This window comes from Rhinatrema bivittatum, chromosome 11 (genome assembly GCF_901001135.1).
Source record: "Rhinatrema bivittatum chromosome 11, aRhiBiv1.1, whole genome shotgun sequence".
NCBI classification, from domain to species: Eukaryota; Metazoa; Chordata; class Amphibia; order Gymnophiona; family Rhinatrematidae; genus Rhinatrema; species Rhinatrema bivittatum.
The window spans coordinates 95,328,496-95,450,006 of record NC_042625.1 but is presented as its reverse complement, the minus strand read 5'-3'; the positions used below and the strand labels follow the sequence as shown (position 1 = coordinate 95,450,006).

At 46.6% G+C, this 121,511-nt stretch overlaps 2 protein-coding genes across 3 annotated transcripts; one reads left to right on the top strand and one right to left on the bottom strand.

The window, feature by feature from the left end:
* The first annotated feature begins 2,643 nt into the window (after positions 1-2,643).
* COL8A2 (collagen type VIII alpha 2 chain) lies at positions 2,644-96,999 on the top strand. The gene is made up of 3 exons (XM_029571827.1): positions 2,644-2,755; positions 81,061-81,242; positions 91,709-96,999. The coding sequence occupies exons 2-3, from the start codon at positions 81,083-81,085 to the stop codon at positions 93,631-93,633; spliced, it is 2,085 nt and encodes a 694-aa protein (XP_029427687.1). The 5' UTR covers positions 2,644-2,755; positions 81,061-81,082; the 3' UTR covers positions 93,634-96,999.
* A 7,103-nt stretch (positions 97,000-104,102) lies between these two features.
* TRAPPC3 (trafficking protein particle complex 3) lies at positions 104,103-115,176 on the bottom strand. Of its 2 annotated transcripts, XM_029571829.1 has the most exons (6): positions 114,787-115,176; positions 112,572-112,619; positions 110,389-110,486; positions 109,326-109,425; positions 108,874-109,056; positions 104,103-105,979 (listed from the first exon to the last, which is right to left on the bottom strand). In XM_029571829.1, the coding sequence occupies exons 1-6, from the start codon at positions 114,826-114,828 to the stop codon at positions 105,860-105,862; spliced, it is 591 nt and encodes a 196-aa protein (XP_029427689.1). In that variant the 5' UTR covers positions 114,829-115,176; the 3' UTR covers positions 104,103-105,859. The 2 variants fall into 2 exon arrangements, with proteins under 2 accessions (XP_029427689.1, XP_029427690.1); XM_029571830.1 differs by lacking the exon at positions 112,572-112,619 and having other exon boundaries at positions 114,787-114,973.
* Positions 115,177-121,511: the final 6,335 nt, after the last annotated feature.

Genomic DNA, 121,511 nt, shown 5'->3' with positions numbered 1-121,511 from the left:
CAGTTCTTGCCTGGTTCCAGTACCCGAGTCCTGCTACAGTTCCTGCCTGGTTCCAGTTCCCGAGTCCTGCTACAGTTCTTGCCTGGTTCCAGTACCCGAATCCTGCTACAGTTCCTGCCTGGTTCCAGTACCCGAGTCCTGCTATAGTTCCTGCCTGGTTCCAGAACCCGAGCCCAGTTACAGTATCTCTACTGTTCTAGTCTGGTTCCAGTTACCTGTCCTGATCCACAACCCGCCTAAGTCCCAGCGGTTGGGCTCCTACGGGCTCCTCCCGGGGAAGTACCAGCTTCCAGGGTGAAGAGCATCTACGTCCTGCCTGGACATCTGCCTCCCGGCCTGCTATACAGTAGAGACATTGACCATCCTTCCCAGTCTCCAGCAGGTCGGCCCAAGGGTCCACTAAACTGAGATTCCCATAACATTTCTCCATTGAGAAAATTTACCATTTAGCCCTACTCTCTGTTTCTATCTTTTAACTAGTTCCCAACTCACAATAGGACACTGCCCTCTATCCCATGACTTTTTCATTTCCTAAGAAGTCTCGCATGAGGGACTTTGTCAAATGCTTTCTGGAAATCCAGATGCATTATATCAGCAGCACACCTTTATCTACATATTTATTCATGCCCTTAAAAAATGTAGCAGATTGGTGAGGGAAGACTTCACTTGACTAAATCCATGTTGGCTTTGTCTCAGTAAACTATGCTTATCTATTTGTTTCGCAATTTTGTTCTTTGTGATAGTTTCTACTGTTTTGCCTGGAGCAAACTTCATACTCTCTGGTCTGTAGTTTCCTGGACCACCCCTGGATCCCTTTTTAAAAAAATTGGCAATACAATCTTCAGGCACCATAGATTATTTTAATGACAGTTTACAAATTTCCAATAGCAGGTTCACAATTTCATTTCTCAGTTTTCAGCACTCTGGGATGAATACCATCTGGTCCAGGTGATTTGCTATTCTTTAGTTTGTCAATTTGTCCTATTACATCTTCTAGGTTCACTGAGATTTGTTTCAGTTCCTCTGAATCATCACTTTTGAATATCATTTCTGGCAGGGGTATCTCTCTTACATCTTCCATAGTGAACACTGAAGCAAAGAATTAATTTAGTCTCTCTGCTATGGCTTTGTCATCCCTAAGTGCTCCTTTTATCCTGTGATCATCTAATGGACCAACTGACCCCCCTTGCAAGCTTTTTTACCTCTATTGTACCTGTTAAAGTGTTTATGAGTTTTTGCTTCCACGGCAAGCTTCTTTATAAATTCTCTCTTTGCCTTCCTTATCAATGCTTTGCATCTGACTTGTTAGTGCTTATGCTGTTTCCTGCTCATTTGGATCCCTTTTCCATGTCCTGAAAGATCTTCTTTTAGCTATTATGGCCTCTTTCACTTCAGTCCAGACTGGATTCAGTTTGCAGGCTTTTGCTCTATGATTCAGGAGAGGAGCCCTGAAATGCACCAGTCAGAGGTCTATCACTTTTTAGCCTACTTTCCAAAGAAAAAGAAGGCTTTTGAGAAGGGTATGTTCAGGAGACCTCAGAGGTGGTTTTGGATCCACACATTTGCTTGAATAGCTCGCCTGGGCAAGCCAGGAAATGGGCTCCTTAAGTTCTGGGTGGAGCTTCTTGCTTATGAGTTTTTTTTGACTGGGTAACTTACTCTTGCCCCAGCTCATTCAGAACCAGGGCTCAGTGGTGGCCCATGAGCCTTCATTTGCAACTTCCATGGCAATTTTCCCTTTTATTTTATATTCTCCCCCTATCTAGTCTGGTCCTGGAATGGGGCCAGGGGCCATGCACCAGGGTTCCCAGAACCAGGCCCTGAATCTGGCCACTAGGTGTCACTTTTAAGCAATGACCATGACTCCCTCTCCTCCCAGGAACTGCCAATGCGCTCTCTCTCTCTCTCTCTCTCTCTCTCTCTGCAGCCTTCTTTCTGTTTCTGGCAGGAATCTGCTTAAATCCTTCCATGGTGAGAATCAAATTCCTTTTCTAGGTTGCACCCTATTACCACTCATATTCAGGCCAATGCAATATCGGTGAGTGGAAAACAGGTGCACAAGATTGAGCGCCCACTCTCCTAACATCTGGGAGAGTTTATCCTTTGCTTTTTCCTGCCTTCTTGCATCAGTATTTTAATCCCTGGCCATTTATGGTAGGGAATCTCTAATCTGTGATGGAACAAAACACAGGTGCCAGTCTATGGGAAGATTATAATGAAAGTATTTATAAAATGGTACAGAAAGAAGCCTTTTCTCCTTAATGAAAAGCAGCATTTTTCAAGGTCTGCTATTGCCAAGGAAAAAGAATAGCTGCTGACTCCCAGAGGTATTTCCTGATGCTCTGAAGCTCATGTGATTTTCATTTTGTCACCCCTGAGGAAGGCGCGTTTTTCTCACCCTGATTGCAGATCTCTTATAACGCACTGACCCCCTGAAGAATGAACTCTCTCTCTCACCCCGGCCCCAGAGGTGATCCCTGAACTCTGGCCCGCACCTTCTCACCTCGGTGTGCAGCTTTGCTGGGCTCTGGGCAGTGCACTGGAGCAGCGCAGGCAACTGCCAAAGGGGTTAAGTCGAGAGTCCTCCCCCTCCTCCCTCCCCTCCCCCCACCCACCCAGCACCACCAATTTTATAAACAGAGTCCTCCTGTGTCTGCGGCTCAGAGAAGCCCACGCCGCGCCCCCCACCCAAGCCCTGCTCCCGGATCGGAGGCTCGGGCTGCTGCAGAGGTCTCCGGAGAGCTTCCCAGGAAAGGTAAGAGCTGCCTTTCCTTGTCTGCCTCAGGGAGATCCTGGAATAGTCCAGGAGCCTCCGCGCACAGGGCGCTGTACGGAGCCTGCAGTGATGCTCCTCGCACCGATCCAAATGTAACCTTTTTTTTTTTTTTAGCAAAGAAAGCCAGGGTAAGGCAGGACGCCCGGACTCTAAAAGGAAAACGTGTTGTTCTCATCTCCTCTCAGCTGATCTCTTACAGCCACCCTCAGCTGCTGGGAAAACTTGCAGGGCTGGAGCCCCGTCCTGGGGTCACCTGGCCAGGCGGGGTTTGCATGCAACTCTCTCTCCTGCAGGCTCATTGCAGAGCTCCTGAGCACCAGGACTGGAGGTGACCTCCCCTGCGCTAGGTCTGCGAATAATGGGATTTCCAGGGGTGAGCCGGTGCTCCCCCCACTCTCCGATGTGGCACTGGGTGGGGGTCCTCACACCCACACAGGGTGCAGATTCCCAGGGGCACAGGCCTGCTGTGGGGAGGAGGACAATGACCCTCCCCCCATCCTAGAGACACCTTTGAAAAGAAACCTGGGGCTTTCCGTGAGAAAGCAAACTTTCAGGGCTAGGAAGGGTTTTTGAGCAGCAGCTGCATCCTTCGGGAAGCCTCCGACAGCCCAAGCTTCTCCCAGCCGGACGGACCGAGCTTTCTCCCACTGTCCCAGGCGCAGAGGAATTCAGAGCTCCCTAACTGCAGGGGGCCCTGCCTCCCCCCTACCCACCTCCACAAACTGAGGGTGCCCTGCCTCCCCCCCCTGCCCACCTCCACAAACTGAGGGTGCCCTGCCTCCCCCCCCCTGCCCACCTCCACAAACTGAGGGTGCCCTGCCTCCCCCCCCTGCCCACCTCCACAAACTGAGGGTGCCCTGCCTCCCCCCCCTGCCCACCTCCACAAACTGAGGGTGCCCTGCCTCCCCCCCCCCTGCCCACCTCCACAAACTGAGGGTGCCCTGCCTCCCCCCCCTGCCCACCTCCACAAACTGAGGGTGCCCTGCCTCCCCCCCCCCTGCCCACCTCCACAAACTGAGGGTGCCCTGCCTCCCCCCCCTGCCCACCTCCACAAACTGAGGGTGCCCTGCCTCCCCCCCCCTGCCCACCTCCACAAACTGAGGGTGCCCTGCCTCCCCCCCCCTGCCCACCTCCACAAACTGAGGGTGCCCTGCCTCCCCCCCCCTGCCCACCTCCACAAACTGAGGGTGCCCTGCCCCCCCCCCCTGCCCACCTCCACAAACTGAGGGTGCCCTGCCTCCCCCCCCCTGCCCACCTCCACAAACTGAGGGTGCCCTGCCTCCCCCCCCTGCCCACCTCCACAAACTGAGGGTGCCCTGCCTCCCCCCCCCTGCCCACCTCCACAAACTGAGGGTGCTCTGCCCACCTCCACAAACTGAGGGTGCCCTGCCTCCCCCCCCCTGCCCACCTCCACAAACTGAGGGTGCCCTGCCTCCCCCCCCTGCCCACCTCCACAAACTGAGGGTGCTCTGCCCACCTCCACAAACTGAGGGTGCCCTGCCTCCCCCCCCCTGCCCACCTCCACAAACTGAGGGTGCTCTGCCCACCTCCACAAACTGAGGGTGCCCTGCCTCCCCCCTCCCACCAACTGAGGGCAGAGGATCAGTCAAGGGCAGGGGAATAGGGGGCTATGCAACACCCAGCACTGTACCAGATAATTCACAGAGTTGCTGGATTATTCCTCCCCCCCAAAGCATATTTTAGAGGTCACACACTGAAATGGGGAAGGAGGCTTGCTTTGGGGGTGACTCCAGCTCAGGAAGTACAGTAACATCCCCTCTTTTTGTGAGCCTTCTGGGCTAGGTGTTAGCAAAAAGACAAGATCCTTTTCTTGAATGCTGCATGCCCAGTTCTAATTGCAATGACAGAACTGAATAGTTTTCTTTTTAATTTAATTCATAATTACTTAGCCTACTGTGAAAGTTCTTAAAGCACCCACAAGCTGAGAGAGGAGAACAATGAACAGCTTCCTCCATCCCATGCTCTTTACTGTTCAGTAAGTCAGAACCTCTGGAATGAGATCTTCAGCTGCTCACTCTACAATATTTGAAATCTCACTTCCTTCAGGGAGCTTCTTGCTCTGAGGGCCGGTGTGGAAAACTGCCCGAATCACTCCAAAAGCCCATGAGGTGAGAAAAGGTAGGACAGGAGGAATGGAGGGTCAGTGTGCTGCCACCTAATTTTACATAAAAAAGGAAACCAATCGGAGGCAGGAGAAAGCTGCAGGACATTCACTGTGACTCGCAGAATATTTGTTTCTTTTTAATGTAACACTGGGAAATTAGGATAAGGGAGGATTTGCCCCTCACAGCCTGGGCTGAGGCATGTGACATCATGGGTGGCACTTTGTGACGGGATGGGCTCAGCTGATGACCCTTTAACAAGCCACATTCTGTGCCAAGTTTGCTTTTAATCACATTTCTTATCAAGCTTAGAAAGAAAATACAAAATATCAAGTTTTAATCTGGAGACAAACTCTGCCAAGTTCCTTCCAGGAGATTTTTGACTCATCCTAGCTGGTGTCCCTTTATCTCTTTACTTAGCTTAGAAGTTCCTGCTCTCCCCCTCTTTCCAACAAAGATTAATTAACTACAACAAAGATTAATTAACTACAACCATATTGACAGTCCCTAGAAATGATGGTGAGATTTCTAGACCGACTGTGGCCAAGACTCCTCCTGCATCTTCCAGGATGGTCCACCTGCGGCAGCCATGGTATTTAGATGGATAGATAGGTAAAGCCTTTTTGACTGAGGCCACAGACTCTGCTGGATGGGGGGATTTGTGTCATCCTAGCATTCATGTCTACGGGGAAAGTGTTAGTCTATCATATGTACAGAGAATAGAATCCAGGTGCCAGACAACATCCATGGTGAAATTCTGCTTCCTTCTGTGATCTGAAAGTTAGTGCCAGTCTCCTTCCTACTACGTGAAGGCGTCTCTTCTCTTACGGTAACAATCTCCGCTATCATGATGATGCGTTTCAGTGACTGTACAGTGTTGTGTAGGTGTTGTATTTGTTTTGAAATCCCATATTGTGACAGCAATGTAGTCACTGCTATGACTAGAGTCAAAGATTATTTCAAAATGCCTGCCTATAACTGAACTTAAAATCATCTGAACTCCCAAGGACAACGTCTTTTAAAATATGTTTCTGACCTCTTCCAATCAATGCATATGTCAATCTATAATATGTACATCATGTTGCAAACCGTTGTGATCTTTTATTTGGAACAACGGTATATAAAATGGGTGGATAAATAAATAAATACAAATAAAACTAGTAACCTCACCCAGGAGCACAGGCAACCTGTTGTTTCAGGCAACCAAATAACCTATCCCAAATGCACAGGTAACTTGTTATCCCAGTAAGAAGGTAATCTCTCTCAAAGAGCAAAATGTCCCTTTCCAGAGGATTTAAAAACTGTGTTGGAGAACAGAGGAGGTTAAGTGACTTTATCAAAGACAGATGGTGAGTACAACATAGGGGAGCTGAAGCATTTCCAGATATGAGACTCTATGCTGTAACTGCCCTATTATACTGCAGTACTGCTCCCATTAAATATCACCAGGGTGACTAGGGGAACAGTGAAGGGTCAGTGGTGCTTTCTCAAGAGTGCCCTCTACCTGTGTGGCAAACCAGAATGAAGGCAGCACTCAGTTCCAGGACAGACACCTGCAGCATTTGTGTTCCCAGCACCAAGCAAATCTCTTGCACTACACAGGTCCATGCCATTACTGCCATAGCCATAATCTGGCTTTGGTTACCAACTAGGCAATGCCTGACTTTTAAAATGGCACTTGGTTAACACACAAGAGTGAAACATTTAGTTTTGGTCATAATCTTTTTACTAGAAACAAACAAACAAAAAAACCTCTACACAGCATATGGTTACATCTTCAGGATCCTCACTTCCCAAAATAGCTGAAAGCAGTCACAGTTTCTCTTCCCTTCTTTAAAACATTTAGATTAAGAAGTTAAAAATCTGCTCCCTGTTAGTTTCAATGAGTGTTTCCTAGCCCCAGTGTTGCTTGAAAGGGTCAATAGCTGCTCACTATTTACCTGTTTGTAGACCTCAGTCCTCGCTTCTCCAAGAGGAAGAGCGCTAACCTGTTTAGCCTTCCTTCTTCATAAGGATCCCTTAAGCATTTGGGTGGCCCTTCTGGCTACCTTTTTGAGATGGGGTAACCAGAACTGCACCCAATACTCAAGGCAGAGCCTTACCATGGCCCTATACAGAGCTCCCTAGCCCCCCCTTACTGCTGCCAGTGACCCCTCGATCCCTTTCCTGGTGTCTTGTGATTTCACACCCCGGTCCCTCCACTGCCTGCTGCCACTTCTAATGGAAACTGTCTTTTGCAGATTAGCACAGAACTGAATTGCCTGAATTCATCTTGAGTACTTGGGGAATACTTTTTTATGTATTTAAAAATGTGTATCCGCCTATCTACAATACCAGGCAGGTTACGAGTAAACCCCCATAAAATCGCAGATTATCATCCCAGCTCTAGTTAGCAGCAGCTGAAGGAGACCGGGTTCTGTCTGGGTCCCAGCTAACTCCAGTGCTCCCAGCAGCGGTGATAGACTGGGCAGCAGCCCTAGCTGTAACCGGCAGCAGAAAGCGCTCGTTTTCACTTAATTCGTCTGCGCTGCGCTCCGGAGGCAGTGGGAAGGAGATACTGGAGTGGTTTTTGTCTCGGGGAGAGCCCTGAGCTAGGCTGAGCCCCCCCTGAATAAGGAAATCCTGCAATCTCTGCCTCAGCCCTGACAGAAATCTCAGCCCCAAGCTAGAAATGTGACAGCTTTCTCCTTCCATTCTGCCATAGCAGGCTAAAACTGATACTTCTGTGGGGAAATGAAAACGGAAAACAAGATATTGAGTTTGATTTGTCAGCTTATGTGGTGTAATTTCAGAAAAATGCTGCCCAGCTTCCCTCCTGCAGAGCCGCCAAGCATAGCACTCGGTACCTAGGGCAGACTATTTTCCCCTAAGCCTACCTAAGCTTGCCAGCTCTCCAGCCACAGCGCCTGCAGGCTGAAAGAATGTTAGTTTTCATAGGAACCAGGGCTGAGCAGTGCAAGCCCTCAAAGCAGCTGTAGGTTTACTGCCTGCATAGGCACAGGGTATTTGTTGCTACTCTGCAAGACACTGCTCTTGTAGTTCAGTTTTCTGAGTTTGCTATGGAACATGAAGTGTTCTGAACTACACTTCCCATGATGCAATGTAAGGGAGTGTGCTACTTGCAGCATTGTGCCGCACAAGCTATCAGGCTACAGACCTGCGGCTAGGATCCTTCCTTTCCAGTTTAAACTGATTTCACCCATCAGTTCCCGGCTCTTTCCAAAGGTGACAATCGGTTTAAACTGATTAGGATGATTAAAAAGCTGCTTCAGATGGAGCGTCTCAAGGCCTCTGGCCACTGCTGGAAGCCAGTGTGGGCCCAAGTACATGCTACGTTTTAAATCCTGCCACCCCCCCCCCCCCCAGTGAAAGCACTCACCCTCCTACTGCCACCCATGCTGTGTTTCAAGTGCCCTCACGTCACCCCCCAAGCAGCCAAAGTACCTGCTGTCTGATGCCATGAATACGTTTGAAGCAGGCCCTGTCCACCAGAAGTAATTCCCAGCAGGGTCCCTAGCCCTGCAAAGAAGCAGAGGTGCAGTGCTGCAGAGCATGGGAGCCTCAGTAAACTGCTGCTGAGGGAGAGAGGAGAAGCCTGGAGCCACCACTGGTAAGGATGAGTGCTGTTGTAGTGCGGGGGTGGGGGGAGAGGGAGAGAAGGACTTGCCAGGCAAGGGATGGGGGTAGAGATGGGGCTGAGTGTGTGGGTGGCAGAATCTACTTAGTATTTTTTTGTTTTGGCTTCTGTCCACCAAAATAAACTCTGATATTTACCTGGAAAAATACGGAGTCCTTTTTTTCCAATCATTTTCTCCTAGTTTTGTTCTTGCCATAATAAACCCAGATAAATTTACAGGAGAAATGAAGAACAATAAAAACGGAAAATGAAAGTCCCTACCTATGGCAGAATGAAAATGTACCAAATGGTACACTTTGCTCATTACCATCGCTCCTTGACTCGCAGAACAGTAGAGTCAGAGAGAGGCCAAGCCTGGCTGGATAGTGCTCTCGGAAAAATGCTGTTCTCCCAGCTTGGTGTCGCCATGATAATTCATCCTGTCCTGATATTTTGATGCTCATCCCAATGCTCTTTGATTCTCACTGTCCTGCTTCGGTGTAGTTGGGCGTTGTAAAGACTGCAGCTTGCCTGCCCTTGCCCAGCACTCACTGCCCAGTAACCCATACTTCACTCTTCTGTAATGCATCTTGATCGTTCAAGGGAATGGGTTGTACCAGCTTCTAAAAGCACTAACACTAGGATGCATGTGACATATGAACCACACGGTTTCTCTCTACCCTCAGATGATTGACGTGACATCTGCATAATAAGTAGCTCATTTAAAACAAACTGGAGAAAATTCTTTTTCACTCAGTGCATAATTAAGCCTGGAATTCATTGCCAGTGGATGTGGTTACAGCAGTTAGTGTAACTGGGTTTAAAAAAGGTTTGGATAAGTTCCTAGAGGAGAAGTCCATAAACTGCTATTAATTAATAAGCAATAGTAGCTTGAGATCTATTTAATATTTGGGTACTTGCCAGGTACTTGTGACGTAGATTGGTCACTGTTGGACACAGGATACTGGGCTTAATGAACCCTTGTTCTGACCCAGTATGGTATATCTTATGTTCTAAGACTGCAAGCCCATGAACATCCAACAAGGTTTGCTTTATGGGCGTCTTGAGCTAGGAGTAGCATCATCATGCCATGTCCCACTGTAATCTTGCTAATAGCACTGACGATTTGCAGCTCTTTTAAAAAAATGGATATCACCAGCAGCAGCATCACGGTTAACTGCTTGGGCCTAGAACTATCTGCCTGACCATTTCTACCTGAGTGATCAGGAATTTGCTTTGCCTTTTATTATGACCTGGCAGTTTCCTCCTCCTTCCAGCTGAGACAGAACCATAGCTGGGCTTTGCTATCATGAGCCTTCATTTGCAACTTACCAGCAATGCTTGTTTCTCCTGGTTCATATCTCCCCCCACAACATACCTAGCCTGGCCATTGGAGCGACAGTTCTTGGCCAGGAGCCATGCACCGGGTGTCCTTCAGAAACCCTGCAATCATGAGCCCTGAATCCAGCCACTAGGAGTCACACTGGCTCACACCAAAGGTCCATTAAACCCGGTATCCTGTCTCAAACAGTGGCCAATCCAATTGTTGTTTTGTAATGATATGGAGTTGCCTTTCAGCCTACCATGGCAACTTAGAGCGCTCCCCTGCATGGAAGGTCTATAAAATCTCAGCTCACCTGGTGCAGTTATCCACTAACATAGACCCTACCCATCCTATGTCCAGCACTAAATGTAGCAAGCCAAGGTATTACTCTGGACTACCCTTCCCTCTTGGTCTTTGATCCTGCACAGATTGATGAGGAAAGCTTCTAAGAAGGGACTCAGGAATGATTGCAAAATATGATTCCACTAGAAAAGCTTATTTAGTGTCACTATGCACTGAGAGCACCAGGGGAACACCTAATGCCAAAGCTTCTTATGAAACGTTGGGCTCAGGAGATTTAATTTCATTAAAAACATTCTTTTCATATTTCATAAGGCACAAAATCTTACAGGAGCAGGAATGCAGCTAGAATGCCCCTGGATTTCTGGTGTGTTAGTTACTGTGTCCGCCAAGAAACCGACGGGGAAGACGGATGGGTTCTGTTTTGTAGCGAGAAAGAGTTCATGTTTAGCCCCAAATCATGGCAAGCTACCTCGAAGATCTGAATCTTTTATCTTTATCCTTATTTAAAATTTGTTAATCGCCTATACACCAGGCAATGTAGAAAAGGAAACGGAACTTACATAAAATCTTGTGCATAAGCATAACAGACACCAATTACTGGCAAAAGACAAAAATCCAAAAACAGTCCTGTAAACTAATAAAATGCCTGTCTGAAAAACCACGTCTTTAAAGAAATCTTGAAGGACTTCACGCTGTCCGCCAGTCTCAAAGATTCGGGAATGGTTGGAGCTTAGAAAGAGAAAATCTCTGGATTTCCTTTTGATCTACCGACATTCACATAAACCAGGAGAATCTCTTCAAATCTGCAACCCAGAGATCAAAGCGATCTGAAGAAAATTCTATAAATCAGCAAACAGACCTGGAAAAGATTTTGAAAATCTTCCTTGCTGAGCCTGAGAAAAATCTGGAAATTAGATTGAACTAGACCAATATTATCTGATTAGACTTTGATCTCAAATTTTCCACTTGCCTGCTGTTACAGAGAACAATTTTTCAAGTGATCTGCAGAGAATCAGCACCTATTGCAACATCATGATGCATCAGAAACCCTGTGATACAGCATTACGGTGACTGACACCGGGGGAATGACCCCCGAGTGATGCAGTATTTTGGTGACTAACACCAGGGAAATGGCCCCCGGGTGATGATACGGGGGGAATGACCCCTGAGTGATGCAGTATTATGGTGACTGACACCAGGGGAATGACCCCCGGGTGATGATACTGGGGGAATGACCCCTGAGTGATGCAGTTTTGGTGACTGACACCAGGGAAATGGCCCCCAGGTGATGATACCGGGGGAATGACCCCCGAGTAATGCAACGTTAGGGTGACTGACACTGGGGGATTGACCCCCAAGCGATGCAGCGTTAGGGTGACTGACACCGGGGGAACGACCCCTGAGCAATTGAGCGTTATGGTGAGTGCCACTGGGGAAATGACCCCCGAGTGATGCAGCGTTAAGGTGACTGACACTGGGGGATTGACCCCCGAGTAATGCAACGTTAGGGTGACTGACACCGGGGGAATGACCCCTGAGCAGTGCATCATTATGGTGACTGACACTGGGGGATTGACCCCCAAGCGATGCAGCGTTAGGGTGACTGACTCCGGGGGAATGACCCCTGAGCAATGCAGCATTATGGTGACTGACACTGGGGGAATGACCCCCGAGTGATGCAGTATTTTGGTGACTAACACCAGGGAAATGGCCCCCGGGTGATGATACGGGGGGAATGACCCCTGAGTGATGCAGTATTATGGTGACTGACACCAGGGGAATGACCCCCGGGTGATGATACTGGGGGAATGACCCCTGAGTGATGCAGTTTTGGTGACTGACACCAGGGAAATGGCCCCCAGGTGATGATACCGGGGGAATGACCCCCGAGTAATGCAACGTTAGGGTGACTGACACTGGGGGATTGACCCCCAAGCGATGCAGCGTTAGGGTGACTGACACCGGGGGAACGACCCCTGAGCAATTGAGCGTTATGGTGAGTGCCACTGGGGAAATGACCCCCGAGTGATGCAGCGTTAAGGTGACTGACACTGGGGGATTGACCCCCGAGTAACGCAACGTTAGGGTGACTGACACCGGGGGAATGACCCCTGAGCAGTGCATCATTATGGTGACTGACACTGGGGGATTGACCCCCAAGCGATGCAGCGTTAGGGTGACTGACTCCGGGGGAATGACCCCTGAGCAATGCAGCATTATGGTGACTGACACTGGGGGAATGACCCCCGAGTGATGCAGTATTTCGGTGACTAACACCGGGGAAATGGCCCCTGGGTGATGACACTGGGGGAATGACCCCCTGAGTGATGCAGTATTATGGTGACTGATGACACTGGGGGAATGACCCCCGAGTGATGCAGTTTTGGTGACTGACACCAGGGAAATGGCCCCCAGGTGATGACACCAGGGGAATGACCCCCGAGTAATGCAACGTTAGGGTGACTGACACTGGGGGATTGACCCCCAAGCAAGGCAGCGTTAGGGTGACTGACACCGGGGGAACGACCCCTGAGCAATTGAGTGTTATGGTAAGTGCCACTGGGGAAATGACCCCCGAGTGATGCAGCGTTAAGGTGACTGACACTGGGGGATTGACCCCCGAGCGATGCAGCGTTAGGGTGAATGCCACTGGGGGATTGACCCCCGAGCGATGCAGCGTTAGGGTGACTGACACTGGGGGATTGACCCCCGAGCGATGCAGCTTTAGGGTGACTGACATTGGGGGATTGACCCCCGAGCAATGCAGCATTAGGGTGAGTGCCACTGGGGGATTGACCCCCGAGCGATGCAGCGTTAGGGTGACTGACACTGGGGGATTGACCCCCGAGCGATGCAGCACTGGACTCCTTCTGATTTAAGGAGGCTCCTGCCATCATTCCTCTGTAATAAATGAGGCGGATCCTGGTCTGGGTAAGACCTCTGGCTGGGAGAGTAAGAAGTGGCTTCAGTCTAAGGTCTACAGCGAAGATATTTGTAAGAAAGCTTTAATAGGATTTCAGAAGATTCAGCTTTTGTGTTTGATTCTTTTTTTTTCTTTCTTTCTATTTTGGACACCTGGGAACAGGGAATGGAGGAGGAGCCGAGCCTCCCACAGCAGGCAAGAGGATTACATCTTTCATAATCTTCACACATGGCTCCCGACCAAGTAGCTACCCAGGCATATTTTATATCCTTTTGATTCATCCTGGGGGACGACAGCCCTTGGGTTTCTAAGCCCCCAAGAGCTGAGAGGATTTGGCAGGCTTTGTGGCTTTTTCACCAAACGTGGGTAAGATGCAGTAACCCGTGACTCCCAGGATACAATTTCAGTCACTGTGAGGCCTGGGATGCCTGGCCAAGCATGTGAATGCATCCTCTGGTCTGTCCTGTCCGTCTGCTGCTAATCAGAGGGCTAAGAATTAACCCTTACCGGGCTGCAGGCTCTGAGCTCCTCCCGCCACCTGCAAAGTCCTTATAAACCTGATTCCTGGCATCAGTCGAAAGCTTCCCAGGAGCCCGCGGTCAGTGACTCCCCTGCACCCCTACATTTCTGGGGTCATTTTGTAATGGTGCTGCTGTGGTGTGATGCCTAGGGCTCTGTTGCCCTTGCCCCCCCCCCCGGGAGCTGAAGACGACGTTGCCTCCCGTCCCAGCCGACCTGGGAAATGGAGTCCAGATCCCTTGGCATGGCACTGACCTACCGCGCCAGCCCTGCCCCAGTGCCCGCGAAGTATCCCTTTGAGTTTCTGACCCCCTGTCCTTTCTTGTGGCAGAGAGGTCAGACCAGCATAGCATGGATAATAAAAGCAAGGGGGAACTGAATTCATCAAACTCGAGGTCACTTCTGGGGCATAACATCTGGCTAGCAGCTTTCAGAGAGGAGGGGAGAGTGACCTCAGCAGTAATTACAGTAGGGGTGGCCACATTACAGGTACTAGCAGGGATGGATTAAGGGTGGTGGGGCAGAAGGGGCCGTTCCTTGGGCCCGTCAGAGGATGAAATTAAGGTAGAGGTAAAAGAATAATGGGAATAGGGTGACAGCGCCCCAGGCCTAAACCTGTGGATAGTTCTGGCGATGACAAACCTCACGATGCTGCGTTACAGCGACTCGCTCTGGAGACTTACCAGACATCCAGTCCCACATCTCAGCCTGCCTGGATGTCCCACCACCACCTTAAATTCAACATGGCCAAGACGGAGCTCCTTCTCCTTCCCCCCAAGCCCACCTCCCTCCTTTCTCTGTTTCTGTGGATAACAAGGTCCCATCAAATGCACGACTTATCTTTCACCAAAGTCACTGCACCCATACCAGAACCTTTCCTCTCTCTCATCTCTTCCTGCTTACACTATTACATCCTGCTCCTCACAGGTCTCCCAGTGATCCATCTCTCTCCCTGTAATCTGTCCTAAATTCAGCTGCACGACTTATCTTTCACCAAAGTCACTGCACCCATACCAGAACCCTTTCCTCTCTCTCATCTCCTCCTGCTTACACTATTACATCCTGCTCCTCACAGGTCTCCTACTGATCCATCTCTCTCCCTGCAATCTGTCCTAAATTCAGCTGCACGACTTATCTTTCCCCAAAGTCACTGCACCCATACCAGAACCCTTTCCTCTCTCTCATCTCCTCCTCTTACACTATTACATCCTGCTCCTCACAGGTCTCCCAGTGATCCATCTCTCTCCCTGCAATCTGTCCTAAATTCAGCTGCACTGACTTATCTTTCACCAAAGTCACTGCACCCATACCAGAACCCTTTCCACTCTCTCATCTCCTCCTCTTACACTATTACATCCTGCTCCTCACAGGTCTCCCAGTGATCCATCTCTCTCCCTGCAATCTGTCCTAAATTCAGCTGCACGACTTATCTTTCACCAAAGTCACTGCACCCATACCAGAACCCTTTCCTCTCTCTCATCTCCTCCCTCTTACACTATTACACCCTGCTCCTCACAGGTCTCCCAGTGATCCATCTCTCTCCCTGCAATCTGTCCTAAATTCAGCTGCATGACTTATCTTTCACCAAAGTCACTGCACCCATACCAGAACCCTTTCCTCTCTCTCATCTCCTCCCCCTTACACTATTACACCCTGCTCCTCACAGGTCTCCCAGTGATCCATCTCTCTCCCTGCAATCTGTCCTAAATTCAGCTGCACGACTTATCTTTCACCAAAGTCACTACACCCATACCAGAACCCTTTCCTCTCTCTCATCTCCTCCTCTTACACTATTACACCCTGCTCCTCACAGGTCTCCCAGTGATCCATCTCTCTCCCTGCAATCTGTCCTAAATTCAGCTGCATGACTTATCTTTCACCAAAGTCACTGCACCCATACCAGAACCCTTTCCTCTCTCTCATCTCCTCCTGCTTACACTATTACATCCTGCTCCTCACAGGTCTCCCAGTGATCCATCTCTCTCCCCTACAATCTGTCCTAAATTCAGCTGCATGACTTATCTTTCACCAAAGTCACTGCACCCATACCAGAACCCTTTCCTCTCTCTCATCTCCTCCTGCTTACAGTGTTACATCCTGCTCCTCACAGGTCTCCCAGTGATCCATCTCTCTCCCTGCAATCTGTCCTAAATTCAGCTGCACGACTTATCTTTCACCAAAGTCACTGCACCCATACCAGAACCCTTTCCACTCTCTCATCTCCTCCTCTTACACTATTACATCCTGCTCCTCACAGGTCTCCCAGTGATCCATGTCTCTCCCTGCAATCTGTCCTAAATTCAGCTGCATGACTTATCTTTCACCAAAGTCACTGCACCCATACCAGAACCCTTTCCTCTCTCTCATCTCCTCCTGCTTACACTATTACACCCTGCTCCTCACAGGTCTCCCAGTGATCCATCTCTCTCCCTGCAATCTGTCCTAAATTCAGCTGCATGACTTATCTTTCACCAAAGTCACTGCACCCATACCAGAACCCTTTCCTCTCTCTCATCTCCTCCTCTTACACTATTACATCCTGCTCCTCACAGGTCTCCCAGTGATCCATCTCTCTCCCTGCAATCTGCCCTAAATTCAGCTGCATGACTTATCTTTCACCAAAGTCACTGCACCCATACCAGAACCCTTTCCTCTCTCTCATCTCCTCCCTCTTACACTATTACATCCTGCTCCTCACAGGTCTCCCAGTGATCCATCTCTCTCCCTGCAATCTGTCCTAAATTCAGCTGCACGACTTATCTTTCACCAAAGTCACTGCACCCATACCAGAACCCTTTCCTCTCTCTCATCTCCTCCCTCTTACACTATTACATCCTGCTCCTCACAGGTCTCCCAGTGATCCATCTCTCTCCCTGCAATCTGTCCTAAATTCAGCTGCACGACTTATCTTTCACCAAAGTCACTGCACCCATACCAGAACCCTTTCCACTCTCTCATCTCCTCCTCTTACACTATTACATCCTGCTCCTCACAGGTCTCCCAGTGATCCATCTCTCTCCCTGCAATCTGTCCTAAATTCAGCTGCACGACTTATCTTTCACCAAAGTCACTGCACCCATACCAGAACCCTTTCCACTCTCTCATCTCCTCCTGCTTACACTATTACATCCTGCTCCTCACAGGTCTCCCACTGATCCATCTCTCTCCCCTACAATCTGTCCTAAATTCAGCTGCATGACTTATCTTTCACCAAAGTCACTGCATCCATACCAGAACCCTTTCCACTCTCTCATCTCCTCCCTCTTACACTATTACATCCTGCTCCTCACAGGTCTCCCAGTGATCCATCTCTCTCCCTGCAATCTGCCCTAAATTCAGCTGCATGACTTATCTTTCACCAAAGTCACTGCACCCATACCAGAACCCTTTCCTCTCTCTCATCTCCTCCTCTTACACTATTACATCCTGCTCCTCACAGGTCTCCCAGTGATCCATCTCTCTCCCTGCAATCTGTCCTAAATTCAGCTGCATGACTTATCTTTCACCAAAGTCACTGCACCCATACCAGAACCCTTTCCACTCTCTCATCTCCTCCTCTTACACTATTACATCCTGCTCCTCACAGGTCTCCCAGTGATCCATCTCTCTCCCTGCAATCTGTCCTAAATTCAGCTGCATGACTTATCTTTCACCAAAGTCACTGCACCCATACCAGAACCATTAGCCACTCTCTCATCTCCTCCTGCTTACACTATTACATCCTGCTCCTCACAGGTCTCCTACTGATCCATCTCTCTCCCTGCAATCTGTCCTAAATTCAGCTGCATGACTTATCTTTCACCAAAGTCACTGCACCCATACCAGAACCCTTTCCACTCTCTCATCTCCTCCTGCTTACACTATTACATCCTGCTCCTCACAGGTCTCCCAGTGATCCATCTCTCTCCCTGCAATCTGTCCTAAATTCAGCTGCACGACTTATCTTTCACCAAAGTCACTGCACCCATACCAGAACCCTTTCCTCTCTCTCATCTCCTCCCTCTTACACTATTACATCCTGCTCCTCACAGGTCTCCCAGTGATCCATCTCTCTCCCTGCAATCTGTCCTAAATTCAGCTGCACGACTTATCTTTCACCAAAGTCACTGCACCCATACCAGAACCCTTTCCACTCTCTCATCTCCTCCTCTTACACTATTACATCCTGCTCCTCACAGGTCTCCCAGTGATCCATCTCTCTCCCTGCAATCTGTCCTAAACTCAGCTGCATGACTTATCTTTCACCAAAGTCACTGCACCCATACCAGAACCCTTTCCACTCTCTCATCTCCTCCCTCTTACACTATTACACCCTGCTCCTCACAGGTCTCCCAGTGATCCATCTCTCTCCCTGCAATCTGTCCTAAATTCAGCTGCATGACTTATCTTTCACCAAAGTCACTGCACCCATACCAGAACCCTTTCCACTCTCTCATCTCCTCCTCTTACACTATTACATCCTGCTCCTCACAGGTCTCCCAGTGATCTATCTCTCTCCCTGCAATCTGTCCTAAATTCAGCTGCACGACTTATCTTTCACCAAAGTCACTGCACCCATACCAGAACCCTTTCCACTCTCTCATCTCCTCCTGCTTACACTATTACATCCTGCTCCTCACAGGTCTTCCAATGATCCATCTCTCTCACTGCAATCTGTCCTAAATTCAGCTGCATGACTCATCTTTCACCAAAGTCACTGCACCCATACCAGAACCCTTTCCTCTCTCTCATCTCCTCCTCTTACACTATTACACCCTGCTCCTCACAGGTCTCCCAGTGATCCATCTCTCTCCCTGCAATCTGTCCTAAATTCAGCTGCATGACTTATCTTTCACCAAAGTCACTGCACCCATACCAGAACCCTTTCCACTCTCTCATCTCCTCCTCTTACACTATTACATCCTGCTCCTCACAGGTCTCCTACTGATCCATCTCTCTCCCTGCAATCTGTCCTAAATTCAGCTGCACGACTTATCTTTCACCAAAGTCACTGCACCCATACCAGAACCCTTTCCTCTCTCTCATCTCCTCCTCTTACACTATTACATCCTGCTCCTCACAGGTCTCCCAGTGATCCATCTCTCTCCCTGCAATCTGTCCTAAATTCAGCTGCACGACTTATCTTTCACCAAAGTCACTGCACCCATACCAGAACCCTTTCCACTCTCTCATCTCCTCCTCTTACACTATTACACCCTGCTCCTCACAGGTCTCCCAGTGATCCATCTCTCTCCCTGCAATCTGTCCTAAATTCAGCTGCATGATTATCTTTCACCAAAGTCACTGCACCCATACCAGAACCCTTTTCACTCTCTCATCTCCTCCCACTTACACTATTACATCCTGCTCCTCACAGGTCTCCTACTGATCCATCTCTCTCCCTGCAATCTGTCCTAAATTCAGCTGCATGACTTATCTTTCACCAAAGTCACTGCACCCATACCAGAACCCTTTCCACTCTCTCATCTCCTCCCGCTTACACTATTTCATTCTGCTCCTCACAGGTCTCCCAGTGATCCATCTCTCTCCCTACAATCTGTCCTAAATTCAGCTGCATGACTTATCTTTCACATAACCCCTCTTCTGAAGCCACTGCATTGGCTCCCCCTCTGCTCTCGCATACAGTTCAAGCTCCTCTTTCTCACCTACAAATGCCTTCACTCGCAGCTCCTCAGTACCTCTCCTCTTTTATCTCTCTCTACGCCCCTCCTCGTGCACACCACTTATTGGATAAATCACTCCTATCTATGCCCTTCTCCTCTACTGCCAATTCCCGAATCCGTGCTTTCCACCAGGCTGCACCTTGTGCTTGGGATAGTCATCCTGAACTGGTGCGTCATGCTCCCTCTCTCACCGAGTTTAAATCCCAGCTAAAAACCCACCTTGGTGAAACTGCTTTTAAATTTTAGGCCAGATTGTCTGCTTTTAGTCTTGTTAACTAACTTTTTCTTTCCAACCATGGTCTTGCTTTATGAAATACCCTAAGTCTCTTGTCCTGTATGTTTGTTTGTCTTATTAGACTGTAAGCATGATTGAGCAGGGACTGTTAAGTAGTAATTAGTAGAAAATGACACCCATAATGCAGTTCCAATGACTAACTTTGGGGATTGCGTTGTTAGTGTCTGACGCTGGAGAAAATGAATTTAAGACTGGCTGTGGGGGAAATGACTGCCATCATGCAGCACTGTACATTTTAAACTTCTCAGATCAGGTTTCTAAAAGGGAGCAGGAGTAGCCTGGATCTTAAAGCTCCAGTCCCACCTTTCACACCCACTATATGAGTGGAAAGTCCTTGCAGTGGGGACGACTCCCGTCGCTATACGATTGTTTTGCACAGTGCCCTGATTTAGGACACGCTATAAATTTTAAATAAACCAATCCCCATTACTGGAGCCCAACGGCTCTGATACCATTGCAATGCATTACCAGGGCTGGAAGATATTTCTCTCGTGTTTTGACATCACAAATAAGCACCTACTTAAGAACATAGGACTTGCCATACTGGGTCAAACCAAAGGTCCGTCAAGTCCAGTATCCTCTTTCCAACAGTGGCCAATCCAGGTCACAAGTACCTGGCAGGATCCCAAGGGGTGGAGAGATCCCAAGCTGCTTATCCCAGGGATAGGCAGTGGATTTCTGCAACTCCACCTTAATTAATGGCCTTTTCCTGCAGGAACTTGTCCAAACCTTTTTTAAATGCAGCTGCTATTTCTGCTAACCTCACAGCTCTAGCCTCATGCGTGGAAGTTTTCATAGCAGGCTCTTTATATTCATTTTTCTTTTCCCTGCTTCTGAAGTGTGACTCTGGTGATGCGGAGCAGGGTGATAGGTCCTCAGCTCCTCTCCTGCCCAGGGTACGCTGTAAGCTCACGCATTTGTACTGCTGCTGTTATGTGGAGTTGGCAGCTCTGTGTACAGCTAAGCTGGGAGCCAATGCTAAAAGTCTTTTCTTTACTCTGCACAAACCTCCCCCAGTCTGTGGGGCTAATGCCAGTTCTTGCCCTCCCGCAGATCACTATCCCATCTGATCTTGCCAGTTAGCGAGCATCGTGGTTCAGCATCCCCAGTCCCCATCCTTTGAGGAGTTGGCGGCTAAGAGTTTTCTCTTTGCAGCTGCTTTGATGGGCTTGGATGAACGGTGAAGTTATTACTGTTTGGGTGGGCTACCACATTGGACTAGTTAGGCTCCAAAGCAGATCCAGTGTAGCACCTGTGATATGTATGAGATTATTTGGGATGATAGAGTTGGAAGGTAGTGAGAATTACTCACAATAGTTGTTGTTTGTTTATGGCATTCTTATGTTGATGTTGTACTCACTTGATTTTATTTGTATTTTGTGAGCTGCATGTTGCTTTGGAAAGTGGATGTGGAATAGTCTGATTTTTGTGTTATCTTAGATTGGTTTTATATTTTATGATATGTAAGTTGTTCTGGGCAGAGTGTTGAATAAATGAAGAGGGTAATTTTAGAACAGCTTGTGTAGGGGTCAAGTACTTTGTTCCTGAGATTTTAACCCACAACTTCCCAGTGGGTTATTCTGGTCCAGGTGCACATGTACATGCAGAGAGTTACACCTGCTCCCGAGCAATAAATTCTGCTCCTGAACCTTTCTGCATTTACATTGAAAATCTATTACTCCTTGATCCTTGTGGTGTTTGTTGCTCCAGAGATAAAATGATTGCTTGCAGAATCCCTGTGGAGTTCGTGCCAACAGTGCATACAGTGCACATAAAGACCACTCAGCTGCCTTATTTTCTAAGGTAAATAGCTGGAGCTTGACGTACTGTATCCTTCAGTGTGTGTAAAAGTGTATGTTCTCTTAATTAGCTCACTAGTACATAAGAACATAAGATATGCCATACTGGGTCAGACCAAGGGTCCACCAAGCCCAGTATCCTGTCTGCAACATTGGTCAATCCAAGTCACAAGTACTTTTGATATATTTGTAGGGGCTTGGAAAGAGTGTGTTTGTCTTTCTCTCTATCTGTGTATAGAGTATATACAGTACCCCTCATCCAGCACAGCCACAGCCTGGATCCCTCTCTCTGCAGGTGCTGACACTGTAAAGGGGGCGCTGAACAGGGACTAGACCCTTGGGGTTTCAACACTTGAACTCTGACAAAACAGCCTCCGCACACTGGATGAAATAAACTTCAGTTGTGACAGACTGACAAACAGTACATTAGACTTCCATTTGCACACTCACAAGCCACACACAAGGAATCCCTTTAGGATCTTCTATTGGACATATTTTGGGAGCCCCCATGGACACTGGGATGCCCTTCGATAGCAGAACTCCAGTGATTTTGCTCTGCTCCTTCAAAGGTCTAGAACATTCTCCTCTGCTCTTCCTTTTATTTAATCACTTTTAGGTACAGACTAGGGATGTGCATTTGTTACATCAAGTACCTCATGGACTTTATGGTACATGGGTAAAAATGGACAGTATGCATGCATTTCTAATAACGAAGTATGCGTATCCCTAGCACAGACCCCTCAATGGTGTAGCATCTTTTTGGCACCAAATCACACTGACTGGACAGGTCAGGATGAAACCTCCTCCCTTGAATAAATCATGTGGTTTCCAGGACCTTTCTGGCTGAGATTCTTTCCTCTCTAGAAAAACCCTAAGCGCACGAGTTATCATCCACACATGAAAAGCTCACTCCTCCTTAGGACTTTATGCAAGAAAAAAGGGAACGGAAAGTTTCAGACTTATCTCTAAAAATAAGGAAAGAACCTATAGATGCCTGATCTAGGTTTGCAGCTGCTCCCCCAACAGCCCTGCAACTTCCTGCAAGAGAGAGAGAGAGAGCGTGATCTCAGAACTCCTATACTGTCCCCATGGATCCTACCACTTCCTTGTGTCACAGGAACGCGTCCTGCAGAAAGGAGAAAGGGAATGCAACCATCGTTGATCCTGACCCGGATGCAATTGTAAGAGAAGATCTTGATTCCGTAGAAGATTCCCTTTCAGGGGCCGTGCTTTTGGGTTCTCATAAATAGAGAGGGTTACAAAGTAGGTCCTGAAATGTAATGACAAAAAAGCTGGAGGAGCATTTGGCTTCTCTCTTGCCGGGTTCTTGTTCTTGGGTACTTTTATGCAGAATTCTTCACAGACTCTCCGTGCGGTGAGTTAATGGCCCAAGAGAGCCAATGGCGCTGTTCTACCCAACCGCATTTTGCAAGAACCAAAAATATCACCAACTCCAGACCTAAATTGAATTAACAATATAAAGCTTTTATTATGCATTTTTCTTCTTTTGATACAGAGCCTATATTAGGGCTCCAGAAAGGGATAGTAAGGGCTTATTTAAAGTGCTGATTTTTTGAGAGTAGCTAATGCTTATTTTGGCCTCTTCCCAGCACCTCCTTTATGGCTACAATAAAGGCCTATTTTGCTGCTGTATTTTCTCTTAATTCAAACCAGAAAATTGACTCCCAAGCATGCCAGGAAGGCAGCGATAAATGATTGACTCTTTGTGTACCTGGCGCCGACTTTAAGAGCAGTCTCTGTCAGACAGAGGTCTTCGAGAACTCACGGAGACAGGTAAGGAACTGATTTCAGAAGGGACATGACCAGCACAATGCTTGAATATTCAGACACAGTCTGGATAAACTTACCCGCCTGACTTTGGAGGCATTTTCAGTAGTGCAATGTAGCTGACTAACTATAGCCGCCTAACTTTAGCACAGCTCTTTGATTGGACCAGACTTAGCTGGCTAACTCTGAATATACCGGATGACTTAGCCGGCTAACTCAACTCCTCCCAGTTATGCCCCAGAACCTCCCCTAATTTATCCGGCTAAATTCTAGCTGCCTAACTTATCTGTCTAGAATTTATCCGGATAAAAATCTGAATAGAGCCAGGTAAGTCATTTAGACGGATAACTTAACAGTTATCCAAGTTATCTAAGTGGGTTCTGAATTTGGACCTCAACGTGTGCTACATTATCCAGGTAAGGAAAGGGTCTGTGGAGCAAAGCAGTGAGTTTGTGTCTGGAGGGGACTGCTCACTGCCTGTTGACACTGGGAATAGCCATTGTGTGTGATGTCAGCAATGCATCATTGTAGAAAGGGGGAGTGGCTTGCTGACATCATTAGCTGCTCTCACAAAATGGATGCTTCCAGCGCTGTCCTCCCAGCAAAGGCATTCAAGAGCCCAGCAAATATTAACCAGGCTGCTTTCTACTCAGCTAGAAGGGCAGCTGGATTTATTACATTCATCTGTTATCTCCATCCACGCACTTCAAAGGGGATTATCTTCAGGTAGGCTCAGGACCCAAGGTCAGCCCTTTCCCATAGTCACAGAATGGGAGAAAAGCCTCAGTAAATCAGACCCTAAGTCTGTACCTGAGGTGATGGAGGGTGAAGGTCACAAGGAGCAGCGGTGGGATTTGCACCCCGGCTTCCCTGGGTCTAGCCCCCTGCGCTAGCCCCTACGATACTCCACCAAGCCTACCCAACTTCTTTTCCTGCTTTTCTGATCTTCAGTTTTACCTTTCCTGTCTTGCAACTAAGGATTCTCTGTGCTTATCTCAGGCTTTCTTTTGAATTCAGCCCTACCGGTGAGATCGTGGCTCCCCGTATCCTCCACCCCTTCTGTGAAGAAATGTTTCTTTCTGTTGTTCCTCAGTTTAGCCTCATATTGTGAACCCCTTGCTCTACAATTTCCTTTCTGCTTAGAAAAGCTTGCCTGGTCTGCACTCTCTGAAAACCTCTGTCATATCGCCCGGTCTCTCTTCTCTTGAGTATTCAGACTTGGGTCCTTGTCTGATTTCCTAGGAGTCTGCACCGGCACTCTCTATGTCCTTTTAGAGAAAGGGCCTCCGCTGGTGAGAACGAATGTCGTTCTGGGATCTAATACTTCAGATGAGTTCTCATCAATGACCTGTATTATCACCTCATAATAACATAAGAAGTCGCCGTACTGGGTCAGCCCGAGGGTCCGTGAAGCCCAACCTTCTGTTTCCACCAATGGCCAATCCAGGATACAAGAACCTGGCAAATACCCAAACATTAAATAGATCCCATGCAATTCCCTAAGTCAACTTGACTAATAGCAGTTTATGGACTTATTCAGGAACTTGTCCAAATCTTTTTTTTTTATTTAAACCCAGCTATGCTTACTGCCTTAACCACAACCTCTGGTATTGAATTCCAGAGTTTAATTGTGTATTGAGTAAAAGAATTTTCCCTGATTTGTTTTGAATGTGCTGCTTACTAACTTCATGGAGTGCCTCCTAGTCTTTGTATTTGCTTAACTGGTTCTACCTCTCTCTATGCACCCTAGCGCCGCTCTTCTCTGGTCACAGCCTTGTCACATTATTTTGAAATCTTGAGATCATCAGATATGATCATCCTGAGATCCCTTTCCTAATATACATAATGCATTTTTGGATTTTGGCACCCCCAGATGTATGACTTTGATTTGCTTTTGCATTAAAACCTAATTCCCAAAATCCTGACTACTTTTCAAACCTATCCAGATTACTGTTCTTCTTTTCTACTACATCTAGAGTGTGCACCAAGCTCCAGATCTTAGTGTAGGCTACAAAAAGGCAAACCTTTCCTTCTAGCCCTTCCTCAGTATCACTTATGAAAATATTGAAGACTGATCCCGGCCGCTCCTCCTCATCCCTCAGGTGCTCCTCTGGCAACCCCTCTTCCTTGGAGTGAACTCCGTGGATATCAAATGCCCAAATCAATCACTGGATGGGACTGGGTCATTGCAGCCCCGTGCGCTGCCACACGGAGGATACGGGCTCCATTTGTGGGTCAGACCTTCTGCTGCCTGGACTCACAACCCCTGGGAGGGGGAACACTTGGTGCCTTTAGTTTGAAAAGTTCTGAAAGGAGCCCGGCCCCTCCTGAAGACTATCGAAGTCATGACTGGGCGAGCTGAGCTGGGAAAGGAGGCAGAATAGGGGGCTCAGGGGGTCAGATCCTAGCCCCAAATACAGTTGAGTTGGAAGGCGAAAGCAGTGGGAGGAAACAACTGCCCTCCTCCTGCCACCCCACCGAAAAAATGTTTAAGCAAAGTCAGCTGCACCTCATGTGACCCAGTTCTAACCAATCAGTGCACCGGAAGCAGACATCCATGACTTCTTGTCTGCGTATCGTACAGATAACGACTCCTCAGTCCCCCCAGGGAGATTCCTGCCCCACGCTGTTCTCCTTATCCTATCTGGCTCCTCATTGGTTTTCATGCCATCTCTTTGATGGATTCCTTCTGGCTCGCGATCACATGCGCTCAGGCTGCTAACTTGCTCATGGGCGCCATTTTGGGATTTTTGGTAGTCAAAACGGAAACGTTGGGAGGTGCACAGCCTGGGAGCTTGTGCACAGGTGAGTGTTGCAAACCTGCTCCAGCCCTTGTACGTCACCCTCAGGTTCACTTTTCAGGAGAACCAGAACAGATGCACAGAGCAGACGTTTGCAGACAAATAGCTCAGGAAGATTCGTGCCCCATGAAGGGGTCTGTAGTAAAAGTGATCTGTAGTGTAAGGGAGATGGGTTCGTGTGCTACGTCTCAGGCGCTCTTCACAGATGTTTCCACAGCAGTGCAGAATTCAGTAACAACAAGTCCACTGGGGTGGTCTCAGGAAGTGCTGGCAGGCACGTGCTGGAAGCTGGGAATCGCAAGCATAACATCTCCCGAATTATCCTGGACGCATCTCAAACATTTTTGAATCTTACAGAGCTTTGGATGGTGCCTGAATAAAAGGGGAGAAGAGAGGTGCTGGTATCGGGTCCAAAGTGATGGGCGGAAAGCTTGCAAGCCCTGTATGAGTAGAAGAATGAGGACATGTTGTTGTAGTTTGAAAAGAAATGTCTGAGATTGTTTTGCCGAGAACGGTCTGGCAGTATAACCCACATCGGGGCATAGAAAGCCCAGACTCAGTTTGCATCCTTGCCAGCAGCTCATGATGTGGCTGCCATGTTAGTCCACATAGAAGTCGCTAGAGAGAAATGAACTTACTTAGTCCAATAGCTGTGTTTTTGGTTGGCCTTTAAGCCTCTGATGTGATGAGGAACACGGCTTTTCCAGGTTGGCTCCTGAGTGCAGCTCTTCCTACTGCACTTGAAGACCCAACGCTGCTCTCTGTAGCTTTATTTTCCCAACCAAGGAGGGCCACCTCGGAGAGAAAGAGACCGAGCTGGCAGGGGCTCTTTTCCCTCTGCTCCCACTGCCCTTCCTGAGCCTTCCTGCCCCGGTGTAAAGCATTTGGAGACATTTTGCACGCCCGAAGGTGTTACAGAAAACGCCGTCCTTTTCCCCGTCTGGCATAAGAGCCAAGAATTAATCTAATCATCGATGTGAACTGAAGTTTATTGTATTGCATTTTCCACTCTTTGATCGAACAATGACTTTGTGTTGACTAAAAAAAACAAAAAAACCAGAGAGATTTGTTTGCAAAGAAGTAAAAGCTTGTGGGAAGAATCAGAGATAAGTAGCATCTGTAAGAGCTTCCTGCCACTCAGTGGAACAGTTCTCCTCCGGCTTCTGACAGGAAACTGAAATGATTCTAACCCTGTATCATCCATTTCACAGTTACAGGGCTCCCAGATGTGTCTCTCTGACTGCAGTGTTCAGTTCCAATCCATTCCAGATGAGCTCTGGACAAGACAAGTGCAAACACCAGTGCACAAGGGAACTGGTGCGCACCAGGCCTTGCATCCATGAGCGCTCTTCTTTTTGTAATTTCTTGAATGCTGGTTAAAGCAGCCCCAGAATGAGTCTGTTGTATGACGTAATGTTAGCGTGGTCAGACTGTGGCATGGTCCACAGTTCTGACTGCTACTAATGGATACGCTTGGGTTAGAATAAGCAAAGTCAGTCCTCAAGGTCTAGTTTGCAGGTTGACCAAACTATGTAAAGTAGGTGTATCTGATGGATAGTCAGAGGGCAATGTTCAAAAGGGTCTGGAAGGCTAACTTTTAAGTTAACTGGACAGACCCCAAGATTTGAAATTCCCATCCCTCTTGCCTGCAAGTTTTCACTCAGGTAATTCATTATCAGGCTAAAATATAGCCGAATAAAAGAAACAGGGAGTGGCTAACATTTATCCATCTAGCATCCATATTCAGCATTAGCTGGATAACTAGCCTGGTAAGCTGAGTTGGGGAAAACATGGATAACTTTTTATCTGAGGATCCCAGCGGATATCCTGGATAAAGTTATCTGAGGATCCCAGCGGATATCCTGGATAAAGTTATCTGGCTATATTTCCACTTGCCGGATGAGCTTTCACGACCCAAATGCCAGAGCTGGTCATGGCTTGGATCCCTGGTGCGCGAATGGTTTATGGCTGCAGGAGATGTACGTGTCCACATCTGAGCAACGACGCTGATCCTGCCTTTTACCTACACCCAGGAAACCGAAGGACGCAAAGTCTCAGCCCATAATTATATCCTGCAGCCCCTTCAGTGTGGATTTCATAAGCGTCCTGGCACTGAGCCTTTGCTTCTGTCAGTGCTCATGGAGATGCAGTAATCGCTGTATTTCTCAATATATCCTCTCGAGGTTCCGTTTTTACCTGGTTTGAATCTTTTTTTTAGTTTTTAAAGAAGCGATACCAGCAAGTTTGTTTTAATAGCGCTTCCTCCTGCTGCTGGTCCGCCATCTCAGGGCTCTGTAATATCCGCTGCCCTTTTCAATATTTACCTTAGATCACCTTGCTCAGTCCCTCATCACCACGAGATAATGTTCCCAATTTACGCTGCTGAGATATTCGCCTTTCCCCCCCCCCCCCCAGTTTTGGACGATGCCCCTGTTGCTTTCTCCATTCTTAATTCCTGGTAAATGTAGTGAGAGCGGAAGCAATTTGTTGTTGTAAAAAGGCCACGTATTCCGCCTTCCAGCCTTTGATGCTCTCATTCCATGTAGGAGTCCATTCGGAGCTTGCAGCTGCTGTGCTGTAGTCTTTCCTTCCAGCCGCAGAGCCCAACAGATCCTTCGTCCTGCCCACTACAAAATTATGCCTGCGCTGGCATTGAAACGGATATTCAGCCCCCACCGACGACCGTACCATTGTTCAAGCCTTTGTCTTGACCACTGTAGTCTACTGCTGCCCACCTGGTTTTACGTGGGAACCCCCCTCTTATTTTTATTTTTATTTATTTAAAAGATTTTATATACCGCAATTTGGGCAGGGACCTGCCCGTCTAAATAAAAATATACATAATTAAAATGACAATGCAGCACGGGAATCGCACTGGTAGCCAGTTCATTTGCGTGTACGTTTTTAAAATTTTGTTTAAAAAAAAAGGTGGACCTTTCTGGGAGATCTCCTGCATTTCTCTGTGCCCCACTGCTCTCTGGGCTCTTCGGATCAATGCCCATTGGCTGTTCCATCTGTTAAACTCCCTTAAGGGAAACTAAGTGGACGCCACCTTCTGTGCTGTCCAAGTCTATGGAACACCCTAGCAGCCATCCTGATGGGGAGGACACAGTATTAAGCTTCGTAAAGGTTTTAAAGGCCTTAACCTTTTGGTGCCACCGCATTCATTGTTACTTTTATTGCTCTGCCTGTTTTCTGTTTAACTCAAATTTTATTTTATGTTGTATTAAGATGTTTTTCTTCACAGTAACTTTTTTTTTTAATGTTTTATGCTGTTTTACTTGTTTATAAGATGATATTTTACTATAGTCTGTACTTTACCTAGCAGGTGTTTTACTTACAGGCGAACCATAAATACTTTTGGTAAAAAATAAATAACTATGATCATTGGAGCTTGCCCTCAAGGGTGAGATCAGGCATTATTAATAACCCAGATGGGAGGTTAAAAGAAATACAATTCATGCTTTTAAAGGAGGTTGAAAGACTGAAAATTCTATCCCAAAGGTCTGGATCAGTGGAGGTTCTGATACGGGAGTCTGGATTCAGGGACGTGGCATGAGAGTGAGGTTCTGATACGGGAGTCTGGGTTCAGGGACGTGGCATGAGAGTGAGGTTCTGATACGGGAGTCTGGGTTCAGGGACGTGGCATGAGAGTGAGGTTCTGATACGGGAGTCTGGATTCAGGGACGTGGCATGAGAGTGAGGTTCTGATACGGGAGTCTGGATTCAGGGACGGGGCATGAGAGTGAGGTTCTGATACGGGAGTCTGAATTCAGGGACGGGGCATGAGAGTGAGGTTCTGATACGGGAGTCTGGGTTCAGGGACGGGGCATGAGAGTGAGGTTCTGATACGGGAGTCTGGGTTCAGGGACGTGGCATGAGAGTGAGGTTCTGATACGGGAGTCTGGGTTCAGGGACGTGGCATGAGAGTGAGGTTCTGATACGGGAGTCTGGGTTCAGGGACGGGGCATGAGAGTGAGGTTCTGATACGGGAGTCTGGGTTCAGGGACGGGGCATGAGAGTGAGGTTCTGATACGGGAGTCTGGGTTCAGGGACGGGGCATGAGAGTGAGGTTCTGATACGGGAGTCTGGGTTCAGGGACGGGGCATGAGAGTGAGGTTCTGATACGGGAGTCTGGATTCAGGGACTGGGCATGAGAGTGAGGTTCTGATACGGGAGTCTGGATTCAGGGACGTGGCATGAGAGTGAGGTTCTGATACGGGAGTCTGGATTCAGGGACGTGGCATGAGAGTGAGGTTCTGATACGGGAGTCTGGATTCAGGGACGTGGCATGAGAGTGAGGTTCTGATACGGGAGTCTGGGTTCAGGGATGTGGCATGAGAGTGAGGTTCTGATACGGGAGTCTGGGTTCAGGGACGTGGCATGAGAGTGAGGTTCTGATACGGGAGTCTGGATTCAGGGACGTGGCATGAGAGTGAGGTTCTGATATGGGAGTCTGGATTCAGGGACGTGGCATGCGAGTGAGGTTCTGATATGGGAGTCTGGATTCAGGGACGTGGCATGAGAGTGAGGTTCTGATATGGGAGTCTGGATTCAGGGACGTGGCATGAGAGTGAGGTTCTGATATGGGAGTCTGGATTCAGGGACGTGGCATGAGAGTGAGGTTCTGATATGGGAGTCTGGATTCAGGGACGTGGCATGAGAGTGAGGTTTAGCAGGAGCATGTGTAAGCAGTTCTCGGGGACACTTTGTGCTCATGATGAAGACGTCCTACTGCAGTGGCTTGTGCTGTAAATTTTAGAGATCTTTTCAAAACAAGGCGTTAAAGGGATTCTTGCTGCAGTAGATGAGCAAAGCGCTAATTTAGACTTGATTGGGGTGGAAGCCAAGAAAGCCCCACCAGAAACCAAATGAACTCTGAGATTCCTATTTCAGATTGAAGAAAACTGAAACAGTTGCTTTTCAGCTGCCCCATACTCCCTCCCCGACTCCTACCATAGCTATATAGGAGACGAGAGCAGAAAAAGGCCAATTAGCCCATCCAGTCTGCCCAGTTCTTCCTGTCAACACTGCAAGGATCTATCTTGAGTGCTTGTGGGACATTAAGCCTTATCCAAGTCGCTTTTTGTTGACATTGCATGTCATGCTAGGTAGATCCTCTTTAATCAACTGCCTAGATCCTTTTTAAATGAGTCCCAGCAGTCAACTTGTCAGACAGGAGCATCAGCTCTTCCTCTAAACAAGGACCATACATCAGTCTGAGACCTCGGGTCATTACATTGCCCTCACCAAGGCAAACCACTGGGAATAGAAAGGAGGAGGAATAGCACTCTAGCCCATACTGGATAAATATATTTATTTTGTTTCACTTTGCTGCAGAACATATTCCAGTGTTGCAGGCCTCCGTTCTGTCTTCCAGCACTTTTTTCCCTTCCTTTTTTTTGGTAGCAGAAGTCGGAACTGTGCTGTCAGCAGATTTTCACAGCTCTGCTGCCCTGTTCCTTGGCTTGAGCATGGCAGATGGATAAGGTGCAGTAGTTCATGCTGCAGGAACACTGCCCTCTGTGCTCTGGGCAGCGTTTCAGAACTACGCCCGACAAAGAATGATATTCATCCAGTGGCAATTTAAAAAAAAAACCCAAAACTTTCACTTAACTGTTAGAAATCCTGGAGGCAGCTTCACTGAGATCAGCTATGTTGGCAAAAGTGTCCTCATGCATGTCGGTACTGGATTGGTTCATGCGATACCTGGGACGTGATGTCATTTGTGGCACATTTTAAGCTGCCTGTGAGGCTTTCTCTGTTTTAGAGGATTGCACGCCAGGCGAAAAATGTTGCCACTGTGATATATTGTGATTTCAGAAGCTATCACTACTTCAAATAGCTTTTACCACTCTCAGTAATAAGCAGTGGGGCATGGAAACACAGACCCACAGACTGCCCACTACATAAGAACGTCAGAAGTGCCATGCTGGGTCAGACCAAGGTCCATCCAGCCCAGCATCCTGTCTCTGGGTCACAAAATGTACATCTGCTTCTTGTTACTCACTGCCAGGGATAGCGATGGCTTTCCCAAGTCTACCTAGCTAATAAATGTCTTATGAACTTTTCCTCCAGGAACTTGGCCAAACCTCTTTTAAACCCAGCTATGTTAGTTGCCTTGACCACATCCTCTGGCAACAGATTCCAATCCTTGATTGGGGAATGAGTTTAGAAGTATATGACCTAGGAATCGGTCTACAAATGTTCCGTCCTCTTAAGAACATATTTTGTTCACTCTGCCAAGAGGATCCGACTGGTAGAGAGGGGCTAGCTCAGGATCAAGATTTCCGAAACTCCTTACTGATGCTCTATGACTTGATTCACACAATGTGATCCCTGCTGCACAGATTAATTTGGGGACATTTTGAGTGACTAGGTCAATGAGGATCAGGCATTCTGGACCTTGGTTCTGTTGTATCTGTGGACCCTTGGGCTGAGGCAGGATTGATTCTGCCTGCAGGGAGGAGCCCTGCAGATCCCCACCATCAGCAGGCGAAGCAGAGACCAGTCAGGACCTTCAGCTATACCAGCCAACATTCCCCTCGGGTTCAGCCTTTGGGTGCTGGGGCTGACAGGATTTAGGTGGGGTCTCTACTGATGGCAGAAGAGAAGGTCCATAGTAGCTAGGGTCATAGGCAGGCGGCAGTCAGGTGTATCCAAGGTCCAGGCAATGGTCAGAGGCAGGAAGCGGTCAGGTGTATCCAGGGTCCAGGCAATGGTCAGAGGCAGGCAGTGGTCAGGCATATCTGGGGTCCAGGCAGTGTTCAGAGGTAGGCAGTGGTCAGGCATACCCAAGGTCCAAGCTGAGGTCAAAATCAACTATTCATCTAAGGGAAGAGAAGAGGGACAGATAGGCACAGCAAGAAGGCAAGGACAAGAACAAGTGGGCAGCGTGATTGGGACAGACTGAAACGAAGACAGAAGACAAGCTGGGTGAAGACTGGACCTCAGGGAAGCAACACGCATTACTAGGAAGTAGCTGGACCTGTTGCTAAGGCGAGTTGCTTCTGGGCCGTGCTGATGATGTCATCACTAGGGGCCGTGGGAACTTTCCTGCCGCGGTCCCTCTAAAATGGCAGAAGGTGGTGCTCGTGCACACCTAGGAGGAGGCGCAGCGAGTGCTGTCGGCAGCATCCTGCTGGCTGCGTCTCGCCATGTTGAGGAGCCGCGTCCTGCTGCATGGCTGACTGCAGGCGTTTGCCGCGTTAGGGAGCAGCAGGACCGGCCCGGCCGGAGGAGGTGAGTGCGGCAGTTCGCGGGAGCAGCCCGCAGACTACCAAATGCAACAGATTCAGTAGATCCGTGGGGAGTGCCTAATGCTGTATTAGACAGAAGTGAGCCGTATCCTCACTTCGACTCGCAACTCAAGTCTACGTGGGACCCCCAAAACCAAAGCAAGTTGCATATCCAAAACGTTGCTTGAGGTGTTCCTGAATGACTGAGCCAATGCCCAGCCCCCTGAGCCGTGTTAACACACAGTTTATGTCAGAGAAATTCTCTGAAGTTGGCAACAGATTTGGAATAATGTTGTTTACCGCTCTGTGTTAAAACCATGGGGTGCTTTGATTTATTCTAGGAAAACGTGGCTGAGTAGGCTGCTTATTTTTTGTTAAATAGAATTTATTCAGAGGGCGCAAGCCCCAGAAGAGGGTAGCCCCGGACAAGAGATCCTTTGTTAGGCCCTGTAAGTGCGGCTCCTCAGTGCGGTTTCAAGGTTTTTTTTTTTTTGGATGATACAATTTGTTATTCCAAGAAATAGCCAGAAAATGGACACCATGAGAGCAGTCCCTGAAGGCTGCGAGGATTCACTTCCCTCCTGACTAGACTACCTTGCTGTGATTCAGTCGTAGGCAGCAGCGGAGCTGACCAGAAACTGATACTGTTTACTGATCCCTGGGCAAAATCTCTCAGCTGGCAGCCAGCACTGTGGAAATTTACTGCCAGTCCAGTCCAGTCCAGTCAGCCTTGGCCAGATCAAGGAGCTTCCTGTGGGCTTTTTGTCTGTCTTTCTGTCTCTGGCTTGTAACTCAGGTATAGGATTGAACAGATGTGAATAGGGAGACCTTCACCCAGTCAGAAAACGTAAGTTTTTCTCTTGGGGTTTATTAGAGCTGAAATCACATACAGTTCTGTGGCCGACATGTTGCTAGTTTCTCCTTTTTGTGACTCTCTACCATTAGAGCCAGATGGGCTAAACGTTTTTCTCCATGAATTCGAAATTGTTGCCCATCAGGACATTGGGTCTGTAGTACCCTTCGAGAGCCTGGGGACCAGCCAGTCACTGTATAATAAATTAGAAGTCTTTAACGGTTGTGAGGGGACATGATAGAAGCTTTAAAAAATTACATGAGGTGGAAGGGGTAAATATTTAAAGGATGGTTATATACCCTTGCACATAATACTACAACACGGGGACACTCTGTGAAACTCACAGCCAGCAGATTCAGAACAGACGGTAGAAAGTGCTTTTCACTCCGCGCACAGTCAGGCTGTGGAATCTGTTGCCAGAGGATGTGATCGAGGTGACCAGCACAGCGGGGTTTCGACAAGAACCTGCAGGAGACGTCCATCACTTAAGCTGTTTCTATCCCTGGGAATGAGTAACAGGGATCTGGGATCTGCTGGGTACCTGTGTCCTGGACTGCCACTGGTGGAGACAGGATGCTGGGCTCGATGGATCTTGGTCTGACCCAGCTTGGCACTTCTTATATTCTTGCAAGGGTAAGCTTATGGTAGAAGTGGGAGAGGCCAGCAGTGTCCTGCTGCGGTATGATCAGCGATTTTAAAATGTGATAAAGGAGTAAACGTGCTACAGCGCACAGGAGCATGGACAAATATTCCATAAGAAAGCTGAAGAGTAATAACATTGGCAGCACAAGGGGATCCAGATTAATCTGGGGTCTCTAAGTGCACCAGGCCCTCATAGTCATAAAGAGTTATACCCAAGCCTGGTGCAAATGGGGAGGTGGCGGGCCAACAGGTTGACAGGTCGGCAATGGCGGGATGGTGGTGGTCTGCGCCCTCTGCCTTATGTTAAGGGCAGTAACTGCCGCTCCATGCAGGTTACCCCCATACCTTCTGTTAAGGGCAGTAACTGCCGCTCCGTGCAGGTTACCCCCATGTTTCTGTTAAGGGGAGTAACTGCCTCTCCGTGCAGGTTACCCCCATGTTTCTGTTAAGGGGAGTAACTGCCTCTCCATGCAGGTTACCCCCATGTTTCTGTTAAGGGGAGTAACTGCCTCTCCGTGCAGGTCACCCCCATGTTTCTGTTAAGGGCAGTAACTGCCGCTCCGTGCAGGTCACCCCCATTTTTCTGTTAAGGGGAGTAACTGCCACTCCGTGCAGGTTACCCCCATGTTTCTGTTAAGGGGAGTAACTGCCTCTCCTTGCAGGTTACCCCCATGCCTTCTGTTGAGGATAGTAACTGCCGCTCCGTGCAGGTTACCCCCATGCCTTCTGTTAAGGGCAGTAACTGCCGCTCCGTGCAGGTTACCCCCATGTTTCTGTTAAGGGTAGTAACTGCCTCTCCGTGCAGGTTACCCCCATGTTTCTGTTAAGGGGAGTAACTGCCTCTCCGTGCAGGTTACCCCCATGTTTCTGTTAAGGGCAGTAACTGCCGCTCCGTGCAGGTCACCCCCATGTTTCTGTTAAGGGGAGTAACTGCCACTCCGTGCAGGTTACCCCCATGTTTCTGTTAAGGGGAGTAACTGCCTCTCCGTGCAGGTTACCCCCATGTTTCTGTTAAGGGGAGTAACTGCCACTCCGTGCAGGTTACCCCCATGTTTCTGTTAAGGGGAGTAACTGCCTCTCCTTGCAGGTTACCCCCATGCCTTCTGTTGAGGATAGTAACTGCCGCTCCGTGCAGGTTACCCCCATGCCTTCTGTTAAGGGCAGTAACTGCCGCTCCGTGCAGGTTACCCCCATGTTTCTGTTAAGGATAGTAACTGCCGCTCCGTGCAGGTTATTCCATGTTTCTGTTAAGGGTAGTAACTGCCGCTCCGTGCAGGTTATCCCATGTTTCTGTTAAGGGTAGTAACTGCCACTCCGTGCAAGTTACCCCCATGCCTTCTGTTAAGGATAGTAACTGCCGTTCCGTGCAAGTTACCCCCATGCCTTCTGTTAAGGGCAGTAACTGCCGTTCCGTGCAGGTTACTCCCATGTTTCTGTTAAGGGCAGTAACTGCCGCTCCGTGCAGGTTACTCCCATGTTTCTGTTAAGGGTAGTAACTGCCGCTCCGTGCAGGTTACTCCCATGTTTCTGTTAACGGTAGTAACTGCTGCTCTGTGCAGGTTACCCCCATGTTTCTGTTAAGGGCAGTAACTTCTGCTCCATGCAGGATACCCCATGTTTCTGTTAAGGGCAGTAACTTCCGCTCCGTGCAGGTTATCCCCATGTTTCTGTTAAGGGCAGTAACTGCCTCTCCGTGCAGGTTACCCCCATGATTCTGTTAAGGGCAGTAACTGCCACTCCATGCAGGTTACCCCCATGTTTCTAGTAACTGCTGCTCCGTGCAGGTTACCCCCATGATTCTGTTAAGGGCAGTGACTGCCGCTCCGTGCAAGCTACCTCCTGGTGCCTTTTGTTACAGATAGTAACTGCAGTAAGTAATATCCCAGAAAGCACTGGAACCAGGCTGAACACCTGGCTGGTCAATAGATATGGGGAAGCGAGTTTTAGCTTCAATTTCAGAGTTTTTCATATTAGAAAAAAATACCCAGGAAACGAGGGATCTGTTAATTCTTCTTTTCTGGGAAGTCAACACATTCCATGCACCCAAAATTAGACCACAGTTTTATCATTTTTGGAAGCCCAATTAAAAACAACCAGATCCCGGTATTAGTTTCAGTCCTGTTGGACTGGAGATTCACTCTGCTGTCTAAGACTTTACATCTGTATAAACCTGTGGTTTCCGGGTTCCTCCAGTCCCAGCGTGGTCATTACGCCCTCCTGAAGCAAACAAAATCAACTCCAGTCGGAGAAGGGCAGTAGTGCTGGGAGCTTATTTGTCTGTAGAATGTTTTGGGCAAAGGTGCTGTGGAAGAACCAAAAAATGCTGTTGTTTTTGGAAGCCCTCGCCCTCTGCTATTTTCATCTTGGATACATTCTGTTCGCTTCTGGACATAAAACGCTTCCAGCAGGTCAGCGAGGCTTGCCCAGAACCGAAGACGGGAGACTGACTCACTCCTTCCTCGCCACCTGGAGCCGGGCGCTGGACCCCAATCCAACAAGAGTGAAGAAGTGCAAAGGTGACCCCTGGGAGGGAGTGGGTGGTGCCACCTGTGCCCCCGATTCCCAGCCGAGCAGAGCACCTCTGATGCCTTTGGGGAGGGGGCGCAGCGTGAGTGGTGGGAAAGATGAGAGGCTGGAGGGGGGGGGGGCTGTCTCTGCGGTGACCCGTCAGAGGCTGCCAACAGAATGTGAATTCACTGAATACCCCTTGCCAGTCTGCGGAAAAGGAAACTTTTTTTTTCTTTTCTTCCTCATCCCCTTTTCAAGCTGCTGAATTCTTGAGCAGAGAATGTCTGTTCTTGTTTGCCTCTGGCCTGCAGACAGCCCGGCCCTGGCTGGTATTGATTTGCAGCCTGCAGGATGCCAAAGTCTCAGCAGTAGGGGCTCCCTCCCAGGGCCCAGAGAGCTGGGAAGCTGAGGGCAGCCGGCGTCCAGCCTGCAGAGTGACCGCTCCCGCTCCTGACCCCCCCGTTCCCAGGGAACTCAGAAGCAAAGGTGAGCACAGACAGCAGGGGCAACTGCTTCAGTAGGGAGCATGGCCTCTTACTCCCAGCACACGAAATTCAATGTCTTTTCAAAACAAGCTTCCTGATTTCAGTACCTTGTATCTTATTTATCTGCTGCTGTCAAATAAGGACTGCCAGATCTCGCCTCTGATTGGTTGGTTGGTTTAAACAGGTCCTTTTCTGGCGTCACCTCCTGCTTCGTTTTTGGACAAGGCCAGGGCAGAAGCCTGAGAGCAGGGCCTAAGGCTCCAGCCGCAAGCCATTAACTGAGCACTTTCAAAACTTAATGCTTCAACGGCTCCTTAAAGGCCTTCCAAAACTGCAGCCTGCAGAGATTTCAGGAAGGTGCCAGGGAACCCTCGGCCAGAAATTCGCACATTCACAGCTTGGAAGTAGGAAAATCAGCATAGGAGACAGCAAGAGAAATATAAAAGTTAGAGCCCCATGAAGCTCCTGGCAGGCCCCTGACATTAAGTCACTAGCGGCAGAAAAGTGCGAGGGACACAATCCATCGACTTTGGAACCAGGGGGAGGAACGAGAAAAGAAAGCAGGAGAGAGTTTGGATGTAATGCAAACAGGCACTCTCTCCCTTTGAAAACAAATGGTTTTAATTTGAAGCCATCAGAGCTGCAAACAAGGTCTGCATTGAGGGAGAAACTGGGCGAGGAGCGCTGGGGCATCCGTCCTTGGCTGTGGCTCCACATGTTGGTCCATGCAGCTGTGTTTGTATCGGCCTCTCTGTTGCTATGTACATCGTGTGCCGTTCTGGTTCTGGAGAGAAGGGAATTCTTGGCTGCCTGTGTCACCTTCCGTCCGCCGAGCGCAAGAACTGCCCAGGTCTCTTCTGCAGATGCGGGGGGAAGACGGTGCTGTGTAACCCATGTGGCCTAAAAGGTTCATCATTTGTGCTAAAGAGAGTCAGAGTTCAACGTTCCCCCTCCCCAGTACGTATCAGGATCAAACTCCCGTGTTCTCTGGCCCTCTTGACTAGATTGTGAGCTGCAAGGAGTGGGGACTGTCTCTTATGTGTCTGTGCGCAGTGCCGCATGACTAATAATAACAATAATAATATGAAGATGAAAGGGGGAGGCTAGGAGCACTCCATGAAGTTAGCAAGTAGCACATTCAAAACAAATCGGAGAACATTCTTTTTCACTCAATGCATGGTTAAGCTCTGGAATTCATTGCTGGGGGATGTGATTAGGCAGTTAGTGCAGCCGGGTTTAAAAAAGATATGGACAAATTCCTGGAGGAGAAGTCCATAAATTATTAACCAAATAGACTTAAGAAATAGCCACTACCTACGACTGCACTATAGCAACATGGAATCTGTTTACTGTTTGGGATCTTGCTAGGTGCTTGTGACTTGGAAACAGGATGCTGGGCTTAATGGACCCTCGGTCTGACCCAGAATGGCAAATTCTTATGTTTTTATGAGCCTGGGAGGAGATGTGAGGAAATACTACTTTACCGACTGCTTGGTGGGTGCCTGGGATTGTCTCCCAGCGCAGGAGGTAGTAACCAAATTCAAGTCTGCTCAGGGCAGCCCTAGGGGTCAGTGGTACTAGCAAGGGAGAGAGATGACCAGAGATGCACTGACACCGTAAGCAGGGGGCAACTGGTCAGAATGGGTGGGCTATGAGCTCCTGATGTTTCTTGGCAGGGTTTGCAAGGCTGTCGGTCAGAGAGCCACCCCAATGTCAGAAGCCCTGGGGCCTAGGAAATTAGCCTTCCAGTAGTCAACTGCCTTAGCTCAATGTCTCATCAAGACGTCAAAGAAACATCATTTCAGTCGTAGTAATCCATCTTAATAATCGTATTTCTTAACTGCCAAAAACTCACTCAGCAGTAAGCAAGAAAGGCAAATAAAAACAGATGCTGCTCCTCCCGAGTGCCAAAATACACAGGAGAAATATTAGCAGCATGTCTGCAGATTTCCAGTGAGCAGAAGGCAAGGTCAGGAGGACTGGAAACGGGCGGCAGCTCCTTCTCCGAGGCAGCCAGGCAGGAGCTGTCAGCTGAAAGGGCTGAGGGCAGCTGCCAGGGACAGCAGCCTCCATCCCTGAGGCATTGCAGCATCTGCAGGGCTGATTCCACAGGGCAGACGAGACTACGGATACCACAATCCACTGGGATGGACGTTTACCTCCTTCGGCTGCTCTTACAGATTGCAGGTGCATAGGAGGAGGCTGCTTTTAATGTGCAGGCTTGGTTGGGCCGATTCAGTATGGTGCGCTCGGCTGAGCGCATTGTTAGCCCCCGGTTGGACGCGCGTTTTCGACGCGCTATTTTTATCCCTTTTACAGTAAGGGGTAATAGCGCGTCGAAAACAGACGGCCAACCCTCCCCAAAACTAATAGCGCCCGCAACATGCAAATGCATGTTGATGGCCCTATTAGGTATTCCCGCGCGATTCAGTAAGTAAAATGTGCAGCCAAGCCGCACATTTTACTTTCAGAAATTAGCGCCTACCCAAAGGTAGGCGTTAATTTCTGCTGGCACCGGGAAAGTGCACAGAAAAGCAGTAAAAACTGCTTTTCTGTACACCCTCCGACTTAATATCATAGCGATATTAAGTCGGAGGCCCCAAAAATAAAAAATCTGTCCGCGGCCCATGGGTTGGAAGACAGATGCTCAATTTTGCCAGCATCCGTTTTCCGAACTCGTGGCTGTCAGCGGGTTTGACAACAGACGCCGGTAAAATTAAGCATTGGCTGTCAAACCCGCTGACAGCCGCCGCTCCTGTCAAAAAGGAGACGCTAGGGACGCGCTAGTGTCCCTAGCGCCTCCTTATTACCGCGGGCCCTAATTTGCATACCCTTCCTTAGTGAATCGTGTGCCCTGGGTGCGCGTCAGGAGAGAGCGGGCGCTCGCCGGCTCTCCCGCGCGGTTTACTGTATCGGCCCGTATGTTAGCAAATATGCAAAGAGAAGGTACCTGTGCAGTGCCAGCTACCTGAGAGAGGAATAAAATACAGTGGGGGGTTTCTTACACATCTGTGAGCCTTACTTCAGAAAGTTTTTTTTTTTCCATAAACACAGTTCTTCTTTAGAATAAAGTCCAATGTCTTATCTGTTCCTCCAGGACCTCTTCTAGGAGAATAAAATGCACTGTTGTTGATGAATGACTGGAAGGATCCATTTCACATTCCATTCACCTGTTTCACTTTAGATTTAACCCAACATTCACCCAGTCAGCCAGGATGGGGACTGTGGCAGTTGAAATACTGATTAATGAATTTTACAAACTTGAAAAGGACTTGGCTCCTGGGGGGGTGGAGTTTGATGTAGATTAGAACCAGGCAATCCCTAAGGGCAGCCGAAGGGGGGTAAACTTCCATCCCAGTGCATTGTGGTATCTGTAGTCTCTTCTTCTACCTGCAGCTGCTGAAATGCAGCAGGCAGGGTTCTGTTCTGCTGGGTTAGTCCAGTGCCACCCGATCCAAGGGAGGCGGTGAAAGCGAGTGCTGGACTGTGTATTTTGCATGAAGTTTCTTTTCCTTCTTGTGAAAAACAAGCTCTTGTAATCACCCCTCCAGAATACATCGTTGCCGTCTCCGTGGCTGTGCCGTTTGATGGACTGGAAAGGTTTCCGATCTTTGTACCATGTTCGTGTTTATCACATTCCTGGGCTTCTCAGCAGACTCGAGCTGTTCCTCCAAGCTCTGCAACAAATGGATGAAGAATCCCACCCCCGTCAGAGAGCTGGAAACCAGTACTTAACCTGCCAATCTCATAAAAGCTTTTGGAAAGCTCATCTTTGGGAACCTGACAAAACACATGCTTCTAATTGTGAAGAATGCTGTCCCCCAAAACTTCAATGAGATGGTTTTCAGATGTAAATAAATGCTCCAGCTCCAAACTCTTTGCTCAGCTACGGTTGATGAACGATTTGATAAAATAATGATGTGAAGTTTTCTGGCGCATAGGGAGATGAACAGGCCAGATAAAGAGGGCTCCCACGGTTATGCCACTGCTCTTTTGGATCTACCAGAGCGACACTGCCCAGCAGAGCTTTGCATGTGTGGCATGAGGCCTTATCTTCTGCAGGGCTGAGGGGGAGGCATGCACCTTTTTTGAGCTGCCCTCACTAGGCACCGTTAATTGTATATGTACCCAGTGCTCTCAACCTGCCTTCCTCCGCCATATTACCAATTTAGCATCGTGAGCCAATCCCGTTCCATGCTAAGGGATGATCGCCCTGTCTTTCTGTGGCAGGGTCCCTGTCTTAATTCCATGCTCAGTGTGATCAGCTGAATCCTCTACTGTCATCATCAAACTGAGCTCCAGTTTGGGGTTTCTACGTCTCAGACTATGAACTTTCCTCCTCGTAATCTTGCTTTAGTCCTGCGCTATTGGTGCCTCGCCCCAGGGTTGCATTATTGGAAACTATGCAACTGAAACTGTTTTACACCTGTAACCACTAGAGCTCTCTGCACATCCTCGTTCTAGCAAGAGAAATATTTTACAAGCATTGCAACTAAGGTTGGCTTTTTGAGAAGCCTGGAAGCTGAGCTCAGCCATGCTATGGAAATCTGTTTCACAGATGTTTGCCTTTCCTTTTCTGCAGGCGAAGAGCAAAAACATTCTCTACCAAACCTTCAGTTTTGAGCTAATGACACTGCAGATCACGGGGTGGCCGGGCTGGAACTGGCAGGATAGCCCTGCAGATCACGGGGTGGCCGGGCTGGAGCTGGCAGGATAGCCCTGCAGATCACGGGGTGGCCGGGCTGGAAGTGGCAGGATAGCCCTGCAGATCACGGGGTGGCCGGGCTGGAAGTGGCAGGATACCCCTGCAGATCACGGGGTGGCCGGGCTGGAAGTGGCAGGATAGCCCTGCAGATCACGGGGTGGCCGGGCTGGAACTGGCAGGATAGCCCTGCAGATCACGGGGTGGCCGGGCTGGAGCTGGCAGGATAGCCCTGCAGATCACGGGGTGGCCGGGCTGGAGCTGGCAGGATAGCCCTGCAGATCACGGGGTGGCCGGGCTGGAACTGGCAGGATAGCCCTGCAGATCACGGGGTGGCCGGGCTGGGAGTGGCAGGATAGCCCTGCAGATCACGGGGTGGCCGGGCTGGGAGTGGCAGGATAGCCCTGCAGATCACGGGGTGGCCGGGCTGGAAGTGGCAGGATAGCCCTGCAGATCACGGGGTGGCCGGGCTGGAACTGGCAGGATACCCCTGCAGATCACGGGGTGGCCGGGCTGGAAGTGGCAGGATGGCCCTGCAGATCACGGGGTGGCCGGGCTGGGAGTGGCAGGATGGCCCTGCAGATCACGGGGTGGCCGGGCTGGGAGTGGCAGGATGGCCCTGCAGATCACGGGGTGGCCGGGCTGGGAGTGGCAGGATAGCCCTGCAGATCACGGGGTGGCCGGGCTGGGAGTGGCAGGATACCCCTGCAGATCACGGGGTGGCCGGGCTGGGAGTGGCAGGATAGCCCTGCAGATCACGGGGTGGCCGGGCTGGGAGTGGCAGGATAGCCCTGCAGATCACGGGGTGGCCGGGCTGGGAGTGGCAGGATACCCCTGCAGATCACGGGGTGGCCGGGCTGGAACTGGCAGGATAGCCCTGCAGATCACGGGGTGGCCGGGCTGGGAGTGGCAGGATAGCCCTGCAGATCACGGGGTGGCCGGGCTGGGAGTGGCAGGATAGCCCTGCAGATCACGGGGTGGCCGGGCTGGAAGTGGCAGGATAGCCCTGCAGATCATGGGGTGGCCGGGCTGGGAGTGGCAGGATAGCCCTGCAGATCACGGGGTGGCCGGGCTGGAAGTGGCAGGATACCCCTGCAGATCACGGGGTGGCCGGGCTGGAACTGGCAGGATAGCCCTGCAGATCACGGGATGGCTGGGCTGGGAGTGGCAGGATAGCCCTGCAGATCACGGGGTGGCCGGGCTGGGAGTGGCAGGATAGCCCTCCACAGAAATCAATTTGATTGGTGCCAGCGGGAGGATCTTGGTCAGCTGCTCGCCAGCAAGTTCACAGGACCTAGGTGTCCAGATGTTCAGGCAGCAGCCTCACTGGTTGTGGCAGCTGTTTAGATTAATATAAAGCTTGGTAGTAAGACATGGGGGGAGGGAGGTGTAGGTGATGGGTATTGGATTATGTCTGGGCACTTAATGGGCCGGATTTTCAAAAGGTTACGCGCACCGGGCTTATTTTCAAAAGGTCCGGCGACGCGCGAAAAGCCCCGGGGCTTGCAAAAAGGGGTCAGTCTGGGGGCGGGGAGGGGGCATGGCCAGAGGCCTCCTCACGGCCGCTGTGCTGCCGGCGCGCGCAACTTACTTCAGCCCCAGGGAGAGGTAGGGGAAGGGAAGGTGGGGAGGGGTGGGGGGGGGGGGTAGGGAACGGGGGAAGGCAGCGCGGCTCAGCACAATTGTGCACCCCCTTGCGCGCGCTGACCCCCGATTTTATAACTTGCGCGCAGATGTACGACCACATGCACGTTTTACAATCTACCCCAACGTGTCCTCATCCACCCAGGGTGGCAGAGAAGCAAAGACAACAACAAAAACGGACGTAGGTAAAGTGCAATACCCTACGAGTGGTCAGCATCCTACAAGTGGTCAGCATCCTACGGGTGGTCAGCACCCTACGAGTGGTCAGTACCCTACGAGTGGTCAATACCCTACGAGTGGTCAGCATCCTACGGGTGGTCAGTACCCTACGAGTGGTCAGTATCCTACAAGTGGTCAGCATCCTACGAGTGGTCAGTACCCTACAAGTGGTCAAGTTACTGCAGCTGGGATAGTTCTGCGGTGTGGACTAGAATGACCGGGCAGGATGGATGAGCCAATCGGTGTTTATTTTCCATCATCTACTGCATTGCTAGATTCTAACATCCCAAAATATTTTGATGATCCTCTCTTTTAAAGACCTTGTAAGGATGGTGCATGAAATGTAATGTGGACAAATGCAAAGTGATGCGTGCAGGGAAGAATAATCCAAACCAATCGGTGCAGAATGCTGGCTTCCGGATTCAGTGCCAGCACCCAGGAAAGGGATCTTGCAGTCCGTGTGGGCAATACGTTGAAATCCTCAGCTCAGAGGGCAGCAGTGGCCCAAAAAAATAAAAATACAATGTTAGGAATGAGTAAGAAAGCAAACAAAAATAAACTACTTGATACAATGTTTCTGGCTGGAGCCATGGTATGAGGATTGTGTCACCACATCTCAAAAAAGATAAAGTGAAACTAGAAAAGGTGCAGAGAAGGGCAACCAAAATGATAAATGGGGTGGAGCGGCCGCCCGATGAGGTTAAGGCCCTTCAGCCTGGAAGAGAGACGGCTAAGAGGAGATATGATAGAGATCTGTAAAATCTTAACAGGCCGATACAGTACAGTGCGCTCCGACGGAGCGTGCTGTCAGCCTGCTCTTGGACGCACGTTTTCCCTTACCCCTTATTCAGTAAGGGGAGGAAAACGCACGTCCAGCCCGCGGCACCTAATAGCGCCCTCAACATGCAAATGCATGTTGAGGGCGCTATTAGGTATGCCCGCGTGATACAGAAAGTAAAATGTGCAGCCAAGCCGCACATTTTACTTTCAGAAATTAGCGCCGACCCAAAGGTAGGCGCTAATTTCTTCTGGCGCCGTGAAAGTGCACAGAAAAGCAGTAAAAACTGCTTTTCTGTGCACCCTCCGACTTAATATCATAGCGATATTAAGTCGGAGGTACCGAAGAGTAAAAAAAAGTAAAAAAAAAAAAATTTTGAATTCGGCCCGCGGCTGTCAGCGGGCTCGAGAACCGATGCCGGCAAAATTGAACGTCGGCTGTCAAACCCGCTGACAGCCGCCGCTCCTGTCAAAAAGGAGGCGCTAGGGACGCGCTAGTGTCCCTAGCGCCTCCTTTCCCTCGTTTTTACCGCGTCACCTAATTTAAATACAGAATCGCGCGCACCGGCGAAGGGCCAGTGCGTGCGCCGGGAGAGCGGGCGTTCGTCCGCTCTCCCGCGGACTTTACTGAATGGGCCTGTAAGTGAGGTGGAACAGGTACACGGGTTATTTACCCTTTCAGAACTAAGGGTCACGCCATGAAGTTAATAGGTAGCACATTTAAAACAAACTGGAGAAAGTATTTTTTCACTCAGCACACATTTAAACTGTATAATTTTTTGCCAGAGGATGTGAGGAAAGCAGTTAGCATAGCGGGGTTTGAAAAGAGTTTAGACAAGTTCCTGGAGGAAAAGTCCATAAACCACTATGAGCCATATAGCAGGGGTAGGCAACTCTGATCCTGGAGTGCCATACCCAGGTTTGGTTTTCAGGATATCTACAATGAATATGTATGACACAATAGCCAGGTCTGGTTTTCAGGATATCTACAATGAATACGTATGACACAATAGCCAGGTCTGGTTTTCAGGATATCTACAATGAATACGTATGACACAATAGCCAGGTCTGGTTTTCAGGATATCTACAATGAATACGTATGACACAATAGCCAGGTCTGGTTTTCAGGATATCTACAATGAATACGTATGACACAATAGCCAGGTCTGGTTTTCAGGATATCTACAATGAATACGTATGACACAATACCCAGGTTTGGTTTTCAGGATATCTACAATGAATATGTATTTTTATTTATTTAGGGGTTTTTATATACCGCAGTATGTAAAAAAATACATCTCCGCGGTTTACAATTAACAAAAATTAGCAACAGGCTTTACAGATAACAGGTATAAAAGATAACAGGCAGTACAGACAATAAACCATAAATTAATATAATGTTTTACATACATAGATGATTTCGAAAGTAACTAAACTTATTTATGAACCAAAACAAAAACTTTAGAGCATAAAATTCAATAATAGAGCTGAAAGTAACCACAGGAACTAAATTGAACAAAGGCATATTCTATTATTTTGAAACTAATTGAAAGATCATAATCAAGGATGGTGCAGGAGAACAGGGAGAGGAATAAAATTTGGGGGATAAATAAAGGGTCGTAGGGACAATGGGGCAGGGAGTTAAAGGGGGTAGAATATTAATTAATAATTAATATTAAATGTATGACATAATAGCCAAGTCTGGTTTTCAGGATATCTACAATGAATATGTATGACACATTTTTGAAGGAGTTAATAAACATGTGGATAAAGGTGAACCGGTAGATATAGTATACTTGGATTTTCAGAAGGCGTTTGACAAAGTTCCTCATGAGAGGCTTCTAGGAAAAGTAAAAAGCCATGGGATAGGTGGCGATGTCCTTTCGTGGATTGCAAACTGGCTAAAAGACAGGAAACAGAGAGTAGGATTAAATGGACAAGTTTCTCAGTGGAAGGGAGTGGGCAGTGGAGTGCCTCAGGGATCTGTATTGGGACCCTTACTGTTCAATATATTTATAAATGATCTGGAAAGAAATATGACGAGTGAGATAATCAAATTTACAGATGATACAAAATTGTTCAGAGTAGTTAAATCACAAGCAGATTGTGATAAATTGCAGGAAGACCTTGTGAGACTGGAAAATTGGGCATCAAAATGGCAGATGAAATTTAATGTGGATAAGTGCAAGGTAATGCATATAGGGAAAAATAACCCATGCCATAGTTACACAATGTTGGGTTCCATATTAGGTGCTACAACCCAAGAAAGAGATCTAGGTGTCATAGTGGATAACACATTGAAGTCGTCGGCTCAGTGTGCTGCGGCAGTCAAAGCAAACAGAATGTTGGAAATTATTAGAAAAGGAAATGGTGAATAAAACGGAAAATGTCATAATGCCTCTGTATCGCTCCATGGTGAGACCGCACCTTGAAGACTGTGTACAATTCTGGTCGCCGCATCTCAAAAAAGATATAATTGCAATGGAGAAGGTACAGAGAAGGGCTACCAAAATGATAAGGGGAATGGAACAGCTTCCCTATGAGGAAAGACTAAAGAGGTTAGGACTTTTCAGCTTGGAGAAGAGACAGTTGAGGGGGGATATGATAGAGGTGTTTAAGATCATGAGAGGTCTAGAACGGTAGATGTGAATCGGTTATTTACTCTTTCAGATAATAGACTAGGGGGCACTCCATGAAGTTAGCATGGGGCACATTTAAAACTAATCGGAGAAAGTTCTTTTTTACTCAACACACAATTAAACTCTGGAATTTGTTGCCAGAGGATGTGGTTAGTGCAGTTAGTATAGCTGTGTTTAAAAAAGGATTGGATAAATTCTTGGAGGAGAAGTCCATTACCTGCTATTAATTGAGTTGACTTAGAGAATAACCACTGCTATTACTAGAAACGGTAACATGGCATAGACTTAGTGTTTGGGTACTTGCCAGGTTCTTAGTTTTTGGGTACTTGCCAGGTTCTTATGGCCTGGATTGGCCACTGTTGGAAACAGGATGCTGGGCTTGATGGACCCTTGGTCTGACCCAGTATGGCATGTTCTTATGTTCTTACAATAGCCAGGTCTGGTTTTCAGGATATCTACAATGAATCTGTATGACACAATAGCCAGGTCTGGTTTTCAGGATATCTACAATGAATCTGTATGACACAATAGCCAGGTCTGGTTTTCAGGATATCTACAATGAATATGTATGACACAATAGCCAGGTCTGGTTTTCAGGATATCTACAATGAATCTGTATGACACAATAGCCAGGTCTGGTTTTCAGGATATCTACAATGAATACGTATGACACAATAGCCAGGTCTGGTTTTCAGGATATCTACAATGAATCTGTATGACACAATAGCCAGGTCTGGTTTTCAGGATATCTACAATGAATCTGTATGACACAATAGCCAGGTCTGGTTTTCAGGATATCTACAATGAATACGTATGACACAATAGCCAGGTCTGGTTTTCAGGATATCTACAATGAATACGTATGACACAACTGCAACATCACTCTCCACTTTGACAGTAGGGGTGGGGGCAGAAAGGGAATTGGAATCAGATGGCAAACAACATGGACTCCGACTTTTATGGTCTGGGATACTGATAGGCAGACGTAAGGGAAAAAGCCCAGGACTGCTTCTACAGCCAAATCCAAAAGCAAAGCACCTTCAAGCAGCAGGGTCTGAATTTTCAGGAAGGCTCCTCACCCTGTAAAAATGTTGTTAGCAGTCATTTTTTATTTTTGATTGTAAATATTACTACCCTTATCATAAGGATTGGGGGTATCTGCACGGACCACCCGAAACCTGTGGGTAACTTACACGGCACGGTAGATATTACCAAAAGAAGCTTGCTGGGCAGACTGGATGGACCATTGGTCTTTTTATGCCGTCATTACTACGTTATGTTATGTTACTAAATATTTGCGTGCACTTCCTCCGTTGAATGCAAATATACCTCATGCATATTCATTGTGCATGTCCTGAAAACCCGACCTGTTTGTGGCACTCCCAGACTGGGGTTGCCTACCCCTGCCATATGGACTTGAGAAAGCGGTTGCTTATCCCCGGTTATGCTTGAGAAGGTTTGGCTCTATTCTTTGGGATCCTGCTGGATACTTGTGACCTGGATTTGCCGGTGTCGCAGACAGGATGCTGGGCTGGATGAACCCTTGATCTGACCCAGTATGATATTTCTTATGTTCTTAAGACAAAACATTAAACAAGAACATTTTTTTTGCTTCTGGTACTGTGGAGTCTCATGTGCTCCAGTTAGGAATTAAGAGATTTCACTATTAAAAAGCAACAAAGCCTCTAACTCAGGGGCCGATGCAATAAAGTGCGCCCAGCTTAACAAGTGGCTGGACACACGATGTGGCCACGTGTCCCTAACCCCCGATGCAATAAGGCGATCAGCGTGACCAAACCAAGGCGTGGCTAATAGCGCTCATCACCTGTAAGTGCCATGCAGATGAGGCTATTACCCCACAATGCAAAAAAGGATTGTATGCCCATGGTGCACTTTTAACCCCTAAAGTTTTACACCTGCCCTGGAGCAGGCATAAAGTCTGCTTGCACAGCAAGGGCTCAACCTAAAAACAAAAAAACTGCTGCAAAAAAAGTCTTAAGGTAAAAACAATATTTCGGAGCACACAATATACATCCACAACATCCACACTCCGGGCCATGCATATTGTGCCAGTAAAATAGCTGCTGCTCGTAAAATGAGTGACCGTTTTGCTAACTCGCGTGCAGCCACGTCTCTTGGGCTCCCAATGACATGGATGTGCTAGGGATGCAGAATTTATCCTTAGTGCATTCTTCTGGCTTTTGCCCTCTCCTTGTCACATTGCATTGCCGCCTTCAGATCGCCAGACACAATCACTCCTAGGTCCCTCTCCCAGTCCGTGCACATTAGCCATTCACCTCTCATCATATAATGCTCTTTTGGATTACCACATCCCGGATGCAGGACTCTGCACTTCTTGGTATTGAATCCCAGCTGCCATATCTTCAACCACTGTTCAAGCTTCCTTAAATCTCGTCTCATTCTCTCTACTCCTTCCAACATGTCCACTGTGTTGCAGATCTTAGTATCGTCCACAAATGGACAGACTTTACCTTCTATCCCCTCACAGAGATGTTGAGGTCTGGTCAGTCTCAGTGAGGTGATGCTGCTGTAGAATTTCTTGCTGTCTTGCCCTGCTGACATGGCATGACCTCCTCATTCTGTCACTCAGTGCTCACTAAGGATGTTTTACATATTCTCAAGCAGTAATTAGGACAGGAAAAATGCAGAAAAGGGCTCTAACAATAGAAGTCCATTCAGATGCTGTGACTCATGTGTGCCTTTAAGAAATGCCTCTTACAGTACTGGCAGTGCAAGTTAGGCAGTTTGGGTGAGAAGGTTAAGGCAGAATCCAAGGGTTTCTGACTTCTTAAAGCTGCAAGAAATGAACCTCTTACATCAAAAGAGACATCTCTCCTAGCATTTCTATAAAATGAAGTAAAACCTTACATGAAATATCCTAAAATAAAAATTTGAACAAAATTCACAAAATTAGTGAATTCCTGGTATCCGTCTGACTGTAGAGCTTTGCTCCAACAGTGTCCACAAGGTGGCAGTATCCCATTTCTTTCTTTGGATTTAGCTCACACCTTTTCACTGGCGAGTTACATTCAGGTACTGTAGGTCCCCAGAGGGCTCACAATCTGATTTACTAAGGCTTTGCTCTCAGTCTGTATCTATGGAGAAAAATGCTTAGTAAATGATGAAACAATGGAAGGTGAAGTGACTTGCCCAAGGTCAAAAGGCACATCAGCAGGATTTCGTCCCTGGCTTCTCTGGTTCTCAGCCCACTGTTCTAGCCACCAGGGTACTCCTCGATTCCAGCTTTATAATAGGTGATACTGACACCTTGTGGCCACTGCTGGCACTGCAGTCCCTCACTTTTCTAGGACAGACAGTGCTGGGCTTCTTGAAGGGGGCAGGCTGGGGGGTGGGGAGGGGGCGAGGCTGGAGGCGGCCGGTACAGCAGCCATTTGCTGCTGTACCAGGAAGGGATGGAGGGCGCCTGTAAGTTGCTACTGCTTCATTGGAGCAGTAAGCAACAAAATAAGAAAAAAATAAGGTAAGGGTTTAGGGGTTGGGGAGGGGAGGAGAGGGGAAGGGAAGGAAAGGAAAGGGAGGGTAGGGAAGTTCCATCCCAGTCCGCTCCTTAACTGGAATGGACTGGGAGGGAACTGGGAAAGGCTGAGATGCTTCGATGCTCAAGAGTTGCAGAAATCTACCCCCCCCCCCGTGCACAGATTACAAAATATGGCACGCGTGTGCGTGCAGCCCAACGATTTTATAACATGTGCACGCTGGCGCGTGAATGTTATATAATTTGCGCGTCCGTGTGTGCGTTCCGGGATGCAATCACATGGACGCGTGCATGCACGTACTAAAATCTACCCCTATGTGCGTAACTCATTGTTAAAAATACATGGATAATATACATTTTTCCTTGTGTACTAGAAAGTTGATGAGGAAAGCGGGTACCTGCCAAAACAAAAGTAACGTGTGCCATCCCTGCTTATTACAACTTCCAGCTTCACGGTGATTTATATCAGTTCTTCTGAAACATCACCACTGAAAACTGTTTCTGGCGTGGGTATCTCCCCAACATCCTCTCCAGTAAATCCCAAAACAAAAATTAATTTAGTCTTTCCATGATTGCTTTATCTTCTCTAAATGCCCCTTTAACCCCTTGATTATCTAATGGTCCAACCGACTCCCTCACAGGCTTCCTGGTTCTAATATTTATTTTTATTTATTTACTACCCTTAGAAACATGGGGGTAACCTGCAGGGAACGGCAGTTACTACCCTTAACAGAAACATGGGTGTTATCTGCACGGAGCAGCAGTTACTGCCCTTAACAGAAACATTGGGGTAACCTGCACAGGGGGGCAGTTACTACCCGTAACAGAAACATGGGGATAACCTGCACGGTGCGGCAGTTACTGCCCTTAACAGAACCATGGGGTAACCTGCACGGAGCGGCAGTTTTACTGCCCTTAACAGAAACATGGGGGTAACCTGCACGGAGCGACAGTTACTACCCTTAACAGAAACATGGGGGTAACCTGCACGGAGCGGCAGTTACTACCCTTAACAGAAACATGGGGGTAACCTGCACGGAGCGGCAGTTACTACCCTTAACAGAAACATGGGGGTAACCTGCACGGAGAGGCAGTTACTCCCCTTAACAGAAAGTATGGGGGTAACCTGCACAAAGCGGCAGTTACTACCCTTAACAGAAAGTATGGGGTTAACCTGCACGGAGCGGCAGTTACTACCCTTAACAGAAAGTATGGGGTAAGCTGCATGGAGTGGCAGTTACTACCCTTAACAGAAAGTATGGGGTAAGCTGCATGGAGAGGCAGTTACTGCCCTTAACAGAAACATGGGGGTAACCTGCACAGGGGGGCAGTTACTACCATAAGAATTTTGCTGGCAGACTGGATGGACTATTTCTTCTTTCCCTGCCTTCATAACTATGTTAGTATGGCGGAGAAGCGCGCTTTTGATGTGTAGGGACTCCTTGCCCAGGCCATCACTGGCTTCTGGCTCCTTGGGTTTCAAGGGCTTGGCTATGGGCTGTGGCCTCGCCACCGCAAACCACCAACCCCAGTCTATCTAATTTGAAGCGATCACTGAAAGGGAGTGTGTTCAAGGCGCTCTGCATATTCCCTGGCATCTGCTGTGAATTTCCATTAATACAAAAATAAAGAAAAAATGTGAAGCTTTTCTGTACTTAGTGATGGATCTTGCAGGATTTGTCATGTTCCTGCGCTGGGGACGTTGGTTCTAGCACTGGCTGAGTTCGGTGCGTGGTGAGGCTGTGAATGCGTGTGACACTGAGGGAGTGCCCTTAGTGATGGATCTTGCAGGATTTGTCATGTTCCTGCGCTGGGGACGTTGGTTCTAGCACTGGCTGAGTTCGGTGCGTGGTGAGGCTGTGAATGCGTGTGACACTGAGGGAGTGCCCTTAGTGATGGATCTTGCAGGATTTGTCATGTTCCTGCGCTGGGGACGTTGGTTCTAGCACTGGCTGAGTTCGGTGCGTGGTGAGGCTGTGAATGCGTGTGACACTGAGGGAGTGCCCTTAGTGATGGATCTTGCAGGATTTGTCATGTTCCTGCGCTGGGGACGTTGGTTCTAGCACTGGCTGAGTTCGGTGCGTGGTGAGGCTGTGAATGCGTGTGACACTGAGGGAGTGCCCTTAGTGATGGATCTTGCAGGATTTGTCATGTTCCTGCGCTGGGGACGTTGGTTCTAGCACTGGCTGAGTTCGGTGCGTGGTGAGGCTGTGAATGCGTGTGACACTGAGGGAGTGCCCTTAGTGATGGATCTTGCAGGATTTGTCATGTTCCTCCGCTGGGGACGTTGGTTCTAGCACTGGCTGAGTTCGGTGCGTGGTGAGGCTGTGAATGCGTGTGACACTGAGGGAGTGCCCTTAGTGATGGATCTTGCAGGATTTGTCATGTTCCTGCGCTGGGGACGTTGGTTCTAGCACTGGCTGAGTTTGGTGCGTGGTGAGGCTGTGAATGCGTGTGACACTGAGGGAGTGCCCTTAGTGATGGATCTTGCAGGATTTGTCATGTTCCTCCGCTGGGGACGTTGGTTCTAGCACTGGCTGAGTTCGGTGCGTGGTGAGGCTGTGAATGCGTGTGACACTGAGGGAGTGCCCTTAGTGATGGATCTTGCAGGATTTGTCATGTTCCTGCGCTGGGGACGTTGGTTCTAGCACTGGCTGAGTTTGGTGCGTGGTGAGGCTGTGAATGCGTGTGACACTGAGGGAGTGCCCTTAGTGATGGCTCTTGCAGGATTTGTCATGTTCCTGCGCTGGGGACGTTGGTTCTAGCACTGGCTGAGTTTGGTGCGTGGTGAGGCTGTGAATGCGTGTGACACTGAGGGAGTGCCCTTAGTGATGGCTCTTGCAGGATTTGTCATGTTCCTGCGCTGGGGACGTTGGTTCTAGCACTGGCTGAGTTTGGTGCGTGGTGAGGCTGTGAATGCGTGTGACACTGAGGGAGTGCCCTTAGTGATGGATCTTGCAGGATTTGTCATGTTCCTGCGCTGGGGACGTTGGTTCTAGCACTGGCTGAGTTTGGTGCTTGGTGAGGCTGTGAATGCGTGTGACACTGAGGGAGTGCCCTTAGTGATGGCTCTTGCAGGATTTGTCATGTTCCTGCGCTGGGGACGTTGGTTCTAGCACTGGCTGAGTTTGGTGCGTGGTGAGGCTGTGAATGCGTGTGACACTGAGGGAGTGCCCTTAGTGATGGATCTTGCAGGATTTGTCATGTTCCTCCGCTGGGGACGTTGGTTCTAGCACTGGCTGAGTTCGGTGCGTGGTGAGGCTGTGAATGCGTGTGACACTGAGGGAGTGCCCTTAGTGATGGATCTTGCAGGATTTGTCATGTTCCTCCGCTGGGGACGTTGGTTCTAGCAGTGCGTTTCCAACAGTGGCCAAGCCAGGTCACAATTACCTGGCAAATACCCAAAAACTAAGTCTATTCCATGTTACCATTGCTAATGGCAGTGGCTATTCTCTAAGTGAACTTAATAGCAGGTAATGGACTTCTCCTCCAAGAACTTATCCAATCCGTTTTTAAACACAGCTACACTAACTGCACTAACCACATCCTCTGGCAACAAATTCCAGAGCTTAATTATGCGTTGAGTAAAAATATATTTTCTCAGTTTTAAATGCATTGCCCACTAATTTCATTGTGTCTTCCCTGGTCTTGGTACTTAAAAACTCTTGCCATACACTCGGGTTCTGTCACATCACGTTCAAACACGGTCCAACTGCCTGGCACGTAGCCACTCTAGTTTCGCAGAATTATTGTGTTCACCATAGATGTTGTTGAAGTGACTTCATGTTTAACCTGGTATTTTTGTTAGACTTTACTATTATTTTATCTGGTATTACATGTTCCATGTTCCTTGTGCTCGTCCCAAGGCGACAGTTCAGTTTTCATGTAAACTGGTGCGATTTGTATCCTATACATACAGGAACATCGGTATATAAAAGTTAAAAATAAATAAATAAATACTTTTCGAAAGAGTAAACTGATTAATGTTTACTCATTCCATTCCACTCATTATTTGATAGACTTCTATCATATCTCCCCCTAGCTGTCTCTTTCCAAGTTGAAGAGTCCTAACCTCTTTAGCCTTTCCTCATAAGGGAATCGTTCCATCTCTTGTATCATCTCGGTCGCCCTTCTCTGTACCTTTTCTAATTCTGCTATATCTTTCTTGAGCTGTGCTGACCAGAACTGCACACAATACTCAAGATGAGGATGCACCATGGAGCGATACAGAGGCATTAGGATATTCTGTTTTATTCTCCATTCCTTTCCTAATAATCCTGAGCCTTCTATTTGCTTTCTTGGCTGCTGCTGCTGCACACTGAGCAGATTTAAACGTATTTTCATTGATGACACCTCGATCCTTTTCCCGAGTGGTGACTCTTAATGTGGAAGCCTGCATTTTGTAGCTTTAATTTGGGTTCCCTAAGTGCATCACTTTGCACTTGTCCACATTAAATCTCATTTGCCATTTGCATGCATAGGTTCAGGCAAAAGCATCACAGCCCGCAGAAGGTCTGAATATGACTCATAAGAACATAAGAAAATGCCATACTGGGTCAGACCAAGGGTCCATCAAGCCCAGCATCCTGTTTCCAACAGTGGCCAATCCAGGCCATAAGAACCTGGCAAGTACCCAAACACTAAGTCTATTCCATGTTACCATTGCTAATGGCAGTGGCTATTCTCTAAGTGAACTTAATTAATAGCAGGTAATGGACTCGGCACGCTGTACTACATAAGTATCAGTGCCCTGCTGCTTTTGAAACACATTTCAGAAACCAGCGAGAGAGATCTTTAGGCTTAGCAACATAACAGCAGATGTTGAAAACAACTGGTTCCAAACAATAACCAGAGCTGAGCACGTAGGGCTGGAGCTTGCATGGGTGACAGAAAACAGGTTTCTCTGCTCTCCGTGTGGTGAGGGAATGGTGAATAAAACGGAAAATGTCATAATGCCTCTGTATCGCTCCATGGTGAGACCGCACCTTGAATACTGTGTACAATTCTGGTCGCCGCATCTCAAAAAAGATATAATTGCGATGGAGAAGGTACAGAGAAGGGCAACCAAAATGATAAGGGGAATGGAACAGCTCCCCTATGAGGAAAGACTAAAGAGGTTAGGACTTTTCAGCTTGGAGAAGAGACGACTGAGGGGGGATATGATAGAGGTCTTTAAGATCATGAGAGGTCTAGAACGGGCAGATGTGAATCGGTTATTTACTCTTTCGGATAGTAGAAAGACTAGGGGGCACTCCATGAAGTTAGCATGGGGCACATTTAAAACTAATCGGAGAAAGTTCTTTTTTACTCAACGCACAATTAAACTCTGGAATGTGTTGCCAGAGGATGTGGTTCGTGCAGTTAGTATAGCTGTGTTTAAAAAAGGATTGGATAAGTTCTTGGAGGAGAAGTCCATTAACTGCTATTAATTAAGTTGACTTAGAAAATAGCCACCGCTATTACTAGCAACGGTAACATGGAATAGACTTAGTGTTTGGGTACTTGCCAGGTTCTTATGGCCTGGATTGGCCTCTGTTGGAAACAGGATGCTGGGCTTGATGGACCCTTGGTCTGACCCAGCATGGCATGTTCTTATGTTTGCTTTCTCCTGGGGATAACACAGGGCCTTTGAGGCTTACTTGTGAAGCCTGAGGTAAAATGCAGGCCACGGATGAAGGACTTCTATGCCTTGGTGATCAGCGTCTGGATTAGTTTGCATGTGACCAGATTGTTCAGTGCAGGACACAGCAGGAACAGAAATACGGAGCATGTGGCTCGAGTGGAGGCAGGCAGATTCACGTGGGCCTCCCTCTGAAGCATTCACAGAAAATCTAAACAGGAGGGATAGGCGGAAAGTAAAATCCACCACTCTCTATGCATTTTCACTGGCACGCGGTGATAAGCAGAGAAATATCCACCGTAGACTGCTGGGGTAGCATTTCCACCCAAAACGGCCAGAAATGGCAATCTTTGCTGATGCAAATTTAGTGAAATGGGTGAATTTCACTAGATTTTCTTCTGACTGGGCCAGCAAAAGCCTTTTCCCATCCAATTGCAAAACAAATAGGTCTTATTTGCTAATTTAACCACATTCACTGTTTTCTTTTTGCTTTCATGCTGGATACTGTTACCCATCTGTATTAACCGGGGCAATCAGGGTATCAGTCCGGGTATTTGGATCCTGCATTCTGCGAGCTTCTGGACTTTGCTAGTTAGAACAAGAAGTCACGGTAAAAAGCTCCAAGGGGGGATACAGTCGGAAGAAAATCCTCCCCAAAATGTCTTCATAGGAAGAGGGGGTGGGGATGGGAGCAGTATCGGGAGTCAAGGAGGCCCCGAGAGAAGCAGAGAGGATTCCTAGTGGCAGAGATGAGGAGGGGACTCTGGCAATGCAGCAGGTAAAGCAATCACCTGCGAGCCATGGTCTGCCCCCCAGCCAACAAGGCAGAGGGGGAAACAGAGCTTTCTAACCTTACGTCCAACACTTTGACTAAAGCAGCGGTTGAAGGGGATTTGTTTAAAGCTCTGCCCGTGGCTCTGTTACATTGCTTCCCGTTTCCTGGAGACATCCAGCGGGCCTGCCCGTCACAGAAATGGATTTTAATGTAAACCTCGCTCAAAGGCAGCTTTTTCTAATTTTTAAACTCTTTCATATCAGGCCTTGGCCCGCGTGTTTGTTTTCCTTCTGCTTGGTGGGGAGAAGCTGAGAGTCTGGGCGGCGGCGGGGGCTCGCGCCCTATCTCTAAACACGCTGCAAATGGGAACCAGAAGTCCAGGCGAGGCGGGGGCCGCACGCAGCCAGCCCGGAGAGACGGCCACAGCGCTGCACTGAAGAGCCAGGGCAGTGGCCCCTTTGAAGCTGTGCCGGCCCCTGGCCCTAGAGGAAGCAGGGGGAGGCTCCTCTTTCTCCTGCAGATTTTAACATCCTGGAAAGCTGGCGCCCTAGGCAGTTCCCTGTGTTGCTTATTCCTAAATCCAGGCCTTGAGAGCCGGTGTGGCCCTCAGCACCAAAAAAACCCCTGCCCTTCCCCCTCACTTCCAGCTCCTGAAAAGCCCTACCCTTCAAACCTTTTACAGTTTTTTTTCTTCCTTCAGGTCAGGCCCACCCCGGACCCTGGTACTGATCCTTCCAGACCTTCTTCGGGCGCTCACCGGCCACGTGATCTCTCCGAGCACCGCCTGGGAAGGCCAACAGCGAATTCTGCTGCCTGTGAGCTCCGGCAGCATCACAACCAAGGGCCAGCGGGGCTGGGCAGCTTTCCAGAGGAGGTGCGAGATGTTTCCAGGAGCATCTATGAGTCCCGGGCTCTCGTGATGGGGATTTTCCAGGCTCCCCGCCTCGGCGCTCTGGCCCGTTGGTGCACTGTGGAGCTCGGATCGGGCAGGTTACGCAGCGGCCCGCAGCTTCCTCGCTTTACTGGAACGGGGCTCACGTCTGACATGGAGGAAAGGGCCTTTTATGTGCGGGATGGAGCAGGTCTGCTCCAGTTCATCGAGGATTTTCTTTAAGTCAGTGCCACTGTGAGGACCCTTTTGCTGCTCTGGAAGGGCTTGCACGCCCCTTTCCCAGGACACCCCCCGGGGATGAGATACCCCGTTCTGGCTGCCTGGAGCCTTCATTCCTGGTTAGCACAGAGCCCCCAGCAGCTGGCGGGTGGAGGGAGGACCCCATTCCTCTGCTCTTAACCGCTGTCTCCTCCTCCTCCCTCCTCATCGAGCCGCCTGAAAATTAACCTTGACACAAAATAATCACAGTTAAAGGCAGAGGTCAAAACAATGAAACTGGAACGCCAGAGCTAATTACAGCTGAGGGCGTCCCTGCGGCAGACTGAGGAGCACTGGAAGGGTTGGGCACTGAGCCGGGAGCCCCCACGGCAGGGCCACTGACAGAGCCACTGAATTGCCGCACTCAGGCTTCCTGATTCTTAGGAAAAGTGCAGTGCAGGCAGTAATTTAATGCGGTCCAGGTGGGAGCCAAACTGATAACTGAACTGCTGTGCCTTAGCTGGTGAGTTATAGCAGGATTCGACTGCTGATATAGTAACCCAGTAAATGAGGGCAAAAAGCCACAAACCGCACTGACCCATCCAGTCTGCCCAGCCACCAGGGATAGATGAGCATCCAACAGCACCAGTCCCCAGGGAATGATAGCAGCCACATCAGGCCTTGGCAGCTTCCTCTCCGATTCTGGTCGCCCTTCGTGTCTTATTAGAAGGGGTTTTTTTTTTATGATCTGCCAGGTCACTGCTCATTGGAGTTTGGGTCACTCTGGGCAGGTGTCCTCAACTGGAAGCCCAATGCACCCACATCACCGCTCACATCACTGCTGCTCTGTTTTAGCAGACAAATCTTCTCTGTGTTATAAACCAGCTCTGCCGCAATGCCCTGGAGGGCATGGTTAATGCCGCAGCTGGTGCCTCCTAGCTCTCTGGAGAGGAATTTCGAGACCCCTAGAGATGGTGGGGGCTGTTTCGTGCGCCCCAGGTCCACCAGGGTTCAAAGTGAAGGTAACGCCTGTAATGCACTTGGTACACGATGCGGCTGCCCGGGTCGTAGAAGAGGAGATATAACCCCAGTCCTGAGGGATCCACACTGGCTCCCAGTTAAGTGGAGGGGCAGATTCAGTGTTTGTAAAGCTTTCAGGACTCGTTCTCCATGAGCACTGAGAGATTATGTAGAGCGCTACACTTCAGGTCGTGCTTTCAGGTCAGAGGGCGCCCGACTGTTAGCTATTCCCCCGGTCAGAAAGTGCACATGGGCTCAAACCAGAAGGCGTCATTTCTTCAGTAGTAGCATTTGAGTGGAATAAATTGCCTGTTGAGCTTAGACAGCACTGGGACTTTAAATTGTTTAGGACGGCATTAGAGAAAGTGCTCTTTGAGGAGGCCTTTTGGTGAACCGGTTTGATTTATTTTTCAGTATTTTACAGTATTTAGGCCTATTTATATGAATGTCATTTTGTACTATCTTGATTTTAAGATTATTATTATTTATTATTATTGTTCACCCCCTGTTTAATGTAAACCAGCATGATGCGATCCCATCGTGAATGCCGGTATAGAAAAGCACTAAATAAATAAATAAATGATTGTTTTATCGTAATCCGCACTGAACAGATTCTTGCAGGTGGCGGAATATAAGTGTTTTTAAATAAAAAATAAGTTTTGCTTTGAAAATGTATCCCAGGAAAACTATCCTCCCGCACAGCTGAACTTGCTGTTGGGTGTGCGTAATCTTGCCAAAAGAATTCACAGACGCTTTTTGCGTTCAGTGAAGGGGCACCCCAGTCTCAACCCTGCCCGGACTCCACCCCTTGCATGCGTCCCCTGTGCACATACAAGGCCACACGAATTGGCTGCACAGTTTTTCTAAAGGGCCCTTTCAGGATCCCTTTGGACCCCCTGACATCTACTGAAAATATGGCGTGGATAGGACACTAAACATAAAACTTATTAGGGAGTGACAGACAGACAGACAGACGACGATCTCATAAGCCCTCCTCCCTTCATCCTTGCCCTATTCAGCCCCCCAGGCACTCAAGAGTCCAGCCTGGAAAGTACAGTTGGCAGGAACTGCAGCCTGCACAGATGCAAACCTCTTTCTTCTTTGCTGGGTGGAGTTCATGAGGCTGAAGGAGAGCCAGACAAATCCATTCCTTCCAGGACGGGTGAAAGGAGATAGCAGTAAGCCTGGGAACACGGTGCTGCAATATTCATAAGCCGATGATGGAAACACCTAAGTTCCAAGAGTAGATCTGCAACAGTTTTGCTGGCAATTATCTCAGGAGCTCTTGCCCTGCCTTGCGCAAGCTATGAAGGGTGCTGAGTAGAGCATGGAGCTAGAAAACACATAGATCCAGGTTCTAATTCCACTCCCACCACCATCTGGAATTTCTCTGCAGCAAGCACGGGGTGCGCCGGTGTGCTAGAACAGTTTCACCTTCCCTTTCAGCAGGTTTCAGGGAAATGTGAGGGATCCTGGCGCTGCTGCTCTGTGCTGCACCGGGAAATAAACAGAAGGCTTCTGTTAATCACGAAAGAGAACGAGTGAAATAAGACAAGAGCCACTGAACGAATCCCCCGGGGCACGTCTTAGCTCACAGGTGGAAGACTGGATTGCCTGGCGTTTAATGCTCTGTGCAAACCATGCACAAGAGGCCTTAGTACAATAGGATGGTCCTGTATCATTGGGTCAGTCCTGTACATCACAGTGGTTCTGTAACATGAGCTGAGTCTCAGAACCGGACAGCTCTGTACTTTCATATTTGTTCTGTATCATTGGGTTTAAGATGATCGGTTCTGTAACATTAGGACAGTGATGTGACATCAGGTCGGTTCCGCATCGTTGGGTCAGTCGTGGAACATCAGGATGATTCTGTAACATGAGTTTGGTTCCTTAACTGGACAGTTCTGTAATTTCAGACTGCTCGTTAACAATGGGTCAGTTCTGTAACATTAGAACAGTTCTGAACCTTCAGCTTGGTTCTGTAATGTTGGGTCAGTCCCGGAACATCAGGGTGGTTCTAACATAGTAAGTGACGGCAGAAAATACCCACGTGGTCAATTCAGGCTTCCCAGCAAATTTTTTAGAGTAATAAATGCCGCTCCATGTATGTTACCCCCATACCTTCTGTTAAGGGTAGTAACTGCTGCTCCATGCAGGTTACCCCCATACCTTCTGTTAAGGGTAGTAACTGCCTCTTTGTGCAGGTTACCCCAATTAGCACAGATAATCCCTTTTCTTCATTTCCATCCTCTAGCCCGGGATGCTCAAACTAGTCCTACTTGTCCTAATGAATATGCATGAGGCTTATTTGCATGCACTACCTTCTGTGTAAGAACATACGAACATGCCATACTGGGTCAGCCCAAGGGTCCATCAAGCCCAGCATCCTGTTTTCAACAGAGGCCAATCCAGGCCATAAGAACCTGGCAATTACCCAAAAACTAAGTCTATTCCATGTATGTATGTAAACCTTTCTTATGCATATTCATTAGGGATATCCTGAAAATCTGACTGACTGAGGGGGGTCCTGTAGGACCGGTTTGAGCACCCTGCTCTAGCCTCTAGGGATCCTTTGGGTTTATCTCATGTCCTTTTGAACTGCATTACTATTTTTTACCACCTCTTCTGGGAGTGTTGGGAAATGGATGTGAGTGGGAGTCCCTGTGCCGTGGTGCAACCTTCACAACCCCAGGGCTGGCTGTGGGCCACGCTGCTGGTGGACGAGCGCATCCAGGCACTTGCTGGCTGGAACAGGAAACTCTCTTGACTTGGAACAAGAACACTTGGACGTTCAACACGCTCCAGGAACTGAGAACCAGCAATCCATGATGGTCTCTGGGGTAGCCCTGCGGTCACTCTGAAAGCCTTTTCGAACTGCTGCTTGGAAGTGGTTTGAGCATGAAGACAGAGGTCTCGAAGGTGACCTGGACAAGATGCTGGAGACTTGGACATGACGGAGGCTGAAGTAGGGCATAGAAGCTGAAGCCTGGCTTGAAAACAGACACAAGGCTTCAGACAGGAAATTGACTGGATGAAACTAGATGAGGGCTCAGGACTTGGAACAGGCAGGTAGCTGGAACAAGAAGTCCGGAGACCAAGGACATAACTCAGAGACTCTGAACTCAGAACTCGGAAGAGAATCTGAAGAGTCGAACCAGCAACGAAGACTCGGACAGGACTCTGAAGACTTGGACTAAAGGCTTGGATGCAAGAACCAGTTGCCAAGAAACAGGAGCCCTTGATGGCCCAGTAACCACAGAACATCCTGCGTAGGCGTGGAGCAAGAGAGGAAGTGGCCTTCTCAAGGCCTGAAGCAATGACATCATCAGGAGGGGCCATGGGGCTTTTCCTGCCATGGTACCTTTAAATTGTGAGCAGAGTTGCGTGCGTGCGCGCGCCTGGGTTGGCAGCAGACCACGTCGAAGAACGTCAGTGGTATTTCAGGCTGCACTAGAAGCAGGAGCGGCATCAGGTAGGTGAGAGGCCGCATAGGAAGCAGGCAGTGTCGGCGGTCACTCTCCTGTCGCGGAGAGCGGATGCCCACCGGCAGCATCAGAAGGCCGCAAAAGGAGCTCAGCCAGTGTCCGGCCGGCAGTGGTGACTGAAGCTGCTCGCCGGGCCCTCCCGCGAGCGGTATCGGAACCGGGAGGACATTCCATTTCTGTAAAGAAATATTTCCTGAGGCCGTTCCTGAATCTACCCCTTCGGAGCTTCATTGTTTCCATTGGAAAAGGCTTGCTTCTTGTGCAATCTTTCATGTATTCTCAAATTTGTATCATATTTCCCCGTCTCTCCTCTCCTCCAGGGTAGACACATTTAAAGGTGAATTTTAAAAGCTTGGCACGCACCAGAACTGGGAGCTGCGCGAGTATTTTTGGCCGGCGTGCAGCGAGCGGATTTTAAAAGCCGCCCGTGTATGCGTGTATCTCCCGGAGAGCACACAAATGAAAACTGTGCGACAGTGTGCGTGTAAACCCTTGCACGCACAAGCACACGCCTGGGTCCCCCACTGCGTGACTCTACTTCTGCTCTGGAGGGCACATACGTGCTAAAACCAAAAATTGTAGGCGTGTCAGCAGGGTTTTAAGGATCGGGGTTAAGAGGGGAAAAGGAAGCCCTATCCCTTACCTGGGTGAACTGGGAATGAAGTGGTTTAACTGGTAATCGCGTCAGCGTGGGTTTCTAGTAAAATCCCCCCACATAGGTGATAGAGGCGGCATTTGGGTGTGCCCACTTAAAATCGAGCGCACATGTGTGCGCGTGCAGCCTAATTTGCACCATGTGCGCACATGCGTGTGTATGTTCTAAAATGGCCGTGTCCCTGGGCGCCTGCGCGGCTGTTTCAATGTTACCATCCTAGATCCTTCCATCTCGTTTCAGAAATCTTCCGGCACAGACCCCCACGCCGTTTTGGTCACCCTTCTCTGGACCGCCTCCGTCCTATCTGTGTCCGTTTGGAGACAGGGGCTCCAGCAGTGAACACAGCAGCGGGCGAGGCCTCCTGAAAGACCTGTACAGAAGGCATTATCAGCTCCTATCCTCCTGCTGTTTATGCCTCCCTCGGCCTTAGCTGCCGTGTATTTATTTGCACCCATTTATATTCCGCTGATCTGAAAATCTCAGCGGATTACAATTCACATGCATAATATCAAATAACCTGACCCACAAAATCAGCAAACACCAGAATCCGAAGGTTTGCAGGGAATGAGAGCATTCATCAGCAAAGGCAAGCTTTAAATAGAGAAGATGCTTCAGAAGGCCCTTTTGGCCTTTATAAAGGAACATTTTAAAAGCTTCACCACCAAAAATAGCAATAAGTAGACTGTGAGAGTGATGATTATGGTGTTGTATGTATCACCCTGTGCTGGCTGAAGTCTTCTCTCCTCTGATAATATTGCACATTAAGTTTGAGCATTGATACAGCTTCCTTTCCTTTGCATGTACACACCTCATTTACTTCATCATTGCTCCTTTAAATTTAGCCCACCTCGGGTGTCTCATTTGCTTCCAGTCTTCTAGGACTTTGATCTTTGTATGATGCTCCGATGGGCGCCCAACTGGTCATCCTCGGATACCATCTCCATTTGTGAGCACCAGGTCCCCTCGTGGGTTCCACCACTGCTTGCCTGAGAAGAGCTCCTCAAAAGGCAGATTGTGCAGCAGGGATACTACTGGTAGAGTAAAATCTCCAAGGAGCACTGCTTCTCCCTTGCTGCCCGCCTTCTGGATGTCCTCGGCCAGATCTGTCTGAGCTGGAGACCACTCCGGTGTAATGGAAGTGCCAGCATCTTTTTTTCCTTTTCCCTTTCCCCACTCAGAGGTAGATATTGAGCCGCTGTGCAGCTCAGCTAGTTAGCCGGATAAACCCCGTCTCTTCTGTAACAGCAACAATATCCAAGATCCGTAACAGAAGTTTGGTTCCATAACGAGACTGTTGTGTAATTGCAGGTTGGACCTGTAACACTGGGCCAGCTCTGGGTCCGTTCTGCTGCACACTGACTCATGGTGGTTCTTTTATCTCCTCCTTGTTTGAAAAATAAAGACTCTCGACAGCCTTTTAATACTTTTATCAAGTAGTGTCCTCCCGAGGCATGGCAGACTGAATTTGAAGGTTTTTGCTCACAGTTTTTGGGGGGAGAGATTAAACAATACGGCTCCTTTCTGCTGACCTAGCCGCTGAACCAGAACGGCTCACGGAGAGCGATGCAATTCAATCGCTGGGATCTTTGGGAGCCGTATAAATGCACTATGGCCATGAGCTGCCGACCTGCAGCCCTGCCAGGGATACGCTGCACTTTCGTTTCTTCGTGCCAGGGTTGCTGGGCACGCTGCCCTCTTTAAGCCTCTATCTCCTGCCTCCGTTGCAGATAATTACTGTAATCTATCATCCATGTAAGCAAGGCCTCCTGAATGCCAGGGGCTAGGTTATGGCTCGGAGCAGAACCAGCCCGTCCAAAGCAGCGAGTGAAGACCAGGCCTTGTGTGCCAGCGTTAGCAGAAACAAATGGGCTTGGCCGCAGCTCTTCCATCCAGAAGTGTGGTCACATGGCCTGCGCAGTTTAACTGCTTTCCAAGGATGGTAAAGCTTGCTGCCATGGCTGAGAGACTGATAGGAGCGGACTGCAGGTGTATGCATGCAGCCCAAAAGGCTGGACTGGGAATTTGCTCAAGGCGGGAGTGAAATCTGGAAGAATTGCACTAATTCTGCAATTCAAGGCCCACGAGGTTAAGATAACATGGAGAAACTTTTCTAGTGTTACAGTATAGAGAGGAGCAGAGGACAGCAGGTTACAAACAGGCAGGGGAGCTCCTCTAGTGTTACGGTATAGAGAGGAGCAGAGGACAGGAGATTACAAACACCCAAGGGAGCTCCTCTAGTGTTACGGTATAGAGAGGAGCAGAGGACAGGAGATTACAAACACCCAAGGGAGCTCCTCTAGTGTTACGGTATAGAGAGGAGCAGAGGACAGGAGGTTACAAACACCCAAGGGAGCTCCTCTAGTGTTACAGTATAGAGAGGAGCAGAGGACAGGAGATTACAAACACGCAGGGGAGCTCCTCTAGTGTTACGGTATAGAGAGGAGCAGAGGACAGGAGATTACAAACACCCAAGGGAGCTCCTCTAATGTTACGGTATAGAGAGGAGCAGAGGACAGGAGGTTACAAACACCCAAGGGAGCTCCTCTAGTGTTACGGTATAGAGAGGAGCAGAGGACAGGAGGTTACAAACACCCAAGGGAGCTCCTCTAGTGTTACAGTATAGAGAGGAGCAGAGGACAGGAGATTACAAACACGCAGGGGAGCTCCTCTAGTGTTACGGTATAGAGAGGAGCAGAGGACAGGAGATTACAAACACCCAAGGGAGCTCCTCTAATGTTACGGTATAGAGAGGAGCAGAGGACAGGAGATTACAAACAGGCAGGGGAGCTCCTCTAGTGTTACAGTATAGAGAGGAGCAGAGGACAGGAGGTTACAAACACCCAAGGGAGCTCCTCCAGTGTTGCAGTATAGAGAGGAGCAGAGGACAGGAGATTACAAACAGGCAGGGGAGCTCCTCTAGTGTTACAGTATAGAGAGGAGCAGAGGATAGGAGGTTACAAACACCCAAGGGAACTCCTCTAGTGTTACAGTATAGAGGGGAGCAGAGGACAGGAGATTACAAACATCCAAGGGAACTCCTCTAGTGTTACAGTATAGAGGGGAGCAGAGGACAGGAGATTACAAACAGGCAGGGGAGCTCCTCTAGTGTTACAGTATAGAGGGGAGCAGAGGACAGGAGATTACAAACAGGCAGGGGAGCTCCTCTAGTGTTACAGTATAGAGGGGAGCAGAGGACAGGAGATTACAAACAGGCAGGGGAGCTCCTCTAGTGTTACAGTATAGAGGGGAGCAGAGGACAGGAGATTACAAACAGGCAGGGGAGCTCCTCTAGTGTTACAGTATAGGGGCAAGAGGGCTTTGTACATAAACTCCTTCCTTAATATCCTGTCTCTGGTACTAGCAGATTATTTAAGCAGTCTCTAAGGACTATGCAGTTTCCTAAGTTCCTTTCAATAGACGAGACTGCAAGGACCGAGATGTATTGAGCTGCTCTAGGGCAGGACAGGACTGAATTCTCTGCTAGGTTTGCCCCGTGCAAATCTCGGTTCTTCCTTCCAGCAAAATAAATGTCAAAGCAAAGCTCTACCAATGCCCCAAACAATTGTTACTGCCGCTTATTTGAAGGTGAACGTAATGAAATTTGTGCTGACATCGGCCAAGCGCGGGGTAGGAGTTCTCTGCAGGCCGCCTGCTGGAGAGAACGGGTCCCGGCGGCAGGGCTGAGCTGAGGGGACGAGTCCTGTGCTGTAAAGCAGGCCCCAGAGTGCTTATGCTTCAAATTAACATTAATCTGCATGGAATATCAAAAAGAAATCTGTGTGGCCACAGAGCAGAGCAGCCCTGAATCTTTCATCCCTGCCTTTACCAGCGGAGACAGATTGCTTGCCCGCAGCAGTCGGCACTTTTAGCCCAACATTAGGTGTTCTCTTATTAGTAAATGGCTCTCACTTTCTATCGCACTCCAGGTCCCTTCCTTTCATTTCACTGGGCCCTGAGAATCCAGAGGCGCTGCCTGGGTTTTTCTAGGAAATCAAGCCCTGCAAAGCTGCCAACACAGGTCTGACTGGGGAATAAAGGGCTTCATTTACTTGTCTTTCTTTGATCGTTCGGCTGCAGTTCTGGTACCTGTGCACGTCCAGGAGGGCACGGGAGACTTTGCAGGCTGTGGCACCTCCTGTGGGGACTCACTGAAGAGGTGGCAGACATCTCGTCTTCAGACTGGATCCTCAGACTTTTAAGACAAAAGTGGTTTTGTCTCCTCTGTTATCTCGAAGGCTGAAAACCATGGGAGCTGGAATTTGGCTTGGTAGAGGGAGTTCAGAGTCATTGATTCTCCCTTGAGTGCCTCCAGTCCATCATCTCAGCGGTGGATATAATCCCAGCATTGCTCAATCGTGGAGCAAGGGCGAGGCCTTGTGCAGATAAGATTACCCCCGGGAAGAAATCCTGGTCCAAAGCTAAAAGCATGGCCAGTGCATTTTATCCAGTTACATTATCTTTATCAATGTTTATGTAGCATCCTCTGCCTTCACATCTCACTAACATCCATAATATTAAATACATACGATTAAAAAGAACTAAGAGCACATCTCAATGAAATAATAAAACCTACCAAGCAACGTATAGGAGAGAGGGGCAGACGTAGGGCTCTCGCGGCCCCTGTCTCTTCAACCCTACCCAAGTTTCTCTTCCATCCGCCTCCTTCACTCACGCACAGTCCTGCCAGGCCATTACGGGGGGTTGAGTTGTTCTGGACTCTGATCTTTGCACCTTGCTTTGGTCTCGCATGTGCAGTTTCTTCCTCTTCAGCGACCTCGAGCCTTTAGAGTGGGGCAACACTTTTGAGAGCGCAGATGGTGGAAGCACTTGATCTGGAGAAGTGACCAATGACCAAGAAGCCCTGGGAAGTCAGAGATGAGGGAGCAGTGGGAGGGCAATTCTGAACCCTTCTGAGTCACATAAAGTAGCCCTTGAGTCAGCAACATTAAGATGTTTTCTTTGAAATTTCTAGGTAGAGCTGTTAAAAATATTAAATTATATAAAAGAGACTGAAGCTGGAGCTTGCCATCACGGCTTAATAATAGCTTTCTCCACAACAGAAGTTGACTTAATTTAACATACAGACTGCAGTGAAGCCACAGCTTGAGCTGAAACAGATGGATTATTTCTGCTTTTTTAAAATTCTCTGTGATTAATAAATAGTCGCGTGCAAGTTCTGCAAACCATAATAGGTGAAAAGTTTGCCAAGACTTAATAGATGACTCTAACTGGTAGGAGGGTGTTGGAGGGAGGGGTAGGACATGGCTTTTCTCATTTCCGTATTTTGGAAACGTCCATCAGGTTGTCAGCATGAGGGAAGGATGTCTAGACTGGTGACTGGACAGCAGCGTAATCCTGCCATGGCCCAATACAGCAAAGTTACAAGCAGTATGCACAAGCTCATTAAGCAAAATAAAAGTCATATGTGGTGCTTATGTAAAATATGTATTTAACCTGGGTTGTGCGGTTCGAGGCTGTAATTATGTCTCTCTGCCTTTAAGTGACTGTGGTGTAACATCTCCGGGAGGGGGACCATTGAATTTTCTCCAATGAAGAGGGGGTCTTCTGCATTGGGAACTCAAGGGAACAGGACCTGTCTTGAGCTTCCCAGTCCAGAAGGGCCTTAATGGTCTTGTTATTGACGATGGATTGCCCAGGTTCAACTCCTCTAGGTACTAAGGAGCCCTAGGAAGAAGATTGGGTGTTCATGGGCTATCGGGGATGACAAACTGGATGCCTTTGGGCTTTTCTTGGAGCTAAGTGAATTCTATTTGCTTTCTGCTAAGGGGTAGAGGTGTTTTTTTCTATTGGCGCCTGTGACACGTTGTTTTGATTTTTTGCTGATTCCCCAGAAGAGTAAATAGTTTGATTGCAAGCTGAAGCCACCAAACCTATGGATGAACCAGAGTTTTGAGCCAGGGTTTGGGTTCGAGATCCTGAGTAGAAGAAGAAAGGATTGAAGAGTATGGGCAGCTTTTGTTGCGTGGCCCACCCAGCACAGGGTTCACTTTGTAGTGGCACACCACCCACTTCCTCTTCTCTTCCCTCACCCCCCCCCCCCATCTCATTGGCATCATCATCACCTTCTCCCTCCCCCCATCCCTTGACATCATCACCTGCTCCCGTCACTCTTTTCCCACCATCATATTCACTCCCCTCCCCTGGCATCATCATCATCTTCCCTTCCCTCTCCACCAGCCCCTGGCATCCTCACCTCACCCCCATCATCCTCACCTTCCATCTCCCTCCACCTGGCATCAACTTCCCTCTGCCTCCACCCCGGACATCTTCATTAACTTCCCTCTCTCTCCACACGCCCCCTCCATGCCAATCACCTTCCCTTCCCTTTTCCTCCACCCTCAGGAATCACCTGCCCTCTCCCTCACTTCCTGGCATCATCTTCTCTCTCCCTTTATCTCTCCTCCTCCCCTCTTTGAAGCATCATCTTCCCTCTCCCCATCTCCTGGCATCATCAGCTCCCCTCCCCTCTCCCCTGGTGGCACATTCAGCTTCCCTCCCCTCTCTCCACCCTCGGTGGCACACTCAGCTTCCCTCCCCACCCCCCGGTGGCACATTCAGCTTCCCTTCCCTCTCCCCACCCCCGGTGGCACACTCAGCTTCTCTTTCCTCAGCCTAAGCCCAGTCCTTGACCAGGAGAAGCCTGGGAGCAGCTTTACCCAGGGCTGCTGCTTCCTCCTTTGCCAGCTCCCTCTGCAATCTGAACTGCACGGGGCCAGCGGGGGCTCACTAAACCGCAGGGAAAAGCCAGCAGAGGGGAAGCAGGAGCAGCTGCTCTCCAACAGGCCAGCCTGCAGCCGCTGCACACCGGTTGGGAAATGCTGCTGTAGAATTCAAAGCCCATCTGCAAGAAACCTGGAGGGAGTGCATGCAAGTCAGCAGAAATATCATCACTAGGGTTGAAATGTTCCCCAAGGGGATGCAAGCCCAGGATAAATTGCTAAGTACCCTTTTTAAAAATGTGCTTACATGTATGCAATCTTGGGACCTTCCTTGGAGTCAGGGAATTCAAGGATATCTCCCACTCTTCAGCTGCTGGCTGCCTGGCAGGGAGGGAGGGAGCAGAGCAGCTCGTCTTTGCTCTGCTCTCTCCTCTCCTGGTTCCTGCAGGATAGGAGGGAAGGGGGTTGGATTAGGGAGCAGCTCCATTCTCAACCCCTCCCCTTCTTGTCTCTGGATACTGCCTGCTGGAGGAGGAGGTGGAGCAGTCAGCAGAGGTTGGTTGGTTGGTGAATGAAATCTGAGCCCTCTGTGTCCCTTACCTAGGGAAGAAGAGTGCTGGGGTCAGGGGGGGGGAGCATACTGAAATCAAGGAAGGGGGAGAATGCTGGAGTCAGGTTTGGGATAGAGGGGAGAGTGCTGGGGATATCCCTCGAGGGGGTGAAGGATACATAGAGAGACAGAATGTGTATGGGGGAGAAAGTGCTGGGGCAAGGAGGCACCTCTCTCTCTCTCCCCAGGCCTGGAATTAAATTGGGTGTGGCCATAGGCAATGCTAAGGAAGGGGACAAATCCCCCCTCTCTCCTCCTCACCTCTGTCCTGGTACTGGCCATGCAGCGTAACAACCACGGAAATTCATTGTGGGGGCCCCCTGAAGTCACTCCTTACTATGGAAAACTCATGCAGGAGGCCCTGCTATGAATTCATTTGGCTGCTGCGGTGGGGTCCAGATGTTAACCTGGTGTCTGTGATACTCTGAGACACCAGAGGCAGCTGCCTATACCTAAATCCAGGGTGGTGTCCTACCCTGCCACCCCCTCTCCCAAGCCTCACTGAAACTCAAAACCTCCACTGCCTCCGCTACAAACTTGAGGCCCTGCTTTACTAAAGCTTTTCTCCCATCTGGGTCTATGGGAAAATCCTAGTAAATTACACCCATGAGGATGGGAAAAATGCCTGAAAATAACTCACTCACCTTGAGCTACCAATGAAAAAGTGTCAGCTACATTAAAAAATAAATAAAACCACACACATAGCTTTAATTCCTCATTTCAATACAAGTAAAATTACTCAGGATATGAAATATACAGTTATTTTGAGCCAGTACACAGGCCGCTATTTTCGCCCCACGGCCTGTAGCCGGTTAATGGAGAAGATGCTTTTCACAACCAACCTAATATGTGGCCAAATATCTTTAACCCACACACAGACTGAGAGGAAGCGGTTTGCATCTCCAAACCTAGGTCTACGCCTATCCTTAGCGGATGGGAGGGACCCTCGCAAGCAAACGTCCCTCATGCATAGAAAATAACTTTGATCGGCCTTGAGTAGACGTTGCTGCTCTGAACCAGTCCCTGCGGCATCTTAAGGGCAGGAAGCGTCCTCAGCAGCAGGGTGAGAGGCTCGGTGACGTCATCGGCGCGCGACAGGCTGGTTCTGGGGTGGAACTCGTGGGCTCGCCTGTCCGTTCTGTGCATGCTTTTGCACAGAGATCCGAGCTTGCATACTGAAGCATGCATCAGCCTTATAAAGGGGGTGTAGTCACCTCGTTTTCCCCCTTAGTTATAGTACATTTGCTTCTTCTAAAAGTTGCCAGACTGAGGCTGCTGAAAACCAAGGCAGCACAATTAATACTAACGTTAAGTTAGGAGCGGCGACATTTTTGTTTTAGAGGCCATTCAGTTTGCATTTTGGGGAGGGGTTTGTATAACTGGAAGGTTTTGTCAGCGGATGAAAGGAAACCTCCCAGAGGAGCAGATGTGAGGAAGGCAGCTGGCTGTTTTCTACAGAAACGGTCTATTTCGGAAGATAACAACATGTTAAAATATCTGCACTTTGTATGTGTCTCCGTGCCACTGTATGCTGGCCTGTGCTCACAAGCATGGCTTAAAGTCTCTGCTCTTTATAGTTTGGTAACTGTTTATACACCATTCGTCTCTCCTTCTCCATTTGTACCTTTAATATCTTCTCTTAGCCTTTCTCCATTTGATTTCACCTTTGCCTTTAGGAGCATGGTTTGCATGGTAGAACATTGAACGGTGTGACATGTTCATATCCCGGCTTTGCCAGCAGACTCTGCATGATCTTGAACAAGTTGCTGCATGCCAGCGTGGGGCACGTGCACTAGCTGCCAAAATAAATCCGGCTGTACAAAAGCTAGGGAGATCTTAAGTATTCCAGAGTTTGATGATGTCGTGGGAACAAGTACTGATTGATGCTTACTAGCTAATAGCTAAGATGAAATGTACATCACCTAAGCTGTAGAATGTAAACTGCTATATTTTACTGGATTCTTTGTACACTGTGATAACTTTTATTGCACCAGTGTAAGAATTATACAGGGCCAGCCCAGTGCTGTGCATTGCCACATGGAGGGACCTGAGTTTGATTTCTAATTCAGGTCTTCCACTCTCCAGTCCAGGGCTCACAGTCCTTGTACAGTAGCAACCCCTAGTGGCCAGGTTTAGGGAAGGAGTTGAGAGGCATGGCCCCCAGCCAAGGATGTCTGCAATGACTTGACTAGAGTAAGTTGGGAGGGGATATACTGTATAAAAGTGAGGTAAAAATGCCAGGGTACTAGTGAATGAAGACCCATGGTGCCAGATCCAAAGTCTGGGTCCAATTAAGCAGGTCAAAACTGTCAGGTCAAAATAAAAACAATTGTCCAAAGTTGTAGAACCTGAATTTTTAGGATCATATTGGCCTTTTTCAAATGGGATGTATGGATATGGGATTTACATTATGCCTTTTCAATATTCTGATGTTGGCCTAGTAAAAATATCTGAACCTACAAAAGGCCCAATTTTCTTTGGGAATAATATGGTTACTAATACTATGCACTGCAGTATATTTTGGGGGGAATAATAACTGGTTTGGTTTGCCGTGACTGCCAATTGACCAAAAGAACACACAGTCAAAATATTTTCAAAGTGTGGTCAACCATCCTAGTCAAAACATTGTCAAGTCATGGTCGGACAATCCCAACCATGACCAAGAGCCACCCTCAAAACATTTTCAAATCCCAGTAAACCATAACCAGCCTTGGTTAACAACTACAGTCAAAGAGTCATGAAATCATGGCAAAGCCAAGCCGAGTAAGGAACCACAGTCAACGTACTGTAACATCAAATCATGATCAACCAGTCCCAATGGTTTCCCATCATATGTTATTCAGGAGGGGGATTGTGTGATTTCAGACTGAAAGACCTAATTGCTTTGCAGAATAACTTTGATGTGAAATAATAGTGCAAATGATTGCATTTTTTCAAGCCTGTTTGATATTAATGAGGTGATTTTGTTTAAGAGGACTGTTACACTTAAAATATGGGGGCCACCCAAGGGCAAGTTGAAATGGGGGGGGGGGGGGAGGCCTGGAACTTCTGTGTGTAGCACTGTGTGATTTTTTTAAATATATTTTTTGTATTTGAAGAAGTCCTATGGACAGGTGCATCAAATACAAATAGTCCTATCTATATTCTGAAGCCACAGACCTGTTTGCATTTCACATAGTTGTTAAGGTGGCAGTAAAAGAAAAGCTTCTATAAATTAATCAGAGGATTTGGAAATCAAAACCTAGGAGTTTGCTGGAGATGAAAGTTCTGGTTAAAAGAAACTCCTTTAATCCTTCGGGCTTTACACTGAAGGGGGAGATGAGGGAGCCAGTATGGGTTAATTTGGATGATGAAAGAAGAAGGCGGAGGCTGGGTCTGGGAGCCAGGAGTTCATTTGCTCAGTCCCTGTTGCTTTCTAGAGTGTAGGATAGGTCCTTGGGCCTCGCTTTAGCCAGTAGGGTACTAGACCTAGCCCAAACTAGCTTTCAGACTTCCATGCGTCTCTGTTGGCAGCTGTTATTTTAGGGAGTATTGAGATAGACAATACAACATGATGGCAGAAAAAAAATGGATGTTAATTTATTAACATTTCCAAAGAGCTCCCCTATATTTATCCCATGCTTTCCTGAATTCAGATACTGTTTTTATCTCTACCATCTCCACTGGAAGGTCATTCCACACATCCACCACCCTCTCTGTAAAAAAAATATTTCCTAAGATTACTCCTGAGTCTACCCCCTTCACCCTCATCTCATGACCCCCTTATTCTAGAACCTCCCTTCCATTGAAAAAGGCTCATCCCCTGTGCATGGAAACCTTTGAAATAGTCTATCCCCATGTGCTGTAGAATGAGGATCACTGGCCATGTTAGTAGCCTCCCTCTGGAACGACTCCATCCTGTTTCTATCTCCAGAATTGTACACAGTATTCCAGGTGAGGTCCCACCAGGGACCTATACAGGGGCAATATCACCTCCCTTTTTCTGCTGACCAGTCCTCTCACTATGCAGCCAGGCATCTTTCTGGCTTTTACCATCGCTTTATCCAGCTGTTTGCCCACCTTAAGATCATCAGATACAATCACCCCCAGATCCCGCTGTTTCTTTGTGCTCAGAAGAATTTCACCTCCAATACTGCACCCTCTCTCCCTTGGGTTTTTGAAGCCTAATTTCATTGCTCTGCATTTTTTAGCATTAAATCTTAGCTGCCAGACCTTACATCATTCCTCGAGCTTCGCTAGATCCCTCCTCATGTCTTCCAGTCCCACTCATAATACCACAATGGGATGAAGGAGTCACCAGTGCCTGGGAATGGGCTGCAGAGCACCAGGCTAGAAGTGCAGGCATGCAGACGCTTTCATCTCCAGCTCACCGTTGCACGTTTATCCTGAGTTAGGCTCTTCCAGGTTGCTGGCCATAGTTCTTCAGATTACAGATATTTATTATTTACAGCGCAGACAGCTCTGGTTACACGGTGCATTCCTCAGTGAGCGTGCAGTCCGTTTGAGCGCAGGGAAGTCGGTGGTCGAGGCAGCAGAGGAAGGGGGACTCAGCTTTCACTGTCTGTGTTCCAGACCTCAGTCTACGCTGCCAGCGCTCAGCAGCCCTAACCACGCGGCGTGGGACGAGAAGGAAAGGAAAAGGCGTCTCTGTAGCCAGACTTTCTTGCCCGTTAGTTGTCAATAGCACTTCTGTTATTTGTTGCTAAAGTTTCAAATACTCAGTGCCCTTGGCACGCCAGGAGCTCCTCAGGAGGCTGCTAACTGACACCAGTGTTTGTCGAACAGAACCTATCAATTATGATCCTATTACATATTAAGTAAGGATGAATGCAATAATAAGAAAACAAAACTCTGTCAGACAGAGCTGCAGCTTTAGTTCTGGTTTGGGGCTGCTTTGATTTGCTTTTTTTTTGGGCCACACTGAAGCCTAGGACTCAAAGCTCCTTTTGAAAGAGGCGAAACCCAGGCTAAGTCTGCAGATGTGCGTTTATTTCTGTATTAAAGTTTAGACTGCACGTGCAAGGTCAGGGAGCAGCCTGAACATGGTTTGAAGTGCTTGGTGCTGCTGGGGGTAGGTGAGGGAGCTGCTCCTCAGGGGGTTAGGCTGCGTCGAGGAGCCCACATTAGATGGGGGGGAGGGGCGTGGAGTTGCTTTCCCCATGGGGGGAGAGGGATGAAGGAAGCTGCTTCCTCCACAGGCAGATAGGGTTGTGAGGTGGAGCCAATCCCTCCTCCCCCACTCCATGTGAAGGGGATGCACTGGTGGGCGGGGATGAGCTCCTCTCCCTGCGGGTGGGTAGGTTGGAGAAGGTCCATGTATTTACGTAGATCCATATGATAATGTTACATAGCACAGTCTATGAATGGAAGAGACAGAAAAAGATGAGAAAATAGATTCAGGATTCCTGAAATGCACTGAATGACCCTGTTTAGCAGAGAAGTAACAGATCATCATGGGGGTCATTTCCCCCCAGAGCTAAGTCACGGTAACGTTGCTTCATGGGGGTCCCTTCTCCCCAAGGTCAGTCACTAACGCTGCATAACGGGGGTCATCCCCCCCCCCCCCCCAGAATCATAGAAACAGAAATATGATGCCAGAAAAAGACCTTATGGCCCATGTATTCTGCTTGACCGTCCAATTTATCTAATCCTTACAGTTCCCATCTCTCCCTCAGAGATCCCCTGTGTTTATCCCAAGTTTTCCTGAATTCAGATCCTGTCCTTGTCTCCACCACTTCCACTGGGAGTTTGTTCCATGCATCCACCACCCTCTCTGTAAAGAAATATTTCCTAAGATTACTCCTGAGTCTACCCCCTTCATCCTCATTTCATGACCCCTTGTTCTAGAGCCTCCTTTCCATTGAAAAAAGCTCCCCTCCTGTGCATGGAAACCTCTGAGATATCTGAATGTCTCTATCATATCTCCCCTATCTCACCTTTCCTCTAGGGTGTTCATGTTTAGATCTCTAAGTCTATCCCCCTATGCTTTAGAAGGAAGACCACTGACCATTTTCATAGCCTCCCTCTGCAGGTGGGGTCTCCAGAATTGTACTCAGTATTCCAGGTGAGGTCTCACCAGGGACCTATACAGGGGCAGCATCACCTCCCTTTTTCTGCTGACCAGTCCTCTCTCTATGCAGCCAGGCACCTTTCTGGCTTTTACCATCGCTTTATCCAGCTGTTTGGCCACCTTAAGATCATCAGATACAATCGCCCCCAGATCCCGCTCTTCCTTTGTGCTTACTAGAGTAGCACTGTCACTGCAGTGCTGCATCCTGGCTCAGGGTGTTGCTCTATCCGGAACCTGCTTTTTCTGGGAATGTGCTCGTTGCACTCTGAACCAGTGTCAAGCTGAATCCCATCGGTTTTTTCTCTTTTAAAATTAAACCATGTCCCTTTGTATTTATTTTTTTTAGTTTTAGTGACTGACATTTTCATCCATTTCCTTGTTCAAGAGGTTGAGGAACACATTTAGAGAATTCTGTGCCAATAAGAGTGAAATCTCCATTGACTAAGGTGGAGCTGGAACTTCTCTCTCCTCCCTGGCCCCTGCAGTGTGAGACAGCGTTAATGCAGCCTTGGATCTGGATGCTAACGGTTTGTTTTGCTAAGTGCTTAGAATAACCATAACTGTCCTGGGAGCATGATGGATTTCTGCAGAGTGACAGGACAGGAGGATTATTAGCAGCAGAGTCAGTGCACCTTTCTTAACATCCCATTTATCACAAACCTGTAGGAGCTCGTGCCACGTGAGTCAGAAGGCCTTTCTAGTCTGGCATCTGGCCACGCTGCACTTGGAAAGAATCCGTGGCTGACTGTGCGTTCTTTGATCACTTGATTTTGTGTTCATTTTTATGCCGCACTGACTAAGGAAGATATTGACTGAAAACGGATGAGAAGGGTAGCACAGCCCTGTGAAACCTACTGGAGTCACCCGGTACAAGCCCCTGACCAGCTCTCTCAATCTCCAAACACTCAGTCTTACCGTAATCTGCTATTGCTCATGCCATAAATGTCCGGGGTTGGCTCTCCCAAGCTGTCTCGGGTCTGAGGTGGGTCAGTATTTACTAAAATGCTTTTATATCACAGCACTGTTTTCATACCAGAGTCTTGCTTGGAAATTATTTCACCACTGAAACATTTTTCAGATTTTCCCATGCTCTGCTGATATCCCAAGGTTGTGCTGTGATTCCAGATATTCTGCACAGGGGATGCAGCATAAGAACATAAGAGATGCCATACTGGGTCAGACCAAGGGCCCATCAAGCCCAGCATTCTGTGTCCAAAAGTGACCAATCCAGGCCACAAGTACCTGGCAAGTACCCAAACATTAAATAAATCTCAAGCTACTATTGCTTATTAATTACCGTAATAGCAGTTTATGGATTTATCCTTTAGGAACTTATTCAAACCTTTTTTAAACCCAGTTACACTAACTGTCTTAACCACATCCTCTGGCAATGAATTCCAGAGCTTAACTTTGCATTGAGTGAAAAAGAATTTTCTTTGATTTGTTTTAAATGAGCTACTTGCTAACTTCATAGAGCGTTGCATCTCTGTGTATTGCGTTATTCTATTTGTCACTTCTTTGCCTAGAACTTGATAGGCATATCCGTCTCCGTCTCGAATCCTGTCATTTCAAATTTAGAAAAAAACTAAAAACATGGTGTTTAGACAGGCCTTCCCTGACTAACCACCTCTCCCTACTTCTATCTGCCTCCACTAATTCCATTACCGGACTCCTTCGCTACTACCATTGTACTATATGATTACATGCACCCCTGTACATAGTGTATATAACAGCTTACAATTATCACGTCACTTAGCATGATATATACCAATACTCACCTTATTAAGAACCTCTCGCCAGTTGCGCTGTTATTTTCTGGGCCTTTCTGTATGCACCCTGCCCTACAATGTTGTACCCTTGTTAAATGTACTTTCTAAACCGATGTGATGTACACGCTAACACCGGTATATAAAAGGTTTTAAATAAATAAATAGGAGGCCTGGGGTAATGTTCTGCTAAGAAGTCACTCGTTGAAATGTGGGCGGAGCTGCAGTTTCTCGCTAGTGGTGGCAAAATCCCCAAAAGGCCTCTGTCTGGTAGTGAGTGACGAAATCCAATTCCCTGGTGAGTCTCTGTGTTTTGGTTTTTTTTTCAAATTGTTTGGTCATTTAAATTGTAAAGACCCAAAAGCTATTCCCTCAGACAACACAGAGAGAAATATTCTATTTAAGTTTCAGACGTCCCAAGCACCCTACAGCCTTGTCTAATATTTTTAAATCCCGGAGCCAGGTGTCCTGGTGTCCCAGGGTCTCTTGTTCACATCTTGGAATTCGTACAAGTGGAAAGAAAACACATTTCCATGTGGATATTTGAGACTTGGTTTTTGAAAGGAGTTGGAGCTGCACCTCCTTTGCGTTTATCTGGAAATATTTTCTCTGCACTTGTATCACTTGTACCACGAGTCTGCAGCAGAAGCAGATTACCGGAGCTGACCACTTGTATCAGTGGTGCCACGAGTCTGCAGCAGAAGCAGATTACCGGAGCTGACCACTTGTATCAGTGGTGCCACGAGTCTGCAGCAGAAGCAGATTACCGGAGCTGACCACTTGTATCAGTGGTACCACGAGTCTGCAGCAGAAGCAGATTACCGGAGCTGACCACTTGTATCAGTGGTACCACGAGTCTGCAGCAGAAGCAGATTACCGGAGCTGACCACTTGTATCAGTGGTACCACGAGTCTGCAGCAGAAGCAGATTACCGGAGCTGACCACTTGTATCAGTGGTACCACGAGTCTGCAGCAGAAGCAGATTACCGGAGCTGACCACTTGTATCAGTGGTACCACGAGTCTGCAGCAGAAGCAGATTACCGGAGCTGACCACTTGTATCAGTGGTACCATGAGTCTGCAGCAGAAGCAGATTACCGGAGCTGACCACTTGTATCAGTGGTACCACGAGTCTGCAGCAGAAGCAGATTACCGGAGCTGACCACTTGTATCAGTGGTACCACGAGTCTGCAGCAGAAGCAGATTACCGGAGCTGACCACTTGTATCAGTGGTACCACGAGTCTGCAGCAGAAGCAGATTACTGGAGCTGACCAGGGAAAGTCTGTTCTAAAATTCAGCTTTTCAGTCTTTGTCTGGAAAACCTTGGAGCATTTTGTAGAGCTACTCCTGGTCTGAAAATAAATAGAATTAAATGATATTCATCTGAGGCTGGAAACATTTCAGATCCTAAAATGCAAACCACATGAGCTGATGCGATCCATAGAAACTTCTCTTTAAAACTAGCATGCCCAGCACTGTGAGGACAGGAGTTACTTAGACAGCCTATAGGTCCTTAAACTGAGTCTGTACCCTCCACCTGCGCACCCTGTGTGACCTTCAGCACATCTGGTGGTCAAATGCATGCCATAGCATCTTTGGGACCCTTGTGAACGGGGCATTTCTCTTGTCCAGTAACGAAGGCCGGCTTTATTAAGCCTTTTCATTTTTCTCTGATTCTGTGTACCTGGGGAAAAGCACTTGGTGCATTCTCTGTTCCCCATAGGAACGTTGCCAGTTCATTCAAAAGTTGCTGGGGGCATTTTATGAAAATGGCAGTTTATCACTGGTGTAACATTAACAGATTCTGCACTTCTGCCAAATGCCTCTGCATTTGTGAGCCCGTTCCCTGCAGCTCTGTTTGAAGAGCAGGTTAACAGTGCATGTGTTTTGGATCACAGCGTAGGGCATCTGTCCTTACCAACTCTACAGATGTGCAGGGCTGACTGAGATTTCCAGCTGCATAGAGGTGGGGCAGAGCAAGCCCAGCCTTACAACAAAATGATGCCAGAGAAATTCTGAAAAAGAGAAGCCATCAAAACAGATGCAGTCACCCTGCACATTTCCCACAGCTTGTCAGTAACCCTGGCTGTGAGCTATAACCGCTAATGTGAACCACTGTCTCCTTCTGTCCACAGGAAGCCTGGAAGAGAGGCCAGGATGCTCCCAGAAACTGCCTCAGTCTTGTTTCTCATCGCTGGAATTGGTTCTGTCTCCGGAGGGGGAGCAGCAGGAGGATATTCCCAGGCAAAATACATGCAGCCGATGGTGAAAGGTCCTCTCGGCCCACCTTTCAGGGAAGGAAAAGGACAGTACTTAGGTAAGGAGAACATCTGAATGTGAGGAAGCCCTCCAGAGCTGGAGAAAGGGTAGACAGGGCTGGTCCTGCTTCTAGCTCCCTCCTTGCATTTCCTGCGTTCCTTAGAAAAATTGGAATCAAGGGGCCATAGATGCAGTGGGAGCTACAGCCAGGCCTCTCTCGACCTCTTCTTGATGACATAAAGACTGGATGTAAAATGTTGGCCCCCGTAGGGGGGACCTGAGAACGGAGGGGTATCCCTCGTAGATCCTAGATTATGCCTGACTGACATAGTGTCCTTCCTGTGAAGCAGCGCAACTCATGGCTGGAACAAGCTCCTCTTTGGCCCAGACATTTGACATCCTCAGAATTTGGTGCTCTAGGTAGACCACCCCAGAGCAAGACCCATACAAGATGTGCAGCTGTGGGAATCATGGGGGCCAGTAGCAGGCAGGCCTGGGAAAAGCGAAAGTGCCTGCCGTTGCCAGTAAGTGCTCAGATTTTTCCCAAACATTTTTTAACCCTACACCTCAATACCATGCTGGGAAGAGCTTTACACAGGCATCCAGGGCTCTCTGGCCCTCAGCATCACTGAGGTCAGCTCCGGAACGGAAGAGAAACATTTCTATAGGATGGCAGCCGCCATCCTATAGAAATGCAGGCGCTGGTACAGCACTGAGCACTGAATTCCCACACAAGTGGGAAAGGGGCAGAATGGGATGACCCACATCACAAATAGGGATTTGCCACAACTACTCATGAGCTGAATTAGAATTAGTCTTTGCTGATTGATTTTTTTGTTTTTTTGTTTTTGTTTTATCCATCCCTGGATGTAGAGCCAACAAGTAAAGTCCTTCCAGACTTGAGAAATTCTTTAAACCTGAAGCCAGTCCCGAGTGTGTTAACGTCCTCAGACCGTCTCGGGCACTGGCAGTGCTGCCTTCATTGCTCTGTTCTCCCGAATAAAGACCCCTGAAGCCAGATGCTGGTCCTGGCTGCAGCACATGACGAGACCGAGAGCTGCCCTAGGTCGGGTGCCTAAGTGCCAGGCTCTGAGAGCCAATCCCAGCATGGCCCCTCTAACTCAGAGCGAGACGCGGTGGGACTTTGGGTAAATGGGCAGCCTGCCCATTTACGTGGTTACTGTGACTCGCCAATCAAGGCGCAGCGTGTGGAATGCATGCTTAGTGATTGGCTGTTGCAGAGGTCGGACTACAACCAGGGGTCGTGGACAGAATCCGATTTGGGATGATGTATGATTGATCCCATGCAGGGCATCAAATAAAGTTTTCCTACCCGTGAGCCGTGCAAGACGGTAAAGATTTTCAATAACGATATTAATTCTGTGGATGCTAAAGCATTTACAGTACAGTGAGCCAGTGCAAAACCAAATGGGAACACACACAAAATTAGCCCGTCCCAAGTTTATTTTTATTTATTTATTTTCCGGATTTTTTTTTTATGCCACAATCTTACCACACGTGTTCAAAGCAGTTTACAACATCTATCATCCATACATAACTATCACAATATCTTAAAAAACAGCATAATTAAAAAAAAATCATATAAATACATTTTTTTAAAAATTGCCAGCATGCAAAGCTCCATCTTCGATGCACGCCTGGCAGTGAAAGACCTCGATGCCATGGCAGCACACGCCTTGGCATAACTGATTTAGCATTGCTATTGCCGAATATTCATTCAGCCTAACAATGCTCTGAGCACCAGTTCCCACTGAGTTTTTGGGACAAGCATTTAATACTGCTGCGTTTATTAAACCAGGTGTGTTTTTTAAAATGTAAGGAAAACAACCACCAGCAACCCTCAAACCCACCAAGAAAGTGGGGTACAGGGGCCCCCAAGGGCCAAACTATGACATACTCTATGCAGGACTTCCCAAACCTGTCCTGGGGACCCCACAGCCCCGGCGGGTTTTCAGGATATCCACCATGAATATGCAGGAGACAGGTTTGCATACTATGGAGACTCAGTATGTGCAAATCTATCTCGTGCATATTCCTTGTGGATATCCTGAAAACCCGCCGGGCTGGGGGGTCCCCGCTCCAGTGCTCACTTCCCTGACTCAGAACTGTGAATATGAAGTAAGAAATATTTTGAGCATCAGAGGTGGGGGGGACGTAATCTACCCACAGGGACTGCGGCACCTGCCAAACCTTCTTACAGCCTCTCCTGGCCTGGTTCAGCAGCCATCATCACTCTGCCCTGGCCGGGTGTCAGCAGGTTTGCAGAGAGAGCTGTGTAATTACCCAGCTACTGCTTGGCTGGGAGGAAACGCTTCCGCTGGGACGCTTCTTTCAAGGTCCTGCGCTGCACAGGCTGCTCACAGGGCTCTCCAGCCACTTGCCAAACTAATCCCAGAGGGTTTAAGAGGTGGAGGAGTCTCCTAAGCTAGGAGATAGTTTCTGGGAAACCTCATAGCCCCTCTGAGTTCAGCAAGGCGCTTCCCTTTCCACGGACTCGCTGCGCTGTTCCCTGGGTCTGGGTGGTTTTAGTGGGGGATATTATGGACTGAGGGCGCCCTCTCCTACTGCCAGTGAAATGTGTGCAAGGAGTCGTCCCTTTCTAGGGACATCGCAGTAGTGCAGACTGTGTGGACACAGCAAGAAAAAATGTTACATGCTGGCCTCTTCCAAGATCTTAGCTCAGACCTGCTTTTTTGGCTTTTATCTCTGCCCCTTGTGTGATTTATTCATCGTGGATAAATACATAGGGATTGATTTTCAGAAACTGCTGAGCACGCAAGAGATGCAGCTCGGTTTATCCTCTTTATCTCGAGCCAAAGTTTCCACCCACCCTAACCGACTGGAAATCCTCCTAAATCTAGCTGCACAGAACTTCTCCAGCCAGCTCTGCGTCTGCTGTTTGTGCAACTGGATTTGTGGAGGTACATTTAACGGTTAGTGTCGAATGCAAACCTGCCCTGGGAGTAGCTCCTCAGTTGGCTGCATCTGTGCACTGTGCAATTTTTTGTGGACAAATGTGGCCAGTCTGCGAGAAGGAATTTTTAAATGGTTCAATGTATCCTCCTAAATTCGGAAGTTAGCCGGATAAATCTTTTGAAAATCCACTCCATAAGTGACAGCAGCTGAAGATCAATTGTCCCATCCAGTCTGGCCAGGGAGATTCTTCCTCTAGTTTTCCACCCTTTTGGAGAGAGGATCATATAAATTCACAAACCAAGCCCAGCTCCCCCCTCCCCCCGTCTCTTTCACTGATCGTTCAACCACCCCCTTCCAAATATTCCCCCAGGTAGGTCCCAAATCTGTTACAGTGATGGCCTCCACCAGTTACACTGGGAGATCATTTCTCTCAAGCCCATACAGACAAACTGTGCAGCTAACTACAGCAGTGTCAGTGGGATATGGGCCCTGTGTGTGCCAAGTTGCTGAGGGAAGCTACAGAGGAGCAAATGTCTCCTTCCTTGGACACAGTACCAGCACCATCTAGTGCACACTATAGGAGTTACTTCTCAATTAACACGAACGGACCAAGGCATGCTGCTTTCCCTAATCAGCATTAAAATCTTTCATGTCAGAAGTGATAGCTTTCCTTAAGGGACGTATGCATCACAAATGGTCCTGTGAAATATTATTTCACATTGTCACCAAGCGCATTGTTTCAGCACAATTTGCGAGAGATTGCACTACATTCTGCAGGATCAAACATGATGCAGACTCCAAGAAAACACGGAACAAAGTTGATAATGTCAGAGATCCCAACAGAGTATAACCCAAATTATAGCTACACAATGCAAGGTTCCACATTGGGAGTCACCACTCAGGAAAAGGATCGAGGTGTCATCGTTGATACTAGCTTGAAATCTTATGCTCAGCGTGCAGCAGCAGCAGCAGCCAAGAAAGCAAATAGAAGGCTAGGGATTATTTGGAAAGGAATGGAGAATAAATCAGAGAATATCCTAATGCCTCTGTATCACTCCATGGTGCGACCTCATCTTGAGTATTGTGTGCAGTTCTGGTCACTGCACCTCAGAAAAGATATAGCAGAATTAGAAAAGGTACAGAGAAGGGCGACCGAGATGATAAAGGAGATGGAGAGATGAGGAAAGGCTAAAGAGGTTAGGACTCTTCAGCTTGGAGAAGAGACGACTGAAGGGAGATATGATAGAGATTATATAAAATAAGGAGTGGAATAGAATGAGTAAACATTAATCAGTTGTAAGACCAGAGGACACATAATGAAGTTACTAGGTGATGCATTTAAAACTAAGAGAATTTTTTTTTTATTGCTGAATGCATAATTAAGCTTTGGACTTCATTGCCAGAGGATGTAATGAAAGCTATGAGTGTATTTGCATTTAAAAAAGGTTTGGACAAGTTCCTGGAAGAAAAGTCCATTAACCATTATTAAGGTGGAGAAATCCACTGCTTATTCTTGGGATAAGCAGCTTGGAATCTTATCTCCACCCCTTGGGATCCTGCCAGGTACTTGTGACTTGACTTGGCCACTGTTGGAAACAGGATACTGGGCTTCATGGACCTTTGTTCTGACCCAGAATGGCAAGCCTTATGTTCTTATTACTCCTGGGGGAATTCTGTGCACATAAACTTACATTTCTACAAAATTCTGCAAACTTTACATTGGTCAAAATAAACCAATTTACATGACAGTCTTTAAGTAATTACATTTTAAATTAATAGTTATTACTTAAAGATGCTGAATTTTAAATATTTTGAACAGAATTTCCCTAGAAATTCACTGTAAGAGTGTCCCTTTCACACTCTCCGTACTCCCCTGGCCACTTTGTCCTCTCAGGCCCCCAACTCCTCCACCTGCCAGTATCTCTCCCCTCCACCTCTAGGCTCAACCCTTTCCACTTTATCGCCATTCCCAGAATTTGACCCCGTTCTCAGTACTGCCCCTCACTCAGGCTCCCTCTGTCCCGGTCTCTAGTGCACATACACACAGCCTCATACAGACTCCCTCACTCTCTCGCACATGCACATCTCCTCATACAGGGTCCCTCACTCTCTCTCTCTCTCTTGCACACACATACATCTCCTTATACAGGGTCCCTCTCTCTCTCTCTTGCACACACATACATCTCCTCATACAGGGTCCCTCACTCTCTCTCTCTCTCTCGCACACACATACATCTCCTCATACAGGGTCCCTCACTCTCTCTCTCTCTCTTGCACACACATACATCTCCTCATACAGGGTCCCTCTCTCTCTCTCTCTCTTGCACACACATACATCTCCTCATACAGGGTCCCTCTCTCTCTCTCTCTCTTGCACACACATACATCTCCTCATACAGGGTCCCTCTCTCTCTCTCTCTCTTGCACACACATACATCTCCTCATACAGGGTCCCTCTCTCTCTCTCTCTCTTGCACACACATACATCTACTCATACAGGGTCCCTCTCTCCCTCTCTCTCTTGCACACACATACATCTCCTCATACAGGGTCCCTCTCTCTCTCTCTCTTGCACACACATACATCTCCTCATACAGGGTCCCTCTCTCTCTCTCTCTTGCACACACATACATCTCCTCATACAGGGTCCCTCTCTCTCTCTCTCTTGCACACACATACATCTCCTCATACAGGGTCCCTCTCTCTCTCTCTCTCTTGCACACACATACATCTCCTCATACAGGGTCCCTCTCTCTCTCTCTCTCTTGCACACACATACATCTCCTCATACAGGGTCCCTCTCTCTCTCTCTCTCTTGCACACACATACATCTACTCATACAGGGTCCCTCTCTCCCTCTCTCTCTTGCACACACATACATCTCCTCATACAGGGTCCCTCTCTCTCTCTCTCTTGCACACACATACATCTCCTCATACAGGGTCCCTCTCTCTCTCTCTCTTGCACACACATACATCTCCTCATACAGGGTCCCTCTCTCTCTCTCTCTCTTGCACACACATACATCTCCTCATACAGGGTCCCTCTCTCTCTCTCTCTCTTGCACACACATACATCTCCTTATACAGGGTCCCTCTCTCTCTCTCTCTCTTGCACACACATACATCTCCTTATACAGGGTCCCTCTCTCTCTCTCTCTTGCACACACATACATCTCCTCATACAGTGTCCCTCTCTCTCTCTCTCTTGCACACACATACATCTCCTCATACAGGGTCCCTCTCTCTCTCTCTCTCTTGCACACACATACATCTCCTCATACAGGGTCCCTCTCTCTCTCTCTCTTGCACACACATACATCTCCTCATACAGGGTCCCTCTCTCTCTCTTGCACACACATACATCTCCTCATACAGGGTCCTTCTCTCTTGCACACATACCCACATAGGATCCCTTTCTCTTTCTCGCACACATACACAATCCCTTCACACAGGCTAGCACCCTCACATACACACATCCTTTTTTCATACACACCAGCTCCCAATCTCTCACACACATACACACTCTTTCAGAATCTCCTCATATAGGCTCCCTCTCTCTGGCACCCACACTCAAGCACCCCCCCTGCTCGCTCTCTCACACACTCCTGCTTATCCCCCTGGCCTCTCTCACACCCCCCTGGTCTCTCATCTCCTCTGCTCTCTCACACCACCTCCACCTCCCTCTCTCTCTTGCACCCCCTGCTCTCTCTCTCTCACCCCCTCCTCTTTCTGACACATCCCTCCTCCTCTCTCTCACAGCCCCATTCCCCCCCAACACATACCTCTCTATACATACTCAGTCTCACCGGGGCCTTCATCTTCACTGTAAACAGTGCATGCTCTGTTCGCGGCATGCCAGGGTCTCCTCTGCCATTTTCTGCGTAGAATTTGGCAATTCTGCGCAAATTCTGCGCTCTGCAGTAGCACAGGATTCCCCCAGGACTATCTTATGTAAACTATCTGGCAAAGACTCAGGAAGCTAATTCTGTGTTGTTTTTTTTTAAAGAAAAGCCATTGAAGACAGCACTACAAAATGGCAAGTGAACTAACACACAGACACTCACACACACATACACTCTGGCTGCATGTTTGCTTCATGCATTCTGCATGTTTGACATGTTTCTGGCAAGGAGGACAGCAAACGTGTTAGAAAAGCTTAACCCTGGATATTGCTGGAGTGGTGCGGTTTCTTAACAAAGACATTATTTTACTAACTAACTAGAAAATTGTTGCAAAGTTTTGAGGAATTTAAGTGAACAACAAATTTGTTTCTGTCCCAGAGGCTTGGCTATCAGGTAACTATTATAAGACCATAAGAACATAAGAAACTGCCATGCTGGGTCAGACCAAGGGTCCATCAAGCCCAGCATCCTGTTTCCAACAGAGGCCAAACCAGGCCACAAGAACCTGGCAAGTGCCCAAACACTAAGAAGATCCCATGCTACTGATGCAATTAATAGCAGTGGCTATTCCCTAAGTAAACTTGATTAATAGCTGTTAATGGACTTCTCCTCCAAGAACTTATCCAAACCTTTTTTGAACCCAGCTACACTACTTCCAGCCTGTCCCTAATCAGCTACCAAATCTTGTTGCATATGACTTAGTCCCCTATCAAGTGACAGCAGGAAACCAATCACATCTTCAAAAACTGCAGGAAAATATTGTTTTGAAATTACAATTTCTGTTAAAAAGACAGCAAGGATTTATTGCACTTTGGGGAGCCCATAGTGACTGAAACATATTTGTGGGAAAAATACCTTTAAAGACTGCTAAACCTGTCCTGTTTTATTGTGTACTTATTGTGTACCTATGAAGAAAGACTAAAGAGCTTAGGACTTTTCAGCTTGGAGAAGAGACGGCTGAGGGGGGATATGATAGAGGTGTTTAAAATCATGAGAGGTCTAGAACGGGTAGATGTGAATCGGTTATTTACTCTTTCGGATAGTAGAAAGACTAGGGGGCACTCCATGAAGTTAACATGTGGCACATTTAAAACTAATCGGAGAAAGTTCTTTTTTACTCAACGCACAATTAAACTCTGGAATTTGTTGCCAGAGGATGTGGTTAGTGCAGTTAGTGTAGCTGGGTTTAAAGAAGGATTGGATAAATTCTTGGAGGAGAAGTCCATTACCTGCTATAATTAAGTTCACTTAGAGAATATTTTATTTATTTATTTATTTATTTCAGATTTTTATATACCGGCATTCGAGACAGCAGTCACATCGTGCTGGTTCACATAAAACAGGGGTGCATAGTAAACATAACTATAACAATGGTGCTGAAAAGGCAGTTACATATAACAGGGTGATAAGAACTTGGCTGAGAAGGAAGAGAAAGGACAGGTTATTAATTAATAGCCACTGCCATTAGCAATGGTAACATGGAATAGACTTAGTTTTTGGGTACTTGCCAGGTTCTTATGGCCTGGATTGGCCACTGTTGGAAACAGGATGCTGGGCTTGATGGACCCTTGGTCTGACCCAGTATGGCATTTTCTTATGTTCTTATGTTCTTATGCTGGCACTGCTGCTATGGTTTTCCTGTCTAACTGCCCACGGATCTGACAAGCCGCATTCAGGATTTGCCATAAATCGGAGCCTCTCTACTTCCACTTGTACCGCAGCACAGTTTATCAACTTCATTGCCCTTACTGATACCCCTAACCCTTTAAAAAGCCGTTTTCAATGGAAAACATGTTGAAATTATTCTTAATGCAGAACCTGAGACTGGAATGTTTCCAGGATTGGGTTTGATTATGCTAAGACATATTTATTGCTTCACTCGGAAATCCACGGCCATGGTATTTGCAGTCAAATGTTCCCTTAATCATGAACCAACCTGATTTCTATTAGGAGAGAGAGGATGTGGACAGGGGGCTTTGATATGGAAATAAACAGTGCCTGCCATGTTAACCTAATTCTTTGTTTAATAAACAGGGAAACACACTTGCATGGCTGTTTGACTAGAATGTGCATATTTTATGACCTTAAACGTCCCTCTGCTGGCACCACTTGAGTGCTAATCCTTTTAGGGAGAGTGCATGTAATTGTTTATGAAGAAAATCCTTAGGGAATGTGCTTTGTCAGTGGAGAGGAGAAGATTTGCCTTTTATTTGTCTGTGGAAAGTAAGTTGGTATCTCAGTCTCCTGATGGCTTGCCCAGCCTCCCTTCCCCTTACAGATCTCCGGTTCTGCCTCTCACTTCCTCCCTTTTTTTGCCTCGTGGTCTCTGTATGCCTTGAATGTCCGGTGAGCAGGCACGTTTTGCTGCTGTTTTGCATGTTGTCCGGTAGCAACAGAGCTTCCACCTTTCTTATTGGAAGAATGGTAAATTCGCACAAAAAAATAATTGTTGGAATGAGGAAAAGGCTGCTGATGACTTCCTCTTTTTAGAAACTCAATAATATCACCCTACCACGTCAACACAATGTTCAATAAATTGACTGACAAAAGGCATCATGTATTTTCACGTGGCATGGATACTCTCCTTTTCTGCTTTGAGTGGTGAAACCGGACTTCTCTTTTCTTAGAGTGGAAGACGTCACCACTACTCTACATCTTCTTGTAATAGGAGATTATTATTATTATTATTAATTGGCCCAGCACTTTGCTCTTGTTCTTTCTGGTTTCCAGGGGACGTGGAGTCAGCCTCTCTGCTGGGATCTGCTACCCTGAGCTTTCATGATAGATATGTCCCACTCTAACAGCTCAGCCGTCACAGTGACAGTCCTCAGGGGCCACAAGTCAACTATGGCTCATTCTGCAACCTGGCTAATGAGGTCCCAGGTCTTGTGCTGGCAGAAATGGCACTTGATGATAATGAGTAGTTTGAAAATAAGAATTGCCAGGTCCATCAGGCCCAGCATCCTGTCTCTAACAGTGGCCAATCCAGGACACAAGTACCTGGCAGCTCCCATAAAGCAGATCTCACTCCCAGGGATAGCAGTGGCTTTCTTTAGTCTACCTGGCTAATAATGTGTGATGGACGTCTCCTCCAGGAACTTCTCCAAACCTCTCTCAGACCTCACTATGCTAATCACTTTGATCATGTCCTCTGGCATATAAGGAAGAAATAAGATCATATAAATTATCTTGTAATGTCTTTTTTTTCTGTGGCTATTGGGAAAGGAGGAGGATTTGGGGGTCTCTCTGAGAGGAATGGGGAGTAGATCTCACAGATATTTGTTTTATGATGTTTGTACTTGGTTGAGCATTATGTGATTATTATTTTATGATTTATACTTTTGTATTTTCATTATACACTATTCTGAGCAATCTCTTTGGAGATCGAGGAAGTGGTAAATAAGATTGATTATTTATTCGTCTTTATTTAATTTATTTATTTATTTATTTATTTATTTATTTAAAAGCTCTTCTATACCGTCGTTAAGTTAGATAACCATTACAACGGTTTACAGCAAGGCACGATAATGAATAAAGTAAGTGGTATAGATTACAATTAATCATGTGCCATCATAGTGCGGTAACAATTCACTTCAATAAAATATGTGTGTACATTAAGTTTGTCTGTAGGGAGCACAGTAGACGGAAAGAATTTAACTTTAATGTTTCCTTTTCTCTTATAGATATTCCGCCAGTACTTCCATTGAACCTTAAAGGGGAACCAGGCCCACCTGGAAAACCAGGACCTAGAGGACCTATAGGGCAACCAGGACCTCCAGGAAAACCAGGAAATGGAAAACCAGGGCACCATGGCGAGCCAGGCCCACCTGGACCATCGGGATTTTCTGGTGTGGGCAAACCAGGGTTGCCAGGGCTACCAGGGAAAGGAGGTGTTAAGGGACTTCCTGGCATAAAAGGAGAAGCTGGCGTTAACGGAGAGCAGGGGCCCAGAGGACTGCCAGGTCCCCCAGGCATCCCTGGCTCATCGGGGATTACAGTGAACGGGAAACCAGGGGTGCAGGGTGCTCCAGGACTTCCAGGATTTAGGGGTGAGCCTGGTCTAAAAGGAGAAATAGGCCCTCGGGGGGAGAAAGGAATTAAAGGAGATAATGGAATTGGAAATCCAGGGTTACCAGGCATTAGGGGGAATGGAGGTTTACCTGGTCCAGCTGGGCCTCCTGGTCCTGCAGGAAATGGAAATCCAGGCCTTGCTGGAGCACCTGGTGCTTCAGGTGCTAAAGGTGCCAATGGTCTTCCTGGTCTTCCTGGAATTGATGGAGCACAGGGGCCTCCAGGGCTTCCAGGAGCACCAGGTCTTGTTGGAATAGGAAAACCTGGACTAGATGGATTACCAGGTGTATTAGGACCTATAGGGCCAAAAGGAGAACCTGGGCACCGTGGCTTGCCTGGCTTGCCTGGGGCCATAGGCTATGGGAAGCCAGGTTTTCCGGGCTTAAAAGGGGATCGTGGGACAGATGGAATTCCAGGAGATATAGGAGATAAAGGTGAGTCAGGTTTAGAAGGAACACCAGGTGAAATAGGGCCACCCGGTATACGTGGGCCTCCAGGACTTCCTGGATCAATGGGACTGCCTGGTAAACCCGGGTTTCAAGGGGCTAAAGGTGAAATTGGACCAGTTGGACCTGCTGGAATTCCAGGGATTCCTGGGAATCAGGGTCCAAATGGTTTTGCAGGAAAACCTGGTATTCCTGGTGAAAGAGGCTTGCCAGGACCTCAAGGGCCATCAGGGCTACTTGGTCCCAAAGGAGAAGCTGGATTTATAGGACTTCCAGGGGCCCCAGGGTTGGCAGGTGCCATTGGATCAAAGGGGGAATCAGGATTTCCAGGGCAACCAGGCCACAGAGGTTCATCTGGAATTCCTGGATTACAGGGGCCTTCAGGTCCTATGGGGCCTCAGGGTTTACCAGGGATAAAAGGAGAGCATGGTCTACCAGGCGTTCCAGGGATTGGAAAAGTAGGTGAACCCGGACTCAAAGGACCTCTTGGACCACCTGGAATGCCTGGGGCTCCAGGGATACATGGACAACCAGGACTACCAGGTCCGCCGGGCCCTCCTGGAGCACCAGGAGTTTTTGATGAAACGAGTATTGCCGGTCTTCATCTTCCAGATGGGGGTGTGGAAGGTGCCACAGTTTTAGGAAATGGTAAGCCTGGGAAGCCACAATATGGCCAAGGAGAACTGTCGGCAAGAATTGTACCAGCATTCACTGCAATCCTCTCTTCTGCATTTCCAGCATCTGGGTTGCCAGTGAAGTTTGACAGAACATTGTACAACGGTCACAATGGCTACAACCCAGCAACTGGAATATTCACCTGTCCCATCCCTGGTGTCTATTACTTTGCCTACCATGTCCATGTCAAAGGAACTAATCTGTGGGTGGCACTTTATAAGAATAACGTGCCTGCCACATATACTTACGACGAGTATAAGAAAGGATATCTTGACCAGGCATCAGGAAGTGCTGTGCTTGAACTTAAAGAGAATGACCAAGTTTGGGTTCAAATGCCTTCAGATCAAGCCAATGGACTCTACTCCACAGAGTACATCCATTCTTCCTTCTCGGGATTCCTGCTTTGTCCTACATAACGGTTATGGGACTAATTCATATCAGTTAGCCATAAACTGTCTTTGAAGCAAAAACAAACAAATAATGTATCTTAGAAGTCACTGGGAGAAAGCAAGGTCATTGCTGGATTGTCTTGCTTCAGTTGCCCAAAACATCCTCAGCCAAATATGTCCAAAAATAAGTTACACTCTTAACCCTAGTGACTTTCTGGCAAACACAAACCTAACATGACACTTATGCAGCAAAGCATGGATTAATGCAGACGTTTTCTATATATTCTGGTATCGTTCATCTTCTCTATTTATAAGCAGGTTTTCGTGATTGTGTTTTCTTGAGTATTTAAGCTGGTAGGGCAGTTCCCACTGAACACCAGAGAACTAGATAGAAACGTTAACGTGAAGGAGCAGAGATCCATTCAAAAATGGCAGCTTTTCATGAAATGCCCTGTGGGTTCTTAAATCAAGTTTCATTTCTAATGACTTCTGATTGGGCTTGGAGTTTGCCTTTTTGGTTTTCACGCTGGGCAACAATATATCCCATCATATGCACTTTTGTAGAGGCGAGCCACCATTATATTGATCATCACACAAAGTCGCTATCTTGGGAGATTAGTTAAAGGAGCACCGAATCCCTTTACAAAGTCGGTGCTATTTCATGATATATACACACCTATTCTCTAAGCTCATTGCTGTTTAATGTTATACGTGGAAACAATCTGCACAAGGGCACTGCTCTTTCATGGCAGATATGATACAAGAACATATTACATTTTTCTCAGGGGGGGAAGATTTATGATTTACAACTCTGCCATGAGACATCCCTATCAATGACATTGCAATGGACTTGACTGTGCCTGTAACATATTTGCCATGAAACAGCAGGAACTTCACAGAAGTAATGAGTATCCACTGTCCGGCAGTGACTTTGAAAAAAGCTTGAGGGCCCATGAAGCATCATTGACCATTGAAGGTTGCACGTGCCTCTAAAAAGATGTTGTTTTTACAACATGGAGGGGGTGCAGAGAAAGGGAGGAGAGTGGATCTAAACGAAGAGTAACTTGGTGGATTATACAATGAATGGAGTTTTAGACAGGAGTTGGCATTCATAGTTTTATCAGAATGTCATGGCCTTCCCAGGTTCGGTTGCACAGAATGTCATACACAGCCATTACAAATGGATTCTAGCAAGAAGGGTGCACAGAGCAGGCCCTCATATTGGTCTGGTGTTAACTATCAAATATTCCAGAGGCATTCTGGGAGTTTGACAAGCAGTGAAAACGAAGGTCCTCCAGCCTCCTCCTTCCATGAGCTGGATGTCTAGATGCCCATCGGCTTTGTTTGACCTTGTGAACATTCCATTATGACAATCCCAGGATGCACTGCACAGCTTACACTGCTACCAGCCTGATCCAGTGAAGGCTTGGTTACCTTTGTTCTGTTAAAGCTCCAGATTTAGATAACTTGCTTCTAATGTCTGTTTCAGGGTGTATGTCTAAGCGTGTTTTTATTTGTTGTTGTTATTTTTTTACCATTTAAATTTTCTTTCTGGGTGCCGCCTCTTTTAAATAATGCTCATTCTAATCTTTTTATTCAGACATTTTACAATGGTGCTATTATTTACATAACAATGTTATTTACAAGTAGAGTGCAATATGTACCTTGAAAAGTGCACCGATGAGTGTTGGTTTCTGTGATCAAAACTCATTGTGTGGTTTACTGTTGTGGTTATAATTGTGACTTGAAATTTGGTCCATCTGGTTTGGATTACAGGGTTTAATTACAGCTTTTGTACATGAAATGCATCCATCATTTATTGCCCTGTTTCCGATTAAGCAGGGGCCTAGGGGGTGATTCTCCAACAGCCTACATGATGGCAGATGTTGCAGGTGGCTTTAAGGCATGCAGGTTATGCCAGTTTTTGATAGAAAAACAAGAAAATGTGGATAAAGCACCTGAATTAAAACCGCCCATGTAGTTTGCACCCGCTCTTTTGTGCAATCCAAACACTCACCTGTGACAACGTCAGGTGCAGGCGCTCATTTCCTCCTCTGCACACACACTTTAAGTCCCTTGCATCCTCTTAAGTCACATTTGAGGAAGACAATTTTAAGCCAGGCCAGTTTCCCTGGGTAACTTGCTATTCTCCCATGGAACTGGCATCACAAAATGCCTTTTTAAATGAGTCATCCTCAAACCATAGGCACATTTTAGAAAAAAAAAGAACATATTTAGCATCCCCCGACTACTTGCCAGGTCCTTTTTTGGTGCTTCCTTTTGCACATGGCGACTGACCATTTGTCCAATTCAGTTTTATCTTCAGGACTGTAGGATGACCAGCTATGAGTGCCTTAAGGTTCTGTAAGGGGGAGGCATTAGTTTCATGGATATAAAAATGCAATATTGTCTCTAGCACAAACACCAGCTTTGTAGTCCTGGAACTAAGAATTCCCCCTCCACATCTACCACCTCTTCTACAATGCAAACTGCAAGACATAACGTGGACATTGTTGTGCTGGCTTTGTTGCTTTTTTTTCAGCAGATTTATGGGCCTTTATCCTCAGTGTGTGTTGCAATTACACAGGATATTGTAATGGAGGCTTGGCACTATTTGCAAGCACAGGGTGTAAGATGAGTAATATTAAACCCCCTCCCAGGACACCATTTACACCTTCCATGGAGTTCCAGTAGTTGACATGGGGCAGAAGCAATCCCATCACTCCCGGTGCTAGCCTTGGGCTGGCTAGTGCTAATTTTCAAATGGACTTAGTGGGGAGCACCTCCTGCTGGAATCTCACAGATTGGGTAAACAGCATGTGGGCATTTTGTTTACAGGACAAACCCAAAAAATCCATTCATTTTGGACAGGATCTTTTAATTTCATTAGAAAACAAATGCACATCCCGGTAATAGTGAGTTTTGATATGTCAAAGAGAACGTGCCATCAAGATGTGAAGCAAGTGGGGAGGAACTATTGTGTCGATCCTTTGTGAGAGCAGCGAAGGCAAAACCATGGATGGCAGTTTTGGTGAAATAGGACTGAGTGTTGGCACTGGATGGCTCACGGCATTACAGAGTCCTTCGTTTCCAAGTCATTGGCTTGCATTCCCCTCAGCTCAGCGGGGACTTCAAGGAATGAGTTGGTTGTCTCAGTCTAGTTCCAGGGGTTAGAGCAGAAGTCTTCACGTCACAGCTCCTGTCAGAGTCCCACCAGTCCATGAAATCTCTCGAACGGTGACGAGCAAGAGAACAAAATTGCTGAAACGCAGTAGTCAATACAAACAGTTGGGTTTTGTTGCAATTACATCAGTTGTGCCATATATTTGCCTTGTAAAATACATTCCTTCATTTGCCTGAGGTTCACCCAATTCATTTTTTTCATTTGAAATGCACAGATGCCTGTAATTTCAGGAAGGATGGGGGACCAAGCATCAAAACATGAGATTTTCTTTTTCAACCAGTCTCGCATCTTCATCCTCAAATTTTATTGACTGAATAACCCTTTCTAAATGATACAGAAGGCAAGCTACAGGTCTTTTACAACACAATATATCATGACAACCAATGTACAGCCAACTCTTGAATTATTACATGTGCCGTGGTGCCGACTGCAGCTATGGTTTCAATATTGAGATTATGTGAGAACTGGAAACTGGTGGGCAAATAACAGCCAAAGTGCATTCTGTGCTCTCTCTTGCAGCAAATCAGAATTCTGCTGGGGGGGGGGGGGGGGGGGGGGTAGACGTCATGTTCATGCATAAATCCCACATTTCAATGGGACCAACAGCTGTTACGAAAGGAAGTTACCCCCTTCTATCAGTCCCAGGACAGGTGCTTCACTTCCACAGTTGAAGATCTAATGCAACTGTAGCGTTGGCAACCTGAATTTCTGTCTGAGGGGAATGCACCCAGGTATCTGCTTGGTTACCAGGGAAAATCCCATTCAAATTTGTCCTGTTATTATTCTCCATCCTGTTTCCTTCCTCTCTCATAACCAGACAAGGAATCTTGCGTAGATTTCCATTTCAAAACCCTCTTTTTGTGGAAGGGATGACCAGCACTCAGAGCTCTGTTGCTATTATGTAGTCTGTTCAAAGTTACTGTCATACTAGGTGTTGCACACATAGAGGCAAACTATGCACCAGAGAAAGAGAACCAAGGAAATGAGCTTCAGCTTCATTCTTTTTTTTTTCCCTTTGTTATGGCTTCAGTTAAAAGTGGTCATCACCAGGGCAGTGTGGTGGATCTAAATATGACAATTTTTTACTATGAAAACTGCATTACAAAATACAACTTGTTAAAGCATTTATATAATCTACATATATACATATCAACTCACACATTCTGGGCTTTGTTTGCTTCAATTGTTTTCCTTTCTGATCGAGTAGTTTTGTAAATGTTTATCACCATAGGTGCACTGTCACTCAAAGCTCTTCAGAACTTTACTATGGTCCTTGATTGTATTGCCGTTCCATCAATAAAAGACAACCTGTGGGATGAAACAGTTCTGTGGCTCTCTCTGATTGAAACTTCCAGAACAAAGAAAGTCCCTCACTCAGTACCAAGACGTCTAGAAGGCATAAAAGTAACATGTGAGGTGCTGATTTTTTTTTTTTTATAAACAGGTACTCTGCAGTCAATTCCATATTCAAGCCTTCCAGATCTGTGCACATTTTGGCTCTGCTGAAACTCCTTTGCAGGGTTCAAAATGTTGGAGTTTGTTATTAACTCGATCACGTTGGGCTCGTGCTAGGACTTCAGGTTTTCTATGCGCCATTTCGACACATTTCATTTGGGTTGCAAGATCAACATCTCCTAAGCTTGTATGTAACATTCATGTAATGCCATCTGTTAACAGAACATAAGAAATGTCACGCTAGGTCAGACCAAAGGTCCATCAAGTCCAGCATCCTGTAACAGCGGCCAATCCAGCTCCCCAGTTCCTGGTAGGATCCTAAAGAACAGACCCAATCCTCGCTCATAACAAGGAACAATCAGTGACTTTGCCAAGTCTATTTCCTCCAGGAACTTGTCCAAATCTTTTTTTGACCCCAGTTCACTAACTGCTTTCACCACATCCTCTGGCAACAAATTCCATAGTTCAATTGTGTACCAAGTGAGGTTTCAACATACATTGCTTCCTTTTTGAATGTATGGAATACATCTCATCTGGGCTGCCAGTATGGTATTTTTAAACAATGACCATGGCTCCTGCCAACTTTTAACCTTTGCAGCCTCCCTTTTTAGTTGTTTTCTAACTTGCTCATTTTATCATAGTCTCCCTTTTTAATATGAAATGCATCCCTTCAGTGATTATGTTAAATTTTACATTATGATCACTATTGCCAAGCGGCCCCACCACCATTACCTCTCATGCCAGTGAGAACTAGAGAGTCCCTCCTCTCCTCAGTTTCTGGACCACCTGCTCCATGAAGCAGTCATTTCTGGTATCAAGAAACATTACCCTCCCCCGTCCCGATGAGATGTTTACCTATTCAGTACTGGGATAATTGTAAGCCCCCATTAATTGCGGAATAGCCTAAATCAGTAGCTGTCCTAATTTCTATTAGCATTTCCTGGTCTTCCTCGTCTTTCTGGCCTGGCAGACGATGGTGTACACCCCCTCACTACACGCTTTGCCATTATAAATGGGATTTCTAGCCCCCAAGTAAATACCATCGGTTAAGGATCATCTGGCCACATCCAGCCTGCTTAGTTATCTTCCTCTCTGCATGAATCAATTCAAAGCCCAATAGTGCTGAACGCATTAATACAATCATCTACTCAAAAATAGGCAAGTTAAAACTGAAACATGTGATGAAAAATATAAACACGTACTTAAAAGAGATAATGCTAATAAAAATGTTGTGTTTGTGCGCACATTTTTAAGGACCAGAGAGCTAGACCATGGCATAGTCATTTTCATCAGCCCTAGCCTTTATAGATGCGAGCTCGAGCTCCAACGAGCCAGATCATGCCCTATAAAAATGCTACAGCTGTTGATTTCAGATTAGCTAAATCCCCTCATTCCCTGCCTCTCATAATTTGCATTTCCCAGTTTCAAGACTTCTGCGGCTGCTTCAGAATGTTGTAGCATGAAATACTGCATTGCTGCTGCCGTGGGCAAGATTTGGGACATTACATCTAGCAAAACGATTCACAGTGAGGAGACACAAACGGGCAGAAGGAAGTAGCGTATACAGATGCTGATGGCAGACAGCAGAGATTTACAAACTAGGAAGGAAATGCAGGCTCTCGCTATAAAATTACTAATCAAGCTCTCAAGGTAACATGCTATGAAGTTTTTTTTCTTAGTATACAATATAACTAAATGGAGGAAATTGTTTCTAAAAGCTAGTATTTTTTTCTCTCTTCCACATCCAAAACAAGACTAATGAGGTTTCCATTTGTCGCACTAGCTTTAGAGTGCAATCCAGAACTTGAGCTAGAAACATAAACAGCAATGTTGGAAACCTCGCTGTTTGGGATGTAGGCTCCACAACAAAAGGATGGATATTCTTAAAACTATTTTTATTGGATTAAAGTAGACTGAGAAATAATTTTTTTTCCCAGTGAGACCTGCACACTGGGAACCATACTGGCTTGGCCGAATCGCTTTATCTTCGTTATGGATAATGCTTGGAACTTTTCCAGACAGCGAGCATGCATCAGGGACCCCTTTCATACCCACCAAGAGTGCAAGCAGCCAGGCGCATATATTTTGGTGCTCACGCCTGATACACCCAACTTCTGCCCAGAGGCAGGGAAAGCTTTGCTATCGGGTCAGCCCTTTCTGCAGTACAGATCTTCAGAATAAACGGGTGTCCACCACCGCCTCCAGCTGCTGCCACAGGCCGATGCTATGTCGGTGCGAGTTAAAGGGGCGCCAATAATTGAGTGCCTGCTCCCTTAACACAGGCTAATCCACTTCTCTGGGCTGCCTCGGTAAAAAGGAGGCACTAGGGGAAATTATGCACCCCTAGCGCCTCCTCGGTAGTGAGGTGGCCGTCAGCAGGTTAGGAAAACAGACGCTCAATTTCACAAGCCCCCCTTTTCCAAAGCTGACCGCCTGCAAACTGGTTTTATTTTCCTAACTCCTTTTTCCGGTTTCTCCGACTTAATGTGGCCACGATATTAAGTCAGAGGAACTACAGAAAAGCTGTATTTTCTAGAGATGTGAATCGGAACTGAAATCGGATCCGATTCTGGTTCCGATTCACATCTCTAGTATTTTCTGCTTTTCTTTCACCTTTAGGGGCTCTTCAAATCTTAACACCTGCCTTGGGCAGACATTCATTTCTGAGGGTCAAACTGTATGAAGCAGGTGCACTTCTTTTTTTTGTATCGGGAAGTAATAGCTAATAGCCTCATCAACATGAATTTACATATTAATAAGCTATGCCGGAGGTTGAATGTGCTAATCCCCTTAATGCTGAGTGCACTGTATTGTACCAGCCCGACTGAGCTGTTTTTGGAACAGGAGATAAGTAGTTGCAACCAATTTAACTTAAATTTGGTCTTCAATACCCAAAGTCAGATTTTTTTCCCCCCCAAGATATGGGCAATGAGTATGAGATGTAAACAATCCCATTCATTTGCATACCTTGGACAGGATTTGAGGGTTATCATATTATAATAAACATTAACCTAGACTCAATATATGCAAATCTATCTCATGCATATTCATTGTGGAAAGGCTGTGGGGTTGGAGAAACCCTGGGTTAGGGCTGTGTTTCCCAATCCTCTGGAGGCACACCCAGCCAGTTGGGATTTTAAGATTGCTACAGTGAATATGCATGAAATGAATCTGCATACCCTGGGAGTTCAGTGTATGCAAATGTATCTCATACATATTCATTATGGACATCCTGAAAACCCAACTGGTTGGGTGTGCCTCCAGAAGGGTTGGGGTGCTCAAACCAGTTCTAAATGTAGCGTATGCAAATATTTCTCATGCATATTTAGTAGAGATATCCTGAAAAACCGACAGGCTTGGGAGGGTGGGGGCCCATAGGAGCGATTTGAGCACCCCTGGGTTAGGGTACAAGAAGGGTTGTCACCAGGTCACAGGGCAAAGCCTAGAGAAGCTGATCCAGTCCTGGTTTTGCTGCATGACTTGCAGAGAAACGTAGTTACTATTTTTCTTAGGGAAATCAGAACTATAAGTGCATGCATGCAATGGGTAAACAAAAAACCCAACTCTGGATTGGTCTGAATGACTTGGCAACCTTAAACAGAAGCCATTAGCTGCAGCCACTCTGGTTCTAATTGGCGAATACTCTCCATTTCTGTTAAAATGTATATGCAGCTTCCCACCCTTACATCCCACAAACTTACACACAGCCTCTACCCTGATGATTCCCAAAATTGTTCTTAGCACCCCCTCTCCGAAAACCCTGTCAGGTTTTCAGGATCTTCACAGAGTACCACACACATGCATATTTCTTGTGAAGATCCTGCAAACCTAACTGGCTAGGGATCAGATATAGGTTTGGGAATCACTGTCTTATCACATAAGAAGTGCTAGACTAGGTCAGACCAAGGGTCCATTGAGCCCAGCACCCTGTCTCCAACCATAGCAAACCCACTCTCTAGCAAGTACCTTGAAGATCCCAGAGAGTAGATCCATTTCTCATTGCTCACACCCAGGGATAAGTGATGGCTTTTCTACATCCTCCAACAACAAAAGCCATAGCTTGAGAACCAACTGAAAAAATACTTTCTCCAACTGTTTTAAATCTTCTGTTAGTTTCACGGAGAGTCCCCTAGTCCTTGTACTATCTGAAAGAGTAAATAACGTCTCCTATTTATCTGTTGCACTGTACTCTAGTTTATAAACCTCTATCATATCCCCTCTCAGCTGTCTTGCAAAGCAGAACCGGTTTAGCCTTTCCTCATAGGGGAGCCATTCCATCCCTTCTCATTTTTGTCATCCTTCGCAGGACTTTTTCTAGTTCTGCTATAGCTTTCTGAGATGGGGCAAACAGCACCGAACAAGATACACAAGGTCACGTTGCACCACAGAACTTATACAGCTCTTGCAGGCCTGCAAGAGAGCCCAAGTTCATCCTGAATCAGTTTCCCATGATGAGGTCATCTGACATGCAGACAAAACAAGGACAACAATCAACTAGGTGCCTTGATTTTATAATATGGGAGGAATCCTGACACACCAGTTTGTGCGGATCCTATTCTGATCACTAGAACTGAATGCTCGCTAATACAAAATAAGGCTCTGCCGCAATCAGAAATTATTACTATAGTAGAATTCTATTTCATGTCAGCTTGCAGTGGGCATTCACAATCTGAAAAATGTTTTTAGGTGTCACCAAGAAAACATCTTTACTCCAGCGCTTAAAAAAAAGAGAACAGCTTTAGAAAAGCATGTTTGTGTGTGCGTGTGCATTTATTTAACAGGAAAACACAAATGTCAACAGTAGGTAGAGAATTCCAGTGCAAGACGATCATTAACTAAGCCTGCTAGGCTTTCACCATTTGCTTCATGGTTCCTTTCATGGCGAACCAACCTTCACTATTTACAGTGCAGATTTTTTAGTAGCTGTACTAGCCCTGGAAAATAACTATATTCTCCGTAAGATGTGATACTTTTTAGGGGATTAATGTGACAATTATTTAACGATGATATTGTATAAAAAGTTTTGAGATTGCAGAGCATTAGTCTTCTAACTAGATAAAGTATAAAGAGAGATACCTGCAAACAAAATCCCTAGCTGCATAAACAGTGCAACAGTCAATGTTAGCTGCACCTTGCTTACAGATTTTGCCAAAGCCTGTATTTTGAGGGGAAAAAAAAGCAAGCCCAATTACCACACAAATACTGCATGAAAACAGCATCCAGGGGCACAGTGAACGTGTGGCCAAAAAGAAGGCAGATACTGCCACTGCCAGCAAGCAGAGAACTGCTTAGGCCTCTAGCTGTTCTCTACTAAGGAAATATTTCTTCACAGAGAGGGTGGTAGGTGCATGGAACAGCCTCTCGGCAGAGAATTCAAGGCGACCTTGGATAAGTCGAGATGAGAGAAAAGAAAAGCCAGCGATCTAATAAAGTCTCTGGTATTGCAAGAGGAAAAGATAATGGGTAGACCAGGCAGGACCAATAGTGCTGCTAGTTGTACTCACCAAAAATTCGGGGAATATTAAAAAAAAAAAACAAAAAAAAACCACCACCCAATATTTTTTTCCCTACTTACCTAGAAGGTGTGGCACTCGAATTCTTTCAAAGGACAGTGAGACACTGCTTCATGGGAGCAATAAGTCTAATTGGTGGCAGGCACAGCCGGCTGCTGAAGCACCAGGTCTCTGAAGGTAACGAGCTCTAAAGGACGATGCCAAAGCGGCTCTTACTATATTATCCATGCAGCAGCAGCAACTGGCTACAACTTCCCTGGGCAAAGGAGCCACAGCAATCAGCACCCTGCCATGCCCCTGATGGAAGTTCACACCTGTTCAATAGGATTTTCTCTTACAAAACAGAAGAGTCAGATACTTTAATATTCTCCCCAACATTACAAGCAACTTATAGATAAGAAAAGAGCCAATAACAACGTAATCCTTACAAAAGACAATGTGTTAGCTCAAGCTGCAAATATGAGTAGAGTCTTAGGTACACAGAAAACGTGTCTGTCTGCTTCCTAAATTACCTGCGGATGTTTGCTCTCTGCTACTTCTCCTTTCTGGGCTTACGGGGTGAGCTCACTGCATTAAAACTCCCATCACTGCAGCGCGTCAGTGCCCGGTGAAGGACTGGGGCCAGGTGCAGTAGTCATGCTGGTACTGAAGAAAACTTAAGTTCTTTGCTCTATGGTTTTGTTTTTTTTTTTTTTTTATATTTACATTTTTATTAACCATAGCGCAATAAACATCAAATCCCCTTCAACGTAGGGTACTTATAAACATCATGAAAATGGTACAGACACTTAATGCTCTTTGCTCTATGTTTAATTGGCCAAAAATCAGGCTTAGCCAAGGCCGCTGATGCCCGTGAGCTTTCACAGCCATAGAAGCAGGGGCCTTAGACGTGCTCACCAGCAGAAGGAAGCAGCGTGGGTTGGAGAGCTCCTGTAATATCTCCATAGCACTTGTGCTAGCCCTAACCCAACGTGTACAGACAGCAGGAGGAAACAAACATGACTTTAAGGTACAGGAAGAGAAAGAGCATTATTTGGTACTAATTGTTCTCATGCAGTAAATTAGACAACCGAGTTCCAGAAACAGATGTGTGTAGCTGACTACCAGGAAAGGAAACAGGCTGAGAACTATTGTGTCCCTCGAAACGACTCAGCTATGCTGCTGCCAATAACAGGAATGACTACACCGAAACAGCACTTGTACATAATGACTTCATCAAAAAGCAGGCAGCCAGCACTAACCCTCTCTGCCTCACTGGCTCCAAATCCGGCCCTCGACACCTGCACCTCCCTCAATGTCTGATTTTTCACAGATTACAAAAGCAAGCTGGTTTTTAAACCAAACTTAACTACCCTTGGTGGATATTTTAAAACTAGACCTGATGGAGGCTCTTGAGGACAGCACTGGGGACCCACAGGAGCTCTTCCTGAAATGGAGCATGGATAGAGTCCCAAACTGCTATGGAGACGGAAAATACTGAAGAGCTGCACTTCCTGCAGGGTATATGTACTGGGGCTGACGTCAGATTGATATCTGATCCGTCTCCAACTGCTATCAGGAGCACACTATACCCATTGGTCCCGAGTCCACCTGCTACACGCTAGGAAATGGAGCAGAGTATGATTTAGGATCTGATCAAACAAAATGTAAGAAACTGCAGGAGAAAGTCAGATCCCTCTTTAGATGCTACCCAACGTGTGCAAAGCAGAAAACCACATTTAACTTTCCTGGGCTCTGCTCCGCACTGAATAATGAGAAGGGGGGAAGGTCCCATTTCCTCTGCTCCTGCTGCTCAGTCATTGTCTGTCATTTGGGCAGGATGCACTGCCCATTAACAATCGAAAGCACTTGGGTTTTGCCACAACTCAACTTTTGTCTTTGAAATAAACAAAGGACAGAATGTAATGTCTCCAAGAAAATGTGAAAATGGGAGCTGTTCATGTTATTCCTGCGAGAAGCATTCGGAATCCTTTACAAATATCATTTTATGTAAGAAGAATAACATCTTAAATAAACAGTCAGCAGGTTGTACAAATCTTAAATTACAGGGGAGGGGGGCCGGAACTGGAAGGCATCTCGCCCTGCAGGTGGCACCACAGGGTCACTCCTCGCCTGCAGGAAGGTTATCCTCAATCCTTCGGATAAAACGCATTCTGATCTCCGTTACACTGTCCCCTTTTAACGTGTCCTGAATAAACTTCACATCAACAGCCATCTGCACCTGGAACGGGAGATAAGAGGATTAACGTGGCTTCTTCTCACGAGCACCAGGCCGTGACGCCCCAATCAGCAGACTCCATGGAATCTTTCCGTCATGAATTCCCCGATCGCCCCTAAGTTTTCATGAAATCACAAGAAACCCACAGATACTTGCTGCACCGATTCCAGTATCTTCCCAGGCATTTAACTCATGTCTGTCTTACAAAAAGAACACAATAGGCCATGAGAAAGTATTTATCATCAAACTGTCCTACATAGGAGGCTCATAAATACAGCCTGGGGGTGGATTAGACGCTGGTTGAGGGGTAGGAGTTCAGAACATAGTGGTAAATTTATTTTATTTTATTTATTTGCAGCTTTATATACCGACATTCGTTTAGTAACATCACAACGGTTCACAATCATCAATGTTTAGCAACAGTGCTAAGAAATTAACGGGTAGCAGCAGTACTTTACAATTGAATAATTTAACTTTATAGAGTAGTGACAACGCTTTACAATAGATTTAACTTAATAAGAATTTAACTTAATAGCACTAAGGAGAGATTAACGTCATAGAGTAATGACAAAGTAAAGAAGTCTAAATACCATAGGGGAAGTAATCATAAGAAACTAATCTAATGGAAGTACATCAGATATTATATAACAGCAGCAGAGTGAAGCGTATTCTGCACATCCTAGAGAATGTTAAATGCATAGCACTGAGCCTAGGAAAAAGAATGAAAGAGTGCAGCGATAACAAACGAGTGCAGACTAAGGCATAGGACGTGCTAGAGAGGGAAGTGTCAACTGAATAAGAGAGAGGCTGAGGGTTAGGTTACAGGAAAATGATCTTAGGGAAAGGGGGAGGGAAATAGGGGAGAAAATGGCAGAGGTGCAATAGAGAAGAACTTATGTCAAAGTTTGAAAGAAAAGCAAAGGATTATGTTGAAGGAAAGAAGGCAAAGAAGAGGGCTGGTCCTGTTCAACATCTTTGAGAATGAAAGTGTGGAGGGATTAGCAGGAAAAATTGAGGGTTTTTTTTTAATGGATGATACAAAGATCCACAACATAAGTGCACACATCAGTGTTTCCCCAAACCCTCAGTTAATATATGCAAGAGATCTCCAATGGATGCAAATCTCTCTCTTGCACATTCAATGTGACAGTCTTGGGTAGGTGTAGGCCTCGTTCAGAAACACCGGTGCACATGCATGCGGAAGGAAATGGAACGAGAAGTGAATTAAGAAAGCTTGGACAACTGCATTGTGGGTACAGAAATCCAAAAGAACGATGCACCTTGGGGCGATTACATCCAAGGACTTCAAGTTAGGGAAACAGTACAAGGAGGAGGCCGATGCTAGGGTGCAAAGAAAGAGATGCTTCTCGAGCTGTACAGGTCATTAGAGAGTCCCCGGGAGTATTGTGCCCAGTTCTGAAGGCTTTACAGAGAAAGGGTCTGCATTAGAAGCCCTATGAGCTGAGACTTGGAAATCTAGACGTGCCTACCCTGGAGGAGAGGAGAGGCATTCAAATACCTGAAATACCCACTCAAGGGGACTCTGAGCTGGAAGACTGTGAGCAGCACTGTCAGGAGATATATTTTCATGGAAAAGGTGGTGGAGGATAAACAGTAATGGGATTTAAGAGGGCTTGAGATACGCACAAAGGAGTCCTATTTATTATTATTTTATTTATATTCCACTTTTTGCCACTTCAAAGTTGCTAAAAGCAAAGAGACAGGGAAAAGTGTGACCTAGTGGCATACGTTTGGGTTTTTATGGGGTTGTGCTAGACTGATTTAACAATCAGCATTGAGGCTGCCAGAACAAGTAGCAAAATGGTCAATATTAAATGTTAGAAACACAGGCAGCCACATGACCAGATCAGCTCGCTGCTGGGTCTGTCTGGCAGGCTGCAAGTACTGTAATAACTAGAAGTCCTAGCAGAAGTACAGCTGCAAACATAGCCAGGTTTGTCTGGCAGGAGACCAGACGTTTGGGCAACAATCACGTTAGTATTGCTGGATATTTACATTACTACATTGTGGTTAAAACTACTGAACAGTTAACTGGTAATTAAAGCCTTAATGATTAGTGCATTAGCAGTTTAATTTTAGCTGTCGGGCTACGGCTCACTTCAGCACTTTCCAGCTGGCCGTACGGTTCCTGTATCTGCCCCACATTTTGGCATATTTTGACTGCATGCCCTGGGGAGAGAAGGCAGGTCATGCAGCTGCCTTCAGCCTTATTGCTTAGTTAACTCTCTAAATTTCAGAAGCTCAAACTGTTAACTTTTTAAAAAATGACATTCGTAGAAGAGAAATGAGAAAGATGAAGTGCAGCAGGGGGATCCTGCATGCTCATCTACCTAAGCGAAGGAGAACCAGGTAGGAAGAGGAAACAGACTATGCTAGGTGAGCTGCGATCCTGCAGGTGGCTGAGTCACATACTATGGCTGGCAACTGGGGGTGTATCCCCAGCAGTGTGGACAGGAGAATTTGGCAGGCTTGATGCGTCACTCGCCCTTTTTCTGCTGGCATTTATTAAGTCACTATGTACAGATGTCAGGAAAATAAATGTTTCCATTAAAAGCAACCTGATGTTAAGATTCAGTCACTGTTTTAAGTGCATTGAAAGAGATCAGAGGGAAACAAAAGTAAATAGAGCAGATATGGTCAGAGAGCTCTCCTCTTTATAACATGTCCCATCACTGGAGGGGACACGTTTATTTATTACACCATTTCCAAGGTGTTCAAGGCAGATAACAGTTATAATACATTTTAAAGAAACACACAGCACTATAGAATATGGGCAACAGACCTGCTGCCCAGAAGCAGGATCAGGAAATGTTTCCATCCCCACTGCTGACTATCAACTTAAAAAAAAAAAAAAAAGGCAAAATGTCAAGTCTTACCATTTCCAGAGCACCCCGCAGCACCCCACATAAGAGGTTAGAGTAAATGAGCGATGAATGGTTATCCGGAAGCTCCACAAAGTCCACCAGAGGGTTATTTTCCAGAATCATGGAGAATTCGTCCCCTGCAGGGCTCCAGTTTGTGATGTTGGGAGTTACTCCCAGATACATCTTAAACGCCACCTGTTTGTACATACACCAGGAGGAAGATTAGTGAATAACCATCATCAACTTTGCTGCGCTGCTGTTCAAATGAAGGAGAGTGAGGACTGGAGAACTGAAAATTAGTTTCCTATGAACCTGGTCCAGCAGAAACTTTCAAGTGCCTTTTTGCTCTCACTCAGCAGTGGCAGAGCCTTAGCTCTGCCCCGAGCACACATCTGTAACAGAGGAGGCATTATAGGATCTAGCAAGAAAAGAGAACGCAGGCAAACCTCTGGCTGTATAATTACCTTAGCAATGACGTCAGCAGTTTCCCGGAAATCATGGCACCTTCCTACATTTGACCGAGCCAAAAAATCTTCTATTAATCGAACGCCTATGTTATAGCCCCTGCAATGACAATAACAGACTTGAAAAATGAAGCACAATTTAGATGTTTCAGAGCCCTTAGCCACTGTGTGAAATTCTGCCTGATGCACCCCTGGAACTTCCCAGTAACACACTTTCAATATCCCTGGTCCCTTCATCCACTCACTTCTTCCATCAAGGCCAGTTCTGGGGGGGGGGGGGGGGGGGGGAGAGGTAGCAAATACCTGGGGCTCTACTTCTAAGCTGAACGATGTCACAGGGCACATGACACTTAATTTTTGCCCTGTGCCCCCACTGTGTCCAATACCATCTCTGTTCATCAAACCGCTGGTCCTACGCAAGTCACCTGACCACTCCTATCCCACAACATAACATGTATGTTATGTTGTGGGATAGAAATAATAATAATTTAATGCTATACTCCCCTTTATATCTCCCCCCCCCTCAATTACTTTCTTGTTAACATGTTATTTTTGTTCTATGTTATATTTGTTCGATGTAAAGCGCCACCCCAGGCGCCTGTTTTGCGTTACACTGTGATCCGATGTGATATCATTGATGAATGTCGGTATATAAAAAAACTTTAAATAAATAAATAAATGTACTGTCTCCCTCACCCAGGCACAATGCGCTGCTGTCTTCCTGCACTGCGACACCAACAATGCCCCGTCTCCTCCTGCCTAATCCCCTTACACTAAGCATTTCCTCCTACCCTGCATACGTCAAGGCAGATTGCTCTTTTCTGAAATATCTATGCATTGTAAATAAGATTACGCATTGTGCTAAATATCTTATAAAGTGTATTCCCTGTAAGCAGTATTTTAACATTTGTCACACAAATGTTCATGCTATGCATTCTTAGTCAAAAGAGTTTTAAGTAATTTTAGCTGTGGCGTTATCAAAACATTGTGTTATATATCCTGACATCTGAATTCACATGCCATTGCACACAACAGAAACAAACAAAAAAACCCTCCTGCTTACATCTTGTCCAGCTGTTTATTTACGTCCTCGTCATTCTCATAATCTCTGCACAGTTGGGTGACCAGAGCGCCGTAGGTCAGTGTGAACAGCTCGGAATTCTAGGCAGAAGTGAAAAGAATTTGCTATTAAATGCACAGAAAGCTCTGAAATAGCTGTAAGATTGTTTGCAGTCTGCAAAATGCTTCTGGTATAAAAGGTCTTCCGCAGCACAGATGAAAAATGACAAACTTAATGCAGGTTTCTAATCCAAGCTAGACACAGAGTACAGAGTACCTTCTGCAGTGATTTTAGTTTGTGTGTTTCAGACTTCTACCATCTCACAAACTACTACAGCCTGATCACAAAACCCTCCTGTCCCTCTTATAAAAGATAAATCTAAACTAAAAGTTTAGTCTCCAGCTTTTAATGCTAGCCTTCATAAAATTCTGACACACTCATTCGGGCCGATAAAGTAAAAGTCGTGGGAGATTTAGTATCGGCCCACATGCAAATGAGGGCCCGCGGTAAAAAGAGGCGTCCCTAGCGCGACGGCTGTCAGTGAGTTTGACAGCTGACGCACAATTTTGCCGGCATCGGTTCTCAAACCCACTGACAGCCACGGGTTCGGAAACCAGACGCCAGCAAAATTGAGCATCCGGTTTTCAACCCGCGAGCCACGGGCCGGTTTTACATTTTTTTTTTTTTTTTAATTATTTTTAACTTTTGGGACCTCTGACTTAACATTGCCATGATATTAAGACGGAGGGTGCATAGAAAAGCAGTTTTTACTGCTTTTCTGTGCACTTTCCCGGTGTCCGGAGAAATTAACGCCTACCTTTGGGTAGGCGCTGATTTCTTAAAGTAAAATGTGCGGCTTGGCTGCACATTTTACTTTCTGTATGGTGCAGGAATACCTAATAGGGCCATCAACATGCATTTGCATGTTGCGGGCGCTATTAGTTTCAGGGGGGTTGGACGCGCGTTTTCGACGCACTATTACCCCTCACTGAATAAGGGGTAAAGCTAGTGCGTCGAAAACGCGTGTCCAAACGCGGGTTAACAGTGCTCTCCGCCGGAGGGCACTGTACTGTATCGGCCTGATTGTACATTAATGATTCTCAGTCAGCTATCATCATATTCTTAAGAGTGCTGCAGCAGACCACAAAGCCAAGCTGAACTAGTGTGCTGCTTTAATCAGGTCATTTAGGTTACCCACGCCTGGAATAATATATCAGAAATAAGATGAAGGGAGCAAGTAAGGGCAGATTTCCTTTTACAAACAGGAAAGTAAAGTGTGCCATGCTGCTTCCGACCTAAGGTCCATCAAGCTCAGCATCCCGTCTCCTACAGTGGCCAATCAGGGTCACAAATACTCAGCAGATTCCAAAGAGCAGATGCAATTCCTGGTTGCTCGCTCCCATGGAAAAGCGGTGGCTTTTCCCCGCGCTAGCAGGTTAATAATCAAATTAAGAACTTTTCTTCTAGGAAAGCCTCCAAACCCCTTTTAAACCCAGCTATGCTAGATGCCTTAACCATATCCTCTGGGAACAAACTGCACTGCTAGTTTGTGCATGGAGTGGAAAAATACTTTCTTCCATTTGTTTTAAATCTTCATAAAGTGGGCCCCTAAGTCCTAGCAATATCTGACAGGGATGTGCATTCGTTACATGCGTACCTCGCAGACTTTATAATACACGCAAAAAAAAAAAAAAAGAGGGCAGTATGCGCATAACTCTTAAAAATACACGCCTCCTATCCCTTTTTACCCGGGTGCTATGAAGTCCGCAAGGTACGCGGGTCCCGCCAAAACGCATGTAACGAATGCACATCCCTACTACCTGAAAGGGTAAATAACTGCATCACACCACTCATGATGTTATACATCTCCATCATACAGAGAGAATCGTCATGTTAGAGGAATCGTCAGCTATGAAATAAAAGCGATTCTGTAGATGGTTTAACCATCTTCTCTCTCCTTTAATCATCATACTTTCTCACATAAACAATCCCTGATCTAAAGCCCACACAAACTGCAACAAAAGTTATTTTTTCACACACTGCAAGGTAGATAACCTTTTCAATTTTATCTGACATGTCAATTTGTAACTCAGACCACAAAATGTCTTGGGTGGAATTCATTTTACAATATTTAGAAATATGGTGAAAAACTAATTCTCAGACAGAGTAAGAAGCCTATCACCTACCATGAGATGCATAGATGCAGAAGGTGAAATGAATGGCAAATACCAATACTACAGAATGAGAGCAGCAGGCAGGCAGAAGGGAAAAAGACACCAGAATTAAGTGAGAGGCACTGAACACCACATACAAAACAGCAAGTGTGCACAAACTAGAACTGAAAGCACAAGAGACAAGAAAGGAGCTTGGCTTCGGATAAATCAAGCTTGGATTTACTGAAAGGGGACGAATACAAGAACATAAACCCTTCATTTTTAAAGTGCTATTTAATACTATTTTATTTCAGGTTATAATTTATTATGTACTTTTGTATTATGTTATGTTTTTATAAACAGCTATGACTTATGTTGGAAAAATGATGGAATAAGATAATGAACTAGACACTTTACACTCTAGTAGAGAGACAGTCTGAAAGTGCTCTGGGGCAAGAAATTGAGCCCACATACTTTACGGTTAAACATTTCTCTGTGGATCGGGCCTTTAGCAATTGTTGTCATTATTTTAGGCACAAAATAGGAAAATTACAGGCCCTGTTTGGCTTATGGAAGTGTCACCTCCATTGTACATTTTAAGCGCCTAGCTATATACGTTACATGCCAAACTGAATACTGGTTGGAAGAATGTATGCATTTCAACCTTCCTTGCAGGCTCTGTTTAGAGGACAAGTTCAAATACTATGGGCCATGTCTTGTGCTCTTAAGAAACTGCTCTACCTTCAATCATATTTCAAGGATATACACAATTTTTATACATTGACAGGACTGCCAAAAATTACTTTAAAATACAGGTATTACTAAATATCTCAACGACAGCAGGCCGGGATTTAGGCATACATAAAACAGACGATTGCCTAGGGCACCAAAACTGAAAGCACTAAATGCTGGGGATGTGCATTCATTTCTTCCGTTTCAGTGGGTATGTGCGTACCTCGCCAATATTATAGTACATGTGAAAAATGGAGACTATGCGTGTATTTTTATACTGAGCTATGCGCATCATATCCATTTTTTTTTACATGTACTAGAAAGTCAGTAAGGTACGTGTACCCGCCAAAATGGAAGAAACAAGTGCACATCCCTGCTAAATACCCAGACCAAAGAGGAGCCAATTCCTGCTTATTTGAAGGTTGGGGCACTCAGACTCTCTTTTGGTCCTGCTTATGGGCGCAACATTTTAAACCCAGCCTTGAATAGAGAGCAGGAATTTCACTTTTTCTTTATTACATAGCCCAAAAAACTAATTAGATCTCAATTATACAAGCTCCCTAATTTCCCATATGGAAAGTGATCTCAAAGAGGGGTATTGTGCAAAAAGACTCTACAACAATTTTCACAAGCTTAAAAATGGGCTCAAGTACTTTATATGGTAATGCACACCCCTAAAGATGCCTCTCATACTTTAGGACCAACATAAGAATAACTTGTAATTCTTGTAGTACATGGGCTTTCTTTATCATCTATCGAGTTTACTAAATGTGAAGGGCCATCTGGGGCTCAAAAGCTCATTTATTTTATCATCTTCAAATAATTTAGTATAGTTTATTGACTTAATGAATCACAATTCTTACAGTAAACTTATGCAATGTACAATAAAATAGGAACTAAAATGAGATATAGTATAACAAATACAAATCAGTTGAATGTACAATAAACATGAAAATAAAAGTTATACTGCAATAAAAAGAAACAACATTGAAAACAAGATAAAATATACAGAAAACAAAATCAAGTCAATGTAAAAAAATAGTAATGAAGAAAAAATAAACAAATACATGTATCAGAATAAAATGAGCTTAAAGAAATAAAGTCTTACAAATAAACTTTAGCAAACAACCAAGTCTTGAGCTGTTTCCTAAACAACTCAGTCCTTAGGTTGGCTCAAACGAATGATCAAGTCTGCAGGTTTCTCCAGGTCCAATAGGACTACTGAAGCTGCAGGCTACACTTTAGGCCAAGGGCTCTCAAGTCCGGCCCCCAAGGGCCACACACAGGTCAGTTGGCCCGGGCGCAAGCATTAGACTTTGGCCGGACGCATGCAAGCTCAGCGGATGAACGCGCACCACGGCCCGAGCCCCCGCTCGCTTTCTTAGGCCTTGCTTTTCGCGGGGGCTGGGGAGGAAGGGAAAGCAGGGACAGAGAGCCGAAACCCAAATTACTGGCCCGGCCTCCAGGCTGCGCCAGGCCTTCCTGCGGCCACCGCCGGCGACCCTGAGGACGTTACCATTTTCTTGCTCTCGGTGCCGCGATTGCTTTGCCTCGACATGTCGCCCGCCTATCGCGCCCCTCGGCCGACGCTTCCAGTCCCCCGGAGCCGCGGCTCCTCTGCCCCTCACCAGCGAGGCGGGCTGCCGGACCCAACACCACCCGCTGCGCATGTGCGCCGAAGCGCGCGGGCGCCTGGGATTCCTCAGCGCGGGGCGCTTCGGGAGCTGTAGTTACCGGCCGCCTCCTCAGCCTCTGGGAAACATGGAGCCGATGGCGGAAGACACTACAAGTCCCGGCGGGCGTCGCAGAGGCGAGGAGTAGTGGTGCGGCCAGCGACTGGAGACGGTAGGTGGCGCCTAAAGCGCGAAGAAGCGCGAGTGGCGTCCCCCTCGGGATGTGAGGGTTTAACGCAACTTCTTGTTCCTCTTCCTTTTGAGGTGTTTTGCTTCCAAAAAGAATAAAAGATGGCCCGCACGCAGGACATGGGCGACCCCCCCCCTTCACCCAGTCCTCATGGTCTACGCTTGCTGCACATTATACCCAGATTCCAGGTTCCGGCTTCCGGAGCCTGAGGGTGGGCTGCGGCCGCCCCCTCCGAAGGACAAATGTATTCAGCTCTTTTCCCCCCCCCCCACGTGGATGTAAATGGGAAAAATCCGTACTGCTTCTGAACCCAAGGCACTTTCTGGTGCGGCAGAAAAAGGCGCCCGGATAACCGGGGAGGGGAGCTGCGCTTGCATCCTGGCTTGCTTGTATGGTGCTCCGTCTGCTCCCTAATCCCGGGGTCTCAGCCCTGCGCTTCCGAGGCCTGGGATTCACAGTAACCAAAATCGAAATCTTAGCTGGCAAATCTATCAGATGAATGTTCATTACCGAGATCCTGAACACAAGGCCCAGTGTTTGTAGTCCTATGAGCACCGCAGTTGAGAACCCTCTGTTTTTAAGTGGAGGTGATTGGGGATAGTATAAGAACACAAGGCTTGCCATACTGGGTCAGTCCAAGGGTCCATCAAGCCCCAATATCCTGTTTCCAACAGTGGCCAAGCCAGGTCTCAAGTACTTGGCAGGATCCCAAGGGGGAGATAAGACTCCAAGCTGCTTAGCCCAAGAATAAGCAGAGGATTTCTGCAACTCCAGCTTAATAATGGTTTATGGACTTTTCCTCCAGGAACTTGTCCAAACCTTTTTTAAACGCAGCTACACTAATAACTTTCATCACATCCTCTGGCAGCAAATTCCAGAGCTTAATTATGCAATGAGTAAAGAAATAATATATTTTCTGTTTTTAGTTTTAAATGTATTACCCAGTAACTTCATTGTCTCCCCACTGGTCTTTGTACTTTTCAAAAGAATAAACAAGTGATTATTATTTTATAGACCTCTATCATAGCTCCCTTCAGTCGTCGCTTCTCCAAGCTGAAGAGTCCTAACCTCTTTAGCCTTTCCTCATAGGAGAATCGTTCCATCCCCTTTATCATCTTTGTTGCCCTTCTCTGTACCTTTTCTAATTCTGCTATATCTTTTTTGAGATGTGGTAACCAGAACTGTTTTATTCTCCATTCCTTTCCTAATAATCCCTAGCATTCTATTTGCTTTCTTGGCTGCTGACAGAGCAGAAGATTTCAATGTATTGTCAACAATGACTCTTAGATCCTTTTCCTGAATAGTGACTCCTAATGTGGAACCTTGCATTGTGTAGCTATAATTTGGGTTACTCTTCCCTAAGTGCACTGCTTTGCACTTGTCCACATTAAATTTAATTTGCCATTAGCATGTCCATTCTCCCAGTTTTGCAATGTCCTCTTGCAATTTCTCACAATCCTCTTGTGATTTAACAACTTTGAATTATTTTGTATCAACAGCAAATCTGATCACCTCCCATCTCTAGAGCATTTATAAATATATAAAAAAGCAGTGTTCGCAGAGCAGATTCTTGGGGCATTCCACTATTCACCTTTCTTCATTGGGAAAATTTACCATTTAGCCCTACTCTCTGTTTTCTATCTTTTAACCAGTTACCAATCCACAATAGGACACTGTCCCCATCCCATGACTTTAATTTCCTATGAAGTCTCTCATGAGTAAGGGAGAGGGAAATGTGTTATGGGTGGGGTGGATGGATGGAAGATGAGGGTGATAAAGGGACCCCAATACTACTTAACTTGGCAAAGCATCTTCTAAGAAATAATATGATGTGATGGATCAATCAATCCACCAATGTCAGAATGTGTATTTGTTGGTTAAAATTTTAAGTATGATAGTTAAACATTTAAAAAACAAACCCTGTAAAAGTGAAGAGTTGACAAAATGTACCTGTTAGTATATTTGTGAATGCAACATCTATTGGTTTTAAGAAAAGTTTGGATACCTTCATTGACAAGAATGTTAGTAATGTAGCAGATGATGGCAGAAAAAGACCTAAGTGATCTATCCAGTCTGCCCAGCAAGCTTTATTTATTTATTTTTATTCTGTTAATGTAGTATCTGCCACTCTGTGCAGGTTAACCCCCATGTCTTCTGTTAAGAGTAAATGTAAATTAATACAATATTTTGATTATATTACAAGAAATAGAAACGGCTGTCTCGGTGAGAAACCACAAATATGTTGAATGCCATAGACAAGTGTTTGGTTTGCAGACTAGAATTGTGGAACAGCTCCTCATTCATAGGGTTTAAGATGCCTCTGATACTAGTACTTAGCTTAATAGTACATTATTCCCAGTTTTCGTTATCCCACAACCATATATTGTATTGTGTGAACATGTCACATATTTGCTATATACTTGTTATTTTCATGTGACTTTGAAAGGGTTTACCTTAGTACTACTCCTTAGTATGGAGCTCGGCACTGCTGGATTATGATGATCAAAGCTTTAAAAAGATGTGTGGCTAAAGACAGATGGACAGGATAAAATTACAGAAAAAATTGACGCCATTAAACACAATGATAACTGGAATATTGAAAGGATATATGGTAATAGTGTCATGAGAATATAATAATGGGAACCTATGGACCATTCTTACAGATTATAATGATGGCATTAGATAGCCCAGTGTTTCCATTTGCCTTTTGTTATGTTCTCAGGAACAACTTATTGACATCACAGACATGAGTATTTGGAGTTGAAAGCTTATTTGTTTGTTTAAATGATATGGGATTTTTTTTCAATCACACCCCTGCATAGTTCTGCAAACATGTATTTCTTATTTGTACAAAGCAATTTATCACCAGCTGTGCATCCCTGGTGGCATTTCTAGCACTTGTTGATAAATAAAATGGTAAACACCTCCATAATCATCAAATAAGAAATTGTGTACAAATCATTGAAGATTCACAAACTCGGTATCAGAATGTAATCGTGCTAAACATTAATCGGATGGGCTGCAAGCATTTTCAAAAAGAAGCGGTGGGAATATAGGACATTTTCCACATGGAGTCTTTTGATTGAACATATTAAATGTTATAGATTCTCCTGAACTGCTAAATGATAAACCTTTCAGTGCTTCTTTGTGAAAATGCAACCCAATGCGAGACCAGAGAAACAGATCAATAATGTTCAGCACTATTACAATCTTTTTTGTTTTTACTTTCTATTTATTGTTTTTAAAATAAATGCAAAGAACAAAACTTTGTATAGTAACATTGTGAGAACTGATAGAAAAACAATAACAAAGAACAATTACAAAGTAATACTTTTCTCACATATAAGAATCCAGACAAGAGATTGGGGGGAAGAGTAGGAAAACTCAGGAGAGTGAAAAAAAGAAACAAACTATAAAGTATTGCCACATTGGCTACAGAAAAGGATGTAAAGTAAGATAATGCACTTTAAATATACTTACATGTTCTCTCGATACATTAGAGACTAACGGGCATATTCTCAGCTCTAGCATCCAAAAACCCCTAAGCTGTTCAGGGACCAAGAAAACAAAACTTTCAGCGTGTAACTTGATCAAGTGTTTACATGGATATCTTACCAGAAAGGACCCTCACTTGATCAAGCGTCTACATGGATATCTTACCAGCAAGGACCCTCACTTGATCAAGCATTTACATGGATATCTTACCAGAAAGGACCCTCACTTGATCAAGCATTTACATGGATATCTTACCAGCAAGGACCCTCACTTGATCAAGCGTTTACATGGATATCTTACCAGCAAGGATCCTCACTTGATCAAGCGTTTACATGGATATCTTACCAGAAAGGACCCTCACTTGATCAAGCGTTTACATGGATATCTTACCAGAAAGGACCCTCACTTGATCAAGCGTTTACATGGATATCTTACCAGCAAGGATCCTCACTTGATCAAGCGTTTACATGGATATCTTACCAGCAAGGACCCTCACTTGATCAAGCGTTTACCATGGATATCTTACCAGAAAGGACCCTCACTTGATCAAGCGTTTACATGGATATCTTAACAGAAAGGACCCTCACTTGATCAAGCGTTTACATGGATATCTTACCAGCAAGGACCCTCACTTGATCAAGCGTTTACCATGGATATCTTACCAGAAAGGACCCTCACTTGATCAAGCGTTTACCATGGATATCTTACCAGAAAGGACCCTCACTTGATCAAGCGTTTACATGGATATCTTACCAGAAAGGACCCTCACCCCTCACTTGATCAAGCGTTTACATGGATATCTTACCAGCAAGGACCCTCACTTGATCAAGCGTTTACCATGGATATCTTACCAGAAAGGACCCTCACTTGATCAAGCGTTTACATGGATATCTTACCAGAAAGGACCCGCACTTGATCAAGCGTTTACATGGATATCTTACCAGAAAGGACCCTCACTTGATCAAGCGTTTACATGGATATCTTACCAGAAAGGACCCTCACTTGATCAAGCATTTACATGGATATCTTACCAGAAAGGACCCTCACTTGATCAAGCGTTTACATGGATATCTTCCCAGAAAGGACCCTCCTGTTGCATAGTAAGAAATGCACCAAGAAAATTGACATTCATATTTTGAAAGTAATTTTTCATTACTCAGATCACTTTTACATAGAAAGGAAACAATTAAAGTTGCTCTCTCAATAATTTCAATATTGGAAGTCTCCAAAAAAGCAGGTAAGTTTCCAAAATCAGCACAAGGTTGAAACAACCCCCACAGACCAATTTGGGGCTTATAAGGAAAGAAGAAAACCTTGTTAAAAGCTGGGATTTGATCTTCAGAGATTTTTAATACCTCCATCAAGTATTTCCTCAAGGTGATAGGAGGCAGCAGTATTACATTCTGATACCGAGGTTGTGTAATAGGTATTTTCAGCTATTTTTACAAAATTGCTTATTTATGGCCTCTTTTTTGCTGTTTAATTTAATATTTCTAGCATTTGCTCATATTATATGCTGCATATATCACTTGTGCCTCTTAATGGAATCAGTCTTGTAAAATTACACAGTGGATGGACCCTTGTGATAGCAAGCAGGCTTAGAGCCAACACATTTTTTATTGGTAAAGACAGTTTATTATACAGGAATTTGTTTGCTGTAAGTCATGTGCTGTGCAGAAATGACTTTTGAGGGGTAAGAGTTCAGCTTGTAATCAGCAAGGTCTGCTGTAATAATTCTAAATAGAGTGAAGCGGAACTTCACCAAACCCCAACCCCCTAACACAAGATAAGATATAAATAAATAGATAAAATACCTACAGTACCCGAATGTAATCCACTTTGAAGCGCTGAAAAAAAGGGCAAAAAGCGGAATATAAATCTAAAATAAAAAATAAAAAGATCAGAATGTATGAAAACCAATGCAGAACATAAAACTACCATGTACTGTAGCACACGACAGGTTGATCTATGACAACAGCATGACATGTTAGGAAATACGGGTCAATAAACCCAATTTTTTTTTTTTTTTTTAAATTTTTTTTTTTAAATTATTTATCAATTTTTTAATTTACAAAACCTTTAAATTTTGCAAATAGAGAAAATTAGATCAGATGAAGGAGAACAGAAAATAAACAATATTAACATATCTTAGAAGTTATTCATCTTTTCTAAATATTAAATCAGTATATATCACGCCATTTTCTATCTTTCATGGCAATGTATTAAGATCCGTTTTAATTGAGAGTGAATCATCAAAAGAAAAAATATATATTTAACAAATAAAAGGAGGCACATAACTCAACCATTATAATTAAGTATTAATGGGTGATGATGTAACAGGAGTTTGCAATGATAAAAAAGCTTTTAACTGTTCGGAAGTAAAGAAAATATTAACTTCAGCTCCTTTCTTTAAATAACATTTACAAGGAAACTTGATTTTAAATGAATAACCCAATGCGATAACTTGTTGGCGCAGAGCAAGGAATTCTCTGCGTCTACCCTGGGTAATCGGAGATAAATCTGGGAAAATCTTCACGTTTTCATTTAAAAAAGGGGTAGGAAATTTACTGAAATATTTCTTCATAATGGATTGAACATCCATAATGGATAGCATTGAGACTAGTAAAGTTGCTCTATCTATTACTTCAGTAGTATTTGACTCTTCTAAAAATTGAGTTAAGTTCTCCTGGATGTCTGGTCTGTTTGATGGTGGCAATGCTTTAGGCAAAAAGTAACATTTGTTCACAACAGGAATATTTGTTTCATCAAAACACAAGACATTCAGCATATATTTTTTTAAGGTAATATAGGGGTTTTCGCCTAAAACCCGAGGAAAATTCAAAATCCTTATATTTAAATTTCTTGAAGAGTTCTCCAATATCT

What these genes read in the sequence shown, in the direction of transcription:
- COL8A2 (XM_029571827.1), top strand. Translation starts at nt 81,083, where the DNA reads ATGCTCCCAGAAACTGCCTCAGTCTTGTTTCTCATCGCTGGAATTGGT. An exon ending in AGGAAAAGGACAGTACTTAG is followed by an intron (nt 81,243 to 91,708) that starts GTAAGGAGAACA and finishes TTTCTCTTATAG; the next exon opens with ATATTCCGCCAGTACTTCCA.
- TRAPPC3 (XM_029571829.1), bottom strand. Translation starts at nt 114,828, where the DNA reads ATGTCGAGGCAAAGCAATCGCGGCACCGAGAGCAAGAAAATG. An exon ending in CTGCATCTATGCATCTCATG is followed by an intron (nt 110,487 to 112,571) that starts GTAGGTGATAGG and finishes ACTTCTGCCTAG; the next exon opens with AATTCCGAGCTGTTCACACT. An exon ending in CTGCTGACGTCATTGCTAAG is followed by an intron (nt 109,057 to 109,325) that starts GTAATTATACAG and finishes ATGTACAAACAG; the next exon opens with GTGGCGTTTAAGATGTATCT.